Consider the following 121,896-nt stretch of genomic DNA (forward strand, 5'->3'; position numbering starts at 1 on the left):
GACGGTACCCTTTTCACATTTCTGGGGTTCTCAGAAGTGGAAGTCGTCATAGTTCGGTAAATTTATATACTGGTGAATGGAAATTACAACAAATATTTTTTGCATTCCTGTGGGGACATGGCCAGAGCAAGACACTACAGGAGACCCTGCTGGCAGTCAATTCAGAAGTTTTACTGACTTCAAAACTTGCATTTTGCAAACAATATAAAAAATTTAAAAAGAAGTAAAAAAGAACATAAAACAGCGACACTAAAGGTGACTGATTGCGTCACTGCAGCACAACGAAGGCTATCCAATTCGAAGACTCCTTCACTGCCAGGATTTATTGCGTGCCAGTGATGACAATTTTTTTTGGAGATACTCCCAGATTACGCTTTAAAATGTAAGTATTGTGTTTCAATTTACTCAAATAATCTAATGAATCAAATGAAAAAAATACAATAAATGTTCAAATGTTGACATTTTACCAACATGCGATTTTATATAGTTCTTCACGATAATTATATTCGTATATAATGATAATTCGTATGATAATTTTGAGCTCTGTACGATGTACAATCAATAATGAAAAAAATCCCATAATGTACGATAATTTCAGAATAGGGCTTCAATAGAGTGGTGCAGGTATGACATCACTTTGTAGGCCAAAATGCGGAAGCAAGTTAGCATTTTAGCACTTCCGTTTCCCTCGTACCGAAGTCAATGTTTTTTTTTGAATGGGTTAAATTGCTGAAATAAGGTCTGTGGTGAACACAAGCCCAAGACACTTTCACGTTTTATTCTACAGCATAATACATCAGTATTACCCCACTTGTGATTTTTTTAAGCTGTTACGTATCTTGACAAAGGCGGCTCCTAACAAGTGGCTAAATGGGACTACAGAGGCTGTCGATGAGATTAAACGTCATCATGGTGAAGAGGTAAACTCAGTCCGCTTTTACAGCTTTATTATGCTCATAACTGTGCTCTTATAAACTATTCTAACTCAAACGTTCTGGGAAAATGTTTTTAGATAAAAACTGGAAGAGTTGTCAGAAGCTTAGTGATGGTGACGTTGAAATCGTGGGACCTAACCCTAACCCTAACCCTATAAATTCCAGAGAAAGCATATATCCACTAATACATAGGGGGAGTGCGTTGTGCAGGGGGGAATATGGGTAGATATTCACCCTGCATATCCACTTCTTTTAAAGCATTACATTAGAGAAAGCCCACAAGTTAGCCATTCACACTCATACATAGGACGAGAGTGGTGGGTTGAGTACTGGCTCTGGGGTCGGGGTGTGGTAGTTCGTGGGGGGGTTGTGTGCTGGGGGCCTGGGGGCCGGATGGCGCACAGGGCCTTCCCTCTGCCGCCTCACCATGGTATACCTTGTGCGGGGACCGGGGGGCACTGTGGCTATGTATGAGTGCCCAGACAGTCTGCTTAATCAGTCAGTCAGTCAATCAATTATTTCGATTTTTTTTTATTACACTTATTTTTATCCTATGTAAAGAAAATAACTAGTTTTTGTGTGGTCTTTTTTTTTTCTTTCTTTTTCCCTCTGTAACCATCCTATGTGATCTAGCTTCCATCACCCCGGCCCAACAATAAGCCAGCATTTCTCCTTATATACACCCACACACACACACACTAACACACGGACATTCCCACATCCTCATTAACCCCCCCCCCCCCCCAACCCAGCAAGGCCACCACTTCCACATTACCAGATCCACCATCCATACTCAACCCCCAACCCCCCCCCCCCCCCCCCCCCAATCCCGCCCCCCCCTTCTGTTTCTTCACTCCTGTCATTTATTTTATTCTCGTCATTTAATTTCTGTCATTTCATTCATATCTATAGTCAACCTGTATGCAATAACACAGCCTCTATATCTGTTGTTAATGTTATTTCATGTCAAGATAATATTCTAATATTATGTGTAGTACTCGTGTCTATTGTATTGTTGTAGTTTGTTTGTAACTTCATTCTTGTTTACAATAAAAAAAAATTAAGAAATCGTGGGACCATGGTATAGTCCGTTTATAGCCTACCTTTAGCTATTTACTCGGCAGAAGTGCGCATCGAGGGCGCATATCGACCTCAAAGGGGTGCTCGCGAGGACACTTCTGAGACCTAACATGACAAATGGGACACCCAGCAGTCTCGTGGACTTAACGGACACGTGCACGCAGCGGCCATTGTAAGTCCACAAGACCAAAAGTGTACATGAAGTGTGCCATCTGGTACAGGGCCTTGGTTTGTGTTTGCCATGTGCTCCTTGTGTCCTGCCTCCTTGTTTCCTGTTACCACGCCCCCTTGTTTAGTCCTTGTCTAGTCCTCATTAACTAACTAATTGTGTGCTCACCTGTTCCTTGTCTGAGTGTGCTCACCATAGATATCCATAATAAAGGCTAGATGTCTCGTCCGCGCGGCTGGCCAATGGAGGTCGATGTCCGCACCTGGCGGCCATCTTGTCACAGGCAGCTCGCCCACTCGTAACATTGTTTTCATGGGTGCTTGCACTTTTTAAATAACCATAACTTACTAAATTTTCTACCGATTTTCAAACTGTTTGGTTTGTTATAAACGTCAGAGATGTAGTTTATAACACCGGAGTCAGATAAATCCCAGCACATAGAGACTCTTTCACCTAGATATTATCATATAGAGACTGTGTCTGTTCCCCGAATTAGTAAATACAAAAAAACATCAAAACCATTCAACAGTAAAAATTGAATTGATGTCCAACAAATAAACAACAGATATAATACAGATGAACAATTGATAAAGCTTGGGTTGCTGAATATTCGATCCATTTCCCCAAAAGCGCTTACTGTTAATGATATCATTACAGATACTAATTTAGATGTGCTGTGTTTGACAGAAACCTGGCTAAAACCTGACAACTACATTAAATGAGTCCACCCCCCAAGATTATTGTTAGAAACATGAGCCGCGCCTGAAAGGTAAAGGGGGAGGGGTTTCTGTAATTTATAATAATATCTTCAGTATTATTCAGAAGTCTAGTTTCAAATATAATTCCTTCGAAGTTTTGGTGCTTTATGTAACGTTATGTAGTGTACATGATAAACCCCGTTTAACATTTGTGTTAGCTACTGTATACAGGCCACCAGGGCATTAGGGCACCAGGGCACCAGGACTTTATCAAAGAATTTGCTGATCTTCTAAAAGAGTTAGTACTGGCCGTAGATAAATTACTAATTGTTGGTGATTTTAATATCCATCTAGACAACGAAAAAGATGCATTGGGATTAGCATTTAAAGACATTCTAAACTCTATTGGAGTTAGGCAACACATGTCAGGACCCACTCATCGTCATAATCATAATTTAGACCTAATATTGTCACATGGAATAAATGTTGATACCGTTGAAATTCTGCAGCAGAGCGATGACATCTCAGATCATTACCTAGTATCATGTATACTTAATTTAGCTAAGGCTGCAAAGCCGTCCCCTCGCTTCAAAAATGGCAGGACAATCACTGCCGCCACTAAAGATTGCTTTTTAAATAATCTTCCTCATCAGTATCATCTCCTCAGCATCCCAGATAGCTTAGAAGAACTTGATGTTGCAACAGAAACTATTGACTCTCTCTTTTCCAGTACTTTAGACACAGTTGCTCCCCTGCGCTTAAAGAAGATTAAAGAAAATAGTCCAACGCCGTGGTACAACGAGCACACTCGGGCCCTTAAAACAGCAGCCAGAAAAATGGAGCGCAGCTGGAAGAAAACAAAACTAGAGGTCTTTCGTACTTTGTGGAAGCACATGATCGCATACAGAAAGGCCGTAAAAACTGCTAGATCTGCTTATTTCTCGACTCTCTTGGAAGAAAACAAACACAACCCTAGGTATTTATTCGATACAGTGGCTAATTTAACCAAAAATAAAGCTTCAACTTCTGATGTTTGTAAACAGCACAGCAGTAATGACTTTATGAACTTCTTTACATGTAAGATTGATAATATTAGGAAGAAAATTTTAACCATGCAGCCGTCTACTACAGTATCACATCAGACAGAGCATTGTAGTGTCACTGAGGAATAATTACACTCATTCACTGCTATAGGAGAAGAAGAATTGGCTAAACTCGTTAAATCATCAAAATCAACAACATGTATGCTCGACCCTATACCGACTAGGCTATTAAAAGAGAAGCTACCAGAGGTCATAGATCCTCTTCATTAATTCATCTTTGTCATTAGGATATGTACCGAAAACTTTTAAGTTGGCTATTATTAAACCACTTATTAAAAAACCACAACGTGATCCTACAGAATTAGTAAATTATGGACCAATCTCAAATCTACCCTTTCTGTCAGAAATACTTGAAAAGGCAGTGTCTTCACAATTATGTTCCTTTTTAGAAAGAAATGGTATCTGTGAGGATTTCCAGTCAGGATTTAGACCGTATCATAGTACTGAGACTGCTCTCATCAGAGTCACAAATGATTTACTCTTATCATCCGATCGTGGCTGTATCTCTCTATTAGTGTTACTCGATCTTAGCGCTGCATTTGATCCTATCGACCACAAAATTCTTTTGAATAGACTCGAAAATGATGTAGGTATTAGTGGAATTGCTTTGTCATGGTTTAAATCATACCTATGTGACCGTTATCAGTTTGTAGCAGTAAATGAAGAGATGTCACACCGATCACAAGTTCGGTATGGAGTACCGCAGGGCTCAGTGCTAGGACCGCTGCTCTTCACCCTGCTACCACTGGGAGATATCATTAGGAAGCATGGCGTTAGTTTTCATTGTTATGCTGACGATACTCAGCTTTATATTTCTTCACGCCCTGAAGAAACGTACCAATTCACAAGATTAACGGAATGCATAGCTGATATAAAACATTGGATGACCAGTCATTTCCTGCAACTCAATTCAGAAAAAAATGAATTTTTAATTATTGGACAAAAAAGCTCCACAAGTAGTAACATAGAATACTGTCTAACACTTGATGGCTGCTCTGTCAAGTCCTCGTCGTCAGTGAGGAACCTGGGTGTGCTCTTTGATACCAATCTTTCGTTTGAAAGCCACTTTTCTAGCATCTGTAAAACTGCATTCTACCATCTTAAAAATATATCTAAATTACGGCACATGCTCTCAATGCAAAATGCTGAACAGTTAGTTAATGCGTTCATGACCTCAAGGTTAGATTATTGTAATGCTCTACTTGGTGGTTGCCCTGCTCGCTTAATAAATAACCTCCAACTGGTCCAAAACGCAGCAGCTCGAGTTCTTACCAGAACCAGGAAGTATGACCATATTAGCCCAGTTCTGTCAACACTGCACTGGCTGCCTATTAAACATCGCATACATTTTAAAATCTTGCTTATTACTTACAAAGCACTAAATGGTTTAGCTCCCCAATACTTGAGCGAGCTCTTAACATATTATACTCCATCACGTCTACTGCGGTCTCAAAATTCTGGCCAGTTGATAATACCGAGAATATCCAAATCAACTGCAGGCGGTCGATCCTTTTCCTATTTAGCACCTAAACTCTGGAATAGTCTTCCTAACATTGTACGGGAAGCAGACACACTCTGTCAGTTTAAATCTAGACTAAAAACACATCTCTTTACTATGGCATACACATAAAACACTTTTTCAATTAAATGATTGTTAGGCTGCATTAACTAGGTCAGCCGGAACCGGGAACACTTCCATTAAAACATCTGATGTACTCGTTACATCATCAGAAGAAGGGCATCTACACTAATGATAGTCTCTCTGTTTCATCCCGAGGTTTACTGCAGTCAGCCGGATCCGGGCGTTATCCAGATCAGATGGTGGACCTGCGCCCAGACATGACCAACGCAGGACCCTGAAGTGTCTGCAGAGACTGTGTCAATTAGACTCCCCTGAAATTGCATCGTCGACACGGCATCCTCAATAAACCCGTCTCCGGCGTGATGACTCCGATTGTTCGAATATTACAATTTAATAATACTTAAATCGATATGTCATCCTCAATAAACCCGTCTCCGGCGTGTTGCCTCCGATCCTTCGAATATTCCGATCTATTATGACCTCTGACCTGTAAAGTTTCCAGAATAATAATCATACGCTGTTTGTTAATTGGCCAGAGGAGAACTGGCACCCCGACTGAGCCTGGTTTCTCCCAAGGTTTATTTTTCTCCATTAGGTCACCTGATGGGGTTTTGGTTTCCTTGCCACTGTTGCCTCTGGCTTGGCGTGCTCAGTTGGGGACACAACATTTTTCTACAATTTTCAACTAAATATCAAAATAAATCTAATTATTAAACTAAATTAACCATATAAACTAAATTACTGCACTAATTACTGATCTAAACTGTAAACTGAACTGATGACATTTTTTCTCCAGAATGGCTAGACGGCTGAATAAAATTATGCTGCATTATTTTCCTGTTTAACACTGTAAAGCTGCATTGTTAAAAGCGCTATATAAATAAAGTTGACTTGACTTGACTTGACATAGGGACTTGATTGGTTATAGGCCAGCTATGCAGATTTCCCTTATATATATATATATATATATATATATATATATATATATATATATATATATATATATATATATATATATATAAAATCATAACCCCCCTCCCCCCAAAAAAAGAAAAATACACACAAAACAATTTAAGAAAGTCTGAAATATTTATTAAAAAGGTATATAAAACATTCCTAAGAGCATTATAAACAACCATGAAAACAGAATGGGAGAAACAAAAAAAGTGACTAAAATGCATTTAAAGGACAGAGATGTAAAGTAATAAAATATACAGTGTACATTAAAAGGAACATCTAAAAAAAGGAATAGACAAACAATATATATAATATATATATATAACAATATATATAAACAATATAAAATGAGAACAATAAATTTACAAGACAAAAAAAAGTATATATAAAATACACAAATATTCAAAGTAACCAATATAACCAAGTAAAAAGAACAAAGAGCCTTATAAATATACATTAAAAGGAATGGGGAAAAGATAAGTGAACAAAATGTATCTAAAGCAAGGCGACGTAAAAGGAACAACAATACAAAACGTGGAGATCAAAAGCAACATGGGTATCTAAAAAGGAACAAATATACAAAGTATACAATATAAAACGAGACAAAGACATCTATTTTTTAGAAACTGTATATAAAATATATGTAAATATTCTATATATGTAAATATATGTAAATATGGGAACCAATAAAAGTATAAGTATATAAACATAGGAATAAAGAAAATATAAAATGGAACAATTCAATGTTAAAATTATAATTATAAATATAAAGGAATTGTGACACAATTCAACTCTAACACAATGTTGTTTGAGTTTTGAACATTTTTTCAAACTGGCATGATTGGCTGGTGATGTGACGCGTAGCGTGGGTCAGCCTAGTCTGGTTTGTAGTACCTAGCCTAACCATCCAGACTGGCCTTCCATCAACAACAGCATCATCTTCAGACATGCACAGCGCCAGAATTTTTTCTCTACCGGTGCTAAGGGGGGGCTAGACCAATATGCGGGGGTGCTAAGAAAATAATCAGTATTCATGACGTCAGAGCTTCATAAAGAAATTGTCATTTTTTTTTTTTTTTTTTTTTTTTATAAAAGCAGCTATGGTACACACCACATTCATCAGAAGTGTAGTTTAAAATTATTATGGTCAAAAAATAGGCATATTCAACAAAATAGATTTTACTTGCAAAGGTGAAAGACCATTGGCAGATAATTTAGCTTGTTTTAAGCAAAAACAAAATTTTGAAAACAAGAAAAAATATATTTTGTCATTTTACTTGTCTAGTAAATGCATCTTGATTTAAGAATGTTTAGATATTTAGACTAGAAACAAGACAAAAATACTAAGTAAGAAGAAAATTGTTTGCAGTGCGATTGCGTTTAGATGAATAGCCTATGTGAATATGTGCTGCACACTTATTAAAAAAAACACACAACAAATATGATCTATAAGAAATGTAGGCTATTAAAAACAGAAAGATGCCTATCGTTTCAGTCTTAAAGGCCGCGGAAACAGGCAGGTTTCGTTACGCACGTCAATCCATTCCCGATGTTCTTGGTTGGTTTGCTTCTTTATTGATTAAAGTAAAGATACAATTTAAACAAAACGAAATTCACTTTAAAGAAAGGCTTTCTGGAAAACAAAACGTAATGAAGTCAAAATCATGTATGATCCATGTCCCCCAACATATTGGGCATCTTATGATATCGCCACCTTGGAATTATAAGATTCTATCTGCATTCTGACTGGTTTTGAGATATTGAACTTTACAGTATTTTGCATTCCTTTCGACTGTGTAGAAAGAACCTTTTTATTTTCTAAATAAAAAGTTCCAAAATGTACACAACTTAAAAATAACATCACATAATGTAAAGAAGTTGTCACAGAATAACAATATGTGAATAACTCAATTTTGACAAAAATGTCAGATAGAACCTTATAATTCCAAGGGGACGATATGTCTTATGATGTAGTGATCTTGCTCAAGCTGTTCACTTTTTAACATAGATGAAATAAGAAAAAAAATTACATATAGTAGAGCCCTGCACGGGCCTCAAAACTAGGCCCTAGCCCGGCCCTGGCCCGAGACGCTGAGGCCCTAGCCAGTGTCCGACAGCTCATCAAAATTATTAGCCTGAGTCCGACTGGAGCCCATGTCTTTTTTTATCCTCCCTATTAAACATTAGTTGCAGCCATTAAAATAGTTCAGTTTTGTTTTTAATGTCAAAGTAGTTATATTTCGTTTTGTTTCTTTATTAAGTTAATTTAGACAAATGTTTGAAGCATTTTGTAGTTTTTGTTCTTTAAAGGGTAACTAAACCCTAAACCAACTTTTTTTAGTTAATGATCTGTAATACTGGGGCTTTATTAATGCTGTTCATTGATTCGAGTAAATGTTTTGACATTTGAGTATAAAGTGTTTTAATTCTATAAAATATGGTGTAAAACCGCCAAAGTGCTGCCCTCCTAAGGTTGAACGGTGGCTACTGCAGTTGAATTTTCCTATTGGACGTTGTGGTACATCGTGACGTAGGATGGTACCTCCAACGGCTCACTATCCGCGCCCCTGGCACGAGCTCACCACGCCCTCAGAAATGTTTCCCCCAATCACATGATGAGAACGGCTTCACTCCAGTATGAACTGTCATATTACATGAAGTGGAAACATTATGAATGAAACTCACTTGACACATGTTTTAACATTGTATTGAAGAAAATACGGTTAAATAATGAAGTTGTCAGTACACGTCAGGCTTTTCTTGCGATTTTATTGCCGCCCGTCATGTGTACAGATAATTTTCATACATGAGACGCGCTTTCAAACCCTGACACGCAAGTGGTTGCCGCGGACGCAGATAGATTAGGTCGGTTCTCTTGCGCGGCTGCTTCACTAGCATCGTCGGCATCGGGAGTTAACGCAGTTTGAGCAGCGGCTCGCATTGATAAGGCTCCGGGTTTATGTCTACAGACAATCCACCCTCCTCCACTTCAGGTGAAGGTAGGAGAAATGACCGCTCTGTTGCAAAGCTGGCGTCACTCCAGTCATTCTCCATCTTCGCGACTCGCGAGTCTGACAGCTGTCAATCAACCCGTCCCTGCGGGTCTCAGGTGCACACCCTCCGCTCAGCCCAGCCCTCGGTTCGTCCCCTCTGTGTCCGCCGGGCTCTGCCCACTTTTCCAGCATTTTTTGAAAATTGCCAGTGGGTGGAGTTAAGCTCTGAGCAGGGGTTTAGTTACCCTTTAAAGTGACGACCAAGCGGCCAGCGGCCGACAGTGAGTTAACCCAACGCTTTAGCCTCTCAAATCAACACTTGTCAAAGTAGTTAGGCTATATTTCGTTTCGTTTCTTTGTTAAGTTAATTTAGACAAATGTTTGAAGATTTTGTTGCTTGTTAAATTAAAGTTTTTGTTCTTTAAAGTGACAACCAAGCGGCCAGCGGCCGACAGTGAGTTAACCCAACGCTTTAGCCTCTCAAATCAACACTTGTCAAAGTAGTAAGGCTATATTTCGTTTAGTTTCTTTGTTAAGTTAATTTAGACAAATGTTTGAAGCATTTTGTTGTTTGTTAAATTAAAGTTTTTGTTATTTAAAGTGATGACCAAGCGGCCAGCGGCCAACAGTGAGTTAACCCAACGCTTTAGCCTCTGAAATCAACACTTGACTTGTCTTGCTTATAAAATCCATATAAAACACTTAAAGCATCGTTTAAACGTTTAGCCTACTATCACCACCATCACAGTAAAAAGGCATTTTTGACAAGATGAGGCCGGCAGATCGCAACAGCGCGCGCAAACGAAACGGGCTACACAATCTAAACAAATAATACACAAAAAAACATGCTGGTTGTCTTACCTACCTCTCCGCGAAATGAATATAAATCCGATCTTCAATTCCCGTGCTATATGCACATTTAACGGAGTTCATGTCAACGAAAGCAACCGATATTAGCATTTTATTCATCAGCTCATTTCAACATCAAAGACCGCATTATGAGAATGAGCGACCTAAACACTAGTAAGTGCCTTTAGTCTCATTAGTTTTAATGAAGATGGTTGTGTTTTTGAGCATCTAAGACTTAGCTTATTTTCAGTTTCACTTGCGGCAGTTTGCGTGTTGGCTTGCTTTACTCATTTGCGGCGATGCGTGTTGCATAGCGCCGTCCTCTAAACACTGTGCGAGCCGGTCTTGACAGTAGCGGACTCGCGATATCATGGTCTCATGTTGTTTCCACCAGCGCAGCATATCTCATTGTTTCTTTTAATTATTGAATGTCTAAAATATAAAATGAAGGAGAAGACTAAAAAGGCCCGAAGCCCGGCCCGCGTTTGAGGTATGATGGGAAAATTGGCCCGAAGCCCGGCCCTAGGGGCGTAAAAAAGTCAGGGCCCGTCGGGCTCGGGCAGAAATGCAGGGAACTATAATATAGGCTACTATTTAAACATAAATATGAAACTAAATAGGCTATACGTTTTCTTTAACCCTCTGGTCGACGAAGGCGGCGGCACGTTCTGATGGATTTTTTGCCTAATGATAGCGGGAATAACTCACAATACTCCGTCATTTTTGGCCATACAGATAAATGTGCTTGTGAGACATAATTATAAATTATAGATTGTCTACTTTTATTTGTGTACACGCTCACAATAACGACAATGGTCATCAGTAAGTGCCCCATTAATGCGCATTGTGCGTCACAAATCCTGCGGAGTCACTTCGTCGTTGTTATATTAACGGATTAGATTAGATTTAGTTAGATTAAGGTGTGTACACAGTCCTGCCGCTGGCTGTTTGATGCCCTAAGCGTGATCACTTAGAGTCACTTAGGTAGAGAGAGCATTTTCTTGTGGTGCCCTACGCACAGCGTGTGATGCGCATGGTGGGAGCAGCAGCACTGTGTGTAGCTACATGTCTGTAGCCTAATGGCCTTCGATAAGGGCATTTCTCTCTCTGACTCCTCTTTCTTTTCTCCTTTTGGACCCCATCAGAGACAGGGTTTCCTACCTGCACTCTGTATTCTTTATCAAAATATGGTCCATCTGATTCTCAACTGCTTGGGGGGGCTAAACCGGGGCTATTCAAAATTCTGACGGGGCTGTAGCCCCCCCTAGCCCCGGTGTAGCGCCGTCACTGTCTTCAGACATCAGTTCTATAGGTGCGGTCTTCCACAGGTCCCTTTCTGTGTTGGTTTGTGCAACCCTGGACCTGGTCTCCAGCAACTGCAAAACATGACAGTAATTTAACCACTAAAACTCAGAGAGGAGTATAGTAACATTCTGGGGGAAAAAAAGCTTAACCGGTTTCTTAACTTACACGTCTCTTTCTCTGACGGTTCTTTGTGATGTTCTTCATAGTGTTTCTTTTCTGGGCCTTTTCAGACTGAGCCAAAGAATACTTCCTCCGTCTCACAAAATAAAATACATCTTGCAACCTGCCAAATAAATCATGAATAATATATGTAATGCCAATAAAAGTAAGTAAAATAGAGGACATTAAAATAATTACAACATTTTTAAGATTACCCTTTACACATTCAGGGTCAACATCTGTAAAAATTGTCCTTAATTCTTCAGGATCATGGATCCCAAAACTTCTGGATCATGAGGGGGGAAGAAACACACACACACACACACACACACACACACACACACACACACACACACACACACACACACACACACACACACACACACACACACACACACACGAACGAGTGTACATGACAGTGTTCTCAGATTACTCATTCCAAAACTCCTTTACATTTTATGACAAGCTTGATCTTAAAACTAGCTGACAGTAGGGATGGAGATTATGACCATATTATTCTACATACTGTGGCAGGGTGAAGAATCACACAACACTGCGACTGGTGAAAAACCCCCGGGGGGTGGTTTTATTGTGCAAAAGTGAACAAACGTTGAATGACAAAGGTGCTGGTGCGCTGTGCTTCCTTCTCCCGTGGTACCGTGAGACTTGCAGTGACGTCAGTGTGGCGGTGTGGCCAGAGCGTCACAGGCTGCTGTCTGGGTGAGAGAGAGAGAGAAAAGTTAGCGCTTCGTTGCATGGAGTGTTGGGTTCCAAAGTGCTGTGCTTTATTGTGTGCGTTGATCGCCTACAGCTGTGATGGTCCGTGTTGAGTGCTCATGTACACTCGTTCGACAGAGAGGAAAGGAAACCACCATCCTTGGACTCTGAAGAATTATAGGAAAACCAGGATTTTGGATCTACTGTGAAGTTTTTGTATGGACCTGGTGAGTATGTTTTGCAAGTCCATGTCTCTGTCAGTAGGTTGATAATTAATATTAATGTTTTATCAAACAAATTAATATTCATTTGTTGTGTGTGTGTGTGTGTGTGTGTGTGTGTGTGTGTGTGTGTGTGTGTGTGTGTGTGGACTGGTAATCCCTATGTTATGGGGACAAAATGTATATGAATGTCTCCTGTGATGGGTAGGTTTAGGGGCAGGGGCAGTGAAGGGGGATAGAATATACGGTATGTGATCCGTGTTTGTTTCCAGGACGACGCTGATGAGAGCTCGGGAGACTTGTCACACTCCTCCCCCCTAAGCGTCGTGCTGGTCCTGTAGGAACAGTTAGTAACATACACTGGGGAACACAGGGGTGGGTGGGGAGTGCGCCCTGACAGACCTGCATAAGCTCACCACAGCCTGGAGAGTCCGTCGGCGTTGGAGTCCCGATGTTCCACCGTGAAGTAGAAGTCCTGGAGCGCTAGGAACCACCGCGTCACTCTGGCGTTGGTGTCCTTAGCGCGGGCCATCCATTGGAGTGGGGTGTGATCCGTCATCAGAGTGAAGCGGCGTCCCAGCAGATAGTAGCGGAGCTCCAGGACTGCCCACTTGATGGCCAGGGCTTCCTTCTCCACCGCTGCATATCTGGTTTCGGCTGGGGTCAGCTTACGGCTGATGTAGGTGACGGGGTGCTCCTCACCCTCCCGGACCTGGGAGAGGACTTGAAGTCGGGCGCCCTCAAGACCGTTTCCGTGGTCAGGGCCGCCTTGATGTCCCGGAAGGTCCTATCCAGGGTGCTGTCCCATTTCACCTTCTCCGGCTGCCCCTTCCTGGTCAGGTCTGTCAGGGGAGATGCTAAGGTCCAAAAAAGATGCTAAGGAAACCAAAAAGGTTTTGGTCTCTGGGCGAGGAGCTGACAGAATGGCGTCGATCTTCTTCTTCTGGGTGTTGGATCAGCCCCCTACCCACCCGGAAACCCAGGTACTGAGCCTCGGTGAGGGCGAGATGGCATTTCCGGGGGTTGGCGGTCAGGCCAGCCCGCCGGAGTTCCAGAAGCACCCTCCGCAGCCGCTCCAGGTGGTCCTGCCAGGTCTCGGAGTGGATGACCACGTCGTCGAGGTAGGCCGCCGCATACGCTTGGTGGGGACGAAGAAGGATGTCCATCATCCTCTGAAACGTAGCGGGTGCCCCGTGCAGGCCGAAGGGGAGGGTCCGGTATTGCCAATGCCCACTGGGAGTAGAGAAGACCGTTTTCTCCTTGGCGGAGTCTGTCAGGTGATCTTGCCAGTATCCTTTGGTGAGATCGAGTGTTGATATGTACCGGGCCCTCCCCAGACGTTCCAGTAGCTAGTCGAAACGGGGCATCGGGTAGCCATCGAACTCCGAGACCTCCTTGAGCCGGCGGAAGTCATTGCAGAAGCGGAGGGTGCCATCCGGCTTCGGTACCATGACGATGGGGCTGGACCAGGCACTGCGCGATGGTTCGATTACCCCTAACTTGAGCATCTCACCAATCTCATCCTCAATGGCTTGTCTCCGAGCCTCGGGGACCCGATAGGGCCGCTGCCTCATGATGAGTTGGTCTGCCCGGGACGTGGGGAGAACACATCAGAGAACTGACGGACCAGATGGTTCAGCTCCGTCTTCTGGGTGGCGGACAGCTGGTCTCCGACGTCCACCACCGGGGGTGCGACAGAGGCCAGGGCGGCAAGCTGATCCCGGGTCCCCACCCACCGCCTACTCGGCTGGCGCAATCGGTAGTTAACAGGACCCACTTGCTCGACAGTGAACGGACCTTGCCAGGTCGCGAGGAACTTGCACGCCGAGGTGGGGACCAACACCATGACCCTGTCGCCCGGCTGGAACTCTCGTGGCTGAGCGGCCCGGTCGTACAGCCGCTGTTGGGACTGCTGCACCTTCGTGAGGTGTTCCCGGACTAATGGCATGACCCTCTCGATCCGCTCACGCATTTCCTTTACATGCTCGATGGCAGAGCGGAGAGCTGCTGCTCCCAGGCTTCGCAGGCCACATCCAGAATGGCGATGTTGTTTGCCGTTGCCTTTTGAAGGGGAAGTGCCTCTGGATACCGGGTGGCATAGTCGACGATCACCAGAATGTGTTTGTGTCCTTGGGCAGACTTAGGCAACGGCCCCACCAGGTCCATTCCAATCCGCTCGAAAGGTACCCCGATGATGGGAAGCGGGATGAGTGGACTGGGGGGAGGAGCTCGTGGTGCGGTCTGCTGGCAAGTCGGACAGGCTTGGCAGAACCGCTTCACATCTCCATCCAAGCCCGGCCAGTGGAAACGGTCCCGCATGCGCTGGACGGTGTTGGCGGTCCCCAGGTGGCCGGCCATCGGATGACTGTGGGCTAGCTCCATGATCATCTCCACTTTCGGCTTTGGCACCACGAGCAGCTCTTTTACCCCCAATATGAGCCAGACCTGAGTCGGGCTATTTAATGAGAATAACACGCAGAGATACGTGTAGTATATATATATATATATATATATATATATATATATATATATATATATATATATATATATATATATATATATATATATATATATATATATATGTATAGACCAGACATAGTCGGGCCAAAGAATATTGAATGACCAGACAATTCGAGTCATGTAAGGAATGTGCTTATGACTTATACAAATACTTAACCCAGACCAGACTGTCGGGCCGTAAGGGGTTAATATGTATTACAAATTATAAAACCTGATAAAAGTGGACGGGGAGCCCCAGCCTGCCGCCGGACAGATGTCATTCAGAGAAATGCCAGTAGACCAAGCCCACGACGAGGCCATGCCTCTAGTAGAATGGGCTTTGATGCCTATAGGGCAGCTGAGATCTTTAGACTCATAAGCCAGCGTTTTAGCATCCACTATCCATCGTGACAAGGTCTGATTTTGTGCGGCCGCCAAAGCACACAAAGAGCTGTTCAGTTTGCCTGAAAGCAGCAGAACGCTCTATGTATATTCTCAGCGCTCTGACAGAACAGAGCAAATTAGCATCTTCCTCATCTAACGAGTGCTGAAAGTGAAATGACCTGTGCTCTGAACGAAGTTGAAAGCACTTTAGGTACATATCCATGTCTTCCCTTACGAAACAAAAATATATTGCAGTATATTGGAAAATATCATGTAATACATTAGGCGATATATTCCCATATATGGGATTTAATATTTATATTTTCCAATATATTGCAATATATTGAAAGCGGCAATCATTTGTATATTTTGCAATATACTGCAATATATTACATATATTGTATATATGTACCATCAATATATTAACAATATATTATAATATATTTCAAGTAATATATTGGTAAATATATTTTCCTTTCATAAGGGTTGGTTTGAGGACGACTTTAGAGTTGTTTGGCCTAAATTCCAGAGAGGCGCTCACTGAGAGCGCGTGCAGATCACCCACTCGCTTAACTGATGCGATCGCTAGCAGAAAAGCGGTCTTGAGTGATTGGAGCTTTAAGCTCACCGAATGCAGAGGCTCGAATGTCATAGCATCCAGGACCGTGGAGAGGTCCCATATAGGGACTGAAGGGGGGCGAGGTGGGTGAAGCCTTATAGCCCCTTTGAGGAAGCGCACGATAAGATCGTTCTTCCCCAGTGACAGTCCATTCACTTGAATGTGATACGCTGCTATAGCAGCCACATAAACTTTGAGGGTGGAGGGGGAACGACCCGCGTCCAGTAGCTCTTGTAAAAAAGTGAGCACTTCTGACACTTCACAATTATGTGGGGTCAGGCTTTGTGCTTTACACCAGTCTGAAAAGACTGACCATTTGCCTGAATAGAGCCGCCTGGTCGCGGGGGCTCTAGCTTCAGAAATAGTGTTTAATACCCTTTCAGAGAGGTTCTCATGTACCCGTTGATGGGCCAGACATGAAGCGCCCATAGATCGGGACGGGGATGCCAGATCTGCCGTTTCGCCTGCATGAGGAGGTCTCTCCTCAGCGGAATTGGCCACGGTGCTGTATCTGACATCCGACTTAGCAGTGAGAACCATGGTTGATATCTCCAGAGCGGGGCTATTAAAAGCACAGCACATTTGCTCTCCCTGATCCTCTCTATGACCTGAGGTAACATTGAGATTGGGGGAAAAGCATAAAGAGGAAGATTGGGTCATTCGTGGGCCAACGCTTGGAGAAATTAGGCATTGAGCATTGTCTTGCGAGGCGAAAATATCCACTTTTGCCTCTCCAAACATGCCCCAAATTGTCTGAATCATTTGTGGGTGAATAGACCACTCTGCTGGGGACACTTTGCCTCTGGACAGCATGTCCGGACCCAAATTCAGAATGCCTGGCACATGAGTCGCTCTCAGCGAGCTCAGGTTGTGCTCCGCCCATATTAGGACTCTTTCCGCCATTGTGTGTAGACCAATAGATCTTAGACCGCCCTGGCGATTTATATAGGCTACCACTGACCTGCTGTCCGTTCGGATCAGGACATGGTGATGCTTTATGTACGGAAGGAAAGCTCTTAGCGATAGCGTGACCACTTTCATCTCTAGACAGTTTATGTGAAGGCTCTTTTCCGAGTCTGACCAGAGACCGGAGACTGGCCTGCCCTCGTGAAGGGCTCCCCAACTTAGGTTGGATGCATCTGTCGAGATAACTTTCCACTTCGTAACAGTGCCCAAACTCACGCCCATCTGATACCAGACAGGATTTTTCCAAGGAGCCAGAGCCAACACACAGCTGTGGTCTACCTTGATCTGTAATCGGCCCGAGAGCCATGCGTGAGCTGGAACGCGGCGATTCAGCCAGCGCTGTAGAGGGCGCATGTGTAACAGACCTAGTCTGAGGACTGGCGCCGCCGAGGCCATGAGACCCAACATCCTCTGAAAGTGTTTGAGAGGAGTGTATGCACCGGACCTGAGGGAAACCACTCGGTTCCGAACAGAGAGCGCGCACTGTGACGTCAGTCGCGCGTTCATCTGTAGTGAGTCTAACACTGTTTCCAGAAACGAAACGTTCTGTGTGGGAGACAATGAGCTCTTTGCCACATTAATTCTGAGGCCCAAGCATTTCAAATGGTTGAGAAGCCAAGATCTGTGGTTTAATAACTGTATCTCTGACTGAGCTATTATGAGCCAGTCGTCGAGATAGTTGAGAATTCTCATTCCCCGAAGCCTCAGCGGGGTTAGCGCCATGCACTTTGTAAATGTGCGGGGAGCCAGAGATAGACCAAAGGGTAGCAACCTGTATTGGTAAACTTTCCCCTCGAAGGCGAATCTCAAGAATGGCCTGTGATGGGGGGCTATTTGTATGTGGAAATAGGCATCCTCTAGATCTACAGTGAAAAAACAATCTCCCGGGCAAATGTGCGCGAGGATTTGTTTCATTTTCAACATTTTGAACGGGCGCTTCATAAGGGCCTTGTTTAGATGTCTGAGATCTAGAATGGGCCTGAAACCTTTTTTGGTACAAGGAAGTAACGACTGTAACAGCCTGACTCGCTCTGTGAGGGGTGTACGGCTTCCACCGCTCCTTCATTAACAGTTTTGATATTTCGGTTTGAAACACGTGTCGCTTCTCACCGTTGTCTCTACCACGGCGCGAAAGTGCGATGGTCTGCGTGCAAACTGTAGCGAGTAACCTTGTTCTATTGTGTTCAACACCCATTTTGAAATGCCGGGAATGGCCTGCCAGGCCTCGGCCTTCGAAGCCAGGGGCTGAATTAATTTGTGGGGCGAGTCACTGAGTAACAGGGACTCAGTGGCCCGATAATGTTGTGTTAAAGTGACGTTCACCAGAGCGCGTTTGTTCACGGGCTCTCTGACTGGGAGAGAATTGTTTCCCGCTGCCTGAGTGCAGGGGGCCGGGGGACATAGAATATTGGTGCTTGTGTACAGGGGAGCGCGTTTGAGTACGGGCTCGTTGACTGTGAGGATAGTGCAGGGGGCTGGGGAACATGGGGGAGTGATTGAGTGTAGGGGTACATGCTTTAATGCTGGCACACTGCCTACAGAGAAAAAAAACTCAGGTTTCGACACATTGCTGGGTCGGGGACCTCGACGCTCCGGCGGTCTGCTGCGGCCCGTAGAGCGGGAACGCTATCCGGGCTTAGAAGCCGTGCGAGGCTGGTGAGCTGGTGGCGCCGCCTTGGTGGGCTGGGCTGGTCCAGCCTTAGCGTGACGGCTAGCAGAGGAGCTGGAACGCTTGGGCAGGAAATGTCTCATTGCCTGTGAGGCCTTTTGTGCCTCGTGAAGCGTTCTGTGAACCCAACCACAGAGGGACCGAATAATCCTGAAGGCGATATATATATATCCTCGGCGAACATGACAGGCGATGACGAGGCACGCGGGGAAATGACCGGTGCTCGTTAGAGCGCCCCGGGGGCCTCTGGTCACAGTGTTTCTTCTTACGCGGCTCGAGATGTTGAGAGCAAGGGACGGGATTCGGATCGAAACTGGCGAGCCAAGCCCAAAGGGTCTGCAGCGCCAGTTCGTCGCACTCCGGGCAGCCGCCCTGGTTGAGTGCGGCCTGCGCGTGGTCTCGTCCGAGACATGAGACGCAGATGATGTGCCGATCCTCGTCCGGAAGAAAACCTCTACACGAGGCGCAGGAACGAGACATTTGCAACAACGTCTCGGCTATTTTCGTGAGTGTGTAGCAACGGCAAACACACGGATTGGTATATAAAGGATATGTGCCGGATGGCACAGCTGGAAGGCAGGCTGAAGGCAGAGAATCCGACGTCCTCAGGCTGCAGAATTCCGCTGGGTGCGTGTCGACGGCAGGCTTCAATCCAGAACTCAGCGAGGTGAGTCGCATCCGGGTTTCTCCACGTTAACTTGAACTGTTTAACTTTACTTCAGACATAACTGACTGTTTAAATCAAGTGAATACCTCACATGACAGGGTTTCTGAGATAATTGTGTGCATTTTACAGAAAGATAATTGATTTCGGGAAAGCATGCTGTCTGAGAGAGGCGGCTAATTTTAACACATGCATGTCCCGCTCATATTCTACATTCATGTATGTTTCTTTGTCAAAATGTCAAAAACTTTAAGTAGTATAGTAGTACAGTATATATTCAGTATATATATTCACATTCCGCAATAAAAAAGGTAACGTTAACTGCAAAATCTCTAACAATAGGGTGATAGTCACTATCATCGTCATAACGCCAAACCCTATCTAACTATCTAACTATCTAACCTATTTAACAACATAACAAAGCACAGAAACAGAATATGTAAGTTAATCGCGATTAGCATATCACGTGCACTATATTTTGATGTGACAGTAGGAAAAAATGAAGGCATTTACCTTTTGCCGTCTGTTGTCCGCCATTGGTAACTTAAATGTCTGTTCGTATTCATGTTTTTCCGTTCTCAGTCGACATCCCACAATCAAAATTCGTCCAAAATAAGATTTTAACAGATGTAAAATGATCCATGTAACGCCATTAATGGACTGACCGAAGCAGTCCTGTAGCAGATTAGAAGCCGCGCCTGTGAGCCACTCCAACGGCAACCAGGGTTGCCAGGTTTTTACAACAAAACCCACCCAATTGCTACTCAAAACTAGCCCAAAACAAGCCCAATCGCGTTCCAGGGGGGCTTCTCCTGTAAAAATCACATTTGGGGGGTAAAATATGTGTTTTTTTGGCATGGTTGCCTACTAAAATTCGCATTCCCGGGGCTAAATATCACATAATAGACTCTATGCACGATCACTTCCGCATTTTCTTCTTCTTCTTTTAGTTTAATGGCGAGTTACAGACCAGCGTTAAAGGTGCATATCGCCACCTACTATATTGGAGTGTGTAAAATCATGGCTTTATTTATAACTTCTTAAATTCTTCTACCTACTCCAGTTTCATGCATAAACTTCATTAAAACTTCAATAACTTCACTTTGGGAATTTTCTATACCTAGAATACCTTTAATATCCCATTCCCTCCCTAATTTAATAATACATTCTTTAAAGTTTTCTCTTTCTTCATTCAATTTTTTCAAATTTATTAAAACATGTTCTACATTCTCTTTGCAATCACATACCTCACACTTATCATTATTTTCTTTATTTTATTCAGTCATTATTTTATTCATAAGAAATAACGTATTGTTAAGTCTAGTATGTCCTAACCTTAGTCTTGTAAATATTATTTCCTCTCTTCTGTTTCTACCATTAAATTATCTAATTTTTAATAGATTTTTGAATTCTGTAATATTCTCTTCCTTTATTATCTGAATCCCAAATTTTTTGCCACTGTTTATCAATTTTATTTTTAATGAACGATTTACCTTCATTTTTTCCAAGAGGAATGTCTATTTTATCAGATTTATTTAATGCATTTTTTGCTAATTTATCAGCTTCTTCATTCCCTAAGGTTCCTATATGTGCTGGAATCCAACAAAACTGAACATTAATTTGCAATCTTTCTAAATTTAACAATATTGAGTAAATTTCTATTAAAATATAATCTTTAGTTGTTTTACTAGTAATAAGACTATTGGCGCCTTTCCACTACACAAAAGTTGTACCTGTACCTGCTTCCAGGTACTTTTTTTTTTATTACTTTTTTTCGTTCTGCAGGGGATAGGCAGAATCTCCCAGGATGTAGTAGGCAACATTCACCCCACCAATATTCCTGGTGTAAGCTGGAAAGTGGTTGCCTCTGCTGGCCAACTCCAACAATGTGGACAGTCTTAAAACACGAGCATCATGCAAGCTGCCAGGCAGTCCTGCACACACATTCTAGAACAGTCCTTTTCCATCTACAACACCTTGAAGGATGATGGAGTGCCAGCCTTTATGGTTGAAATAGCCACAGTGGTACTCCTGTGGTGCCAAAATCGGTATGTGTGATCCATCAATAGCACCGACACACTGCGGGAGCCCCCATTGGTTCTCACTGTAGGCAGCCATTTCTTCAAACTTCTCCTGGTCTGGGAAACAAATTTGTTCGGGAACCAACAACGTTTCTGCAGCAGCAGTGAACTCTTGAACACACCGACAAACCGTTGTTATGCTAACTCCGAAAAGATGGCCGACAGTTCTGTACTCTGAACCGGTCGCAAGCTTCCATAGTGCGATGGCCACTCTCTTCTTTAGAGGAACACATTTGCGGAAGCTTGTGTCCTGTCTCTCCATCACTGGACACAGTTTGTTGCACAAGTATATAAATGTTTCTTCGGACATTCTGAAGTTCTGAATCCACTGCACGTTTGTGAAACCGGGAACAATAACATCCCACCACTCGGTAGCTCGGTTGAAAGCCCAAACAGACAGTCTATGCAAAGCGAAACAGATCTGAAACAAAAAGCATACACATTTTAGTACGTAATACTGGTAGCTATAAAGTTGATCAAATACTTTGTAAATAGTATAGTATTTACACATATGCAAACGTTAGCTACGTTAACATAACTTACCGTCTCTTGCGTCAGCTTTGAACAACCAGATTCGTCTCGTAGTCTGAACTCTGTAGTAATTCCCAAACTCTCCTGTTTTTGTCAGCAGTGTTTTGTTTTGCTGCCCTCAGCCTCTCCTGAAATAATGTTTGTCTTCTTGCTGTGAGAAACAGCCACATCCCGAGGATCAAAAAAGGATACACTCGATTTCCTCCATTGTCCTGTGTGTGTGGGTAGCGGGTGTGTGTCGCGTAGAAGATTACGTCACGGCAGTTTCCTGTGGCGTCGCTATGACGACCAGGTACTATTTGTGGAGGTACTATCTGCAATGGAAAACGGAGTGAAAAGCGAGCCGAGACGAGCTGGTACTGGTAATGGAAAAGCGCCATATGTAATATTGCTGCTGAATCCGAATAAATTACCCATTGTAAACCCAAATATACTGCAACTAGTTCAGCTGTATATATAGACACATGGGGCCCTATCTTGCACCCAGCGCAATTGACTTTGTACACCGACGCATGTGTCATTTCTATTTTGCACCCGCGCAAAGCGCGCTTTTCCCTCCACAGAAGCACGTCGCTAAACTAGTGAATGAACTTGCGCTACCTGGGCGGTTCAGCGCAAAAAAGAAGGCGTGTTCCGGCGCAAACAATCCCTGGTGCTATTTTGCTGTTCCATTAAACAATTGCGCCACTGACCAGAAAAAACCTAGTCTAAAGTCAGTGGCGCGTTGCGCGTTGTTCATTATGCTATTTTAAGGGCGCATGCTTGACCATAATGTATAGCGTGCACAACGCGCATGCACTTTGCTCATGTAATCTACACAGATGCAACAGTTATTTTTGCAAATCATAAATTGTTACACTAAAAAATATTAACACATGAGATGACGGAAATCATTGTGGTGTGCCACGAAGATGTGAAAAAATAGGCATAAATCTAGCTTACAAATTATTCAGGCTAATTGTAGTCTAATAATTAAGGAGACCTGTTTGCCCAATAGTGGCAACTTCTGGCAAGACATATATGTATATAAGGACATCTAACAAATTGGTTTGTCCGTCAAGAACCAGGAAAAAAAATCGGTGAGGGTGGACGCAGCGATGTCCTCTGCTGGCGTCAGGTCCTGAGTAGAGGCAGATCCACCTCCCGTTACACGGCGTGCCCGATTGATGCTGGCAAGCTTGGACTTTCCCCGTCTTCTGATGTCATTGTAGCGCTTGCGGCACTGGTGCGACGTCCTGGGGATGCCAGCGGATGAAACAATTGTGGCTATTTCCTCCCACGCCTGTTTAACCAACGCTATTTTGGGTGGGTTTCTCCCATCCCCATACAACACAACTTCTCTGTCTTTCACTGCTCTTACAAGAACATCAGTCTCCTCAGCTGTGAACCGCTCCTGGCGTGCGCCTGGTAATACGCCATAATAATAGCAATCCATAATGGAACTTGCGCACCTGCTTTTACAGGGAATGTTGGATGACGCTCTGATTGGTTTATTCACGTTACGCCCAAACCACACCTATGAATAATGAAGCTACTTCAGACCAACCCATTTTAGATTTGCGCCGGGCGCAAGAGCCATTTATCCCGCCGGGAAAATAGCAACAGTGTCGAGATCCGCCCACAAAGTTACTTGGGCTTCGCGCTTTGACACTTGCGTTTCAGATCGTTAAAATAGGGCCCATGATTTGATATTCTTTTATTTAATCTTACTTTGAATTCTGGAATAGCAATACCCACACCTACATGCCCATTACCAGGATCTTTAGAACCATCTGTATACATTTCTAAATGTCCATAAAATTTGTTTTTCATGAATTCTTGAACTAAGTTACAAATATTTTCCTGCCCATTCTCCAACCATTCAATTTTCTTTTTGATTAGGTCTAAATTAACCATAGGTTCTGGGAATATCCATGGTGGAATTCTACTTATGACATTTTCGGTTACACTTTATTTTGATGGTCCCTTTTGAACATTCTGTTGACTATAAGTAGCGTTGCACCTACATGTCTACTAACTCTCACTAGAGTATTAGTAATGTATTAGTAGACTGGTAGGGTTAGGGTTAGAAAAAGTTGACATGTAGTTGCAAAGTTACTTATAGTCAGTGTAATGTCTGTTGGAGGACCATCACAATAAAGAGTTAGCAGATATTAAGCAGACGGTCTACTAATACTCTAGTGAGAGTTAGTTGACATGTAGTAGCAAAGTTACTTATAGTCAACAGAATGTTCAAAAGGGACCATCAAAATAAAGTGTTACCACATTTTCTGTTATAAAATAAAATGTATTTATACCACATTCTTCAGTTTTCTTACCTATGTTCCAACCAAAACCTTTACCTACATATTTCTCATATTCCCAACATTTTTAATCACTGATGATGTAAAGTGGTTATCATCCTGTAATCGTAACCAATATGCTGGAGATTATAGTTTATTCCGTCTTGTTTCAGTATTTTCAATATGCTTCCTCCATAAATACTTTTCATCCAACCATAATCCCAAATACTTAAATTCTTTGACTTTTTCTATAGTTTCATTATATAATGACAATCTTGTTTCAAACTTAGTTTTCTTTTTTGTAAATAACATATAACATGATTTTGTTTGTGAAATTTAAAAACGTCTCAGGTTACATAGGTTATGTTCTCTGAGTAGGGAACAAGACGCTCTTCGTCACTTTATGACGTAATGGGAACGCCCTCTGGGTGTGCAGATTGTCTGAAGCCCTTATAGAATCACGCCAATTCATTGGCTGATGGCGCGTGCGCCGCCCCGACGCTCTGACGTCGCCACATTATACTGGCGTGCGCGCCATCTGCTCCTCAGATTTCTCTGCCGAAAAGGAAGGCCTGTCAGCAGCGCGAGGAGCTTGGCAGCGAACGCAGCGTCTCGTTCCCTACTCAGAGAACACAGGTTACGCAAGTAACCTGAGACGTTCTCTTTCATAGGTTCACTCGACGCTGCGTCACTTTATGAGATAATGGGAACGATATACCACACACGCCAAGCTAAAGCGCTGGCATATCTGGCTCAAAGAATACCAGAAAATCTGCATGGTCAGGTTAAGCAGATAGGACATGCGAACCCGGAGCCATGTCGAGATCCAAGCTATAGAATCTCACAAAAGTGTAACACAAATATCCTCCAGAAGAGCCCCTCTAAAAAGCGCTTGAGAGGAAGCCACACTTCTGGTAGAATGCGCCCTAATGCTAAGAGGTGAAGGTATACCACGCACCTCATAAGCCAGCGAAATAGCCTCCGTCACCCAATGGGAAATCCTTAGCACACCAAGAGCTGGTTAGATTTCCTCCAACCGTCAGACCGGTCTACATAGCACTTCAATGCTCGAACAGGGCAGAGCAGATGAAGCTTCTCGTCCTCCTCCGAGTGAAAAGGAGGGGGGTGAAAAGAGTGAAGAGCACACCTTGGGCACATAACTTGGCCTAGGTCTTAAGGTAACCTTGACTAGGCCAGGAGCAAAATCCATACAGGTCCCATTAACAGAGAGAGACTGTAGGTCGCCCACTCGCTTCAAGGAGGATAAAGCTAACATAAGAGCAACCTTGAGAGTCAGAATCCATTCCAGAGCTGACTCCAAGGGCTCAAAGGGAGCCTTTGTTAGCCCCTCAAGGACAACTGAGAGGTCCCAAGAGGGAATACCAGGGGAGCGTGCTGGCCTCAGGCGCCGAACCCCAACAGTTGACTGGATCTACCGCATGGGACGAACACCATGACTCAAAGGCTCTCGCACTCGCAATGGTCTCCTGAACATCGGCAGGAAGACCAGTGTCCAGCGCTACTGGCCCTTGATGGGCCATACCCACAACTTCCAAATTTCCGGGGTGAGGATGCCAAATCCTGCCCTGAATCTTGGACAATAGGTCCTCTATCCCGGGAGGGGGGGGGGGGGGGGGTCCAGGAGGAAAACCATCTCCGAGAACCAAGTCTGGGATGGCCAGCGTGGAGCCACCAGCAGGAGGCTGACCCCACTCTCTCTCACTCTGCACAGAACCGCCGGAATCAGTTTGATGGGCGGGAACGCATAGAGTTTCAGATTGGGCCATAGATGCGCGAACGCATCTATCCCCAATGGGGCCGGAGAGCTCAGAGAAAACCAGAGTCGGCACTGGGACGACTCCTTCGTGGCAAAGAGGTCCACCTCTGCTTTGCCGAACACTTCCCAAATCTGAGATACAGTTTGAGGGTTCAGCATCCAGTCTCCCGACCTGAGCTCCTGCCTCGACAGGTAATCTGCTGCGAGGTTCAAGACTCCGGGTACATGGACTGCTCTCAGGGACAAAAGTTTGTCCTGAGACAACAGGAGGAGACAATGAGGGAGGGGAGAAAGTGCTGAAGGGCCAGGGACACAGCTCTCAGCTCCAGGCAATTTATGTGCCAGGAGAGAACTTCCCCTTCCCAGACCCCGCATGCCGGTCTGCCCTCGAATACCGCACCCCAGCCGGTTAGAGAGGCATCCGTCGTGACCATTTGGCGATGAAAAACAGCACCCATATTGACCCCCTTCCGAAGAAAGAGAGGGTCCCGCCATACTGATAGGGTGCGGAAGCAGCCGCGCGACACCTTCAATAGGCGAAGGGCCGATCCTGTTGACTGAGCCCCTGAGCGTTTCATCCACCAAAGGAAGGGTCTCATGTGGAGCAGTCCCAGGGGAAGCACCGGGGAAGCTGCAGCCATGAGACCCAGGAGCCTGCGACACATACCCACAGAAACATGATGGCCGAGCCTGAAGCGGGCCAAGCATGTTACAATACTGGAAATCCGAGCCAAACGGGCCTGCATCGGAACGGAATCCATATGAACACCTAAGAAGGTGGTCTGCTGAGCCGGGGTGAGAATGTTCTTGTCGGTGTTCACTCTCAAACCAAGAGACTGAACGTGCTGAAGAACGATATCTCTGTGGTGAGTCGCCAACTCCAGGTAATTGAGAATACGGATGCCCTGGAACCTCAGCGGGGCCAGAGCAGCATCCATACACTTCGTGAACGTCCTCGGTGCCAAGGCAAGGCCGAAGGGAAGGAGCCCTCCCTTTGAAGGCGAACCTGAGAAACTTCCTGTGTCGTCTGACGACCTGAATATGGAAATAAGCATCTTTCAGGTCTATCGTAACGAACCAGTCCTCCGCACGTATCTGTGACAAGATAGCTTTGAGTGTTAGCATCTTGAACTTCCCTCTGTAGAGGGCGAAGTTCAGACGACGAAGGTCCAAAATGGGACACAATCCGCCGTCCTTCTTCGGAACCAGGAAATAGCGGCTGAAGAAGCCACATTTCTCTTCTGCTAACGGAACCTCCTCTATTGCCCCCTTTAGGAGAAGTAAGTTCCTGTTGTAGAACAGAAGCCTCTGAGGCGCTGTTTACTACAGTTTGAGTGACCCCGTTGAATCGAGGGGGGTTGCGGCAGAACTGAAGTGTGTAACCTGACTTAATTGTGCGGAGGACCCAGGATGATATCCCTGGCAGATGCTTCCACTCCTGGGAGAAATGTGACAGAGGGAGTGGGGTGTTGAGGTGCGGTGGACATACCTGCGATAGGGTGTTAAGCTGAACCTCGAAGGAAGGTGTGGCCATCCGGGAAGGAGACCACGTGGCGTCCTGCGGAGTGGGAGATATCACAGCCAGAGTGGGAAGACTGGGCCGCTCTGATTCCCGGAGAAGACCGAATGTGTCTCCATCTGAACGAGCGGCGGATGGTGAGCCAATCAGACGTGAGGGGAGAAAGAAAAATGCGTCTCCCTCCTTCAGCATCGGAAAAGGTGTGGGTCGGGCCAGTTCTGGATTCCGAAGCACGCTGGGTGGCGAAAGTAACAGAGCTGGATAAGAAGAGCTGGTGAGAGGCGGGCAGAAACGCTTGCGCGGTCTGACCCAGCCTCGGACGTGAGCTGAAGCTCTCCTTTTTCTGACCGGAGGGTCAGGAGCGACTCGAAGTGGCCGGAGCAGAAGTTTGCTGGGCCGCTTTGGGTCGATGCAACTGTGAGGACGTTGGCGGGGAAACGGGCGACCACGAGCTCCCCAGACCGTGGTGGGTGGGGGATGACCTTGGTCGCTCCTCCTACTGGTAAACTCCCTTCTGTGAGAAGGGCGCTCTCTGGACTGAGAGGGGGAGGGGTTAGGAGAGTCCCTCGCTCTCCTAGGCATGAACTGCTTAAAGGCGGCAGACTGAGATTTAGCAACTCTAAACTTTTCAACCACCATGTTGACCGCCTCCCCGAACAAACCAGACTGTGAAACCGGCGCCCTCGTCCATTTCTTTAAGTACGTCCGCCTGATAGGCCTGGAGAATAGCCATGGTATGAAGGGCCATGCCAGCCTGGCCAGCTGCCATGTAGGATTTACAGATAAGGGCGGAAGTGGTCCTACACGGTTTAGTGGGAAGAAGGGGGCGGGACTTCCACGAGGAAGCTGAAGAAGGAGCGAGGTGAGTGGCCAGCGTATCCTCAACTGCAGGAATGGCGGAATAGCCCTGCTCCACAAAACCCACGAGGTTGGTGAAGTCAGTGGCTGCCGCGTTAGTTAGGCGGGCTGAGAACGGCTGCTTCCAGGATCTGGATATCTCGCTGTGCAGATCGCTGAAAAATGGCAGCTTCCTCCGCTAGAGCGCAACAGCACGACGACTTCCGCGTAAGCCGCTGAAGGCCACGCTTCCTGGCCGCTAGGCGGGAGAGCGTCGTCATTAAAGGCAGGCCCAAAATCCTCAGAGTCAGACACTGCGGTGAACACAACATCATCCAGTCCGAAGGTAACCGCGTCTTGTGCCTCCAGGCTGGGATACAGGTAGTCCTGCAAAAATTCGACGGGCGGAGTCCCGCGCACGTGCTCGGGGGAGAGAGGGAGAGAAAGGGCGAGGCCCGTCTGCTCACACTCCACATCCTCGAGTTCTACATCCGAACCCCAGGTTGCGGATCCAAGAGAGGCCTGCGTGGCCTCTGGAGCGGCCTGAAACCCCTGAACCGCCTTGCGCACGTGTGAAAACCCCAGACATTTGACACACTTACTGTGGGGGTCTTCAATCGCGATGAAGGGAGTGCACGGCGGTGGGCAACGACGAAAATCCATGACACTTCACTGCAAGGAGAACAATGTTCCACTATCCGCATTCGCTGAAGTGCAGGTGATAAAGGTCGAATGAAATCTAAGATATTTGGGCCAGAAAAACCGAAACCGAAGGGCATGAAATGGCTGCTTCGTGAAGGCAGAGAAATCTGAGGAGCAGATGGCGCGCGCGCCAGTATAATGTGGCAACTTCAGAGCGTCGGGGCGGCGCCCGCGCCATCAGCCAATGAATTGCCGTGATTCTATAAGGGCTTCAGACAATCGGCACACCCAGAGGGCATTCCCATTACGTCATAAAGTGACGCAGCGTCGAGTGAACCTATGATAGAGAACCCCATTTATAAGACAAATGTTCAACTTTTTTAATTTCTTCCTGAATTTTATTATTAACATACTGTCATACCTGTCATTAATCATAATATTGAATAAAATAGGACTGATCACACTACCTTGAGGGACTCCCTCAATATTTGAATATACATATTCATCTTTATCTAAAAATAAATAAATAAATAAATAAATAAATAAATAAATAAATAAATAAATAAATAAATAAATAAATAAATAAATAAATAAATAAAAAGAAAGTGGAGGGACATTCCTCGTGCGCTTTACAACCCTGGCCAAAGCCAAAAACATTACACAACTCAAATATATATATATATATATATATATATAGGCACTCAATATTTCAAAACATATCTGGCCCATTCACACTAGCTGTCTTAGAAAAATAAAACATGAACAAAATGAACACCCTTATTTGCATAGAAACCCAGAACCACGTTGCTAAGCGACCCCCACCTCCCCTCCTTCCCATTCTACCCAGCCCGAACTAACTATAGCTCGAGTCACTAAACTTTACTTGGTCCGTGAGACACATTAGATGTCCGACAGCAGCACAAACCATGCAGTCCCATTATACCCATTGTTTGTTACCTTATAGTTTTCGATTGACAAACATTTCTCCATATGTTACATTAAGTCCCGCACTCCTCTAAGTCGACTCCTGCAGAAATTTCTCAGCCTTCTTTCCTTCTTTGAATGTTTTCTTTTGTCCGTTCCACATAAACATAAGTGTTGCAGGATAAGCCAGCCTATGCTTCACTTGTAGCTCTCGAAGACGCTTTTTCGCTGGGTTGAACGCTTTTCTCTTCTCCGCCAACTCCCTCGTGACATCTTCAAAGAAGGAAAGTTTAGCGCCTTCCCAGTCGATACCCCGTTTCTCTCTGGCCACTCGTATTACTTTCTCCCTGGCAGATGAACGTAGAAAGCGGACAAGTATCGCCCTGGGAGGTTCATTAGGGTCCGGCATTGGTATAGGGGAACGATGCGCACGTTCAATTTCAAATTCACTTCCAGAAAGCTCAAATGCTTTATCCAGAATCTTTGTCACATATTGATCCACTTTTCCAGGTTCCTCCACACCTTCTTTAAGTTCGATAATCCGTACATTGTTTCTTCTACTGCGGTTTTCAAGGTCCTCCACGCGTGACCACAACACCTCCAGCCTCTCCTCGCATTTGTCCACTTTTGCCTCAGTAAGCGCACTAGCATCTTCAATGTCTGATATATGCTGTTCCGCCTCTCCGATCCTCACTTTTATATCTTCCACTGAGTCTTTTAGGTCTTTAGTTGTGTCTTTAATAGTGGTGACATATTTTGCCACTGCCTGAAGAGTAGCATTCATTTTCTTTATTTCTTCTAAAATGTCTTTTTTGCTATCGTCGCTCCCTGTGCTCTCCTCTGTTGCCGCTGGAGGGGCGTCATCAGTCTCAGGTTTGCTTTCATGTGGCTCTAGCTCCAGGGTCTGGGCCGGGGCGAGGCTAATGCTAGCTTGCTTCTTCCTCCTGGTAGCTTCCTTGAAAAAGTTTGCTTTGTTATTACTTGCCATTTTTCGAAGGCTGCAGTCCTTATGAAACCTCAAAGTCGACAAAGGGTGCCAAAATTATGACCACAATTGAAGTGTATGTCTCAAAATTCAGAACATTAATCAACGGGCTTTAGGAGCTCCTCTAGTGTGCGGCCATCGTCCTCGGTGGTCCCACCTGACCAATATTGGATCAATGTTGATAATTCCATGCTTTTCAGTGTTGAAAAGACAAACATTGAATCTATGTTGATTTTTGGTCAGCTTAATTCTCCACTGGTGAGGCTTACTCAATCTATCTGTCCCATCATTCAACGTGTTAAAGCAAATCCAAACCAATTGGGTACATTTCTGTGAAATGTGAGCACATTCATTATCCTCAAAGGATGAATCTATACCAACAAGTGTGTGGATTAACAAAGAACTACTACCATAAATTGAACTCAATGGGACAAACCAGTTGATTATTATTAGGCATATTGTTAATATTAATGTTTTAATTACTTTTAAAATCTCCTCCATAATGGAAAACATCTCCAATCCTCTAATGTTTTCGGCTAGCTACAGCACATGCAGAGGGATATATAATGACTGTCACAGAGTCCTTAATTCTTGTGGTCAGGGGCGCCGCTAGCGATTTTGGGCCCTATGAAAGAATATGAGGTTGGGCCCCCAACTAAGCCAAGCTAGCTATCCAAAATCTAATACTGACCTCGAGCTTGCTCATTCCGCTCAGCGCTGCTCGCTCATCCCAGAATGCACATTGTGACATTGGTTCAAAAATATGTGAAATAAGTAGGGCTGTCCCCGACTAAAGTTTTTTTTATATAATAGTAGGCCTAGTTGTTCATTTAAGCCATTCGTTGACTAACTAAACCTGAGCGTTTATGTAGGCTAATATATTAATATATTACCGTAATGAGTATGCTACCGATATAATAGGCTATTATTATCCCCACTCAAGCGCACGCATTAAGCTTGCCACAAAGAACCGGCAAAAGTATTGATTATGAATGTGTCAAAAATAGCAAGGAGACATTTTAATTGTTTATTAATAAACTCTAGAGTTTTCTGTGTCATGTCGGCTGACGGTGCTGACTCGCCATCTCCGCAGTAGTGGACGCACCAAGAGAGAAATGCACATTTTATTACATAATCAGAGAGTAGCCTATTTCTTTTCATTTTGAATTGTTTCGTTTAAAAGTAGACATTTCAAGCGACATATTTCTTGTGTCTGTGAGACGCGCTCCAGTTCACATGCAATGCTATTAATGTCGCTGATGCCTCCATGTCACGATTGACTGCTATATTTCCTAATTGTTTGTTAAATGGTAAATAGCCTAACTATGAAACTAAATAGGCTGCGTTTTCTTTAACCCATGGCCGGCGAAGTTGTCGGCGCCTTCGAATTGATTTTTTCCTTTATGACAGTGGAAAAAACTCACAATACTACGTCATTTTTAGCCATACAGAAAAGTGCAAGATATAATTATGAACTATAAACTGTCTTCTTTTATTTGTGTAGACTCACAATAACAGCAAAGGCCGTGGACTCAGGGAACTGATTATTTTGCACTCCACTCCAAACACTGTCTTCATTTCAAAAATATATTTTGTTGATTAAACGCAAAGTTTTTCATTTCAGAAGCATTTCTAAATTCAGTTTATATTTCCAACAAACGAAATTCCGAGGCAAAATAACAAAGTGGTAAAAAAAACCTTTGAATTACCACCATCAAACTCAAACATTAATTCATCAATGCTTGGATAACACACTCGTCTCCTTCCATTAATAATAATGGTGTGCGATGCCTTGGATATAAACCTAACAAAATACATGGCATAATTTTTGGAATGACATCACGAGAGAAAAAAAAAATAGTTTTAGTAACATAACATTAGTTAATGGAAACTCCATCATTTCGTAATATTTTTGATCGACTTTTAGAAAATATTGCAAAAGTGTTGTGCAAATCTGTAATGGAAACGCAGCTACTGATGAGTGCGCTAAGGCAGGACCAGACCATTTCATGCAGATACAGGGGGGTGGTCAGTCAATATGGATGTTTACTTTTTGGTCAATGGGGATATTTAAATTTTATTGCCAAAATAAGTAAAATCAAATTCATCATTCATTTTATTATTATTTGAAATATACTCAATGATGATGGTTTATATAGTGTATAATATAATACAAAATTTAATTTGTTTTTACCTATTTGTTGAGGCTAAGCAGTCTAAGCAGAGACGCCCAGACTTCCCTCTCCCTAGCCCCTTCCTCCAGCTCTTCCGGGGGAACCCCGAGGCGTTACCAGGCCAGCCGGGAGACATAATTCCTCCAGCGTGTCCTAGGTCTTCCCCGGGGCCTCCTCCCGGTGGGACGTGCCTGGAACACCTCCCTGGGAAGGCGTCCAGGAGGCATCCGAAATAGATGCCCGAGCCACCTCAGCTGGCTCCACTCGATGTGGAGGAGCAACGGCTCTACTCTGAGCTCCTCCCGAGTGACCGAGCTTCTCACCATCTTTAAGGGAGCGCCCGGCCACCCTACGGAGAAAGCTAATTTCGGCGCCTGTATCCGGGATCTTGTCCTTTCGGTCATGACCCACAGCTCATGACCATAGGTGAGAGTAGGAACGTAGATCGACCGGTAAATCGAGAGCTTTGCCTTACAGCTCAGCTCCTTCTTTACCACGACAGACCGGTACAGCGACCGCATTACTGCAGAAGCTGCACCGATCCGTCTGTCAATCTCCTGTTCCATCCTTCCCTCACTCGTGAACAAGACCCCTGAACAAGATACCTGAACTCTCCACCAACCTGAAGTGGGCAATTCACCCTTTTCCAACTGAGAACCATGGCCTCGGACTTGGAGGTGCTGATTCTCATCCCAGCTGCTTTACACTCAGCTGCAAACCGCCCCAGTGCACCCAGGTCCTGGTCTGAGGAGGCCAACACGTTAACATCATCCGCAAAAAGCAGCGACGAAATCGTATGGTCCCCAAACCAGACACTCTCCGGCCCTTGGCTGCGCCTAGAAATTCTGTCCATAAAAATTATGAACAGAACCGGTGACAAAGGGCAGCCCTGCCGGAGTCCAACATGCAACGGGAACAGGTCTGACTTACTGCTGGCAATGCGAACCAAGCTCTTACTCCAGTTGTACAGGGACCGAACAGCCCTGAGCAGGGGGCCGCCGACCCCATACTCCCAGAGCACCCTCCACAGGATGCCGCAGGAAGTGTGATCCCCCTATAGTTGGAACACACTCTCCGGTCCCTCTTCTTGAAAAGAGAAACCACCCCCCCGGTCTGCCAGTCCAGAGGTACTGTCCCCAACCGCCATGCGATGTCGCAGAGGCGTGTCAGCAAAGACAGCCCCACAACATCCAGAGACTTGAGGTACTCAGGGCGGATCTCATCCACCCCCTGTGCCTTGCCACCGAGGAGCTTTTTAACCACCTTGATGACTTTAGCCCGGGTGATGGACAAGTCCACCTCCGAGTCCTCAGCCACTGCTTCCTCAATGGAAGACATGTCGGTGGGATTGAGGAAATCCTCGAAGTATTCCTTCCACCGCCCCGATGATATCCCCAGTTGAGATCAACAGGTGCCCATCTCCACTGTAAACAGTGTTGGTAGGGCACTGCTTTCCCCTCCTGAGGTATCGAACGGTTTGCCAGAATCTCTTCGAGGCCAACCGATAGTCTTTCTCCATGGCCTCACCAAACTCCTCCCAGGCCCGATTTTTTGCCTCCACGACTACCCGGGCTGCAGTCCGCTTGGCCTGCTGGTACCTGTCAGCTGCCTCCGGAGTCCCAAAAGCCAGCCAGGCCCGATAGCACTCCTTCTTCAGCTTGACGGCATCCCTTACTTCCGGTGTCCACCACCAGGTTCGGGAATTGCCGCCTCGACAGGCACCAGAGACCTTACGGCCACAGCTCCGAGCGGCCGCATCGACCATGGAGGTGGAGAACATGGTCCACTCAGACTAAATATCTCCAGACTCCCTCGGGATCCAGTCGAAGCTCCGCCGGAGGTCGGAGTTGATGATCTCTCTGACAGGGGGCTCGGCCAAACTTTCCCTCCAGGTGTCACTGTCACTGCCCACGTGGGCGTTGAAGTCCCCCAGTAGAACGACGGAGTCTCCAGTCGGAGCACTTTCCAGCACCCCTCCCGGACTCCAAGAGGGCCGGGTACTCCGCACTGCCATTTGGGCCGTAGGCACAAACGACAGTGAGAGACCTATCCCCGACTCGAAAGTGCAGGGAAGCGACCCTCTCGTTCACCGGGGTGAACTCCAACACATGGCGGCTGAGCTGGGGGGCTATAAGCAAACCCACTCCAGCTCTCCGCCTCTCACCATGGGCAACTCCAGAGTGGTAGAGAGTCCAGCCTCTCTCAAGAAGTGTGGTTCCAAAGCCCAAGCTGTGCGTGGAGGTGAGCCCAACTATCTCTAGTCGGTACCTCTCGACCTCCCGCACAAGCTCCGGCTCCTTCCTCGCCAACGAGGTGACATTCCACGTCCCTAAAGCCAGATTCCGTGTCCAGAGATCAGGTTGTCGGGGGCCTCGCCTTCGACTGTCGCCCGATCCACTATGCACCGGCCCCTTACGCTCCCTCCTGCAGGTGGTGAGCCCACAGGAGGGCGGCCCCACGTCACTCCTTCGAGCTGAGCCCGGCTCCATGGGGGGAGGCCCGGCCACCAGGTGCTCGCATACAAGCCCCAACCCTGGGCCTGGCTCCAGAGTGGGGCCCCGGCTGTGCCATGCCGGGCGACATCTCGGTCCTTGATGAAATTAAAATAAATCATAAATCACTTGCCTGATAAATCATAGCCTGTTTTAAAATTTATAAAATGTAGGCTATTATTATCATTATTATTTAAAAAATCTTCTATAATTTACTTACATTTAATTATTTATCTAAAGAATACAGGGTTAATAAAGAATTTAGAATATTTTCCCCCACCGATCGAATGCGCCACAATCCAATCCAGTAGGTGGCGGTAATGCATCTTCTGATCTGAAGGTGCATTACCGCCACCTAACAGACTTCAAGTACGAAAGAGACAGGACAGCAACAGTGTTTTTTATAGGAAAGTACAAAAAGATTAATACAATTAATCTCAATTTTCATTACGTGTTTTTATTTATCTTTCTTTCTTACAACTTGTGTGCTTCTCCTGGGCGAGTCAGAGTGAACTGCGATGTTAATAAAGTCACGTGAATGCCCTCCGTACACAACCAACGTCCAAGGTATTCTTAAATACATTGAATTTCAGTTTGTTTTTCACCAAACCCTATCATATTTTTTTATTAATCTTTATTTCTTAAACTGGGCATACACAGTGCGATTTTCGTCCGATTTCGAGCCGAATTCTGACTCGTGCAACTCTTATTTGGGTCGGGCCGATTTTCATCTTTGTCGTGCGTCGTTTGTTGTGAAGTGTTCGCATGACTTTAGAATCAAAATGATTCATCTGTGCGTGCAACGAGTAAGATGTGCATTTGTGTATCCGGTGCTGCGCATGCATTACATTCATTGCCTCGTTTGTGAGTTGATCCTATTTTATTCATTTGGATTTTGAGACAATAGGATCGACTCACAAACGAGTCAATAAATGCATGCGGCACCGGACCCACCAAAGTACATCTTACTCGTTGCACGCACAGATTCTGACCAACATTAATACAAAATCGAAGTTTTGCATTCACAATTATGTATGCATTCACACTCTATTTGTACAAAATGCTGCACATTCATGTAATTCTGTATTTAGCACACACAAGTTGAAAGGCGTTTGTTTGTGGACAGTGAAAATATCTACAAAATGTATCAAGTTCATGGATAATTGACCTATCAGTAAGCCCCGCCCCTCGAACGCAAATGAGCCAATGGCAGTTGAGTATCAGTTGCGCTGGGACCGGAACTCGGACATCTTTAGGTTTCAGTGCCATAGAGAAACATTGGAAAATCCGAAGTTCTCATCGGTTTGATGGTGTTTATGCTACAAAAATGGTAAAACGATGTGCCTGGGACCGTAACTCTTATTCCAGGTATCCTGAGAGGATTTTCTGGTTGTCATACTCTCATTAAGTTACGATTAAAGTTAGTGAGTCCCTGCTAACATACAAACCGAAATAACTAACTGTTCTCACGTCATGTAACGTTAACAGTTTAGGTCAAAAGCACACAAACACAGGTTTTTGTATATATTTTTTATATTTCTGTTTAGATATGTTTAAGGTCTGCATTATCTTACTAAGGAGGACTCCTATTTTGATGGGTATTGTAGTCGGGTATTGAAAGGGAGAGCTCGCACTCGCAGTTTATCGGAGTTGTTTTCAGATACAAAGTTTACAGTTTATTAGCACCCCTGAAAAGGCATACGGTCTGTATATGTTTGTTTACTGTTACTAGTTGTATGAGTGTTTTTGTATAATTTGCTGTGTATGTTAATGATAATGCAACGGAGAGAGAGTTTGTGAATGAGACGTTAATGAGTACTTCTGCTTTGTTTGTTCAACTCTTTGAAAAACAATGTAATAAACTTCATAAACCATCAGTAAAGTTTGGCCATCATTCAGACAGGGTCCGCTACATTCTGTGTCCAAAAACAACTTGGGATAAGGTTTTCACACTGACAGCTGTCATTGTAAGACTGTTAGCAACTTCGTTTGTTTGTCCGAGTTAGCAACAGTAACTAAGGGGGGCAGGGCTTACCGATAGGTCAATTGTGCATGTATTTATAAATCATTTTGATAGTAAAATCATCCCATATTTGTCCCGTGTACAGGGAGAAACGAGAGACGGTCGGATTAATTTCTGGCATGTCAGTAATTCTGGTCGCCCCTCGTGCAGGTTACGCACAGCTGAAGCAGAGCTATGAACTGATTGCCCTGTTGCGTGTGAGGGGAAATAGGACAATCAGTTCATAGCTCTGTGCCTGTGAGATTAGCTCACGAGGGCCGACCAGAATTCCAGAATTCCAATTTAATCTTTAATGCAGCAAGAAAGAAAATGAAAGAAGAGTGAGAACTTTAAGTTCTGTAGGCAGCTATATCAAACTGCAGAAATTTAGAAAACTGCTGCGCCTCCAGTTCGTGTTGTAAAATGGATAATCTCTTCCAAACCACTGTGTAGCCTTTCCAGCTCCTCTTGTATTAATTTAGCTACTTGATTATTAACTTACTTGTTTAACTTCCACACTTTATTTGTTTATTTACTATTAAATACAGTATTAATATTAGATAAAACCAGATAGATAATTGAAGATATTTTCACTTTGCTTTTCCATTCATTCCTCCTGTGTGTCTGCAGGTGCTTTTAAGGGGAAAGTCAAATTCATTAAATAGTCTTGAATTTAAATTCTGTGTGTTTTTACTGGAATGTAAATATTTTGATCACATTTCAAGTTTCACTTCATTTTGTAGTACATTTGTGATGTATAATTAGTCACATTTCCAAATATTTACTAACATCTTTGTTGTTTTAGGTGCATTACAAGTGAATGCTGATAAAAAGGAGGCATCAGAGTGTATCTTTGCTGGGACGGTGTTAAAATGACTCCGTTACGCCCTTGAAAGGCTTGGGCTTTCTTCCACTTTTTTTCTTTCAGTACTACTGTCCCATTTCTGTCTTTATTGGTGAGTTTCCATTTGTATTTACTTCCATTTTGCAGATTCAGGTTGTCATGTTTTTCACTTGTGTTATAAATTCTGATGTAATTGTTTTAAGTCAATGTGTGATTTATAAATAAATACATTTGCATGTAAACTGAAGGATGTTGTTTACTTTGAGTGACTTTTTGATACAAAATTATATCAATGAATATTGAATATATAACATGAAAATTAACTGGCATAGAATCCTGCTGTACATAAAGCAAGATTGATTTTATAGTGTTTCTTTGTTGATTCAGTGTTAAATAAGTGATTTAATTAAAGTTGAAAAAATATAGATTTTATGGCCATCTTGATCTATTTTTCATTGTTGAAATAACATTATTTCAAGGTGCAAACCTGATGAAAAATCAATGTTAAATATCAACATTGTTTCAATGATAATTTAATTAATGCATTAACATTGATTCAATGTTGATTCAGTGTTAAATAAGTGATTTAATTGTAGTTGAAAAAATATAGATTTTAAGCCCATCTTCATCTATTTTTCATAATTGAAATAACATTATTTCAGGGTGCAAACCTGAGGAAAAATCAATGTTAAATTTCAACATTGATTCAATGATATTTTAGTTGATGCATTAACATTGATTCAACGATGATTCAGTGTTGGTCTGCTATCTGGGATAAGCACCTCATTTGTTTGTGCAAACTGGGTGCCGGTGTGATGGGACGTCATGCTCGGCTCGGCTAGATTCGCCTAGAACTCGTTCATCTTCGCGAGCACACTGTTACAAAAAATGCGCTTGCACACCACCAGGCGAAATGGGTTCTTGCGCACCCAACACGCACGACACGACCGCCCACTCCGCGTTGATGTCATTTTTGCCGTGCGCACCCTCACGCTCTTGCGGACGCGTCGAGTATAAACAAGGCTGAAGACTTTCAGACTACTGTATATCTTACATGTGGATTACCTACCTGTGTGCCTCCATTGTCTGTTCTGCAGTGTTTATCTCCAGTGACTATTATATTTTCAGTTGTCCGTCAGTATCTGCAAACACAAAGGGCCCTATTTTAACGATCTGAAACGCAAGTGTCAAAGCGCGAAGCGCAAGTAACTTTGTGGGCGGGTCTCGGCGCTGTTGCTATTTTCCCGGCGGGATAAATGGCTCTTGCGCCCGGCGCAAATCTAAAATGGGTTGGTCTGAAGTAGCTTCATTATTCATAGGTGTGGTTTGGGCGTAACGTGAATAAACCAATCAGAGCGTCATCCAACATTCCCTGTAAAAGCAGGTGCGCAAGTTCCATTATGGATTGCTATTATTATGGCGTATTACCAGGCGCACGCCAGGAGCGGTTCACAGCCGAGGAGACTGATGTGCTTGTAAGAGCAGTGAAAGACAGAGAAGTTGTGTTGTATGGGGATGGGAGAAACCCACCCAAAATAGCGTCGGTTAAACAGGCGTGGGAGGAAATAGCCACAATTGTTTCATCAGCTGGCATCCCCAGGACGTCGCACCAGTGCCGCAAGCGCTACAATGACATCAGAAGACGGGGAAAGTCCAAGCTTGCCAGCATCAATCGGGCACGCCGTGTAACGGGAGGTGGATCTGCCTCTACTCAGGACCTGACGCCAGCAGAGGACATCGCTGCGTCCACCCTCACCGATTTTTTTTCCTGGTTCTTGACGGACAAACCAATTTGTTAGATGTCCTTATATACATATATGTCTTGCCAGAAGTTGCCACTATTGGGCAAACAGGTCTTATCCTTAATTATTAGACTACAATTAGCCTGAATAATTTGTAAGCTAGATTTATGCCTATTTTTTCACATCTTCGTGGCACACCACAATGATTTCCGTCATCTCATGTGTTAATATTTTTTAGTGTAACAATTTATGATTTGCAAAAATAACTGTTGCATCTGTGTAGATTACATAAGCAAAGTGTATGCGCGTTGTGCACACTATACATTATGGTCAAGCATGCGCCCTTAAAATAGCATAATGAACAACGCGCAACGCGCCACTGACTTTAGACTAGGTTTTTTCTGGTCAGTGGCGCAATTGTTTAATGGAACAGCAAAATAGCACCAGGGATTGTTTGCGCCGGAACACGCCTCCTTTTTTGCGCTGAACCGCCCAGGTAGCGCAAGTTCATTCACTAGTTTAGCTACGTGCTTCTGTGGAGGGAAAAGCGCGCTTTGCGCGGGTGCAAAATAGGAATGACACATGCGTCGGTGTACAAAGTCAATTGCGCTGGGTGCAAGATAGGGCCCAAAGACTGTCACAACTGTCACAAGTGTATCCTTGATTCCACATTCACCTTTTTACTCACCTGTATTCCTGTCTTCTCACCAACCTTTCAATAAACCTCGCATTTGAGTTCATCTTCTGTCTCTGCCTCTGAATATTGTGACAGAAGACCAGGACAACACCTTGACCTCAGCGGGGTTATTATCCACCAATGCTCCGGAACGAAATCAAGGAATTGGTGAACAATCTTTGCAGACTGCTCACTCTCCATCTTGCTCAGAAGCTGCTGGGACCAATTCCTCTTCCTCCATCCAGCCACCACCACCTTCTTTGTCCGTCAATGTTGTTCCCAGCACCAGTCCCATGGAAAATCCAGTGCCCTACTCTGACTCAGTGGAGGATTGCAACAGATTACTACTGCTGGTCTCTCTTATGTTGGAGATATATATATATATATGTGTGTGTGTGTGTGTGTGTGTGTGTGTGTGTGTGTGTGCATGCAGCTGCATTTATTTAGTGTAATTTCTTTATTCAATTGTTTTTTGTTCACAAACAGGAAAAATGTCCACATTCACAATACAAAATGTTATCCTTATTGGTTTGAGTTACTAGGAGTATGCAATGGAACAGATTGTTGTCATGTATTTAATTGATTGATTGTTTGATTTATTGATTGATTCATTCATTCATTCATTCATCTATCCATTAATTATTTTTTGCTTCTAAGATAATGGTTGCAAAACATTTTGCGACACAGCGCTTTCTCTCACTTTCACCAGCAGAGGTCCTCATCGAGGTTCGAGTAATGAACCTTTTCTGATACAATTGACCTATCGGTAAGCCCCGCCTCCCTTAGTTACTGTTGCTTACTCGGACAAACAAACGGAGTTGCTATATCTTACAATGCACAGCTGTCAGTGTGAAAACCTTATCCCCAGAGGTTTTTGGACACATAATCTAGCGTATACCCTGTCAGAATAATGGCCAAACTTTACTGATGGTTTATCAAGTTTATTACATCCTTTTTCACTCCAAAAAATCATCGTAAGAGCTGAACAAACAAAGCATAAGAAGTGCGCATTCACAAACTCTCTCTCTCTAGCCCTCTCTCGGTGGCATTACCATTAACATACACAGCAAATTACACAAAAACACTCACAGTAAACAAACATATACACAGACCTTATGCTTTTCGGGGGTGCAGTTAATAACTGGTGAACTTTGTATCTGCAAAACAACTCCGATAAACTGCGAGCGAGCTCTCCCTTTACTACCCGTGGACTATAACACCCGTCAAAATAGGAGTCCTCCTTAGTAGGACAGATATTGCGGACCTTTAAACATATCTAAACTCACAGAAATAAAATAAATATGGTGAGAGATTAATTTGGAAGCGATGGTTTACAGATCTCAATGCAAACGGGAGAAGCATCTTTGTTACGATCGCAGATGATAACAGGGTAAGATTACATAAATTCACATTTAATCAGTTTAATATGGAGAGATGCACTGATGTAGACCTTCGTGTTTCTGACCTAACATTACACCGTTGCATGGGAACAGTTAGTTATAGTTAGTCAGTTTGTACATTAGCAGGGAATTACTAACTTTAATCGTAACTTAATGAGAGTATGACAACCAGAAAATCCTCTCAGGATACCTGGAATCAGTGTTACAGTACCTCAGGCACGACGTTTACCATTTTTGTAGCATAAACACCATCAAACCGATGAGAGCTTTGGATTTTCCAATGTATCTCTATGGCGTTGACACCTGAAGATGTCCGAGTACCGATCCCAGCGCGACTGATACTCAACTGCCATTGGCTCATCGGCTTTCGATGGGAGGGGCTTACCGTTATTTTGTGCTGAAAGCTTCACTGGTTCAGAAAGCTTCACTTCGCCATCACTACCAAAAACCATGCCACGTTCAAAGTCACTTAAATCACCTTTCATCCTCTTTCTCGTGCTCAGCTCAACTTCAGCAGATTGTCTTGACCATGTCTACAGGCCTAAATGCATTGAGATGATGCCATGTGATTGGCTGATTAAATATTTGCATTAACGAGCAGTTGAACAGGTGTACCATATAAAGTAGCTGGTGAGAATATAATAATTATTTTAACAGACTTACAAAATAGTTATATTTTACTAGCTGACATTGTTCATATTGTGTCACAATTTCATAACCCAGAAAATGGATTTTGCACCATAAGTCATGCCAAAGACTAAATATCAAGGTAGTGGCTCAAGTTCACTGCGAAATGCCACCAAGCTGGAAAATAAATCTGCCTTTAGGAAGGACCCGGTATTTCATGCTCTTTATACCTCCGGTCTATGAGTAGATGGTCACACTGGGAATTGTGAATGGGAATAACAGGAAAGTTTCACTTTACGGGTCAACAGCAGACCTCTTGTTTTATAAGAGATATCATGCATCAGGAAGACCTAACAGGGCCTATAGGTACAGTGAACTGAAAAACATTTTTAAGTGCAGTGACACTTTAAATCATATTGTGGGATATGATGTATTTCACTAATTACTATGTCCAGGCTTCAGTAAAGACTTGCATTGGTTCCTCTGTAAACAAATTTTCCGTTTTGTCATATATTCAGGTATCTTTTCCAAGAAAAATAATATGACCTAGTTAAAAGCACAATTTTTGGAACTGGCGCATGGTTTCATAACCATTCTTGCCAATCTGAACGGTCTTTATTGGTTACATATTTGTTTCAAACACAATAGTTCCCAAAACGACAAATTTACTGACTATTTACTTGGAAGAAATAAACAAAAAAGAGGCCAGCAGTCTTCATGAAAACCTGAAAGCAGAACAACAAACCTGGGTGGTCACTAGGTCACTTTGTATAAAGCACTAATATGAAATGTTAGCATTAGTAGTAGTCCTCAAAATACTTGAGTACTTTGTAAAAGTTGCACATTAAAGTGCCTTTAAAGAAAAAAGGTACATTTAGTAATGCAATTAATGCTCTGGATTCCAATGGATTGTGAACTAGTCCAGTGATCTACCTGCACTCTATTTTTCAATCCTGGATGGACCTCAAAGACTCCCACAACTTAATCTTGCAGTTCAATAATAACATATCAACTTACGTAATTATATTTTGAATGTATAGCTAGATGAGAACTGGCCCCCTGGTGTTGACTGGTTTCTTCCAAAGTTAGTTTTTTCTCTATTATCCAAGGTTTTTGTTTCTTGCCACAGTTGCTTTTATCTTGCACACTATAGGGCAGTGGTTCCCAACCTTTTTTTGTCTGAGACCCCCTTTTTCCCAAGAAATTATCTTAGGGCCCCCCTTCACATTTAATGATATTATTGCTCTTGTAAGCCTGCAGCAAGGATGAAAATGTTGGTGTTGTTTTCAAACAAACGGAATATTTACTATAACCAGATATGTTTATGCACAAATAATAGCCTATAATACAAAAACTTTAGTAGGCCCTTTGAAATTAAAAAAACGTAAGCCTAGGAGTAACCTATAAATTGGCCCTATTTGAACAAAATATATCAACAAAAATATCAGTATTCACACTGGTGTGTAGGTAAAAAAAAAAGAAAAGAATATAGGCTATTACTAAATGACTTCTGTCTGTGACTTCAATACTTGCATGTTATTTGTGAGGCTTTTGGCGCTATAGCGAGCGATAATAAACTTGCGTTTATTAACAGAATAATGCGTCTTTCAGAAGAACATTGTAGCCGGAACTACTTCTCTCTGTGTATGTCTATGACGAGTCATGCAGGTACTGGGCTACTCCGCAGCGGCAGCGATCCGAACCAGTGTAAAATAGTCCCAATGTAAACACTTATAGGTGTACCAAAGTGGTTCAGGATAAGACAAAAACACGGACTGGAAAATGGATTCATGATGAACTCGCTCATTATATACATTTTGTAATTTTTGAACAGAAAAAGTTAAGGACTTATATTTAATGCTCATTGCTCAACTTTTCAAAATATGACATGACCCCCCACAGAGCTCGCTGAGGCCCCTTTGTGCTATAGGGGACTAAAGATGTACTATGTACAATATGTTATGCATATGGCTGTCACGGGTGGTGGCTGTAGTGACAATGGCATGACTTCTTTCAGCTGACTCCTCTCTTAAACTGCTTAAAGAGCACCTATCATGGCATTTAAAATGTTCCAAATATTGTTTTAGAAGTCCCCAACAACAGTTTTGCATGCATGCAATGACAAAAAAGACTTTAGTTTTCTTAAAATATGCATTTATTTTTACCTGTTTTGACAGCGATTCTCAAATGATTCCTTTAGTGATTCACTTTTCAAAACCCCGCCTTTACGTGACGCTAATCTGCGGTGATTGGTCCGATGACCCAGTCAGTTGTGATTGGTTTAGTCTGTGCAGATATTTTCGGAAACGGAACGCCCATCAAAGTCTTATAGTGACAGTAATTTGTTAATATGTGTCAGGAGTTATGAATATGAAAACCGCGTCGGTACTGTTTGATTGTAATATGAGCCTCAGCTGATCTCATTCATAAAAAAACTCCTCTATTCTCCTCACGAAGACTCGCGACAAATCAACATCCCTCAGGGCTTTTAGTTCAAAAGTGTGCAGATGAGGAGACATATTGATAGATTCTCATATGTCTGTGTCAAATTTCTAAACAGAGGAGTATTTTTTATTCAATACTTCCTCAAAATGGGCAGTTATAGCCTAATCATGAGCGATTGAGTCTCTTATGTGTTGTTTTCAATTCATACTGGCAGCCGGAGGGCGCTCTGTGCACATGTAGTCCATGTATGGTACAGACAGACGAAGAAGAACCATGTGCCATAATAGAAGTCCATAATAAAAGCTTCCTGAGATCGCGAAACATACATTTGACGACTAATAAACACACAATCGCGACGATGTATGGTTTGTCTTCAAGCCACTTAGTCTTCAAATGCTCATCCTTGGGCAGATGAAAGAAGTTTGCTTTTGAGTGGCACTTCAGAACACAGCGTCTCGTCGCCATGATGTTTTCTAGTTTTCACTGGCGTCTTGGAGCGCAATAAGTGGGCGTATCGTATTCAAATAACTTGACAAGTTGACGTCATCTAGTCAGAGAAAAAGCTTCGGTCTTCTAACGATTCTTAAAAATGACTCCGAGTCGACTCTTACTTTTGAAAGAAAATAACTATATATACGGTGCACTGTCATATTTCAAGCTATCACAGGATGTTTTTGTTCACTTAGATCTATGTTACACACTACATGAAAGGTAAATTTCAAAATTCCATGATAGGTGCTCTTTAAGTGTTGTCGATATGATCAAATATGATGCAGTTCTGTTCATTAACCGCTAAAATGCAAAAAGTTACGGACTGCAGCTTTAATTAATTAATAACAAATGATACATCTACTATAAGTATATCGATATATACAGTACACTCACATTAAGCAGTATATAACAACTATCTCAACTGCTTGATTGTAATATCGTTGAAACATGTCAACAATATCAAATACACTATATTGCCAAAGGTTTTGGGACGCCTGCCTTTACATGCACATGAACTTTAATGACACCCCATTCTTAATATGGAGTTGGCCCACCCTTTGCAGCTATAACAGCTTCAACTTTTCTGGGAAGGCTTTCCATAAGGTTTAGGAGTGTGTTTATGGGAATTTTTTACCATTCTTCTAGAAGTGCTTTTGTGAGGTCAGGCACTGATGTTGGACGAGAAAGCCTGGCTCGCACTCTCCGCTCTAATTCATCCGAAAGGTGTTCTATTGGGTTGAGGTCAGGACTCTGTGCAGGCCAGTCAAGTTCCTCCACACCAAACTCACTCATTCATGTCTTTATGGACCTTGCTTTGTGCACTGGTGCGCAGTCATGTTGGAACAGGAAGAGGCCATTCCCAAACTGTTCCCACAAAGTTGGGAGCATGAAATTGTCCAAAATGTCTTGGTATGCTGAAGCATTAAGAGTTCCTTTCACTGGAATTAAGGGGCCAAGCCCAACCTCTGAAAAATAACACCACACCATAATCCTCCCTCCACCAAACTTTACACTCGGCACAATGCAGTCAGGTAAGTAACGTTCTCCTGGCAACTGCCAAACCCAGACTCGTCCATTGGATTGTCAGACAGAGAAGCGTGATTGGTCACTCCAAGAACACGTCTCCACTGCTCTAGAGTCCAGTGGTGGCGTGCTTTACACCACTGCATCCGATGCTTTGCATTGCACTTGGTGATGTAAGGCTTGGATGCAGCTGTTCGGCCATGGAAACCCATTCCATGAAGCTCTCTACGCACTGTTCTTGAGCTCATCTGAAGGCCACACAAAGTTTGGAGATCTGTAGCTATTGAAGGCAGAAAGTTGGCGACTTCTGCGCACTGTGCGCCTCAGCATTTTACATGGCCTACCACTTTGTGGCTGAGTTGCTGTTGTTCTCAGTTGTTTCCACTTTGTTATAATACCACTAACAGTTGACTGTGAAATATTTAGTAATGAGGAAATTTCACGAATGGACTTATTGCACAGGTGGCAACCAATCTCGGTACCACACTTGAATTCACTGAGCTCCTGAGAGCGACTCATTCTTTCACAAATGTTTGTTGAAGCAGTCTGCATGCCTAGGTGCTTGGTTTTATACACCTGATTGGAACACTTGAATTCAATGATTTGGATGACATCCTACTTCACCGGCATACATTCAGTATACTCATGTAAAGAAATATATATAAACAGCTGTGTGACTGAGAATTGCTATATAGTATATAAGTTGGATATACAAGGATGTCCAACTTTAGCTACATACACATAGGGTGAAATATACTATATAGCAAATCCCAACTACTTGATTTGCTTGTATCATCCAAAAAATGTAAACTGCCTTATTGCACAGCTCTAATCTGCTAAATGCGACTATGGCATGAAGATATTAAGATATTATAAATATTAACATCATGATTTTCTTTAAAACTGTTTTGAAACAATGTTGCTATTTTTAAAAGTGCTATATAAATAAATTTGACTTGACTTGATATGTCTTTCCCTCATCAATGCAATCATTGCTTACAACCCATGGTCTTTTTAAACTCTCAAAGAAATTTTTGGAAAGGAGTCTTATATGGCTGCCAAAACCAAACAAATGTAGTAATTGTAGGATGTGAGTAGCCGTTTGTAGACACATTTTGTCTAAACCAACTTTATAAATAATTTATACCACATTTTCAGGGGGAAAAAGTTCATATTCATACTAATACCCTTGCAACAATAACAGAATTACTGGATTAATGACAAGAATAAATACTGGTCGCAAAGCATTTCAGCTGTTAAAGCTACACTGTGTAACTTTTTTTGTCTATTCTTAGCTAAAAACACTTAGTTCTTTCAAAAATATATGTGCTCATTAATGTATATTTACTTCTTTCAAGTAATAAAGTATTCTCGTAAGTTTATAATATGCCATTGAAAATACATAAGGTAATGGGATCTAACGGTGGTCGCCATGTTGCCCCTCCATCTTGAAAGTACATTAGCCAAAGAGGGACATACCCGTAAATTCAAGCTTCGCCTTTCGCGTTTTAACCGGTTTTAATACTCGATGGCACTGTACAAAATTCCCTGCCTCACGCATGTGCAGAGAGTTTTCATCTCAGCGGCGTCCAGTAACAGAGTTATACGGAGTTTTCCTGGCTTGTTTATTCCTCAAAAGTCTGTTTTTCCTTGTGTGGTATTTCTGTGCGTTAATAACTCCGTAAGTAATAATAGTTATTGTCATTGTAGATGTGTTTCAGAGTGTGTCATCACGTAATTCAGTTGATTTCACCTCAGAAGTATTTTTGTGTCAACATACAATAGCGTAATGCTCACCTATTTGAATAATCATTCAGTTATTTTGTTATCAACAATGTTTATTCGTTTATAGAAAATATTTGCTTGTAATGTATGTTGATGGAAATATGTATCAGGTCTGATCGGTAGTTATACAGAGCGCATGGCAGTGCTAACGTTAAAGTGGCGCATTTAATGCAGCTGCATTTAGCGCCTATATATGGTACAATAAGCTCTGGTTTACGGTTACATTATACAAATGTAACTTATAAGTATAGTTATACAGTTCTTAACTGTGTATGTATATTTACCATCCTTATTTGTTCTCTCACAGAAACCACATTTATGTACATATCCACGCAAACCTGTTTATGCCTTGCAATTGGATGACTGAATAAACATTACTATCCTCAAAGTTCACTCTGGATTAGCTGCAGTTCTTTCTAGCCGAATAATTAGGCCAGTTGAGTTCCAACCATCCCACTGCGCACAGAATTTCCCACAGGCACCGTGTCGAATGTGGACGAGGTCGAACTGGAAGCCATGTTAATCTTGGACTAAATCGGCCACCGTAGGAGTTGAAACGAAATCGGAATTGAGAGGAACAGAAACTAAAATTCACTGGATGGTCATATACCTTTTCACCACTAGATGGGGGAAAATATCACACAGTGTAGCTTTAAATTAAATATTTGTTCATGTCAAAATAAAACCCCTCAAGTTATAAATTAGAATGTATTTATGCTCATCAATTTCATTGTCCTGTCTCACAATTGCACTTGGTAAAGACATTAGGGGCCCTATCTTGCACCCAGCGCAATTGACTTTGTACACCGACGCATGTGTCATTCCTATTTTCATACCTGTCAAGTATCCCGTTTTGGCCGGGAAAGTCCCGTATTTTACCCTTCTTTCCCGCCGTCCTCCCGTATTAGTATTTTCCTGTAAATCTCCCGTATTTTAACCTGCGTTATTAAAAAACAATAATACCGGAGTAAAAAAACTAAAACATTTCCAATCTGAGCTCTGTAACTAGCCTCGCGATAACTGTCATTTGCAGTAGCCTACAGTATAGGTGTCAGTTGTCGCAAGGCTAGTGTGTGAGGTCAGATGACGAGTGACAACGCGGGGAAAAAAAAAAAAACAGACACGGATGATGGACGTAACGATAGAGACGGATTAAGGCACTCCTGCCAACAACAACAACAAAAAAAACCCTATTGTCAATACCGTGATCAATGGGACAGCGGATTTAATTATAAAATGTAAGTGACTTAATGTTAATTAATTGTTTATGGAACTGGCATATGAAATCAGTGTCATTTCCAGTCGTGATGGTATTCAGGAAAACAACACTCTTGTTAGTGTGATGTTGCTTAACTGTATCATATGTTATAAATATAATAACTTCACCATTTTAACCGTGTATGTTAACTGAGTTTCTTTGTATGAGCGGCGCTCATTTGTTTTCGCACGAGCCTCAACAGCACAACCATGTCAGTTCGTTTTATATTATCCACTACCGATCGCCACTTACACTAACTGAATGCAGAATCATTATTGCACTTTGGTGATTCCCTAGTTATTTTTTGTTTTGACATTTTACTCAGGATACTTGTCCGTTGGGCAAGTAAAATTATTTTTCACTCAACAAGCGTTCATGTCGAGCCCTGCCCATAGCAATGCAAGTTCAGAAAGGGTATTTATGGTACGAAAGATTGTTACAGAGAATAGGATGACATTAGACAACAGAACAGTTTGTGCTCTACTCTCATGTAAAATGAACCACTCTGGCCCAGCCCACAAATACACTCCTTCCAAAACAGTCTTAAAGAATGCAAAGTCTGCAACAGATTTGTACAATAACTCACTAAAAGAGTAAAGAAAAGTTATGTGAAATGAAAAGAAAAACTGTAAAAGAAAAGCAATATGAAATGAAAAGAATGTGTGGAATGAAAATAAAATGTAACAAGCAATGTTTAATGAACAGAAAATATGCAAATAAGCCTTTAAATAAATGCTCATCATATATAACCTTTTGTGTTTTCATTTGGGCTATAACACCTGTCTTAAAATGTAAGGGATACTGGAGCTTGGTTGGGGTGGTGGGACTGCTTGCGGTGGGCGCCGAAAAATGTCCCTTATTTTCAAATCCAAAACTTGACAGGTATGCCTATTTTGCACCCGCGCAAAGCGCGCTTTTCCCTCCACAGAAGCACGTCGCTAAACTAGTGAATGAACTTGCGCTCCCTGGGCGGTTCAGCGCAAAAAAGGAGGCGTGTTCCGGCGCAAACAATCCCTGGTGCTATTTTGCTGTTCCATTAAACAATTGCGCCACTGACCAGAAAAAACCTAGTCTAAAGTCAGTGGCGCGTTGCGCGTTGTTCATTATGCTATTTTAAGGGCGCATGCTTGACCATAATGTATAGCGTGCACAACGCGCATACACTTTGCTCATGTAATCTACACAGATGCAACAGTTATTTTTGCAAATCATAAATTGTTACACTAAAAAAATATTAACACATGAGATGACGGAAATCATTGTGGTGTGCCACGAAGATGTGAAAAAATAGGCATAAATCTAGCTTACAAATGATTCAGGCTAATTGTAATAATTAAGGATAAGACCTGTTTGCCCAATAGTGGCAAGACATATATGTATATAAGGACATCTGACAAATTGGTTTGTCCGTCAAGAACCAGGAACAAAAATCGACTGAAAAACTGAAAAAACTGAAAGACTGAAAAAAAAAAGACTGTGAAATCACCTTTACCATAATGTACAACATTACAACTTCACTTCTCTGTCTTTTACTGCTCTTACAAGAACATCAGTCTCCTCGGCTGTGAACCGCTCCTGGCGTGCGCCTGGTAAATACGCCATAATAATAGCAATCCATAATGGAACTTGCGCACCTGCTTTTAAAGGGAATGTTGGATGACGCTCGGATTGGTTTATTCACGTTACGCCCAAACCACACCTATGAATAATGAAGCTACTTCAGACCAACCCATTTTAGATTTGCGCCGGGCGCAAGAGCCATTTATCCCGCCGGGAAAATAGCAACAGCGCCGAGACCCGCCCACAAAGTTACTTGCGCTTCGCGCTTTGACACTTGCGTTTCAGATCGTTAAAATAGGGCCCTAGGACTGAGTGAGACCTAAATCTTAGGTTTTTGCAAATGATGACCTACATTTTGGCCTTTAAAGATACTCTCATATTTATTACTTCCTTAAAGGTATTGTTAAATGAACCCATTTGTGTAATCAATCCAAACTCATTTTAACACACTTTCTGACTCTCTCTGTAGTTTCTATTAATATTTCAGTTAGTCCATTGCGACCAAATGTAAGACAACTCAAATGAACAATGAGGGATGGTTGACAGAAACTGACCCAAGATTGAGACAGACATAAAACACATGTCAAACACATTAGATGTCGCAATCCATTTGGGCCAAGGCCCAATTTACAACAGAGGAATATTAAAAACTTTTAAAGCAAGCTTCCAGAAATGGAACCGGTTTGCACAAAACAACATCCAAACAGCTCTCAGCAAATTAAGTGTCAAGAAACTGGGGAGAATTTGAGAAGGGTGAAGGGCAAAACATGAGCATGTGGAAGCAATTACTGGCTGCAGGCAGGATCAGTTAGCTTTCGGCTTGCCGGGTGCCTTCAAGCTGTTGAGCCACCAGCCAAGTCTTTTTCCACAATCAAATACTCCTCCTCAACTGACTGTGAAACCCTCAGGAGCTTCATAATGCTGCTTTCTCTGTGCATCTCTGGTTGGGAGAGGAAAAAATGTGTGAACCTTTTGTTACAAACAGTGACTCGTTTGCCGAGACCAAAGGGGAAATCCCACATGGAGATGTAATGTTGAGTGTGGAGAGCTCTACGCTACGCCTGGGAGGGGTCATGAGGTTATTGATATTGTTAGACAGTGGGGACTGCTGGAAACGCATAAATAGCTGGAAGACACACAGTCATCTTGCAGTCTTCCTCTGAATGCCTGGGCTCAGGTGACCTCCATTCAACTCTTCTGCAGGAAACCTCATCTGTCTCTCCAAACCCTGTAAGTGCTTTCTTTAACTTGTTTCATTCATGCTTCATGATGATTTTGAATTGCTTCTGCTTAAATTACAATAAATTCAAATCTTTTTTAGAGCAGAAGAAACAAAAACACATTACTACATATAAATTGATTCTATTAATGTCTAAATGGTGCATTACATTGAATCATGAATGTAATAATAATATAAATTGTAACAATTAAATTATAATAATTTATTTTAACGAGGTGATTTTTTAAAAAGTATTTATACAAGATTATATTGAGTATAACTTAACCAATTTCAACAATGTAATTTCACTGCCAATCCTGCTTTTGCTGAAAATGCCATGTAAAAATGCCTGGAAACACAGAGTGAATTCAGTTATTCTGACCTAGATTCCTTCCTTCTTAGTCAGTGTAGACACAGTAATATCAAATCACTCACAGAGGCAGCTTATGTAAATTGCTTAATTCCCATGTTTATCACTTATTTTAGCATTGAAAGAGTGAGCCAAAGCGTCCAAACCTGGGTGTGGCATGTATCCACATCTTTCGCATTGTTCCTTCACAGAACCAGCATGGAAAAGATGACATCTCTGAAAGTGAACTACTGGATGCAGTGGCTTACCGTGACTCTGGCCCTGCTGAGTGGAGTCCCTGCAATGCCGGTCGACGTGGACAGCTTATGCACGGCGCCGTCTACAGCCAAGTACAGACTGACGTTTACCGGCCAGTGGACTCAGACTGCCTTCCCCAAACACTACCCTCTGTACAGGCCGCCTGCTCAGTGGTCCCCCATCATTGGTGAGTGGGCTGATCTTTACTGTATGTAAGAAGAGGGTAGTAGTAACCATTATTGCTTTCAAAATGTTCTACATTTGTTGTCACACTTTTTGGATTGTAATGAGTGCAATGGCCCATGTGTTCACCCAAAGGGGGTTTTACCTAGCAATTATGACGTTAATCAAAAAGTCAAAAACAAAGGTGATATTCATTCTTAAAAAATAAAGTTTCCAATTCCAAAAAAGGTTCCGCTGGTTTTTGCAGCAATGTCAGAGAAGAACCCCAAAGAACCTTTCAGTGAAAAGTTCTTAAAAGTGTGAAGAACATTTTAATGATCTAAAGAACCTCCACTAGAGAGAAGCTTCAGTGCAATGGAAAGGTTCCATGGATGTTAAAGGGTTAGTTTACCCAAAAATGAAAATTCTGTCATTAATTCCTCACCCTCATGTCGTTCCAAACCCGTAAGACCTTCGTTCATCTTCAGAACACAAATTAAAGGGATAGTTCACCCAAAAATGAACATTCTGTTATCATTTACTCACCCTCAAGTTGTCCCAAACCTGTATGAGTTTCTTTGTTCTGCTGAACACAAAAGAAGATAGAGTTAAGAATGTTTGTAACAAAGCAGAGAGAGCAACTATTGACTACCATAGTATTTTTTTTCCTACTATGGTAGTCAATAGTTGCTCTATCTGTTTGGTTACAAACATTCTTCACTCTATCTTATTTTGTGTTCAGCAGAACAAAGAAACTCATGCAGGTTTGGAACAACTTGAGGGTGAGTAAATGATGCCAGAATTTTCATTTTTGGGTGAACTATCCCTTTAAGACATTTTTTATGAAATCCGAGAGCTCTCTGGCCCCTCCATAGACAGTTATTTAATGAACACTTTACAGAAAGATAGTAAAAACATTGTTAAAATAGTCCATGTGACTCCAGTGGTTAAACCTTAATTTTATGAAGCGACAAGAATACTTTTTGTGCGCAAAAACAAACAAAAATAACAACTTTATTCAACAATTTCGGTCTAGCCTGTGTAAGTGTCCTAAACCAGTGTTTCCAATGTAAATACAGTGCAGCGCTCTTGAGATCTATGGCAGACGATGCTGTTCACGTGAGCACCATGATGCATGCGCGGGAGCTGCAACGTAAACAGCCAGAACTAAATTGTTGAATAAAGTCATTATTTTTGTTTGTTTTTTCGCACAAAAAATATTCTCGTTGCTTCATTAAATTAAGGTTGAACCACTGGAGTCACATTAAATAACTGTCTATGGAGGGATCAGAGAGCTCTCGGATTCCATCAAATTGACTTAATTTGTGTTCCGAAGATGAACAAAGGTTTTACAGGTTTGGAACGGCATGAGGGTGAGGAATTAATTACAGAATTCGCATTTTTGGGTAAACTATCCCTTTGCCAATAAAGAACCTTGATAAGAATTTCAGGGTTCTCTTACGAGAGGTTCTCTCGTATTGCGTAAGTTCCTTACGCTACGGGAAAGTATTCTTTCTTCGAGATTTCTGAAAAACCCAAAATTATCCTTAATTTTGTAACATTGTCAACGCAGTGCGGCAGCCTGGCAGACCATAGCAGGCTATTCCAGCGTGCTATTGGCTGCTCTGCTGGCAACTGCAGCAGCCTATCGGTGAGCCCGCGTGACGTGGCGACCAATGAGGGCGCTTCGCGCCCACCTGGCTTCATTTGCCTACAGGTGAGGCGTGGCCACGTGTATATAAGCAGGGCTGCATATTCGATTTTCTTTTCTTCAGCGAAGCCCTTCGCATCGCTGGATCTGGAACCCGCCGCCGTGACCGCGCAGACAAGCAAGCAGAGGACAGCACCTGAGGAAGCCGGCAGCATCGCGCCACCTTCAGCCATCCGTGCCTGCTCTGCTATCCGGCAGCCCATATCCTTTACGCTCAAGTGTTGTCGCCGCTGCGTCACACTTTTCACAAAAAGAGCCGAGCGTTTGATGCAAAATGTCTCGTTCCACCTGCGGCTCGTGTCACGCGCAGCGCAGCTCAGCTCCGGGGACCGCCATGTGATCTGCGCTCTCTGCCTGGGCCGTGATCACGCCGCCGCCGCACTTCTCGCCGGCGGATGCCAGGAGTGCAAAGAACTGACGATGTCGACCCTGCGGGCTCGACTCGTCCTGTTCGACGATGATATCCCTCCAGTCCCTGCTACGCCGCGCAGAAAGAAGCGCCGCTCGCAGCGGACTCCGGAGTTCGCCGAGAGAAGCTCGCCGGAACCTTTCCCGCCCGCTTCACTCTCGCCTTCCCCGCCCCCACCCCAGGCCGCCATTTCTGTTGCCGCCTCCGGGGATGAGGCGGATGCGGCCGCGGAACGCGCCGACAGCTGCTCCATCATGGCTTCCGACAGCGAGGACTGGTCTTCCGCGACCTCTTCAGTCCGGGGCTCCGGACGCTCTCGAGCGGGTGAGGACGCCGAACTTTTGCGCCTTCTCACCCGGGCTGTCGAGCAGCTAGGCCTCGAATGGGCCCCGCCCAAGGTGGCAGCGCCGAACCGACTTGACGGATGCTTCCTAAACAGTCGCCGCCGTGCGCCCACCTCCAGGACTGCACCTTTTCTGCCAGAGCTTCACGAGGAGCTCGCAAAGTCCTGGAACGCGCCATTCTCCGCGAGGGTCTCGTCTCAGGCTTCTTCGACGCTCTCACAAGTTGACGGCGCGGCTGAGGAAGGCTACAACGCTATCCCTCCGGTGGAAGAGGCGGTCGCAGCGCACCTTTGCCCGCCTTCCGGTTGGCGCTCAAAGGCTGCCCTCCCGTCTAAGGCCTGCAGAGTGACGTCATCGCTGATCGGCCGCGCTTTCGCTGCCTCCGGTCAAGCTGCGTCTGCTCTGCACTCTATGGCCGTGCTGCAAATCCTCCAAGCTAATCTCCTCCGCGACCTGGACGAGAAAAGCTGTGACGCTGAGTTAATCACGGATTTGCGAAGCGCGACGGATCTCTCCCTTCGCGCCACCAAGACCGCAGCACAGGCCCTCGGACGCTCTATGGCCTCCCTCACGGTAGCTGAGCGCCACCTCTGGCTCACGCTCGCGGACATGCGAGAAACAGAGCGCGCGGCCTTCCTAAATGCCCCGCTCTCTCCGTCTGGGCTCTTCGGACCAGCGGTCAAGGGGATCGTCGACCGTTTCTCCGAAGTGCAGAAAACGACGCAGGCCATGAACCTTTTCCTGCCTCGACGCCCCGGCGCTAGCAATAGCTCCGTTGCTCGCCGTCCTCATGACCAGCCAGCAACGAGCTCCACGCAGCGCCCAGCGCGGCCCCCTTCGTCTCAGCGAAGACCGAGCGGCCGCCCCAGATCGCGCTCTTCCAGCCGTGGTAAGCCGCCTCCACCTCGGGGCCCCCGGCCTAGGATCGCGCTGAAGCCCGAGCCTCCAAAGTCCTCCTAGCCAGAGGCAAGAAACGACGGTTAAGTCCCGCCGCGGCCGGACCACCGTCAAAACTCTCTTTCCTGTCAGCCCCCACCACTGTGGCTGCTGCAGATGGATTTCACGCAGCCAACGAGCCGGCAAAAACGCCTTCTCGCCTGTCAATAACTGCCGTTTTTACGGCGAACCAGAGAAATCACAAAAGTTGCATTATTTCTGGTTGCACGGCTCACGCCGTATGTGTTTCAAATGCAGTAAATGTGCCCACTTTTCTGTGTTCACCCCTGCTCAAAAGCACTATAAACCCCGTGTCCCCCACTCACATAAAGCGGCCACCGGCCGCTCGAGTGCTAGAGTTAGGTCACGTGTCCGCTTGTTTGCGTCCACGACTAACCACCACATGCGCTCGCCCGCCCCTCCTATACAGGCCATCAAACCCGCGAAGCGCGGCGTTTCGAGCCCGGAGGCCATTCTATCCCGTGTGGCGCACGCGAGAGCGTGGGAAGCCATTCCAGGTGTATCAGAATGGGTGCTGAAAACAGTGAAGCACGGCTACACTCTGCAGTTCGCTCGCCGCCCTCCGCGCTTCTGTGCGCGTACAGAGACGAGAGTGAGCGAGGAAGTAGCACATCTACTTCGAGCAGAAATAGCCACGCTGCTGTGCAAAGGGGCTATAGAACCGGTTCCCCATTCTATGAGCGAGTCAGGCTTTTACAGCCGGTATTTTCTCGTGCCAAAAAGGGATGGGTCGCTCAGACCGATTCTGGATCTTAGGCGTCTGAACAAAGCTCTTATGAAAAGATCGTTCAAGATGCTCACGACCAAGCAGATCCTCGCGCATATTCGCCCGAGAGACTGGCTAATCTCCCTAGATTTGAAAGATGCATATTTTCAAATCAAGATAACGCCACAGGCCAGAGGTCACAGGCCATTCTTACGATTCGCCTTCGACGGCCAGGCTTATCAATACACCGTCCTTCCGTTCGGCCTGTCACTAGCACCCCGTACATTTACGAAGTGCATGGACGCGGCCCTCGCTCCTCTGAGAAATCGAGGGATGCGAGTATTGAACTATCTGGACGATTGGCTCATCCTGGCGCAGTCGGAGGCCGAGCTCCTCGCCCACAGGGCAATGCTGCTCAGCCATCTGGACAGCCTAGGGCTCACGGTCAATTGGACCAAGAGCTCATTAGTGCCCACGCAATCAACCTCATTTCTGGGTTTGAATCTGGACACTGTGGCAATGTCAGCCCGCCTGTCACCCCAACGCGCGCGCCAAGTTCGGCGCATGGCTGCGTACTTCCGGCCGGGCAAAATCACACCTCTCAAGCTTTTTCAGAGGATGCTGGGACGTATGGCCTCAGCTGCAGCTGTGCTCCAGCTGGGCTTAATGCGCATGCGCCCGCTGCAATGCTGGTTAAACGCCCGAGTGCCTCACAGAGCCTGGGCGTCCGGAGGCTTCAGGATCAGAGTGACTCAGGGCTGCGTGTCAGCCCTAGAGCCCTGGTTAGTAGCCGACTGGTACCAGAGGGGAGTGACGATGGGAGCCATCTCACACCGCAAGGTCATCTCGACGGACGCCTCCACCACGGGTTGGGGCGCCGTTTTCGAGGGCAGATCAGCCTCGGGCCTTTGGTCGAGCGAGGAAAAACTCCTACACATAAACTGTTTGGAGATGATAGCGGTAGAGAACGCGCTCAGGCAGTTTCTCCCGCTTATACGAGGACACCACGTGTTGGTCCGGTCGGACAATACCACAGTGGTGTCCTACGTGAACCGGCAGGGCGGTGTCAGGTCCAGATGTCTGGGCAATCTGACAGAACGCCTGCTCGTGTGGGCACACAGCTCGCTGCGCTCGCTGAGAGCTGCGCACGTGCCGGGCCACCTCAATGTGGGCCCGGACAAGCTGTCCAGGGGCCTCATTCTCCCAGGAGAATGGTCCCTGCACCCCCAGACAGTCCAGGTGGTATGGCGCCTGTTCGGCAGAGCGGAGCTCGACCTCTTTGCAACAAAAGAGAACGCCCGCTGCCCGACGTTTCTGTCCAAAAGCGAGGATGCGCTGTCCCAAACTTGGCCCAGCCTCCCGCTGTATGCTTTCCCGCCGATTTCCCTATTGCCCCAGGTCATAGCGAAAATCAGGGAAACGCGCCGCCCGGTGCTCCTTATAGCACCGCGCTGGGAGAACCAGATTTGGTACCAAGAGCTGGTGAAGCTGTCGCACTCACCCCCCTGGCCAGTTCCGCTGAGAGCAGACCTTCTCTCTCAAGCAGGAGGGTCAGTTTGGCATCCCCATCCAGAGCGATGGTCTCTGCATGTATGGGTGACCAACGGATACCCGTTGACCTGCCCGAAGGGGTTATGAACACGATTTCACACTCTAGAGCCCCCTCGACGAGGCGGTTATATAGTTCTAAGTGGTCGGTGTTCACTAAGTGGTGTGTTTCCAAGGGATTGGACCCACAGCAATGTGGGGTCCAGCGGGTGCTCTCCTTCCTCCAAGAGCTTTTGGAATTGGGCAGGTCCCCTTCCACGCTCAAAGTGTATGTGGCGGCTATAGCAGCGTTCGCTCAGACGACGCTAGGTAGCACGCTAGGAAGGAACGAGCTCATCATCTGTTTCCTCAGAGGAGCCAGACGGATGAATCCCCCACGGCCCCCGTCGGTTCCTATATGGGATCTGGCCTTGGTCCTAGAGGCCCTGAAGGCTCATCCCTTTGAACCGCTCGAGACTGTGGAACCAAGGTTCCTTTCGCTAAAAACCGCGTTTCTGATAGCTCTGGCTTCAGTGAAACGCGTGGGGGATCTACACGCGCTCTCAGTGAGCCCGACGTGTATGGAGTTCGGTCCTAATGACTCTAAGGTCATTCTCAGACCGAGGCATGGTTATGTCCCCAAAGCGATCGGCACTCCCTTCAGGGCGCAGATTATCTCCCTCTCGGCTCTGCCAGCATCCGATGAGGGGGACGGTGGCAATATCCTCTGCCCTGTCAGGGCATTGAGGGTTTATGTCACACGCTCCGCCGCCTTCAGGCGTTCTGAGCAGCTATTTGTTTCGTTTGGTGGGCGCACTAAGGGTCTCGCCTCCTCGAAACAGACCCTGTCCAGGTGGATAGTGGACGCGATTGCAACTGCATACGCTTCCAAACACCTGCAGTGCCCGCTAGGTGTCAGAGCACACTCCACCAGAGGCATGGCCTCTTCGTGGGCTTGGGCCAGAGGGATTTCCATCCACGATATCTGTATGGCGGCAGGCTGGGCCTCCCCGTCTACGTTTGTGAGATTTTACAATCTGGAAGTTCCTGCCTTACAGGCGAAAGTGTTATCAGTTCAATAGGGCTGTTGGTTCTGCCCAGTGGTTCTGCGCAGACATAGCTCACATACTGGTAGTAAGTTCGGTACTAGGCTCATGTGAATTTGAAGGAGACCGACGGTGCCGTTCCCTCATTTACGAGACGAGCTGTTGTGAGTTTGAAGGTGACCGGCGGTGCCGTTACCTCACTCATATAACAAGATATTGTGAATTTGAAGGCGACCGGCGTTGCCGCTCCCTCATTCATGAGACAAGGTGTGGTGAATTTGAAGGAGACCGGCAGGTGCCGTTCCCTCATTCATGGGACAGGGTGTTGTAACCATCCGTCGTAACCACCCGTCAGTTCGAATGAAGTGTCTGTATATGTGGTGGCCCGTTTTCTTTACTGGCCACCCTGCCCGAGCAGTGTTTTTTCCCCGGTTCCCTGGGATACATATGCTGTATGCGAGGCGCGCACGGCGTTGACAATATGTTCCCGTAGCGTAAGGAACTTACGCAATACGAGAGAACCTCTCGTAAGAGAACGATACTCAGTTACTTAATGTAACCTCGGTTCTCTCTAGAAGAGGGAACGAGTATTGCGTTCCTTGCCGTGCGCCCCGCGGGCTTTTACGCTTCAGAACTACGAAAACCGAATATGCAGCCCGTGAGCCCTGCTTATATACACGTGGCCACGCCTCACCTGTAGGCAAATGAAGCCAGGTGAGGCCATTGGTCGCCACGTCACGCGGGCTCACCGATAGGCTGCTGCAGTTGCCAGCAGAGCAGCCAATAGCACGCTGGAATAGCCTGCTATGGTCTGCCAGGCTGCCGCACTGCGTTGACAATGTTACAAAATTAAGGATAATTTTGGGTTTTTCAGAAATCTCGAAGAAAGAATACTTTCCCGTAGCGTAAGGAACTTACGCAATACTCGTTCCCTCTTCTAGAGGGAACCGAGGTTACATTAAGTAACCGAGTATCGTTTTAGTAAGTATTGAAAATTAGCCATGGTGCATATTTTCAGTATCGCTGCTCACTGATCATTATTGGATTTTTGAATACTATAATTATTGATCAGTTTCTTATAGATTTATGTACAATATATATATATATATATATATATATATATATATATATATATATATATATATATATATATATATATATATATATATATATATATATATATATAGTGTTTTTCAATACTGCAATTTTGAAAATAGATAGCATTTGGTTAACTCTGCTATAGGGATGCTAAAACAATCTGGGTTGACCCCCAACAAATTACGCCTAAAAATTTTCTTGTAAAAAGTCTTTTCCTTTTAAAAAAAAAAGTCCAACCCCCTGCAAGGCACTGTAAAATGTACACACTGTTCCTATATGGGCCCGTGAAAGACAGTGATGGCAGTACCTGAGTAGTTATGCACTAAAGCAGAAGCACACATCGAAAACTGTATTAAAATCATTTTCATTTTAGGAGTAACTCACAGCACAGACTATCACATCTGGCAAAGGAACGAGTATGCCAGTAATGGGGTGAGAGAGTTCTCTGAGAGAGGAGAGGCTTGGACCCTGATAAAGGAAGTGGAGGCAGCTGGGGAACGGATCCAGAGCGTCTATGGCCTCTTCTCAGCGCCTGGTGTGCTTGGAGGAACCGGCCAGGCAACCACAGAATTTGAGGTCTATGCAAGACACTCTTTAGTAAGTACACTGTGCATTGCAATAGGTTAAAGCGAGGACAAGAGTGAGCCCCTTTTCTGAACCAAATCATGACCTATATAATGCGTTTTTATGCAAATCACACCGTTTGACATTAAAAATTGATTATTAAACCCAATTGTTTTGCTAGCTGTAACCAGCCTACTCTGGTCCCCCAGCCTGGCCATGCTGTATTGCTGGTCCAGTTGGAAAACCACTTTACCAATAAGATAAAGCAGCTAAACACTGGTTTATCTAGGCAGGGAGACAGACTAGAACATGGTCTAGTCTGTCTCCCTGCCTAGATAAACCAGTGTTTAGCTGCTTTATCTTATTGGTAAAGTGGTTTTCCAAGACTACTTAGGCTGGTTTAAACTGTTGTTTTAGGTGTTTATTTTTAAACCGCATATGTTTTCAGTCAGAAGATGTGGACACTTTCATACTGTATTCTTACAGCATTCTTTTTTAACTAGCTCTCTACATGCACATACTTCATTGACCTCCCAGGTATTCCATATAAAATATTATAGAGAGAATTGTAAATAAAACTTTCCAAATGAAAACAAGCCAGTGACAGCTCATGCAGGCTAATGAGCAAGCTAAAACCACAGAGCAACCGAACACTAATGGTCTTCTTGTTTTGCAGCTGTCCTTCATTGTCCGTATTGTGCCAAGTCCTGACTGGTTTGTTGGAATAGACAGTCTGAACTTGTGTGAGGGCGATCACTGGAAAGGCAACATAAGCCTAGATCTTTACCCCTATGATGCCGGCACAGACAGTGGTTTCACCTTCTCCTCACCAAACTTTGAGACCATTCCTCAAGACAAGGTCCTTCAGGTAATGTCTAAAAGGAGATTACCCAAGAAAATATGTAATACTTTCCATGAAAAAAAAAAAGCTTTTAAGCTGCCCTCCCAACCTGACCAACTAAAAAGTTTCCAAAATTCCTCAGCTAACAGACCAGCCTGACCAGCCTTGGAGACGAGTTGAGACCAGCAAAACATTTAAGGCTAGGTTTAGATATGTTTGTGCAGCAGGGTAAACTCACTTTGGGAACCATCCAAGTGGTTTGGTTGCTTTAGCTGGTTTAAGCTGGTTTAGTTGGTCTGCCAGTGATCAAATAAATCCTCTCTAAAACCAGCAAACCGGACCACCTTCTAGACCCCCTAACCACCTTTATTTAGCAGTCTTGTTATGGATCTCATTACAGATGTGTCTTCTTCTCAACAGATAACCTCATCATTTCCAAGCCACCCTGCAAACTCCTTCTACTATCCCAGACTGAAGAAGCTTCCCCCAATAGCCAAAGTCTCCCTAACTAAGATCAAGAACAACCAGATCTTCAGCTTACCCATTCAGCCAACCCAGTCCAATCAGATTCCAAGCGGGAATGAAATAGACGGATCTTTAATAAGTAAGCACTGGGAATTGTTTATAAAATGAATTGTGATGTGTATGTTCTAATGCTCAGAAAGTCTTCCCATTATTTATGCAAAAAAAAAAAAGAGTTGATATACTTGAATGTTTGAATCTTATATGCATGTATTCTGTTTTCGAGGAAACACTGCACATATATAGAGAGAACTTGTGGTTATTGAATCACGGGCTGTAGAAAGGTTTATCCATTCCCATGGTAACCAACACAACAAACTGCTAACAAGATAATGGAGGCCAACCCGTTTAAAAGTTTTCTGCCACTCAGCACTCAGGAAGTGTTTGTCATGGAAGTGAAATGTGTCCTTTTATTCCATCCTTCTGTTTTTCTACTTGTACAAAAGTCCCAGTCTGTGATACATATCAACTTTTTACAAGGTCGGGATTTCTGGAAAGCATCAGTGAATCAGATCTCTCTAGTCTAGACAAACAATTATTTCAACAACATTTAAAGATATTACTTTTGTTGTCTGACGTTAATTAAAATCACAGATTAAATCAAGATATGGGGTGGGAAAAAATCTTAGAGGTAAAAAATGTATTTAGTGTTCAGGCAACTTTTCATTTTCTTACTCTTCTTCATAAATAATATGACTATAAATAGAATTATATCTATGTTTCATGAATCTATTTTATGCTTAGCCCTACAAAATCGAAAGGCAGTTTTTAACTATTTTACCTTGGTCAAACTGAAGGCAAATTGATATGAATTCAAACAATCTCATTCATTACACCCCGCTGACTGTTAGGTAGCGATGGACCTTCATGCAGACTTTTTCTAAAATCTGTTTTTGTATGATTCAAAGCATACAAATTCACCATCAACTTGATTTCTCATGTGTTCTGGTTGCTTAGCCTTATTAAAAGGAATAGTGCATACATTTTGAGGGTGATTTTTTATTATTTGATTTTATTGATTTTATATATTATGTAAACTATTATATTAACAAGTAGCCTACAACTATTTTTACCCAGTTCTCATGGTAATCAACATCTCTTTTTTCCCCTACAGATACCCCTCTGGACTGTGAGGTGTCTGTCTGGTCACCTTGGGGTCTTTGTAAGGGTCAGTGTGGTGAGAAAGGGGTAAAGCACAGAACCCGCTATATTCACATGCATCCTGCAAACAATGGGGCTGCTTGTCCACTTCTAGAGGAAAAGAAGCTCTGTATCCCTGATAACTGTGTGTGAATATAAGAGGACATGATGAGGAACTCATACACAGGGACAAATCAACTGGTTAACAGCTTTAAAACGTTTTAAGGGGAAAGACTGCTTTCTGTGAGGCTATGATGTAGTGGGTGAGTTCACAAGCTTAAACATGGAAATGAAAAAGACAAGGCCACATATTAGTTAGTTATGAGGAACTGCAGATGTCACCTGCAAAAATACTTTTTTACAATACTGGTATTTGCCCTAATAGCAGTTTAATAACTGAATTTGCTGTGACTTTCACACACTGTCCTCATGCACTGTTCATAGAGTCTGAAGCTCTCTGGTGGAAAAAAAAACATCATCAAGCTCAATAGATAAGATAAAATTCATCAGTAAAAATACTGTTTTATGTTGCATCAGTGGATGATATCTGTACATTAATTGCAAAACTGTACATAAAACTGTAAATACAATAAAATAAAAAAAGCATTTCCTCTGAATTTTCATGTTTGTGTGGACATTTTTTTTGTATTTTTCTAAATAAGATAATAACTGCGCTATAAATTGTCCAAGTATTTGGACATGTAGTTCATATGTAAAATATAGATGGACTTAGGTGTCCAATGTCTTCAAACAATTATTATCTATTAAACTTTTAATCTTAATAAAGCAAGGCAGGTAATATATTGACTATTTATATCAAGATATTTAGGTTTCTCGCTGGTCTTATCAGTGAGAACTTTCCTTTTACCTTGTTTAAACATGAGTCTACAAACAGCAGCTGCAGATTTCACACACTAAACCTGCTGTGCACATAAAGCTTTACTAGTTTTCTTAGCTAGCTGTTAATGTTCCTTCTAGCTTTCCTACTTTAAAATGAATTGTTTTACTGCAGTGAATGTTAGGCTAACAGGCCTGCTGCTAGCCAGTTTTGTAATTTTGGCTCCGGCAATGTATTTTGATTTAGGGGAACAGGAGGAAAAGTGTATCATCGAGGAGATTCCAGAGGACACACTTGTGACAGGTCAGTGAAGATTCAATAGCAAATATCTGCATGTAACTGACTATATTTAATATTAAGTAGCCTGAATAATGTGTTACATCTGGTCTACTCTTATCTAGACAAAAACAGGTCACAGGTCAGAGACACTTATATAAACACAGCATTATTTAATAGTTTAATTTAAAAAGTCCCAACTTTATATTCATACGTAATTAAATAAAACAATATGTTTTACAAGGGCAAGGAATATGATTGTGAAATCTTCAGACCTTTGGCCCATTCAACTGCATACACTGCAAAAAAAGCTTTTCTTACTTAGTATTTTTGTCTTGTTTCTGGTCCAAACATCTAAAAATTCTCAAAACAAGAATCATTTACTAGCCAAATAAAAATGATTGTCTTGTTTTGGGGGGAAATAACTCAAAATGAAGTGAGTTTTTGCTTAAAATAAGCAAAATAATCTGCCAATGGGGTAAGCAAAATAATCTTAATTCAAACAGAAAACAAGATTATTTTGCTTACCCCATTGGCAGATTATTTTGCTTATTTTAAGCAAAAACTCTCTTAATTTTGAGTTATTTCCCCCCAAAACAAGACAAAAACTTTTGCTTGTCTAGTAAATGCTTCTTAATGTAAGATTTTTTAGATATTTGGACTGAAAACAAGACAAAAATACTAAGTAAGAAAAGCATTTTTTGCAGTGTACAGTAACATTACGGCCTGCATAATGATTTCCTTTAAGGGGGGGTGAAATGCTGTTTCATGCATACTGAGCTTTTTACACTGTTAAAGACCTGTATTTCCATGCTAATCATGGACAAAGTTTTTTAAAAAAGTTGGACGTTTGATGGAGTATTTCTGTGCCAAAAAAGAAATACTCCTTCCGGTTTCTCATCAGTTTCGGAAAGTTTTTTTTGAGTATGGGTCTATCTGACGTCAGCAAGAGTGGAATGTCCTTGTACGGGCTCTTCTCCCGGAATGGCGCACGCGCGACTAGAGCGAGAGAGCAAATGCTCGCCCATTAACGCGCTTTGCTCTGCTTTAGGGAAGCCGGCTGCATTGCAGTCACAGGACTTCACAAAATCAACAATGTCACCAAAGAAGTGTGTTTTTGGTTGTCAGGGCAACAACCCTGCACAGCTTCCCAAAGAACCCAGCGTTAATGTGACAGTGGATGGAGTTTGTTTTTCCGGAGCAGCAACGGAGTTGTGCAAGTGTTTTTGTTTGTTCCCTGAATTTCGGCGACGATGGTTTATAAACAAGGTACAGTTCACACGATACACACGATTGTTTTTTTCCGGAAAGACTCGGTACAATGTATCTTTCTTTTATAAATATAATAAAACTAAAGACTTTTCGGAGATATGAAGGATGCAATACTACTCTATAGGTACTCAAGATTGACATGAGATTGAATGAAACTGAGTGTTTCACCCCTCCTTTAAAGTGCCCCTATTATGCTATTATACTCGGATGTGACCTTTCATGTGGCATGTTGTAACTGTTTGTGAATGTAAAAGGTCTGTAAAATTTCAAAGATCAAAGTGCACGATAGGGTTGTTGTCTCACAAAGCAGAGAGCTGATTCTGAACTGCCTGAAACGAGTCATCACTAATCCCAGTCTTACTTCATACTCAGTCCTTTGTAGGGCCGTTTCTCAATACCAAGTACGGGAACTTCTGACTTGCGTCCTTGGTAGTTCAGACTTATTGAGAAACTTATATTTTAGGCTACAATAAAACGAAATATGTCATAAAACACCACTGCCTCTTTTCATAAAAAAAATAAATAAACTCAAACATATTAGACACACAAATGTTGTTCAGGCAACATTGATTATCTTATATATTTATAACAAAACAAAGTATAAAACACAACCCTGCCTCTTTTCGTTTAGATTTAAAAAATAATTGGCCTATATTAAACATTAATATGTTGTTTAGGTAAGGTGACCAGATTTCTGAAATGGAAACCGGGGACATTTCCTATTTGAGTGGTCAAAATATCACTAAAATCTCATTTGTTATTATCTTCTAATTAAAAAACAGGGACAATACAATTTTTTATGTTTTTTTGTTTGTTTGTTTGTTTGTTGTTGTTGTGGGCTCCCTATATTATTATTAACATTAATAATTATTATGATTTAGTTTGATTATTAGGATTTTTATGTGGATTTAATACAACCCCAAATCAGAAAAAGTTGGGACAGGAAAACGGAAAATACGGAAAATGCAAAAAAAAAAAAAAAGAAGTGATTTCTAAATTTACTTTGACTTGTATTTCATTGCAGACAATATGAACACAAAATATTGCATGTTTTGTCTGGTCAACTTCATGTCATTTGTAAATATGCATCCTTTCCTGTCATTCAGACCTGCAACACATTTAAAAAAAAGTTGGGACAGTAAAGCATTTACCACTTTGTAATGTTGCCATTCCTTTTCACAACACTTAAAAGACGTTTAGGGACTGAAGACACCAAGTGATGAAGTGTTTCAGGTGTAATTTTGTCCCATTCTTCCTGCAAACAAGTCTTAAGGGGGGCAACAGTACGGGGTCTTCATTGTCGCATTTTTCGCTTCAAACACATTCTCTATTGGAGACAGGTCGGGACTGCAGGCAGGCCAGTCAAGTACCCGTACCCTCTTCCTCCGCAGCCAGGACTTTGTAATGTGTGCAGAATGTGGTTTTGCATTGTCTTGTTGAAATATGCATGGACGTCCCTGGAAATGATGTCTTCTTGAAGGCAGAATATTATGCTCCAAAATCTCTATGTACTTTTCAGCATTAATGGTGCCTTCACAGAAGTGCAAGTTACCTTTGCCAAGGGCACTGACACAACCCCATACCATGACAGACCCTGGCTTTTGGACTTGTTGCTGGTAACAGTCTGGATGATCCTTTTCTTCTTTGGTCCGGAGCACACGGCGTCCATTCCTCCCAAAAAATACCTCAAATACTGATTCATCTGACCACAGTACACGTTTCCACTGTGAGATGGTCCATCCCAGATGCCTCCGAGCCCAGAGAAGTCGACGGCGCTTCTGGACACTGTTAACATAGGGCTTCCTTTTGGCACAGTACAGTTTTAACTGGCATTTGTGGATGTAACTACGTATTGTGGTACTTGACAAAGGTTTGCCAAAGTAGTCCTGAGCCCATGTGGTGATATCGCTTATAGATGAATGACGATTCTTGATGCAGTGCCGCCTGAGGGATCGGAGATCATGGTTGTTCAGCTTAGGCTTACGCCCTTGTCCTTTACGCACTGAAATTCCTCCAGATTCCTTGAATCTTTTAATTATGTTATGCACTGTTGAATGTGAAATATCCAAATCTCTTCCTATCTTTCTTTGAGGAACATTGTTTTTAAACATTTCAATAATTTTCTCACGTATTTGTTGGCAAACTGGCGATCCTCGGCCCATCTTTGCTCCTAAAGGATTAGACCTTTCTTGGATGCTGCTTTTGTACCAAATCATAATTACAATCACCTGTTGACATCACCTGTTTCAAATCACATCATTATTTAACCATTTTACCTCATTACTAGCCCTAAATTGCTCCTGTCCCAACTTTATTTGAAATGTGTTGCAGGTCTGAATGACAGGAAAGGATGCATATTTACAAATGACATGAAGTTGACCAGACAAAACATGAAATATTTTGTGTTCATATTGTCTGCAATGAAATACAAGTCAAAGTAAATTTAGAAATCACTTCTTTTTTTTTTGGGGGGGTTTCCATACTGTCCCAACTTTTTCTGATTTGGGGTTGTACAATTCAACGCACCTGCAAAAAAACCAAACAAACAAACAATGAAAATAGTTAATAGTAACCATTGTAAATAACAAGCAGTTCAAAACAATATTATAACATGACTTAACAAAAACACATTACAAAAATAAAAAATAAATATGATAAATAAAACTATTTAACAAATATTTTAACATTTTGTAATTGTATTTAATATTTTAATTTTAAAGTTTATATTACTATGTAAGTAATAAATAAAAAATAATTTTTTACTTCAAATGTTTTATTGCTTGTGCTTGAAAATAACTCTTACTATCCTAAATTGGTCTTGTTTTGCATTGTAGGCTTATTTTAAGCAGAAAGTATGTGTATTCTGCATGTGTTGCAAGTGACAAAACAATGCTGCACCCCGTTGAGGCTCTGTTATAAAGCACATGCAAACAGTATTACTTTAATTTAACATGAATAGTTAGTATGTTACTACGTTGAAAGCAAAAATGTTTCTTTTGGTATTTGATGATAATGTCGCTCTGTTCTCGGTTACGTTCTTAGCAGTAGAGGCTCGCGCGCGACCAAGTAACGGCTTATCATGCGGGGGTGTTGGGGGCATTACTGATCGTTGCGTCCGTTGGTGCGAGGTGCATTCTGGGATACCGGTCTGTCTGAAGTCCACACAAGTCTCTTCTCGATGCAACCTCGATAAAAGTGGCAGATCAAGGACACATCCGGGGATTTGAACTGTGCTTGAGTGGCTAGATGTGAACCCGATGTGAACTTTGAATTGGAACAGTACTTGGGCAGTGACTTTTGACGTTTCACAAGTCCACGAGAACACAAGTACAGACAAGAACGCATATTGAGAAACGGCCTAGGTTCGTAACAAATTTGCATAATGGCAGTCTATGATTTTCATTGGCTGTCCGTGAACAACATCTACTTTGACCCGACCTTAAACACTGTAATTGTAGCTGAGGCCTGGAAGAGTTTGGTTTGTGTTGTTGACAATTTGAGAAGATGCTATTTTTCTGTGTTGCGTAAGCAAATCCACTCTAAAGCACTTCCAAAGGATGAGGACTCAGGCTCGAATTGGCACAGTAAAACCAACACCATTGTTACAGTTCGTTTCACTGTGTATCAAGTGATAGTGGGATAGTTAACCCAAAAATGAAAATTCTGTCATTAATTCCTCACCCTCATGTCGTTCCAAACCCGTAAGACCTTCGTTAATCTTCAGAACATAAATGAAGATACTTTTGATGAAATCCGTGAGCTCTCAGATCCCTCCATAGACAGTTATTTAATTAACACCATAAAGGTATTAAAAACATAGTTAAAATAGTCCATGTGACTCCAGTGGTTCAACCTTAATTTTATGAAGCGACAAACCAAAATAACGACTTCATTCAACAATTTTGTTCTGGCCTGTGCCAGTCACCTATGCAGTTTCTGTTGAAATACAGCATATGAGTCTTGGTGCTCACGGGAACAGGTCCGGTGATCCCGAGTCCGGTGGTCCCAAATTCAGTGGTCCCGAGTCTGGTGGTCCCAGGTCCAGTGATCCCGAGGTCGGTGGTCCCGAGTCCAGTGTTCCCAAGCCCAGAGACCATCCCGGAGGTGGCTACCGTCCCAGACGCGCCACCCAGGTGTCTAGCCCTGCCTGCGCCGCCCAGGCATCAAGCCCTGCACGCGCCGCACAGGCGTCTAGCCCTACCTGCGCCGCCCCAGCGTCTTGCTCTGCCCGCTTCGTCCAGACGTCTTGCTCTGCCCACGCCGCCCAGACGTCTTGCTCTGCGGTGGCCAGCCACTGACCAGCGTCCAGAGATGGCTCCAGCTCATGCACCGAGTCCAGAGAGGGCTCCGTCCCGTGTACCAAGTCCAGAGAGGACTCTGCTTCCTGTTACGAGTCCAGAGAGGACTCTGCTTCCTGTTAAAAGTTTAGAGAGGACTCCGCTTCCTGTTACGAGTTCAGAGAGGACTGGCCTCCTGAACGGTGTGGACCGCCCTGGCCTCCTGAACTGTGTGGTCTGCCCTGGCCTCCTGAACTGTGTGGGCCGCCCTGGCCTCCTGGACTGTGTGCTCCGCCCTGGCACCCTGAACTGTGTGCGCCATCCTAGCCCCTGGAATCGAGGTTGCCGCCTTGGCCCCCTGAATGGTGTGTGCCGGCCAGGTCTCCCAAACTTTGTGTCCCACCCTGGTCTATCCCTCCCGTCCCTCCCTGGTCCCCTGGTGGAGCGTCTGGTAGCCGCTTCTTAAGGAGGGGGTAATGTCACATGTCTGTCTGGTCTGGTTTAGCACATGTGGTGTTTTGGTTAATTTCTGTGTCATGTGTGCTCCTGTCTTCTGTCTTGACCCCACCCCTCTTGTTATCTGATTATTGGTTAATTTGGCCCACCTGTTCTTCCCCATTACCTGCCTGATTTGTCACCCTTTATAATCTACGCGTGTCTGCAGTCCCGTGCTTGATCGTTGTCTTATGTCGGATGTCGTTTGTTCTCTGTTCCTGCTCCTTGTTCTTGCTCCTTGTATTTAAGTATTTCTAGTTTGATTTTACCCTTGTGGTTGTTTTGTTTGTATTTGTTTTATTTTGTACCCAATAAATCCCATCTTAATTGGCATTTGAGTCCTCGCTCCCTTTTCATGTACCAAACCCTGACAGATATGAGCTGAATTTCAGATATGATAATTGTTTTTTGTGTACAGTCACAATAAAAACAAAATGTTGTGCTTTTTTTTGTGCTAAATAAAGAAAACAAACATAATGCTCGATCTGCAGCCTCTCTCTCAATGATGTCTAAACTGATTGTCTTCAGAAAATGACCTGTAGCTTAGTGAAAACTTATCACATGAGACATATGTCTAAAGAAACGTTGAAATTTAGTAAAAAATAAATATAAGTTTTAAATAATGTAAACCAAATCAAAAACAAACATTCTGTGTTTATGTAATCTGTTTGAAAAGAGAGACATGTCTGTCGTCTCATTATCCGCTAATGCGACCACACCCACGTAGCACGCATTCTTTGAGATTAAAATACGCCTACATCATTTACATTTTACATTTATGCATTTGGCAGACGCTTTTATCCAAAGCAACTTACATTGCTTTCAAGGTACACATTTTACATTTTTGTCAGTTCTTGCTTTCCAGGGATCAAACCCATGACCTTGGCATTGCTAGCGCCACACTCTACTGTTTGAGCTACAGGAAAGCGCTACATCAACTCAAATAAACACATCAAGTAGTGCTATAGCCTACTTCAGCTACATCATTTTGAGACGCGTTGAGAAATAATTCTGGAATAATTAACCTCATGAAAAGCTGTTCATTTCTTAGAGCAACGTATTCAGCAGCTGAGAGTAAGGTATGCTAAGTTTATTCTGTTAGCATCTGTGAATATTAAATGCAAAAACCTGCGCGAGGACGCTTTCTTTGTTTAAATTAGCTCAAAATTATTGTCAGATGTAAGTAATTACCTTGACAAACTATACATCATTAAAAAGATCTAAGACTCAAGCTTCCATTTTTTAACTCTGTTTTATTCTCAAAGTCTTATAGTGACTTATAGTGAATTTGTTAATATGTGTCAGGAGTTATGAATATGAAAACCGGCGTCGGTACCTTTTGATTGTAATATGAGCGTCAGCTGCTCTCATTGATAAAAAACTCCTCTATGCTCGTCATGAAGACTCGGGACAAAACAACATCCCTCTAGCCTGGGAAAACCCAGACAACTTCCGGCAAATTTAGATTTGCTCTGCAAGTAGTCTGGCAAAGAGCCCATTCAAGCCCATTTCTAATCCCTCGAAATCGCGGCACCAATCAGAAACGTTGGGGCGGGCTTTACACGATGACGACAGCGCAACGACGGTGAAGCAGATTCTGTACACTACAAAGATGGATGCAGCCGTGGAACATCACTCGTTCGAAATCAGCTATCGCGGCTGTTTTAAGCGATTTAAACTTTTCCTTTCTGTTAAAATCCGAGCAAAGAAGCCTTCATATCTAAAAAAGATGTTATCACTGTCTTACCGACTGGATTCGGCAAAAGTCTGATATACCAGCTTGCTTGTCTTAGCGAGAGCCCTCTAGTAGTGTTAATGTTTCACAAAATATAGTTTTAAGTCCTTTTCAGGCGAGAATGTAGTTGTTTAAAGCTCAAATCTGTGGTTTATTTATAAAGAGAGCGCCTTTTGAAAATTTGATCTGCTGTTTTCGGAGTTGTGAGCTCCAGTGGATCAGCGGCGTTCAATCGCTCAACCCCAACGAGAGGCGCCTTTCCTCGGCCAGTCCTTCTGCCACCTGCCGCTGGCTCTGATGTGAAGATATGATTTGTCTTGTGTATATGTAACGGCTGATCTTTGCTCTCATTCATTTATAATTTGTTCCCTGATAGATCGTTTTGTCTGAGGGCAGAGTGAAGTTTCATAACTTTATATTTGTAAGCTATTAAACTTTACCGTTGTAGTCTCCTAGCGATGACTTTCTTTGACTGAATTGCTTTATGTATTGTATAGCTTCTTATACCTTTTACTTATACTTTTATAATGGATATTGATCACGCATTAAACCAACATTTAACAAAAAGAGACTGGGTTTTGTTTTATGTCATATCTCATTTTATTACAGTGATAATCATAGCCTATATTATGCAAACATATTACATGTTTTTATTTTTTAATGTAAACAAAAAGAGGCCAGGTTTTTTTAATATTTTGTTTTGTTATATACATGCATTGAAGATGATATGCATTGCCTGCACTACATTTGTGTGGCTATAATATGTTTAATATTTAAAATATCATTATTTTGTTTTATTGTAGCCTAAAATATACAAATACATATACTGAGTGATACTGTCAAGAACGCTGCTTGTCCATTAGCAGAGTACCGGACTAGTGTCCTCCCGTCCTCGGGAGTTCGTTCTCCGGAGTCAAACTTGGTAAGTCAAGGACACAAGTCAGAAATTTGCGTACGAAATATGTCATAAAACACCACTGCCTCATTTCATTAGAAAAAAAACTTAAACATATTAGTCACACAAATGTGGTTCAGGCAACGCGTAGTTAGGCCTACATTGATTCTCTTATATATTTATAATAAAACAAAGTATAAAACACCCTGCCTCTTTTCGTTTACATTTTAAAAATAATTAAACATTAATATGTGGTTTAGGTAAGGTGACCAGATTTCTGAAATGGAAACCAGGGACATTTCCTATTTGAGAACACAAGTACAGACAAGAACGCATATTGAGAGACGGCCAGAGTCTCAGATGTTTCTCCGTCGCTCTGCATACATCATCTCCTTCATTTGATTGGTTTTCAGGGCTTTCCAATAGCGCCCAGAGGCATTTGAGCGACGCCCGTTGGTGACGCCCCTTTGGAAATGATTTGTCTATGAAGCTTTGCCAGACCATAACTCAGTTACTACTGAGAATGGTCTGGTTTTAACCAGGCTAACATCCCTCAGGGCTTTTAGTTGAAAAGTGTGCACGTGGAGAAATATTGATAGATTCTCATATGTCTGTGTAAAATTTCTATACAGAGAAGTATTATTTATTCAATCTTTACCCAAACTGCGCAGATCATTGTGAGCGCTGGATACTCTGATGTGCTGTGTTTCAGTTCATAGTGTCAGCCGGAGGGCGCTCCGTGCACATATAGTCCATGTATGGTACAGAAGAAGAAGATATATAACATGTGACATTCCAGGAACTCCCTGACATAAACAAAGCATCCTGAGATCGCTATAACATAGACACGTTTGAAGACAATAAACACACAATCGCGACATTATATGGTTTATCTGTGTTCTTTATACCATGTTGGGTGTATATATTATATTTATAATGCAATGCTATTTGACATAGCTTTTATCATTATGCAGAATATTGTAAAATTATATATTTTATGTCTGCATTTGACTTGATATAAAGTAAGTTTGGAGTAAAAACATGGTTTTAATATCATAAATTGTTGTGTTTTAATAAATTGGTTTAATAAATCATAAATTATGATTTAATAAATCATAAATTGTTGTGGCAGATAATTTAGCTTGTTTTAAGCAAAAGCTCACTTAATTTATATTATTTCCCCCCAGAAAATTGTACTTATCTAGTAAATGAATCTTGATTTAAGAATTTTAAATATTTGGACTGGAAACAAGAAAAAATACTAAATATGAAGAGCATTTTTTGCAGTGTAGTCAAATCTTTTGATCATTTAAAATATAACAGGCCTTTGTTGACTACATTCTAAATAAACTACAAAAAATATATATTTCCTTTGTCCTGTTGCTCCCTCTCGGTCACATACCTGAAGCTCATTCATTATGCAGGTCATTATGCGGCCCATTATGCAGGTCTTTTGTCTCTCAGGTGTGATACCCAGCATTATTCATGATATTTCACGCCTCCTCGCATACTGGCTTTGTAAAGAAAAAGTGTCTTACAAATTTTAAATCAGTGTATTGTTTTATGTGAATATGTAGGCTCAATGATTTTTACATCAGTTTGAAGCAAAAACTCTAGGCAACAACACCCATTAGTCAAAAGTCTTATATATCTATTGTGTGTTTTGAGGCCTTAATTTTAAAACTTTTTTATTTTTCAAAAAACATGCATAAACATTATTCTCTCAAAAATACAAGCATATACACATACATGTTGCTTAGATATTATGGTAGCCCAGTTTGTGCTGATACAGTGTAATTACACTTTTGCCATTAATATGTTTATAAGCAACGGAAAAAAGCTCAAATGTCAGAGCATAACTTCTAAATGGCCCCAAAAGAGCTCAGACTTCTAGGGGTAAAAGTAGGTTAAAAGGGGCACTTTAATATTCCTCAATATTATAGTGTGATATTTTTTGTAAATGTTTACAGTATTGCCCATACTGCTATTGATGTTAGGATACTAAACACCACATACACAATATGTGGCATTATTATTAACGCCTTATTCTAGCAAGATTTGAACAATTAATAGGGAATTTAGCTTTGTGGGTCATGGAGTGCTCCCTGTATTAAAAGTATATAAAAAGAGGCTACATGTCCTAGTGGACTGTAAAAATATTGGGTAACACTTTAGAATACTGTTCCTTCATTAATGAATAACTACACAGGAACAAATGAGAAACGTAATATTATCATTTTGATAACTACTATTAACTAACAAGAAACTCTGATTACCGAATTAAGTAATACTGCTCAGTTGAATGTGGCAGTTCACTATCAGCTAATCAGTAACTACTATTTTTTTCATAACTCTCAGAGGACTACTAAGAACTACAACAGGTTCATAATTAACACGAATAATGCATGATGTATAATTAATTCTAAAGTGAAGATCATAGTAACCCACTAGTAATGAATCAAGTGTTACTAAATCCTTCAGAAAGAATTACAAATTATTTGGATCAGTTCTAAAGTGAAAACACAATAAATCTCTAGTAATGACTGAAGTCATTGTAAACTTTTTAAGTTTTTGTAAGTTTTGTGTATATAGTAGTTTGGGAGGTATGAAAAAAATAGTAGTTAGCCCACTGATTAGCTAATAGTGAACTTCCACATTAGACTAAGCACTATTACTTACAAATGTATTAATCAGTTTCTTTTAGTTAGTTACTAGAGTGTTAATACTGCATTACTCACTTGTTCCTGTGTAGTTATTCATTAATAACGGAACAGTATTCCAAAGTGTTACCAAATATTGTAATAAGGACAGGACTACAGTATCACTGACTAATGGTTTCTCCCTTCAGGTGTCTTTCTGCTAGAGTACTGGGATGAAAATAAGGGCGGCAATACTCCACACCTTGGTTTGACAGTGACTGTGAGAGACCCTAACCATGCGGTATGAAGCATTCAACTCTTCATGTACTCATGACATAACTGAACATTTTAAAAACTGTTAACTATGACTATGCGCTCTGTCATACGCAGGTGGTCTTGTTAAAACGCTTTGGGAGATATGGAAAATTTACCTTTACATCTCATGCTTCGGGTCAACATTTTGTGTGCATGCAATCCAACTCCACCAGGTTCTCCGTGTTCGCTGGTGAACGTCTGGTGAGTTGAGATGCTGTGGCCTCACATGTTGAATTTGACCTGCTTAAAATGTCTGCTAGGGGCTTTTACTTTTCTCTTTATGCACAGAAAGTCCATTTAGATGTCCAGATGGGCGAACATACCATTGATCCTAATGCTGCCAAGGCAAAGGACACAATGAAAGCAATGGAGTACAACCTGCAACATCTCATTGACCAGATGCGTTACATTAGCAGACAGCAAAATTTCCAAAGGGTAACCAAACACAGGCAGTAGGATGGCCTGACAACTAAATGTTACCATATTAATTCCAGAATCTGAATAAGAACCAGTGTCATCTGTCCATGTTTTCCAAGGTGTACTACTCAGTGATTATATGCAATTTGTATGTTTATTTTACTGTAACCAGGAACGTGAGGAGAAGTTTCGCCAAATGAGTGAGGAAACGAATGGAAACGTTTTGTGGTGGGCCATTATTCAGACGTCAATACTCCTCTCTGTTGGAATCTGGCAAATGAAAAACCTCAAAGACTTTCTCATTGAAAAGAAGTTGGTTTAGCTTTATGAAATGACTGTGTTTCAATAATTCTACATTGTTTAAAACATTTTGATGTGAAGCTGAAATTATCTCATTTGAGAGTAAACAATTGTTTAAAGACTGTACTGGGTTTAATAAATTCATATTATAACAGCTACTTATTAAATATCTCTGTTTTATTTAACTTTTCAACTAAGAATATTTTATAAATTCATCCATAAACTATTAATATGGTAACTATTAGCCTACTAGGGGAAAACCGGGGAGAAAGTAACGCGGGCGATTTTCTCAGAGCCCTGACTACATTTGATTCCAGTTATGACAACACGTTCAGAACGCAACCCTTGATAGAGCTGTCAAATATCACGCAATTTCGACATCGTTTCCCACGGTAAGGTCATATATATATATATATATATATATATATATATATATATATATATATAAAATGATGTGACATTGCCAATAAAAAAAAAATATTCTAAACAATTAAAGTTTGTACTTATGCCGCGTTCCAGGCAACGCGTAACCCGTGTTTTTTCCAACCTTCTACCCGTGAAAGTGGACTGGAACGGCAGTCAAACCCATGACTTCCCACCCGTGAACTCGTACTAGATCGATGTACTCCCAGTTACGAGTTTTGACGTCACATAGCCCGCGAAGCAACAATGGCAGCCCCCTACGGATGCAGTGTTTATGAAACAAATATACAAATAACCTAAAATAAAAGGTATAACAGCCTTTCTTGCCGCCTGTGCTGTTTTTCTCCTCCGTTTCCCTCAAATAAGCAAGGAGTAAGCACCTTTGGCGATAGAAATGATTGTAAATGAGCGTACGGTCCCCGCCACGCTTTGTTTACATCAAACTACCACACAATTCCTTGCGCTCAGGCAGTTTGGCTTGACTTTGCCTGGAACACTACAAAGTCGTGAGTCGTGGTTTGAAGTTGTAATTTACGGGCTCAAAAACCTGCCTGGAACGCAGCAGTACTGTCGGTTTACATTTGAAACATTTGATGAAACTGACATTTAAAATGAAAATGTAATTACATTTTTTTTTTTGCAAAGATAAAGGACAAAATATGTTTGCAGGAACATATTAACAAGGAAATAGTCAGGTATATTTAATAAAAAAAAGAGTAACACAAAAATCTAGCTTGTATTGTTGTGTTACTTTAGCCCCAACGTGCAACTTATGTTCAAAGTGAAATTAAATAGCCTACTGCAGTCAGCAAAAATACATCTCTGTCTAAAACATTATCTATTACGTTATTTTGAAAAAAATGGTACTGAAATGAAAATACAATAGCAGAACAATAGCCTACATTTTGTAATATAACAATTTAATAAGTATGATTTACATAATCATAATAACCGGAAACTACGGTCGCAGTGGTCAATTTCTGAAAGCGCGATTTCCGTACAGTGACGTTATCGTTCCGAAAAGCATCGCAAAATCAGCTGTGTCAGATAAACTAGCAAACCTACATTTTAGCATACACACTATTGACAATAATCTGCATAACGAGTAAAGGAAGATACAGGTATGTGTTTTTGTTTTGTTTGTTTAACGTTACTTTTCAGATTTAGTGTCCACAGCACTGGTGAACTTTCGCGAAGTCCTCAGGGGAATTAACGTTATATACATTATTTGTTAGCTCAAACGCTATAACGTTACATCTGCAATTCTGCATGCTCATTAGTTTAATTTATTTTTATTTCACCCCCCTTCCCGTTTGTTGTACATTTAATCAATTCGTATTTTTTCAGTCAATAATTAGTTAGTTTCTGACAAATAGAGCACACAGTTTGTAATATTAAACACTGCTTTGAACTGGATTAATGAAACACTCGAGGTGATACTCGATTGGTTTGCTAAGAAATAACGTACGATGTGTGATCTTATTAACACAGGCTGTGTGACCACAACCTAGTATTAACACAACCTAGTGACCAGCCTACCTAGTGTGTATGGAAGCCCATTTGCGCCATATAAGTATAAAATCATGCTTTAGTGAAATGAAAATACAAGACTCAAGACGAGTCATGATTATTACATATTAAACATGACGCATACTACGTCATGCTTATTACAAACTAAATCGAAATTGACATACCAAGTCGAAATTATGTCTTAAAGTCATAATTGACTAAAAGTCGAATTATACATCATAATCTTTTTTTTAAATCTCAAAATGTTGTGCTTTTAATCTCATAATTATATTAGCATACTGTTGCCTGGTTTCACAGACAAGGCTTATGCCTAGTCCCAGACTAAAATGCATGTTTGAGCTGTATTAACTGAAAGCAACTTTTTTGTTTTGTCTCAAGATGCAGGCCAGTAATGTTTTTTCTTTCTTTCTCAAATACATGTAAAAGCTTCTTAAAGGGATAGTTCACCCAAAAATTAAAATTATCCCATAATTTTCTCACCCTCAAGTCATCTTAGGTGTATATGACATTCTTCTTTCAGACGAATACAATCAAGAGTTATATTACAAAAATGTCCTGGCTCTTCCGAGCTTTATAGTGGCAGTGAATGGCAGCCCAAAATTTGAACCCCAAAAAAGTGCATCAATCCATTATAAAAGTGCTCCACACGGCTCCGGGGGTTAATAAAGGCCTTCTGAAGCGAATCGATGGGTTTGTGTAAGAAAAATATCCATATTTAACACGTTATAAAGTAAAAGATCTAGCTTCCGGCGGACCGCCTTCCGTATTCAAAATGTCCTAATTTAACTAAGGCCTACTCATGGCTTAATCAAGTCTTGTCTGTGAAACCAGGGTTATGATTTTTCTTCTGATGTGAAGTAATGGTGTTTCATAGTTTCGGGCATAACAGGTGAATACAACATTTTTGGCATACAGTAAAACAGCAGTTTTGGGCATGATAGACAAGCCTTCAGTTCATGTGCTGGATAAACTCACTTTTAGCGGTTTTAACACACAACCATAATGATGTTGTTGTACTCAAACAGAATAATGTCTCACTGGATATGCTGTAACTCGTGCTTCATGTCACCTGGTCCCGAGCGTCAGCTGGCTGTCACAAACTGCGGCCACGTCATCTGTAACGTTTGCTTTCAGAGAGGTAACCGCGCTCAACTAACATTAAATATGTTCAGATTTAAAGATGGCATAATGGTGCTGCTTTTACAAATAACTGTAGCTGCTCTTAGGTTTTATAACACTGGATGTGAATTATAATTATTCCTAGTTTAATTGTCTGCCTATTTTGTATAGAATTGCAGTAATAAAGTATCAAAATCTCAGAATTAATGTTTTATCAGTGAGATCATGAATTAAATGTGTGAATATGCTGCCCTCTGCTGGGAATAATATAGTATTGAGAGCGGTCTGTGTTTGTTTCCCCTTAAGGAAATCAAGGTGTGTGTTTCATTTGCAAAGCAAAGTGTCAAATCTCTCCACTGTCTGATAAGGTAAGATACAAGAGGGTTTTTTATGTCATTGAGATTAATATTAATGAAATGTCGCTAATCTGCGTATTGTCTTCATAGAGCAGCTCAGGGGTTCAGGAACTTTTCTCAGATATCAATGCAGTTGCAGTCAAGTACTCCTCAGAGATAAGCATGGTGATTGTGTACATAAAATGAATATGATTACAGATATGTTGATCAGGCATGCAGCAGTAGCGCTTACAAAGACATATTTATTATGCTTTGTAGGTCTTGCAATTCCAGGCCAGACACCACAAGCGATTACTGGCCCACTATCAGCAAAAGGTGAGAGCATCCTGTCCTTAACATGACTTGTTTTTACTGAATCAAATTAATGTCACACAACACTCTAAGCACAGATTGAGAGAATGAAGGAGGATGGACTGAAAATTCAACAAGAGATGCAGAATATGTCCAAGTAAGGATGAGTATTGCATTAGTACAGCCATTTCTTTTTTGCACTTTTGCCTTATGTATTGAGTTCTATTTTTGTGCAGGAAAATTTCAGAACAGAATGCCTACATATCAAAGTTAGAGATGACTGTTCAAAATCAAAGGTAATTGTACATGAATCTCTAAATAGATTAATTGAGTTGAATACAGGGCCTATAAATAGTATTCACCCTATTTGGAAATCTCTGTGTTTTACAATATTTAACCACAAAGCATTTAATTTTGCTTTTGTGGCACCTATTAACAGGAATATATGCTTTCATACGAATTGGTCAAACAATATTACACACATTAAAGGGTTAGTTCACCCAAAAATGAAAATTCTGTCATTAACCCTAGGAGTCTGAGCTGTTTTGGGGCCCTTTAGAAGTTTTGACATGCTCTTAAGGCCTGTTCACACCGGGACGATTTTCGCGCGCGTTTATCGCCGACGTTTAACGCCTCGTGACTAAACAATGGGCGCCAATGTGAGTGTTCACACCGACGCGTAAAACGCCAGGCGTAAAAGCGTCATTTTAAAAAAAACGCCCCGGGTTCGTTTTTTTATTTTGACGCACCGCGTTAAAAACTGGCCGACCAATGAGATCAGCGCTTTTGTTCACGTGCCTGGAGCTGCTGAAGTGACAGTAAAACACGACTGGGTGGCGCTCAAGCACAAAATCGGTCTTGCCGAGCACACATTGATACGAAGAAGAAGTAGTAAGTAGACAAAGAAGAAGAGGAGCTGCTAATGCTGCTTGCCAGTTAGCAAAAAGTGTGTGAATGGTTTTGCCATAGACATAATATATCTGTGGTTTTGGCAAGCACGTAAATACTGTCTCTCCTCTTCTTCTGTGTGACAAGTGAGTGTCAGAAGCGTAAGTGCCGCAGCACCACCTTGTGTACCGGGAGCGCATCTACTGAATGTGCACGTTCACTCGGCGCATCGCCAGTGAAAATCGCTTGGGTGTGAACACTCAAGACGTGCCGAAAAACGTCACGAAAAACGCTGGGGATAAGCGCGTGCGATATTCGTCCCGGTGTGTACAGGCCTTTACATTTGTGCTTTTTTCAGTTGCTTATAAACACGTTAATGGCAAAAGTGTAATTACACTGTATTCAGCACAAACTGGGCTACCATAATATGTGAGCAACATGTATGTACATGCTTGTATTTTTGAGGGAATAATGTTTATGCATGATATTTGAAAAAAGTAAAACATTTGTTTTAAAATTAAGGCTTCAAAACACAATAGATATGTGTTCACAAGCCCTTTGAGATAATTGGGTGTATTTGTCTAGAGTTTTTGCTTTAAACTAATGTGAGAATCATTGAGCCTACTCATTCACATAAAACAATACATTAATTTACAATTTGTAAAACACTTTTTCTTTACTAACCCAGTATGCAAGGAGGCGTGAACGAACCATGAATAATGCTGTGATTCACAGCTGAGAGACAAAGAATGCATAATGGCCTGCATAATGAGCTGCATAATCAATGAGCTTCAGGTACTAGATTTTAGGTTTACTAGATAAGTACAGTAACAGTAAAACAAACAGCAAAAAAAACTAAAAAAAAAAAAAAAAAAAGTTTTCTGGGGGAAAAATCTAAATGAAGTGAGTTTTTACTTAAAGCAAGCTAAATTATCTGCCAAAACAAGAAACAAGATTTAAATCAGAAATGTGTTTGAAAGAAGTGTCATGCTTAAAAAAAAACAGTAATATTGTGACACTGAACCCAATTCAGTATTCAACAAATACAAATAACTGAATAATTGGTAATGATGAATGTTATTTGGGATTTAAAACAACATGATGCAATGCAATTATAATTTTGAATAGTATTGGGTGAATTCAGGTTGATTGGGACACTTTTCCCAGTCATTTCAATGGCAAACATTTTATGAATCATTTGATTTTGTAAACTATCATACACACAATACTCAAATATCATTTGGAGCTTCAGTTCATTTATGAGACACGCGTGCAATGCATGATCACCAGCGCTGAGGCTATTGTCTGCTATATTGGTATCAAATATACCAATATATTTATTATACCAGTCTGTTATATTATATCAAATATATTAAAACATTGATTAAAATTAAGACACAATTTATACAAAACGAAATTCACTTTAAAAGAAAGCAATTGACTTTCTACAAAACAAAACAAATTCACTTTCTACAAAACAAAACTCCAGAATCATTTCTGACAAACTTTGATATTAAATTAAAACAATAACATTACGGTATAATATTTAAACATCAATATGAAGCAAAATACGTTTGACTGGCACTATATTTATAGCATCTGAGCAGACATTTGCGAATAAAAGCTTTATTGATGTGACACTAGGCTCTTTAACAATAAACACATCATAATCTTTTCCCCAGTCATTTCAATGGCAAACATTTTTGGAATCATTTGATTTTGTAAACGATCAGATACACACAATACTCAAATATCATTTCGAGCTTCAGTTCATTTATGAGACATGCGTGCATTTGTGTTTAATATTCACAGATGCTAACAGAATAAACGTAGCCTACCACAATCAGCCCTGAATCCTCTGGACAGAACATGAACAGCTTTCCATGAGGGAAACAATGTATCTGATGATGTATCTGAACTATAGCGCTTCACTTGATCGGTTTGTATGAGTTGATGTGTGGGCGTTGACGCGGATCGCCTGTATTTTAATCTCAAAGAGCGCGTGCTCCATGGGCGTGGCTGCATAAGCGGATAATGAGTCAGATAATGAGTCGACTGAAATCTCCCACTTTACACACAGATTACATAAACACAGAATATTTGTTTTCGTTTTGATTTAATTTATTTAAAACCTGACATTTCAACGTTTCTTTAGACATATGTCTCATATTTTTGTGATAAGTTTTCACTAAGCTACAGGTCATTTTCTGAAGAGAATCAGATTAGACATCATTTACAAAGAGGCTGCAGATCGCGCATCATGTGTGTTTTCTTTAATTTGCAAAAAGCACAACAATTTGTTTTTATTGTGACTGTACACACAAAAAAAGAAGAAACTTAACAGATTATAATGATGTATAACACTTGCCTAAACGATAAAAAACGACAGTTATTTGAGTCTCTTTGGCACTGATAAGAAAAAAAGAGAGCCGATCGCGGCGTTGCGACCGCCGACTCGAGGGGGTTAACACTGTGAAGCTGCTTTGAAACAATCTGCATTGTAAAAAGCGCTATATGAATAAAGTTGACTTGACAAGAATCATTTTTGTGCACAAAAACAAACAAAAATAATGACTTTATTCAACAATTTCTTCTAGTCTGTGGCAGACTCTTACGCTGTTGACAGTGTAAACAGTGCGCAGTGTTTCGTAGTTCTACGGCAGAACGACTCGTGCGCATGCGTTGTGGTGCTGACGTGAACAGCGTCGGCCAATGATAAGCCGGCGTTCTGGAAGTGCTGCACTGTTTACACTGCGTCAACAATGTAAGAGGCTGACATTTTGTTGTTGTTTTGTTTGGACGTGATGACGTCATACGTCGTGCAAATGCAGAACAACGAAGTCGAGCATTTGTGGTTAAAAAGTATATACATTTTAATTTTTTTTTTTAAATGACCGATTGTTTCGCTTGATAAGACCCTATTCCTCAGCTGGGATCATGCAGAGCCCTCTGAAGCCCTTTGAAACTGCATTGATTTGGCTTCACCCTGTTGGTTGCCATTGAAGTCCATTATGTGGAGAAAAATCCATGTTTTCCTCAAAAAAACGTAATTTCTTTTCGACTGAAGAAAGAAAGACATGAACATCTTGGATGAGATGGGGGTGAGTAAATTATCAGGAAATTTTCATTTTGAAGTGAAGTAATCCTTTAAAGGTAGGGTAGGCAATGTTTTTCATAAACACTTTTTGTTATACTGGTCGAAACTCTATTCACATCCTGATAGCAATCAATAATTCAAGTGGTCTAAATGCACATATATTCTTTGGAAGTCTCAGGACCAGAAAATGTTCGTCCAATCATTGCATTCGTTCCAAATGCAATGATAGGATGTCCTACCTGCCTGTCAACATATGTATTTCTATACCTCCGTGCACCTGCTCACGCAGACATCACACGTCATCAGTGCGTTCCGCATGGCTATGCAGAGTTGTAGACAGACATTCACAGAGCACCAAAGACCAACAACAGCCATGTTTTACAGTTCCTCCTGATCAAAAAAACAATGAGGTTATGCTGCGTTCATGGCATGTCATAACTGTAATTTAGGGCTGCCCCATAATAGTCCACTATTATACAGTAAGAAGAGGTTTGGTCAACCAAAATTGTATCTGTTAGTCGCAGAACAAAAAAAGAACAGGAAATCCAAACATTTGCCTATAATTCATTGACCTCAGATATCAGTTCTGGCAGGTCACGTTAGTCAAGCTCGCATCAGCTGACTGTCAGCTGATCTAACATCTACCTATAGGAATATGATGTCTATCACCGCATACATACACAAGCTCCTTCAGTACTATCAGCAGCTATCGCGTTTCTCCAGAGCTCATTTACCCTCCTCCATCCCCAGCTCCTCCTCTCGTCTAGTCAGGATTTGGTATTCTGATTCCCCTTGAATCAGACTAAATTCCCAAATTATGTTGCACTTTACATATTGACATTAATGATATCCACAATACATTATGATGGTTCTGTTCTGTTTACCCTAAGGGGGTTATCGCTGCTCTCCCTGCTCTTATCCATGCTAGGCTGTATGCTAACTGTCAATCATCTTTGACGATAGTGGCCCTGACAAAAATGTCTTGGAACATGTAAGTAGTAACAACTTTACAAGTTTGCTCACTCTAAGGTTAATCTAGATAAATGTGCGCTATTATTGGGTGTATATCCATGCTTGTGTGGAGAGAGTAACATACAGGTGCCGGTGCAATCACTTTTTTAATTTAACTTAAAATACTCCTTCATTTTGGTCATACAGATAAGAATAATGCAAACTATAAAGGGTCTACTTTTATTTGTGTAAACTCACAATAGCAAGAAAATGTTGTGCTTTTGTAAAATAAAAAACAACAAACAGGATGCGCTTTTTGTCTCAGTCTCAGTGAACTTGAGCAGGTCGCAAAAATTAAACTCAGCGTATACTTGTCTCACGGACATAAGAAATATATCTATAGAAAGCTTGAAATGTCTACTTTTAAACTAACAAATTCAAATGGAAAATAAATATTCTCAGATGATTTAATCCGTTTTAAACGTGCATATAGGCGTGTCCACTACTGCAGAGATAACGAGTCAGCATCGTTGACTTAAAGGTGCAGTGTGTAGTATACAATAAACAGAAATACGATATAATATACTATGTAGGGTTGGGAATCGTGAGAAATTTTCCGGTTCCGGTTCTGGTTCCGGTTCCGCCTAACGATTCCGGTTCCGATTCCGGTTCCATTAAAATTATTAAACAACTAGTGGTAAAGGAAAAAGGCACAATACGCAACTCAAACAATCCATTTTGTGTTTATTACTTGCTCTAAAATTAATTTACAGGTTGGCAATGTCAAAAAAGTCCTGTACTATCCATATATTACAGTATTAATTAAACCATGCTTGCAACACATTTTTTTTTCAAATGAACACCTCTGAAATTGTCTTGTTACATTTTATCTCTCTGTCTCTGAATAAAACCAAGTTATAAATTATATTTATTAGTTATATTTATTAATTAGTTGTATATTAATTTAATAGTAATTCAGTTATTCAGTGAACTTGTAAATAATAAATTGCAATTCAGCATTACAAAGGTCATTGTGCCTAAACGCTTAGCTAAACCATGGTGACTCAACGGTTGACAAATATATATAAATATATATATATAGGCCTTTCACTATAAATCTGGTATAAGCCCTGTGGCACTCTGTGCTGTAGCAAATGTTTTGTCAAATTGCTAGTGCAGCCTCCTTTGCATGTTATTAACTTTTCACATGTGTTACATTTTGCTTCATTATCATTCATTCTTTGGAAATGAATCCATACTTGTGACTTTCTCTTCGCCATGCTGGTGGTCAACGAGAAAATATCTGACGCAAAACCGTAAATGTGTAGCGCGAGGGCTTTCAGTGCTGAACTGCGTTGCACTCCTGGAAGTGGCAGGCAACGTAATTAATATTCATGATGAGGTGAGCCAGGGTTGCCAGGTTTTCACTACAAAACCCGCACAATTGCTACTCAAAACTAGCCCAAAACAAGCCCAATCGCGTTTCAGGGGGGCTTCTCCGGTAAAATTCGCATTTCCGGGGCTAAATATCACATAATTGGGGTCGCTTCAACCCGCGGACATGAAACACAGCCCGCGGCAACGGTGGAAAACGGGAAAGCGGGAAAACCACGGACTTGGCAACACTGGCTGTCACTCGCTATTAAAGGATACGCTTCCAGCGCTTCGCACACACATTGCACCAGAACCGTTTTCGGAATCGAAACAGGAATTTTGCGCGGTTCTGGTATTTTTCAAAAATCAGTTTCGGTTCTGCATAAGAACCGGTTCTCGGTTCCCAACCCTAATACTATGTTTTCAGTGGTGTATAAAGACCTTACATAATGAACTGTTATGTTTTTATTACCTTAGAATGAGCCATTTTATCTACATACACTGCGGGTCCCCTTACAGTGAAGTCACCATTCTGTGCAGTTTCTACAGTAGCCCTAAACGGACAAACTGCTCTACAGAGCGCTAGCTACTCTCTGCTGTCCCAGACCATGACATCTTGGTCCTGTGTCAGCCACTGTAGCTTCTCTATGTGCTTCGAAAGTCAGGGGTGAGTGGAGGGCGGTTGCAATTAGCTTTTTTAGATGCTGCTAAACTTTACACAGTGCACCTTTAATAAGTACTTTAACCAACAGCTGCTGATGGAACGGCAATGGCATTCTGGCGTTATATTGCGCATGCTCGTCTTTAACTGCTACTTTGTGACGTTCTACAGCAACCGTCTACTACGGGAGAACAGTTGATTTGCCGTAGTCGCTAAATATGTGACATATTAGATAAGTAAGTGTTATATTTTATAGTTATGTGGCATTTTAATTGTATCTGTATATAATTGAATGCCAAAAGCAACCATTTTCTTGCTTTTTTAAAATTACTTTTTTTTTGTATTTTGTTAGATGAATAAATGATCCATTACGCTGTCCTCTTAATTGTTGCTTAGTGATTTTTACATTCTTTGGCTATGGCAGTTAACAGTTAGTCTCAGCCTGATGCATATGGCACACTTATCTGGAAACACTTCAGGACTTTAGAAATCGTCATCAGATTGGTTGAATTCTACAGGATGTCCGCGAGACGGTGTGTGTTGCATTCTTTAACAATCCGCCTGGAAACAAATGCCGTGACGCCAAACTCCCTCATGGAAGAACGCCGTCGTGTTTACAACTGTGACAATGAGCGCTTACCAGGATCAACTAAACGCTGGATTTTCAAAAGTATGTAAAGTCCTAACCCTTACCCATTGTTGCAGTAAACTTGCACAGCGGTCTTGAATTAATAATTTATAGATGCATGGCGGTCTGTTATTGCAGTAGCATCGACTTTACATTTTCACGCCCCTAAACATGACGCGGAACAAAACTAACTGTGATTGGTTGCGTTACATGTCAGTCAAACGTCCTCTTGGCCAGTCCTTGACCAATGAAAGCTGCGATAGAGTCCAGACCTTCTGCCATCAGTCTGAAGGTGTGGCTACGCAAAACTAGTTAAGAGTTTACTTCCGGTCGCCGTTGCCGTTCCATCAGCAACTGTTGCTTAAAGTCTCTATTCTCTGCAGCCGAAAACACAGAAAACATAATCAATAAATTATTAAAGGTCCCATGGCATGGATTGTTTTTATTATTTTATAATGTTTCCTGAGGTGTACTTATATTGTTAGTATGGTTTTTACATAAAAAAATGTCATAATTTAGAAATAAAAAGCATTTTTTCTATACTGATATTAGCCCTCTGGCTTGAATGCTCTGTTTCAAGGCACACTAGTCTGATGTGAGACTTCAGTGAAAACGCCCACTGTTGTGATTGGCTGACATCTTTGCATTTGAAATGAGTATTAGATAATGTGGCGGAGGGGGCGTGGTTTAGCGAGGTCTGCAAGCGCTGCCAGAGAGAGAGAGACGGACCAGAGAGACCTTAGAGCTGGAGAAAGATAGCTGAGAAAAGTATATTGTACCGAGTTGTTGAGAGCGTAAGTTTATTTTGTTTGTATTTGAGAGTTCTGAATAAACACAAGTCATTCATTATAACGACATTTTGGGAAAGTGTGCAGATACACTTGTGACATGTGATTGACAGATCCGAACATTATAAAGAGAGTGTTCTTTGATCGCTAATCTAGCATCTAATCAAAATTGAAATAACATTTGTTTCATGCTACTAACGGAAACGATGTAAAGTTGATTGTTTTAGTCACTGGCTTGATTCACTGATGCATTACGCTTAGGGCACCAAGAGGGCCAGCGGCGGGACTGACAGTATTAAACGATTTAGAAAGAAAGTCTGCGTGAGCTTGAAAGATTAGCTACACATCAGAAATCACTGATCACAGATCAGGCATTAATGAAAACTGTTACTCACTGTTTGTGGCGGTGCTGTCGAATCCATATTGTAAAAGTCTGTTTGTAAAGCCTGTGCTGACGTCGCGACTGATAAACGGAATCCATTTTCTCCAAATTCTCTGGGCGGGCAAAGTAGAGGAAGGGGAGGTAACCGTTGCCCGTATGACGGCATACAGGGAAGATTCCAGATCAGCTCGTCTGAGCTCTAATTTTTTCAAAGGCAGAGCAGGACACCCAGAACTCGGTTTACACCTATCAAAATTTCTAGCCACTTGGGGACCATATACAGGCTAGGGGAACTCCTTAAAAAACCTCATAAAATGAAAATTTCATGCCATGGGACCTTTAAAATGTTTAGACAGTCTCCTTCTGTTTTTTTCACAACACACTCATAATCATTACGTTTACCGGTGCGCTGTGGAAAGCGTTATGCATGCGTTTGAGTGCTGATTAGGCTGAATGTTTGGCTTTAAGACATGAGGTAATTTAACTCAGACTCATTGCAGACTTTGCTCTAGCTGTGTGCCTTTGGCTTGGCTTTCTCAGTTAGGGACACTAAATTCCCCTTCAAGGGAACTTGCGCTGCGTCACTGCTTTGAGAACGCCTCTGCGTGATTGCGTCGTGAAGCATGTATGTCATCAGTCCAATAGAGAGACGGAACGTCATAGGCGGTTGACGTCATAGACCCGGAAACTATAAAGCATACTGGCAAACACACGCCTTTAGCTTCTGTTGCCTTCAACAAGCACTCTGTGTCATTGTCTGTCCAAGCTCTGTGTTTGTGTCTGAGTTCAGACTTTGTTATTTTCTCATTCAAGTTTGCACTCACACTGATATTACACAGCAGAGAGATAATATGGTGAGCGAACAGCATTTCAGACAGTGTGTTCCTCCCTGCTCACGCTACATTACGAGCGGGGATACACACTTGATGTGTGTTGTTTGTTTGGGTGAACAGCACGGCCAGTCGGCGCTCGAGGGTGCCGGCTGTGAGCATTGTGAGGCGCTGCCTCTCCGCGTGCTGCGATCCCGCCAGGCGCTCTTCGAGGAGGGCGTCTCGGTTCGCACTCCTTGCGGCACTGGCCCCGCTGTTGCTGAAGCAGAGCGGCAGTCGATTTGAGACGGGCCCAGCCCTATCTCAGCCTTCACCCGCCAGATCCAGTGCCGCTTCTCTGGGTTCGGGAGCTCGTGCTGCGGTTTCTCCCGCCCGGGGGGCGGCCTCTGTGCTGCAGTTGTCTTCCTCCGAGGAGGTGGATATCTGCAGTATCGACGCGGGGGTTGAAGACTCGCCACTTCAATCCCCCGCTAGTGAGGAGCTTATGGAAGTGTTGAGTAGAGCTGTGGCCAGATTAAACATCGACTGGCCAAAGGAACAGCAGGAGCGCTCGTCTATTAAAAGCAGACTTGATGAGCGCTTCCTTCCAGCCCGCTCTGCTCAGTCTCCAAGCTTGCCGTTCTTCACGGATCTCCACACTGAGGTGTCGAGATCGTGGAAGTGGCCCATGTCTTCACTGAGGAAACATGGTTATGGTGCGGTGCCGAGGGTGGAAGAGACGCTTGCGAGCCATCTCTCTCCCGAGTCGGCATCGACCATTAAAGCTCCATCTTTGCCCACTAAGCCCCTTAAAACTACATCTTCCTTAGTGGGCAAAGCGTACTCGGCAGCAGGTCAGGCCGCCGCATATCTGCACACAATGGCTATAGTGCAGGCATACCAGGCTGACCTGCTGAAGGACCTGGGTGAGAGCCAGGAGATCAGGGGCAGACGTCATTAATGAGCTCCGATCTTCCGCTGATCTCGCTCTCAGTGCCACCAAAGAGACGGCCAGATGTGTGGGCCGTTCGAGAGGCATTTATGGCTCAATCTCACTGAGATTAAGGAGAGGGACAAAAGTTTTTTGCTTGATGCGCCGCTGTCTCCTGGAGGCCTGTTCGGTGACGCCGTCACCACTGTTACCGAGAGGTTCCAGGAGGCAAAGAAACAATCTGTGGCACTAAAGCAGTTCCTCCCTCGTAAAACCCAGGCCTCGTCTGCTGCTGGGCGGGAGCAGCAGACGCCAAGTACTAGCTCCTCACACAGGGTGCAGCAAAAGGTGAGCGTCGCTACACGCCAACCCCTGCAGGGGTCGGCCGGTGGGCGGCGCTCGCAGGTGCAGTTAACTTGAGCCAGTCATTATCTCGAGGAAGGCTGCGTGGAAGAAGTCCTGACGCCTGTGACGCTGGGACTGTGAGGGTGGTCCCCTCCGGCGGTGTTTACCTCAGCACACGGTACCCGTAGGTCTATCCACCAACCCTGCCTGAGTGCCGGGGCGTGGAGAGCCCTCGCGGGTCATCCGAGGATGGCTCGCGCCCTCCGAGGAGGGAAGTGGCACTGTCGAGTCAGTCATTCCCTGCCGGTTCGCCGTTTCAGGGCACTGTACTCGCGGTGCAGAGTACATCAGAGGCCAGCCTCGAGGGGCTGGTACCCTTAGTAGATTTTTTGGCGGAGTGGGAGAATTTGCCAAATATATCTCGGTGGGTCCTGCAGTTTATAAGGAAGGGGTACGCCATTCAGTTCAGATGTCGTCCACCCAGTTTCAACAGAGTTCTGCCCACGGTGGTAGGCCCCGAGCAGGCTCTGATTATGGCTCAGGAAGTACAGACTCTGCTGCGAAAGGAGGCTATAGAGAGGGTTCCCCTACCAGACAGAGAGTCAGGCTTTTACAGCCGTTACTTCATCGTGCCGAAGAAGTATGGAGGGCTGCGCTCGATCTTAGATCTCTGCGTCCTGAACCGCTCTGTGGCAAAGTTTAAGTTCAGGATGCTTACACTCAAACAGTTTGTGTCTCAAGTCAGGTCCGAGGACTGGTCTGACACGATAGATCTCAAAGATGCTTATTACCATGTCTCCATCCTTTCAGGGGAGAAGCGTACCAATATCGGGTGCTTCCCTTCGGTCTAGCACTTTCACCACACACGTTCACGAAGTGTGTGGACGCTGCGTTAGTCCCCTTGCGCATGCAGGGGATTTGCATTCTAAACTTCATAGACGACTGGCTGATCCTAGCACTAACCGAGGTTGTTGAGACCATTCTACACTCTAGAGCTCCCTCCACGAGGAAACTGTACACTTTGAAGTGGAGACTCTTCACCTTATGGTTTAGAGATCGCCTGTGGGATCCAGTTAACTGCCCTGCGAGCGCGGTGCTGGAGTTCCTGCAGGAGAGGTTCTCCGCTGTGCTAGCCCCCTCCAGATTAAAGGTGTATGTGGCGGCCTTAGCAGCTTACCACACTCCTTTGGGTGGTGTTTCATTGTGAAGGGTAGTAGCCCAAGAGAACGGTAGCACCAGGGTAGCACACAGTAAACACGAGTTTGTTGTATGGCTTGTTGCTGCATGCACAGTGATCGGTTCGCTGTGCCGTTGCTCACCGCTCACAGCCAACATTCACAGCTAAAAATGAGCGATGAAGAGGATCCGCTGCAAAAAAATGATTTCGTACCAAAAAGAAAGTCGAAATCATCTATTTGGGACTATTTCGGCTACAAAAAGGAGGATGTTGACCAAAAAGAGGTAAAGTTACTTTGCATGGAGTGCCACCAATTTGTCTGATCACTTAAAACGGCACCACAAAGCTCTTTATGACGAATACAAAGAGAAGCAGAGTTAAACACCTACCTGCTATAACACCTCCAATAGACAAAGAGGAGGATCCACTTGCATGGTGGAAAATACACAAACTAAGCTTTCCTCGTCTCACCAGACTTGCCCGCAAATACCTGTGTATTCCTGCAACAAGCTCGCCGTCAGAGAGACCTTTCAGTACTAGTGGCAACATCGTCACTTGCCAACGAACCTGTCTCAAGCCTGCAAAGGTTGATAGACTTGTGTTCTTAGCTAAAAACCTTGAGTAAGCTAAGCATACAGCATACATAAGCATGCATAATCATGATGATCATGCTAAAGAATACTCAGTTTAGAAGTTTTATTTAATTTTGTTTAGCCATGATTATGATGATGACCAACACTGTTTTACTTTGGCACTTTTGCTAAGAAAATTTTACTTATAAGCATTTTGGTTCACAATCTTTTGTTTTTAAGTTGTTTTATAAAAAATATATTTATTTTAAGTTATGTTATGAACCAATCGGGGGTTGGTGTTGTAAAGCTGCTGTTTAAATGTGTTCGGCTTTTCTGTTTACAGGAATATGTTCTCTAATCTGTTTAGAAGATTTAATACAAAATATATTAAAGTTTTATTTCATTTTGTTTATTTCATATATTTAGCCATGATTATGATGACCAACACCAACACTGTTTTACTTTGGCACTTTGGCTAAGAAAAGTTGACTTAAAAGATTGTGAACCAAAATGCTTATAAGTTGTTTTATAAAAAATATATTTATTTTAAGTTATATTGTTGTAAACCAATTAGGGGGGTTGGTGTAAAGCTGCTATTTTATTTAAAAATGTGTTCTGCTTTTGTGTTTATAGAGATGTTCTAATTTTGGAATAAAATATTAAGTGACCTTTTTGTCACTTGTAATGAAGCTTGCTTATTGGTGAAATTATTAATATCATGGAATGGTATTTATTGACTTTAGCCTGGATTGATGGCTCTCAATATCGCAATATATATCGTTGGGAAAAAAATATTGCAATGTAATTTTTTTCCAATATCGTGCAGCCCTACTATTCAGGGAACTAAGGTTACAGTCGTAACCGAGACGTTTTCAACTAAATATCCAAATAAATCTAATTAGTAAACTAAATTAACCATATAAACTAAATAACTGATCTAATTACTGATCTAATGCCCACATTATCACTGTATTATAATTGAAATGAGCTGATGACATGACCGTTTTCTCCGGAGCGGCTGTATGGCCGAATAAAATTCTGTTGCATTATTTTCCTGTTTAACACTGTGAAACTGCTTTGAAACAATCTGCATTGTAAAAAGTGCTATACAAATATAGTTGACTTGACTTGACTTAATTTGTTAATTTGTTTTGGAGGTGTGGCTTTGAGGTTTCGAGTGAGGAGCTATTGCTTGCCTCTCTGAAATTGCCTACCCTACCTTTAAGTGTTACCAAACTTTCTATTCATCAGTAAATCCAAACAATATTATTCAAAAAAAAAATATCAATGTTACACTGAAGACTGGAGTAATAGCTGCTGAAAATTCAGCTTTGCTTCACAAGAATAAATTACATTTGAAATTATTTTACAACTGAAAACAATAAAGAAACATAAAAAGTATACTATTATATACTGTTACATTACTTTATATTACTGTACATTATAATATCTGACAGCTAATACTATTTATTTGCCCTGTAAATATGTCATGTATCCTTCTAATGAAAAACAACATATGATATTGTATGGATATAGAAATAGAAGAGCTGAAGAAGAAAACACCTTTAACACATGTACTTTATTAATGCATCATTTGCCATTGAAATCATTCCAGTTCAAGACTGGCATTACAGTCCAACCGAGATTTACAGTCAGCAAGTCAAAGACCAGGTGCGTTCTAGCTTGTTTTTTAGCTCTCTTTAGATCAGTAAGATGAACAGATTGTCCAAACTGTTACAGTTTAAGATATTTTAGCTCTGGTAATTTAAGAAATAGATCAGGTGTTTTTTTTGTTTTGTGAGTTGTTATTATATCATTTCAAAGAGAGGTTTCTTTGTTTATTTCAGCTTCTTCAATGACAAAAGTTCCCTATTCTTCTCCTCTCTCAATGTCACGATCCTCATCCTTTGCTAACCTGTGAGTATATGATCGGGAAGTTTTAAACTGAGTTCTTTAGTTTCTCATTTCACATAGTTTTATAATATTTTTTTTATATTTAATTTATTCCCCTGGTTTCACAGACAAGGCTTAAGCCTAGTCCCAGACTAAAATGTTTGTGCTGTTTTAAGTGAAAGAAACTTGCACTGACATATCTTAAAATATGTCCGTACCACTGTTTTGTCTCAAGATGCACACCTGTAATGTTTTTTCTAAGACATGTTTATAAAATCTACTTAAATGTCCTAATTCAACTATGGCCTAATTCTGGCTTAATCTAAGCCCTGTCTGTGAAACCGGACCATTAACATTTTAAAGGGTTAGTTCACCCAAAAATGAAAATTCTGTCATTAATTACTTACCCTCATGTCGTTCGACACCCGTAAGACCTTCGTTCATCTTCGGAGCAGAAATGAAGATATTTTAGTTGAAATCTGATGGCTCTGAAAGGCCTCCATTGGCACAATGGCACGGTTCACTCTCAAGACCCTTAAAAGGTACTAAAGACGTCGTTACAAAGTCCATCTCACTACAGTGGTTCTAAAATAACTTTATGAATCGGCGATAATAGTTTTTGTGTGCAAAAAAACCCTGAATAACGACTTACATAGTGATGACGATTTCAAAACAAGGCATCATGAAGCTTCGAAGCGTTATGAATCAGCGAGCCGATTCATGATTCGGATCGCGTGTCAAACCGCCAAACTGCTGAAATTTGGCGATTTAAACCGCTGAATCGACTCGCTGATGCTTCGAAGCTTCATGATGCCTTGTTTTGAAATCGTCATCACTATGTAAGTCGTTATTTAGGGTTTTTTTGCACACAAAAACTATTATCGCCGATTCATAGTTATTTTAGAATCACTGTAGTGAGATGGACTTTGTAACGACGTCTTTAGTACCTTTTAAGGGTCTTGAGAGTGAACCGTGCCATTGTGCCAATGGAGGCCTTTCAGAGCCATCAGATTTCAACTAAAATATCTTCATTTCTGTTCCGAAGATGAACGGAGGTCTTACGGGTGTCGAACGACATGAGGGTAAGTAATTAATGACAGAATTTTCATTTTTGGGTGAACTAACCCTTTAACTGTTTTTATAATTAACAGTTCAAAACAAAACTGACACGACAGAGAAATGTATACCTGATTTTAATTATATTCTACACCGATCAGGCATAACATTATGATCACCTTCCTAATATTGTGTTGGTCCCCATTTTGCTGCCAAAACAGCCCTGACAGTCATGGACTCCTCTAGACCTCTGAAGGTGTGCTGTGGTATCTGGCACCAATATGTAAGCAGCAGATGTCCTGTAAGATTGGACTTGTTTGTTCTGCACATCCCACAGATGCTCGATTGGATTGAGATCTGGGGAATTTGGAGACAAAGTCAACACCTCAAACTCGTTGTTGTGCTCCTCAAACCATTCCTGAACCATTTTTGCTTTGTGGCAGGGCACATTATCCTGCTGAAAGAGGCCACAGCCACCAGGGAATACTGTTTCCATGAAAGGGTGTACATGGTCTGCAACAATGCTTAGGTAGGTGGTACGTGTCAAAGTAACATCCACATGGATGGCAGGACTCAAGGTTTCCCAGCAGAACATTGCCCAAAGCATCACACTGCTTCCGCCGGCTTGCCTTCTTCCCATAGTGCATCCTGGTGCGATGTGTTCCCTAGGAAAGTGACACACACGCAACTGGCCATCAACGTGATGTAAAAGAAAACGTGATTCATCAGACCTGGCCACCTTCTTTCATTGCTCCGTTGTCCAGTTCTGATGCTTACGTGCCCACTGTTGGTGCTGTCGGCAGTGGACAGGGGTCATCATGGGCACCCTGACTGGTCTCCGGCTATGCAGTCCCATACGCAACAAACTGCGATGCACTGTGTATTCTGACACCTTTCTATCAGAACCAGCATTAACTTCTTGAGCAACCACACAGGCCAGCCTTCACTCCCCACGTGCATCAATGATCCATGACCCTGTCGCCTGTTCACCACTGTTCCTTCCTTGGACCACTTTTGATAGATACTGACCACTGCAGACCGGGAACACCCCACAAGAGCTGCACTTTTTGCTAAATGTTCACTAGCTGCCTAATATATCCCACCCACTAACAGGTGCTGTGGTAAAGAGATAATCAATGCTATTCACGTCACCTGTCAGTGGTCATAATGTTATGCCTGATCGGTGTATATCTTGAAAAATCATCAACATCCCATGCCAACGTCTATGAAATAGTATCTATCATGTCTGTTTTCCAAGATATTCTGTGCTTTAATCACTTAAAAGTCTTGCTTGTGATTGTAACATTAGTTTGGTTGTTCTTTCTTAGAGCTGATAGCATAAAAATCGACAGCAGGGGGCTCTCTCACAAAGTAAACACTCTATTTTTCTGCATACTTATCCTTGTGTGGTTTTCTGTAGAAGATATAAAACTCTGTCATGACTTTGCGATTCTATACCTCTGTTTCTCCATCTAGCCAGACGTCTTGAGTAGGATTTGTCTCAGAAGCTCACCGCAGAACTGCCGCATAGGTTTGTCAGAGCTGTTTTCGGATATTCATCATTGCCGTTTTTGGTTTTGCATACGTTAAAGATGCACTGATATAGATATTCTAGCCAGTAACTGAAAAGCAACAGCTGGTTGTGGCCAATGCAATAACCAACTTTTACTATATACATTTAACCATAAAAAAACACTTTACACAGCACATAACAATCAACCTAGTATTATAATTGTTAATAAAACATTTTCATTAGCTGAAATAAAAACTAAAACCCCAGTAAAAATATATTTTCATCATTACAAAACTAGCTAAAAATCAAAAGCAGCCAAAAAGCCATAGAATACTGAAGAAGTTGAATAACTTCTTCAGTATTCTATGGTGTGTAAACTCAAAAAACATATCAAAGTTTAACACGGAGAGGAACACACGTAATAGTAGACAATTTCTTACAACAAAATACTTTATTTAGAGGCCAAATGCAAACACAAAACATTTTCAATTCACATCGTCATCAGTGTCGTAAGACAATAGCACACCTGATTCCATTTATATAATTTTATTTATTATTTATTATATTACATCCAATAAAGTAAACTCAGTTGATTTAAAAATACAGATACCTCAATAGCATAACAAATATGTTTGTACAGTAACATTCATAAGTATATCAGACTGCACGATAAGATTAGCCTGGATGCCAGCCGAATTTAGCCCCGCCCACAATTTTTTTTTGCTCGGGCAATTCGGTCTGGACTCGCTCCATAGAGGAGTAATTATGCCCGAACAGAAACTGTTCGGACCAATGAAATTGTCAGGGCGGGCTTTAGACGATGATGGACAGATGATAAACAGTAACGTAATCATCCACGTCATCGAAGGCTCTTGGGTTGAATTTGCTCTTATCCTAAACGGAGAACTTGTTCGTATATGCATTCACCTTCACTATTTCTCTCAGAAACGTTGATCGTGTTGGTAAGTACTCTGTGTATCCTTAAATAATTTTATTACTGGCAAAGATTGTTTACACTCATCTTTTTTCTTGTAACGTTACTTAATCCAGCGTGCGTGCAGACAGGGTTTCCAAGTGTTTTTGCAATGTCGCGCACAATTGCTACTCAAAACTATAGCCCAAAACAATAACTTTCCGGGGTGTTCTCCGGAAAAAAATGGCGTTTGGTTGGCAAAATGTTATTTTGGCAAGGTTGCCTGCTAAAATTCGCATTCCTGGGTTTATATAATCACATAATTGGGGTCGCTTCAACCCGCGGACATGGAGAAAAACACGGACTTGGCAACACAGTGCAGTTGAATTCTGTTGACATTTGACAACTAACGTTACGCGTCGCTCCGTTGCTCTGATTGGTTGTGGGTCTATCCAATTGAGGTCTTTCCTGGCTCGGTTGAAACACGCCCCATAATAAAAGCTCAATGGAGCGGTACCAGACTCAAATTCTGACTAGAATTGAGTATGGCCACACCAGGCTACGATAAGATACTATTACAATTTTTTTTTTACAAAAATTATGTCTAAATTTTACAAAGGAAATATAAATAGAGATTATACAATTTATTTATTTTTCAATTATACAAGTACAAGAAAGTTTTTTTTTTCTTTATAATCAAGTCAACCCTTGTAAATATGGTCAAATATGGCTGTAAAAATAAATCTTCATTGTTTATCCTTTTGATCTTGCATTCAAATAATTTGCAAAAATCTAAACTTTCATTGAAGTAAAATTATTTAAAGTGGGGGGTATGAAATAAATGCTCTTCTCCAAAACACATTGGCCATAATTATTGGCTCCCGTTTATTAAATACTTTTTGCAACCTCCTTTTACCAAGATAACCGCTCAGAGTCTTCTCCTAATTCCTGCCTGATGAATTTGGAGAACACCTGACAAGAGATCAGAGACCTTTCCTCCCCAATAATTCTGACCTAAAGAATCACCATTTTCAACTAAAAACGGAAAACTTTTTGTGCGTTTTGGCCGCTCATTTATACGACAATAGACCCTTTTCACAGACTGTGATGACGTGTTTTAACGGTCATCAATATCGTAAATCCTGCATTTTTTTGTGTATTTTCATTAAAAAAAAAATCACGGACATTTATAACACTAATACTGTATAATATTACTTTTGCATCAAATTACAAAAAAAACAAGTTACCGCTGCTGTGAGGGTGTTTCTAATACAGCGTCTATGGGAGTGATTGTAAAAATGAACATCTTTCTCTTTTCACTGCTGTTTTCAATCTCACTCTATTTTTTCCCTCTTTTTGAAAGTTGTGAAATCATGATTGTGGAGTTTTTCTTTTGCTATTTGAGCAACCCAACTATGACGACTTCCTCTCCGAGAAACCCGTAAATGTGAAAAGGGTCTGTGGCGTTTTGGTGCCTGAAAATGCAAACTTTTGAAAACTGTTTCAAACTGTTTTTCTCTCTCTCTCTCTCTCTCTCTCTCTCTCTCTCTCTCTCTCTCTCTCTCTCTCTCTCTCTCTCTCTCTCTCTCTCTCTCTCTCTCTCTCTCTCTCTCTCTCTCTCTCTCTCTCTCTCTCTCTCTCTCTCTCTCTCTCTCTCTCTCTCTCTCTCTCTCTCTCTCGTTGTTATTATTATTATCATTATGCACAATTTTGAAAACAATACCATTATAGTCTCTGTGTAAGGTACAGAAACTGTGATGTCATGCACGTGCATATTGGCGCATAGTGTCATCTACTTTTTTGTTGAGTCGTTTTGGTTCCTTTTTTTTGCATACAGACGACAACGTTAAGTAAAAACGTTTCAGTACGTCGAACGTGACCGACGAATTGGGATCACTTCAGGGAGCCCCTATCAGCTTCGAGATATAGAGCACGGGCCAATGGGCCATTGGCGTGTGAGATTTGCATCTCGCGCTCCACCCCGCATCGCGGGTATAAACAGGAAGCGAGAGAGAGTCGTTAGAAGACCGGAGAACGAAGAGGACGCTCGTGTTGGCGATCACGGCACACATCAGCGAGACCGCGTGCTCACAGCTGCTTCTTTGTTAAAACACAGGGGATGGGCGCTGAGTAAAGGGGATGGGCGCTGAGTAACGCGAGATTTCACGCAGAGAGGGTGAGATTCTACATGGCGACACGTGCTCACTGAGAGAACTGTACTAACTGCACTTACTGTATCAACTGTATTAACAGTATTTTGGATAAAATACCGGATACCGCGGCATCACACTCCTTGTACACTGGATAAACTAACGGACTTAGAGAAATACATCGATCACCTCTTCAACCACTTCAAAATGGATACGACCATAACGCAACGTCATCTACCGACACCAGCGATTTACAAACTACAGAAATCGAGGTCAGTGTACTCACTTCCGTTAACAGCCAACTGGATTTACTGGTTACGCTACATAATGAAATAAAAGAACTTCGATCAAGCCTGAAATTTGCATACACACATATTGAAAAACTAGAACAATCTAATAACTCCCTCCAAACCAATGTGGAATCACTCACCAAAAAGATGGACACGGTCATAAAAGAAAACAAAATAATGAAAGAAACCATTCTGGACAAACTAGAAGCATGCGAGACAACCTGATTTTTTCTGGCATTGCTGAACATCCGTCTGACAATCCCGAGGCATCTATCAGAGACTTCATGAAAACTCAACTCCAACTCCCACCGGACACTATAAACCAAATCACCTTTCACAGAGTTCATTGTCTCGGAGCACGTTCAAATAAAGCTCCTCGACGGATCATCGCCAAACTGGAACATTACAAACACAAAGAACTCATCAAAAGCAAAGGAAAATAACTGAAAGTCACCAACTACAGATTAAACGACCAATTCCCACGTGAAATAAACGACTGGCGCAAAGTCCTCTACCCCATCATGAAAAGACACAGACAAAACAATAAACGTGCGAAAACTTTACATCGAAGGGCAGCTCTACCGTGACTCCAACATTACTCCATGGCTCTTTTAATTTACCATGTAACATCGAACAATCATATTACATATGGATACGATGCACCACCCTCTCCCCGTTCTTTAACGCATATATGTGGACCTTAATCCACCAACTCTTATGTATCTGTTTACTTCATATAACCATGTCATACTGTACTTGTTTATATGTATTATCTACACGCCCCACTCATACTTTACACTTAGACATGTTCATAAACACACCATCCCTATCCAGATTACTGTACTTTTTGAATGTGTTTTTTCCTCCCTCTCTCTCTCTCTCTCTCTCTCTCTCTCTCTCTCTCTCTCTCTCTCTCTCTCTCTCTCTCTCTCTCTCTCTCTCTCTCTCTCTCTCTCTCTCTCTCTCTCTCTCTCTCTCTCTCTCTCTCTCTCTCCCTCTCTCCCTCTCTCTCTTTCTCTCTTGTGTAGCAAGGCATCACTATTACTATCTCACCCAGGAATGGTTTATTATTATTCTTCCGGACGCTTTTTCGGCGCGCACTCCCACATTTTTTTTCACAGACCCACGAATGAGGCATCAAATCGTGCGGCATATTCGGTAATGGTGTGCTATATCTTTTCTAAGGGATCGGGGGTGCGATGTTCGCCCCAGGGGCGAAAAAGTTGCAGAAAAGTCAATGGGATTTAACATTGCGAAAACTTTGACCCCTCATAGCTCCGAGCGAGGATTTCGTAGAAACTCTTAGGTCACCACATTACCGTGACTCCAACATTACTCCATGGCTCTTTTAATTTACCATGTAACATCGAACAATCATATTACATATGGATACGATGCACCACCCTCTCCCCGTTCTTTAACGCATATATGTGGACCTTAATCCACCAACTCTTATGTATCTGTTTACTTCATATCACCATGTCATACTGTACTTGTTTATATGTATTATCTACACGCCCCACTCATACTTTACACTTTGACATGTTCATAAACACACCATCCCTATCCAGATTACTGTACTTTTTGAATGTGTTTTTTCCTCTCTCTATATCTGTGTGCTATATCTTTTCTAAGGGATCGGGGGTGCGATGTTCGCCCCTGGGGCGAAAAAGTTGCAGAAAAGTCAATGGGATTTAACATTGCGAAAACTTTGACCCCTCATAGCTCCGAGCGAGGATTTCGTAGAAACTCTTAGGTCACCACATTTGAAGAGGCTGGCAGGCCCTGTAAGAAGACACATCGCAATAAGGTGTGAGTTGTACCCCTGGGGTGCAGGAGCTGCCCAAATTTGCCCCATTGACTTATAATGGAGAAGGACGTCCCATTAAACTCATGTGTTTCTCTTACTATGGGATTTTGTATTGACCATAGCTCTGGCTCACAGTGTCTCAGAGACAAGGGGGTGGGCTCGATTTAGAGCTCCCTAGCAACTGATCCCATAGACTTCCATTGAATGAGATCAAAGGGATATCTTTTGATAGAGGTGTCATAGAAACATGAGGGTGGGTTTGTTTGACTCGGGCATCAACAGCCAATCACAAATCACCTTCAACACTTCCTAGCCACGCCCTAGCAACCATTATAAAGCACCCTAGCAACCCAAATCCACAGAGGGATATCTCCACATCTGAATGTCTTAGAGGCATGGGGGTTGGTTTATATCATTCATACTGACAAGCAGCCTTTGAAGTATCATCATCGGATGCTGCCAAGCCACTCCATAGTAACCAAACAGAGTACCCTAGCAACCGTTTACCAAGACCTATATCTCTGCATCAGAACATCATACAGACATGGGGGTTGGTTTATATCATTCATACTGACAAGCAGTATCATCATTGGATGCTGCCAAGCCACTCCCTAGCAACCAAACAGAGTACCCTAGCAACCGTTTACCTAGACCTATATCTCAGCCCCAGAACATCATAGAGACATGGGGGTTGGTTTATAATATTCATACTGACAAGCAGTATCATCATTGGATGCTGCCAAGCCACTCCAGAGCAACCAAACAGAGTACCCTAGCAACCGTTTAGCAAGACCTATCTCTCTGCCTGAGAACATCATAGAGACATGAGGGTTGGTTTATTTCGTTCGTACTGACAAGCAGCCTTAGGAGTATCATCATTGGATGCTGCCAAGCCACTCCATAGCATCCAAACAGAGTACCCTAGCAACCGTTTACCAAGACCTATATCTCTGCATCAGAACATCATAGAAACATGGGGGTTGGTTTATATCATTCATATTGACAAGCAGTATCATCATTGGATGCTGCCAAGCCACTCCATAGCAACTAAACAAAATACCCTAGCAACCGTTTACCAACACCTATATCTTTATATCAGAACATCATAGAGGCATGGGGGTTGGTTTATATCATTCATACTGACAAGCAGTATCATCATTGGATGCTGCCAAGCCACTCCATAGCAACCAAACAGAGTACCCTAGCAACCGTTTACCAAGATCTCTGCCTCAGAACATCATACAGACATGGGGGTTGGTTTATATCATTCATACTGACAAGCAGTATCATCATTGGATGCTGCCAAGCCACTCCATAGCAACCAAACAGAGTACCCTAGCAACCGTTTACCAAGACTTATATCTCAGCCCCAGAACATCCTACAGACATGTTGCTTGGCTTTTTTGCATCCCAGTAGCATCCGGGTGTCGAGTTTTGCCACGGCAAGCACCACTCACATTTTCTTCAGGAAATGTACATTCTAGATATTATTATTATTATTAGGGGCCAAGCACCGAAGGTGAGAAGGCACCTATTGAAACTGTTCCCGTTCCTATTATTAGGGGCCAAGCACCGAAGGTGCGAAGGCACCTATTGAAACCGTTCCCGTTCCTATTATTATTATTATTCCTCCGTTTCTTCCGCCATTGAAGTCTATGGCAGCCCATAGAACCGGATGGTAAAAAGTTGTGATATTTGGCACACTCATAGAGGACAGTCTGAAAAGTCACCATAGCAAATTTGGAGTGTCTAACTAAATCCCTCTAGCGCCACCATCAGTCCAAAATCTGACTCATGTTTATGCTAATAACTTTTGAACCATAAGGGCTAGAAACAAAATTCCTCTGATTCCTTGGCTCAAGACGATTCGATTGCACCATATGACATCATTTTCCGTCATAAAAATGTTCCCGCCATATTGAATTTTCCGGAAAACCTACTTTTGAGAACTCGTCCTAGACGGTTCATCCGATTTGCACAAATTGAACCAGATCATCTTCAGACCATGCTGACAAAAAATCTTGCAAATCAAGTTGATTCGTCAAATCCTTTTTGATAAATGTGCGAAAAAATTTTACGTAAAGCTTGCGAAAACACTCATAAGGCTCCGCAACGCTTTATTGTATTCAAACCAAACTTGGTACATGTCATCACAAGCATGACTTGAGGCAACATGCAGCGTTTCGGCGCAGTGCCACCTACTGGTCCGGAGATACAAAAAACCAGCGTCAGAAGTTCGAAAACATAGGTCGATAGCTATTTACTAATACCGAAATGTTAAAATATTGATAGTAAGGGGGTGTAAAATCCAATCAAAGTCAGGTGTCAATCATTTTTCATGTGTTTTTTCATATAAATGTATATAACTCCAAAACGAAACAAGATATTTTCACCAAAATTGACACAGACATGCTCACTCCGAGGACACATTAAAAAAATGGTAGGATTGTGCCACTTGGTTCATTATTGTATAATAGAACAAAACATGAAATTCCCATTGACTTCCATTCAGTCTTATGATATAAAATGCTACGCTTTACAAATGAATTGGTATATCATTACAAAACTTGGTATGTGCCATCAGCACCATGCCTTTAAGCTACTTAAAAGGTTTCAAAACAGCACCGCCATGTGGTCCATACTTATAATGAAAAGGCCTCTTGAGGCTATATCTCCGCAATGACATATTGACACTATATTGACACCCTGCTTTTATATATTGACACCAATCTTTGCATGTGTCATTGTTCCCTTATTCAGACCACACCACATCAATTTCGTAACCGTGCCACCTATTGGTTGAAAGTGATAAATCATTAAATCATTATTATTGACTGTATTTATAATTTTACAGCTATTTTGCCTAAAATCACCTTAATAGGTCTTTAATTGCTCATTGCTGCAGTTGATCTGACATTGCCAGCATATTTTGGCATGGCTTGTCTTCTTCTTTGCGCTTGGCCCCGGTATTGCTGCTTGCAGCTATATTTATTATTATTATTATTATTATCATTATCATTATCACTTCTTTCTAGACATTTAAACAACAATCATGCAAACACTTACAATGGTATCATGGAATGTGCGGTGCTTCCGGACCCAGGCAAAAAGGACTAAAATAATGAATCATCTAATGAAATTGAGGGCAGATATATAATTTCTACAGGAAACACACTTATCAAAATCAGAACTTGGAACTCTTACATTTAATCAATTTGAATACATATTCTCGTCACTATACAACAGTGTTTCCCAACCGGGATGCCGTCTGACGAGAGCAGGGGTGCCATATAAGTCCTTCAAATATAGATATATATTTTTCTAATTTTTGTAAACATTGTTCAATGCATGCGAGTGCTGCCGTATGTTCGAATATGACCAGTCATTTTCGCCATCATCACCCGGGTGTAGTGCCAGAAGATGCAATTGAGAAGTTGCGCGCGCTGTATGAAAATTTGTCTCTGTGCACTCATCCGAAAGCGCGCACACGTCTCACAGCGCGCAAATATTGAGTTCTCTTTCAAGCCTTGCTTTTGAACGGACAAACTCACACAAAAAGTATGTCAACATGTCCATCTTGATGAGTATTCTAGCAGACATAGTCTGTATATGCCTTAAGTAAACTTTATACAGTCGAGAAAGACGACGCATATCCATGCATTAGGTCTTAAAGGGGCAGTAGCCTTTACTGCTGTCTGTTTAATGTCAAACAACAAAATGCAAAATGGCTTTCCTGTAGCTCAAACAGTAGAGCATGGTGCTAGCAACGCCGAGGTCATGGGTTCGATTCCCAGGGAAAGCAAGAACTGACCAAATGTAAAATGTGTGTACCTTGAATGCAATGTAAGTCGCTTTGGATAAAAGCGTCTGCCAAATGCATAAAAATGTAAATGTAAACAAAAGGCAAGGACATCACTCACTGCTCTTGATTGAATAGCTTTTGTAAGTTTAATAGGAATAATCTGTCAAATATGCAATGTTATTTTACATTTGATCAATTTCTGTACCTGAAAACTAAGGTTAGACGTACCTGAAAAACCTGAAAAGCATAGTTTATTTTGTTAGTAGGCCTATCTTTGCTCAATAGTATTTATTTGTGCTGCTGCTTGTATTTAAATTATTTGTTCTTATTATTTTCTTTATTTTTATTTGACAGTAGTCCTTTTTTCCCTGAACATAGCAAATACTGAACCGTACCAAAACAGTGAACCTAAAACCGTGATACAAACCGAACCGTGAGCAATCTGTACCGTTACACCCCTAGCGTAACGTATGCAAGGGGGTGCCACAAAATGGAGAAAATTTTCAAAGGGTGCCATGACTGAAAAAAGGTTGGGAAACACTGCCATACAATACTAAACAACGAGGAGTTTCAATATTAATCAAGAAAAATATCCCACTAATACTTAACACATCTGTTATTGATCCGGAAGGGACATTTATCCTCATCAATGTATCTATTAACCATATAACATACACACTAGCTAATATCTATGGACCAAACAATGATGACCCATCTTTCTTTCATAGTTTTTTCTCACTATTACCTGACACAAATAATTGTATTATCGCTGGAGACTTTAATACTGTTATTAACCCACAAATGGACCGATCAAATTCATCCAATACAAGAACATGGCAATCTACAGAAACAATAAAACAATATATGACTACCTTTGGACTTGGCAATAGTTGGAGAATGAATAATCCCTCACTCAGAAAATATACTTATTTTTCTCCTTTTCACCAATCTTTTTCTCAAATTGACCTTTTTCTTATCAGTAATTCACTAACCCAGCATGTAACAGAAACTTCAATTCATCCAATCATAATCAGTGATCACGCTCCCATTTCAATCAAGTTTAATATTAAATCCTCCGTTAAACCCCCCAACAGATGGCGCTTCAATACCTCACTACTTCAAGACTCTGATTTTGACAGTTTTATTAAGAAAGAGTGGGCATTCTTTCTGGAAATGAATGACTCCCCAGGGATTTCACCATTATTATTAATGGAAACAGGTAAAGCAGTAATTACAGGGAAAATAATATCATATTCATCATTTAGGAAAAAACAACAACAAAAATGAGAAGATAACTAAGAACAGAGAATTAAACACCTTACAGATACCTACACTACCAACCCCAGTGAACAAATACTAAGAGAACTAAACCACCTTAAAGCTGAACTCGATGGCATCATAAACCAAAAAACACAGTTCATTATCCAACAACTCAAATACAAACAATACCAATATTACAACAAGATGGGCAAATATCTAGCAAATCAACTAAAACGTAAGCAAGAAAAGGCAATCATTCCATCAATACTCAATGAAACAGGCAAAATAACCCAGAACCCACAAGAAATCAATAATGTATTCCGAACTTTTTACCAAAAATTATATTCTTCAAATCATAATCCAGATGTAACACAAATAGATCATTTTCTAAACAAACTAAAACTACCAACAATATCAAAAGAACAGGCAACTGTATTAGATACACCCCTCACTCATGATGAACTCCATAAAGCACTAGATAAAATGCCAAATAACAAATCACCTGGACCTGATGGACTACCAGCCGAATTCTATAAACACTTCTGGCCAACTTTATCTCCATTTTTCCTCAGAGTAATCACAGAAGTCAAAGCTACATCCACAATACCCACACATATGAATACAGACACTATTGCTAAAACCAAACAAGGACCCAATGCTCCCTTCCAGTGACCGCCCTCTCTCATTAATAAACACAGATTTAAAAATCATTACCAAAGCTTTAGCTACCAGAATAGAAACAGTTATCCGATGTTAATTAACCATGATCAAACAGGTTTTATTAAACACAGAAATGCTTCAGATAATATACGTCGACTATTCAACCTAATTAACCTCGCTCAACAAAAACAAACCAAAACTATAATTGTATCACTTGACGCAGAAAAAGCATTTGACAAAGTTAACTAGACATTTCTTCTCAGCACTTTACACAGATTCGGCTTTGGAGAGTCATTCATCAATTGGATAAAAATATTATATACTTCACCGTGGGCCACAATAATCACAAACAGGATCACATCACAAAATTTTACACTTCACAGAGGGACCAGACAAGGATGCCCACTCTCTCCTTCTTTATTTGCCATATTTATAGAACCACTCGCAGCAGCAATACGACAAAACAATAATATCCAAGGTATTCAATACATCAATACACAGCATAAGATTTGTCTCTATGCAGATGATTTATTGTTATGTTTACAAAACCCCTACAAGTCACTAGAAGAAACCTTTAAAATTATTAATAATGTTTCCAAAATTTCAGATTACACAATAAACTGGAATAAATCAACTATATTACCACTTTCTGAGGATGCCTGGGATTCTACAGCATATATTTCTTCTCTTCCACTCCATACTGGCAACATTACATACTTGGGTATCAACATTTCCCCCAGACTGTCAGAGTTGTTTAATCTCTCAACTATACCCCACTTTTTAGAAAGATTAAAGATGATTTAAAACGCTGGACTAACCTACCACTATCACTTATCGGCCGCATTGCTACAGTTAAAATGAGAACTCTACCACAAGTCAGCTATCTGTTCTCAATGCTCCCAACAACACCCACCGATAAAAGGTTCAAATCACTAAATTCATTAACCTCTCACTTCTATTGGAAGAATAAAACACCAAAAATATCTCTGGAAAAATTGTAAAGAGCTAAGTCACAAGGCGGCCTAGAAGCTCCAAATTTTCATTATTACTTTTTAGCTAACCAGCTACAATATTTATATAAATTGACTCACAAAAACAATCACAATAATTTATGGATGGAACTGGAAAAAAATCAATGCAAAAATACTTCTGTTTCAGACCTCGCCTTCCTACCAAAATCAATAAAGAAAATGCACTATTTCAATAATATTACAATTGCATCAACTCTGACAGCCTGGTGGAAAGTAACCAAAATTACAAATTCACCACTAACACCATGTAGACACACCCCCATCTGGTTCAACCCTGATTTCCTATTGTGCAATAAACCAGTCAATTTTCCATCATGGCAACACAAAGGAATTACTCACCTCCATCATTTGTTTCCAAATAACGGATTTGCATCATTTAAAACACTAGTCCAGGGATACGGTCTTGGGGGAGAGCAGTTTCTCCAATATCAACAAATTGTTGAGAGTGACTCTTGAAGGACCAGCACCACATCCTCTAGTACCACTGTTTGAAGAACTCATCTTCCAGAATCTGGCAGTACGTTTTGGGAGTTCATTTTTAGTCCATCTCTGCAAAACGGACTTCAGGATGGACTAAAATGAACTCCCAAAACGTACTGCCAGATTCAAACAGTGGTACTAGAGGATGTGGTGCTGGTCCTTCAAGAGTCACTCTCTATCTGTCCATAAAGCCTATAAAAAACCTTCTTCATGTATTTTACAACACTTCAGCTTGTGATTCTTATCTAGTGGGGGTCATTTTTTAGGATTCTTTACCTAACTGAAGTCTCTGACATCCTGACACTTTGCACTTCTGGAGACTCCAGGTAGGTTGCAGCTTTGGAAAATGGTGGCGCTGGAGACTAAAGGGTTCCTGATGGTTTCACCCTTAATTCTTCACCTTAATTCTTAATTCTTTTGCAGTTAACAGGTGTCTTTTCTTCACCACCTGTTTTTGTCAGATCCTGCTGGCCCAACGAGCATTTCACTGTCCAATGGTCATGCCTTAACTGCAATGTCTAGTATTGCATTAGTATTGCATCCTTCTCATGGGCATTTAATACTTTTTGACTTTTCAGTCGGAGTTAAATCTCTTTTTTGGCTCAATTTATCTGTAAAAGAAAACATGCCTAATAATTCTGCACACCTGAATATAAGTTGATTTTCATTTCCAGCCTTCATGAACAATTATATATCACTTATACATTATTAAATACTAAATCAATAGTAGTTATTAGGATTACTGTGGTTTTTAGGATTACTGTGGTTTTTAAGTAAAGTTTTAAGTTTAAGTAAGGTTTTTCAGTTCTTTTAAGTAAAATAAAGAAAGAGTATTGCAATAAAAAATAGTCTTTTTTTCTCCTTAACCTCTTGCTGTTCCTGTCGCTTAAGAATAGAATAGAAAAAAAACTGTTGTGACAAGCCATCAGAACCAAACCAAACCGAAAACCGTGGTTAAAAACCGAGGTACAGTGAGGAAAATAAGTATCTGAACACCCTGCTATTTTGCAAGTTCTCCCACTTGGAGGGGTCTTAAATTGTCATTGTAGGTGCATGTCCACTGTGAGAGACATAATCTAAAAAAAAAAAATCCAGAAATCACATTGTTTGATTTTGTAACTATTTATTTGTATGATACAGCTGCAAATAAGTATTTGAACACCTGACAAAATCAATGTTAATATTTGGTACAGTAGCCTTTGTTTGCAATTACAGAGGTCAAACGTTTCCTGTAGTTTTTCACCAGGTTTGCACACACTGCAGGAGGGATTTTGGCCCACTCATCCACATAGATCTTCTCTAGATCAGTCAGGTTTCTGGCCTGTCACTGAGAAACACGGAGTTTGAGCCCCCTCCAAAGATTCTCTATTGGGTTTAGGTCTGGAGACTGGCTAGGCCACGCCAGAACCTTGATATGCTTCTTACAGAGCCACTCCTTGGTTATCCTAGCTGTGTGCTTCGGGTCATTGTCATGTTGGAAGACCCAGCCTCGACCCATCTCCAATGCTCTAACTGAGGGAAGGAGGTTGTTCCCCAAAATCTCGCAATACATGGCCCCGGTCATCCTCTCCTTAATACAGTGCAGTCGCCCTGTCCCATGTGCAGAAAAACACCCCCAAAGCATGATGCTACCACCCCCATGCTTCACAGTAGGGATGGTGTTCTTGGGATGGTACTCATCATTCTTCTTCCTCCAAACACATTTAGTGGAATTATGACCAAAAAGTTCTATTTTGGTCTCATCTGACCTCATGACTTTCTCCCATGACTCCTCTGGATCATCCAAATGGTCACTGGCAAACTTAAGACGGGCCTGGACATGTGCTGGTTTAAGCAGGGGAACCTTCCATGCCATGCATGATTTCAAACCATGACGTCTTAGTGTATTACCAACAGTAACCTTGGAAACGGTGGTCCCAGCTCTTTTCAGGTCATTGACCAGCTCCTCCCGTGTAGTTCTGGGCTGATTTCTCACCTTTCTTAGGATCATTGAGACCCCACGAGGTGAGATCTTGCATGGAGCCCCAGTCCGAGGGAGATTGGCAGTCATGTTTAGCTTCTTCCATTTTCTAATGATTGCTCCAACAGTGGACCTTTTTTCACCAAGCTGCTTGGCAATTTCCCCGTAGCCCTTTCCAGCCTTGTGGAGGTCTACAATTATGTCTCTAGTGTCTTTGGATAGCTCTTTGGTCTTGGCCATGTTAGTAGTTGAATTCTTACTGATTGTATGGGGTGGACAGGTGTCTTTATGCAGCTAACGACCTCAAACAGGTGCATCTAATTTAGGATAATAAATGGAGTGGAGGTGGACATTTTAAAGGCAGACTAACAGGTCTTTGAGGGTCAGAATTCTAGCAAATAGACAGGTGTTCAAAAAATTATTTGCATCTGTATCATACAAATAAATAGTTCAAAAATCATACATTGTGATTTCTGGATTTTTTTTTTTTTTTAGATTATGTCTCTCACAGTGGACATGCACCTACGATGACAATTTCAGACCCCTCCATGATTTCCAAGTGGGAGAACTTGCAAAATAGCAGGGTGTTCAAATACTTATTTTCCTGACTGTATGTATTGAACCGTGGACTTGCCGTGGTATTGTTGCATCCCTAATATATATAATATATATATATATATATATATATATATATATATATATATATATATATATATATATATATATAAAATATATAGCAGTCCCCTATTTTTTAGATGGGACCCTTCAAAAATAAAATTATGGCTAAGAAACTGTTTCACACACGTTAATTCACACACCACTGCCAAAATGCGTCATGCATTGATCAGTCAAAACTGAATAATCGTAGATTGAAGCCTCTTTCAGCAGCTGTGGGGGATGAGTACAGTGCAGTCTACGGTTTAAAACTTGCAGATGTCCTGGTCAGTGTGCGCACGATGACGGACAGGAGTCATAGTCACTTATTCGTCATTAAAGCCATTCAACTGTGCTCTCAGAGTTGGTTATGTTTTCGGTGTAATCCACGCTGGATCACTCTCCTACTCTTTACTCTAATACAGATACAACTTCTTTATGCAGATACAACTGTATATTTATATCACTTTAGCTAGCATTGCGATCACTTGAATATACAGCGACAAGACATCGCTCTAAAATCCCTTCAGTCATGAATGAGCGCGTCTGCCTGTTGATCGCTGATTGGTGACGTCAACACCAATGCCAGATGACTCTGCGTGTTACTCTCAAACCATTGGTAGGCGAACTCATGAACTCGAACGTGATATCAACAGTTTTTTATTTATAGAATTTTTCTCCGTAGCCAAACGCCGCCGGAGATCCGGCACGGTGCCGGAATACTTCAAGCCCTGTGGTTTAACTCTGTCATCTTGTTAGCTGGGTTTGTTAATACTAATGCTAGCAATGCACCTTTGTGCTTCTCCGCATCACAATTTACATCACAGAGATAACACTGCCATCTAACAGTCGAGTTTAAACCAAACACAAAGCCACTGATACGAATCTAGGATGTAAACAAATAAATAAATGGGTAGTTGACAAATAAGCAGGAACATTTTTTTTTTTTAAACACCACTTTTGAAGAAAAATGCATATTATGTAAAGTCTGATTTTTTAGAAAATATAAGGGGTCACTAACTTTGTCAATTATTTCACTGTTTCACTGAAATGGGTCCTATGGTATGACAGAAAGAATTAAGAATATAGGGGTGTTGCACCAAAGGACAGCAGAAATTAACACTTTCAAAAAATTCCAAAAAAGTTAACAATATTAACAATTCTGAGACACAATCTTACCATGTGCAGATGTCATGGGCTTCACAGTAACATGACTTTAAATTGGGTCCTTCAACTAATTAAAGTTGTCAGTGGAAATGCCCGATTTAAAATCAGGATATGGTGTCACACCGGAGGACATGGTTTTCAGTGACAAAATGTATCAAGTTCCTATACTTTTAGAAATATATGGCATATAGACTTGACATTTACTAAATTAGAAAAAAAGATTATGCCTGAGGTATTTATTAACATATGTATGCTTTTCGTTATAATTTATAAAAGTTGTCAATTATTGAACCATGCTTGAGACAGTCACACAATGACAATTTTGAGACAAAGCAGTTTTTATATCAACAAGTCCATGTAAGACAAAGACATGTTTAACCATTTACTGCATTTTAAATCATGGCAATACTAATTATAATAATTTTTATCTTGTGTGATAAAATATAGATAAAATGTTTTTGAGAATCGATACAGTATCGCCAAAAATAATATTGTGATATTCACATGTATCAATATTTTAATACCCTAAATGCAGTTAAAGGCTAAAATAATGTATACAGATTTACAGTACTACTTTAAATAGCCTTTGGTTTTGATAATAATGACAATTACACTTTCCCAGTTTTTGGGCAAATATATCAGCCACCTCTTTTTTTTTTTTGGACTCCTCTGAGAAGACTGGATAGTACTTCTGACCTCTCAGAAGCAGCACTCATTTCACAATCATATCAAAAACCCATTTATATGATCTAGCTGTATACTTTGTTCTACAATGAATGGTCTCCTCCTTTTAGGTCCAGTTCCTCACATGGCATCAAGTCAGAGCTCTATGGGTAACCATTCAGTGCCATTCAGCGCCACTGTCAGGTATTTCTTCCACTAAAGAATGACTCCACTGTTTTGTATCTTGGAAAACTATTCTATCTTAGCATGGATGCCCAGAGTAACATGAGACGTATCTCTTGCAGTAGGGAATTCTCCAGTGGTCCACGGGAGCCTGTGATGAGTCCATCCCATAATGTGGCCTACCACAGAAATTCACCATGGGCGACGCCTGTGTTCAAACTGCCCTCGGCCTACAAATACGGCTCTGTGTCCTCCCAGGGACCCCCTCCATGACATACACTCCAGTCCAACAGCAAAATGGCTAATCACATCTCAAAACATTTTTATATGTCACAAAGCTCTGCTATTTTTACCAGATACTTTCAGGAAAAATACATCAGGCCTATTAAAGTAATCAACATCCAGGCCTGTAGTTGAGCAATGAACACACTGCAGCGCTGACCTGTAACTGACTTTCTTATAATGCCGCAGTGCATTAACGCTGCTTCTCAATGAACAATGAACATCTGTGCTCTTGTTTCCATAAATGTTCCAATGTATCGTAGCAATTAATCACAGACCCTCGTTGAACGGTTTGTGAGTGTGAATTTTAATATGCCATTTTGCACATGACTCGCATTGTGTCAGCAGCATGTGCTGTTAATCACATTCAATATGTTCTCTGCCACATGTTTCTCCTCTGATTCTCTTGATTTCACACTGATGCCATTGTACTGAGGTGTTTAAATCTTGTTCTCATTGATTAAAATGATGCATCTGATAATGTGGCTTGAGTTTGTTTGGGTTTTTCTCTCGTATCTTTTTTATCATCTTCAAAGATGAAGTCGTGAGACACATCTAATCAAATCTTGGGTTCATCCAAACAAATGGATGGATATATTTTCTTACTGTACTAGATAAGGTCAAAATGAGCAAACTAGGCCTGTTTAGAACTTGCTGCTACTAACTCACTAGATCCTATCCTAAATTCATGATTTTCTGGGACTGTATTATAGAAACTTTCTATTTTAATTCTTGATTTAAGATTTTTTTTAAAGTTAAATTTCCTCAGTTAAATTATCATGGATGCTATACAGGATTCTGAGTTAGCTTTCTGCAATACAGCCCCTGGCCCATCAGAGTTCTGTCTTCAATGTAAGTATGTTAGATTTTTCTGCATGTTTTATTATCCAACAGGCAAAATAATCGTAAATTAATCCTTTATATAAAAAAAAAGTAAAAGCACACGGTTTTCTCAACAAACTGAATGAGGCATCATTCATGTTGCACAAATAGAAGTTTAATATTAATGTTTTTTGTCCTTACAATCTGATTTTGTCCTTATTTTCTGGCGAGAGCATACAACCCCATTTCCAGAAAAGTTAGCACATTTTGTAAAATACAATCAAATCCAGAATCTGTTAAGTCAACTTTATTTATATAGTGCTTTTAACAATGCAGATTGTTTCAAAGCAGCTTCACAATGTTAAACAGGAAAATAATGCAACATAATTTTATTCAGCCGTATAGCCGTTCTGGAGAAAATGGTGATGTCATCAGTTCATTTCAATTATCATACAGTGTCAATGTGGGCTTTAGATCAGTAATTTAGTTTATATGGTTAATTTTGTTTAATAATTAGATTTATTTGGATATTTAGTTGAAAAATGTAGTGTCCCCAACTGAGCAAGCCAAGCCAGAGGCGACAGTGGCAAGGAAACCAAAACCCCATCAGGTGACCTAATGGAGAAAAATAAACCTTGGGAGAAACCAGGCTCAATCGGGGTGCTAGTTCTCCTCTGGCCAATTAACAAGCAGCGTATGATTATTATTCTGACAACTTTACAGGTCAGAGGTCATAATAGATCGGAATCTTCGAAAGATCTGGGGCAACACGCCGGAGACGGGTTTATTGAGGATGATGTGTCGATTAAACAATTATTAAATAGGAATAATCGAAATATCGGAGTTATCATGCCGGAGACGGGTTTATTGAGGATGCTGTATTGATGAAACAATTATTAAAGTGCAATATTCGAAAGATCGGAGGCAACACGCCGGAGACGGGTTTATTGAGGATGACATAAAGCGATTTAACAATTATTAAAGAGGAATATTCGAACAATCTGAGTCAATTACTCACAGGGGGAGTCTAATTATGACACGGTCTCTGCAGACACTTCAGGGTCATGCGTTGGTCTTGTCTGGGTGCAGGTCCACCAGCTGAACTTGATATGGCCCGGATCCGGCTGACTGCAGTAGACCTCGGGATAAAACTGAGAGACTAACATTAGCGTAGATGCCATTCTTCTGATGATGTAACGAGTACATCAGGTGTTATGGGAAGTGTTCCCGGTTCCGGCTGACCTAGTTAATGCAGCCTAACAATCATTTACAACCCCAAATCAGAAAAAGTTGGGACAGTATGGAAAACGCAAAAAATGTACTCTATGTACTTTTCAGCACTGTTACCAATGAAATACAAGTTAAAATAAATTTAGAAATCACTTTTTTTTTTGTGTGTGTTTTCCATACTGTCCCAACTTTTTCTGATTTGGGGTTGTAATTGAAAAAGTGTTTTATGTGTATGCCATAGTAAATAGATGTGTTTTTAGTCTAGATTTAAACTGACAGAGCATGTCTGCTTCCCGAACAATACTAGAAAGACTGTTCCAGAGTTTAGGTGCTAAATAGGAAAAGGATCGACCGCCTGCCGTTGATTTCGATATTCAAGGTATTATTAACTGGCCAGAATTTTGAGACCACAGTAGACATGATGGAGTATAATGTGTTAAGAGCTCGCTCAAGTACTGGGGAGCTAAACCATTTAGTGCTTTGTAAGTAATAAGCAAGATTTTAAAATATATGCGATGTTTAATAGGGAGCCAGTGCAGTGTTGACAGAACTGGGCTAATATGGTCATACTTCCTGGTTCTAGTAAGAACTTGAGCTGCTGCGTTTTGGACTAGCTGGAGTTTGTTTATTAAGCAAGCAAGGCAACCACCCAGTGGAGCATTACAATAATCTAGCCTTGAGGTCATGAACGCATTAACTAACTGTTCAGCATGTTGCATTGAGAGCATGCGCCGTAATGTAGATATATTTTTAAGATGGTAGAATGCAATTTTACAGATGCTAGAAACGTGGCTTTCAAACGAAAGATTGGTATCAAAGAGCACACCCAGGTTCCTCACTGACGACGAAGACTTGACAGAGCAGCCATCAAGTGTTAGACAGTATTCTAGGTCAGTGTTTCCCAACCGGGGTGCCGCCTGACGAGAGCAGGGGTGCCGTGTAAAAGTCCTTCAAATAATTAAAAAAAAACTTTTTTCACATTTTTCAAATAATTCTCTCATTGTAAACTTTGTTCAATGCATGCGAGTGCAGCCGGATGTTCGAATATGACCAGTCATTTTCGCCGTCATCACCCGGGTGTAGTGCCAGAATACGCGAATGAGAAGTCGCGCACACTGTGAGAAAATTTGTCTCCTTGTGCACTCATCCGAAAGCGCGCACACGTCTCACAGCGCGCAAATATTGAGTTCTCTTTCAAGTCTTGCTCTTGAACGGACAAACTCACACAAAAATTATGTCAACATGTCCATCTTGAGTATTCTAGCAGACATAGTCTGTATATGCCTTAAGTAAACTTTATACAGTCGAGAAAGACGACGCATATCTGAGCATTAGGTCTTAAAGGGGCAGTAGCCTTTACTGCTGTCTGTTTAATGTCAAACAGCCAAAGACAAGGACATCACTGACTGCTCTTGATTGAGCTTTTGTAAGTTTAATAGGATTAATCTTTAATTTATACACTCAAATATGTAATGTTATTTTACATTTGATCAATTTCTGTACCTGAAAGCTAATGTTAGACGTACCTGAAAAACCTGAAAAACATAGTTTATTTTATTAGTATCTTTGCTCTAGTATTTATTTGTGCTGCTGCTTATATTTAAATTATTTGTTCTTATTATTTTCTTTATTTTTATTTGACAGTAGTCTTTTTTTCCCCTGAACATAGCAAATACTGAACCGTACTGAAACCGTGAACCTAAAACCGTGATACAAACCAAACCATGAGCAATCTGTACCGTTACACCCCTAGCGTAACGTATGCGAGGGGGTGCCACAGAATGGAGAACATTTTCAAAGGGTGCCATGACTGAAAAAAGGTTGGGAAACACTGTTCTAGGTTACTACTTGTGAAGCTTTTTTGTCCAATATTTAAAAAAAACTTTTTTTCTGAATTGAGTTGCAGGAAATTACTGGTCATCCAATTTTTTTATATCAGCTATGCATTCCATTAATCTTGTGAATTGGTAAGTTTCGTCAGGGCGTGAAGAAATATAGAGCTGAGTATTATCAGCATATCAATGAAAACTATCGCCATGCTTCCTATCTTCCTATTATATCTCCCAGTGGTAGCATCTACAGGGTGAAAAGCAACGGTCACTGAGCCCTGCGGTACTCCATACTGAACTTGTGATCGGTGTGACATCTCTTCATTTACTGCTACAAACTGATAACGGTCAGATAGGTCTGATTTAAACCATGCCAATGCAATTCCACTAATGCCTACATCATTTTCAAGTCTATTCAAAAGAATGTTGTGGTCGATAGTATCGAATGCAGCACTAAGATCGAGTAACACTAATAGAGAGATACAGCCACGATCGGATGATAAGAGTAAATCATTTGTAACTCTGATGAGAGCAGTCTCAGTACTATGATACGGTCTAAATCCTGACTGGAAATCCTCCCAGATACCATTTCTTTCTAAAAAGGAGCATAATTGTGAAGACACTGCCTTTTCAAGTATTTTTGACAGAATGGATAGATTTGAGATTGGCCTGTAATTGACTAATTCTGTAGGATCAAGTTGTGGTTTTTTATTAAGTGGTTTGATAATAGCCAACTTAAAAGTTTTCGGTACATATCCTAATGACAAGGATGAATTAATTATATTAAGAAGAGGATCTATGACCTCTGGTAGCATCTCTTTTAATAGCCTAGTAGGTACAGGGTCGAGCATACATGTTGTTGATTTTGATGATTTAACGAGTTTAGCCAATTCTTCTTCTCATAGCAGTGAATGAGTGTAATTGTTCCTCAGTGACACTACAATGCTCGGTCTGATGTGAAACTGTAGTAGACGGCTGCATGGTTAAAAATTTCTTCCTAATATTATCAATCTTACATGTAAAGAAGTTCATAAAGTCATTACTGCTTTGCTGTTTACAAACATCAGAAGTTGAAGCTTTATTTTTGTTTAATTTAGCCATTGTATCGAATAAATACCTATGGTTGTGTTTGTTTTCTTCTAAAGCCCTATTTGCACGGGATAAGTATTATCTGGGGACCTCTGGTGATTTGTAATAATTGCAGAGAATGTCTGTGATCTTAATCCCGTGTGAATCGGCCATGTCTGTAATTTGTAAAGTAAAAATTCCCCCGCAAATTACCTACCATATTTCGCCGAATACCTAGATCCTGTGATAATATTAGTCCCGTGCGAATCGGCATCTCTGTGATTTGGCCGGGATTAGGCGGATCGTATATAATTTTTGTAAGGTTTTTGTGTCCTGTGCGCATTTTTATCTTTATCATTCACAAAGAATGGCGCTAGTCTGCATATAATGCGCAACGTTATGAATTCCTGTGCGGCCGCGCAGATTATACTTTGACTTTAGAATGGGCAATTTGGGAGTAAATTGCTTGAATGGTGTGTTTAACATTATTCTAAATGAAAAACACAAAAACAGAACAGTACAATGACAAACTCGCTTAAATGAGCGCTTTTACATTTAGCTTTGAAACTGAATCTTCCGCCGTATATTGTTAATATATTGCTCAGTTAAGTTTTTAATTGTAGCGTCTGTTCTCTAACTGAACTAAATAATTTTTATTACTATAAAACAATCAAAATGATATCGATACGACTGTTTATAATTTCATACAGCTATATCTATAACGAAAAAATATTTACAAGTCTTGACATCATATCCGGGAGATAGTCAGTAAATTAGAGTAAAATCACAGGCTTGCTTATCCCGTGCGAATGCGCCACGCAAAATTCAGATGTGGGGGAGTAATTTCTAAATCACACGAGATCCACAGATAATACTAAT

At 41.7% G+C, this 121,896-nt stretch overlaps 3 protein-coding genes across 3 annotated transcripts; all 3 read left to right on the forward strand.

Moving 5' to 3' along the window:
• The first annotated feature begins 52,781 nt into the window (after positions 1-52,781).
• spon2b (spondin 2b, extracellular matrix protein) lies at positions 52,782-65,141 on the forward strand. Its single transcript, XM_079838547.1, has 6 exons — positions 52,782-52,897; positions 53,448-53,680; positions 61,827-62,050; positions 62,694-62,885; positions 63,279-63,462; positions 64,495-65,141. Exons 2-6 carry the CDS (start codon positions 53,455-53,457, stop codon positions 64,671-64,673), a joined length of 1,005 nt encoding a protein of 334 aa, XP_079694673.1. The 5' UTR covers positions 52,782-52,897; positions 53,448-53,454; the 3' UTR covers positions 64,674-65,141.
• A 372-nt stretch (positions 65,142-65,513) lies between these two features.
• LOC307140328 (transmembrane emp24 domain-containing protein 11) lies at positions 65,514-78,001 on the forward strand (the record flags this gene model as incomplete). Its single annotated transcript, XM_079839773.1, has 5 exons — positions 65,514-65,661; positions 77,157-77,248; positions 77,338-77,463; positions 77,551-77,697; positions 77,852-78,001. 5 exons carry the CDS (start codon positions 65,514-65,516, stop codon positions 77,999-78,001), a joined length of 663 nt encoding a protein of 220 aa, XP_079695899.1.
• A 1,367-nt stretch (positions 78,002-79,368) lies between these two features.
• On the forward strand, positions 79,369-116,553 carry rnf212 (ring finger protein 212). The gene is made up of 13 exons (XM_079838690.1): positions 79,369-79,523; positions 80,958-81,070; positions 81,358-81,419; positions 81,498-81,572; positions 81,666-81,722; positions 81,797-81,855; positions 81,935-81,994; positions 95,917-95,972; positions 96,149-96,218; positions 98,579-98,621; positions 98,727-98,781; positions 115,735-115,807; positions 115,909-116,553. The coding sequence occupies exons 2-13, from the start codon at positions 80,962-80,964 to the stop codon at positions 116,057-116,059; spliced, it is 870 nt and encodes a 289-aa protein (XP_079694816.1). The 5' UTR covers positions 79,369-79,523; positions 80,958-80,961; the 3' UTR covers positions 116,060-116,553.
• Positions 116,554-121,896: the final 5,343 nt, after the last annotated feature.

The sequence above is a fragment of the Gobio gobio genome (genome assembly GCF_949357685.1).
Source record: "Gobio gobio genome assembly, chromosome: 16".
Classification (NCBI taxonomy): Eukaryota; Metazoa; Chordata; class Actinopteri; order Cypriniformes; family Gobionidae; genus Gobio; species Gobio gobio.

Bases quoted from the DNA above. Each gene is read 5' to 3' on its own strand.
- spon2b (XM_079838547.1), top strand. From the start codon at position 53,455: ATGGAAAAGATGACATCTCTGAAAGTGAACTACTGGATGCAGTGGCTT. The intron at 53,681-61,826 runs GTGAGTGGGCTG...TTTTCATTTTAG, and splicing joins TCAGTGGTCCCCCATCATTG to GAGTAACTCACAGCACAGAC. The intron at 62,886-63,278 runs GTAATGTCTAAA...TCTTCTCAACAG, and splicing joins CTCAAGACAAGGTCCTTCAG to ATAACCTCATCATTTCCAAG.
- rnf212 (XM_079838690.1), top strand. From the start codon at position 80,962: ATGTCTCACTGGATATGCTGTAACTCGTGCTTCATGTCACCTGGTCCC. The intron at 81,573-81,665 runs GTGATTGTGTAC...TATGCTTTGTAG, and splicing joins ACTCCTCAGAGATAAGCATG to GTCTTGCAATTCCAGGCCAG. The intron at 115,808-115,908 runs GTATTTCTTCCA...TATCTCTTGCAG, and splicing joins CCATTCAGCGCCACTGTCAG to TAGGGAATTCTCCAGTGGTC.